Source organism: Solanum dulcamara, chromosome 12 (assembly GCF_947179165.1).
Source record: "Solanum dulcamara chromosome 12, daSolDulc1.2, whole genome shotgun sequence".
NCBI lineage: Eukaryota > Viridiplantae > Streptophyta > Magnoliopsida > Solanales > Solanaceae > Solanum > Solanum dulcamara.
Window position 1 is genome coordinate 2351033 of NC_077248.1, and position 128666 is coordinate 2479698.

Consider the following 128666-nt stretch of genomic DNA (forward strand, 5'->3'; position numbering starts at 1 on the left):
AATAACCACATAATTTAGTTAGAAATTGTCAACTAAAGAGAGAGATGATCTAGTCTATGTAAAAAAAAGAGAAAAATTAACGACAAATAAAATTTCATAATTAAATAACAAAATGTTTTCAGTTTTTAAGTGAAAGATAAAAGAAGTATCTTCTCCAAGAGGTAAGTGTTTTTCATTTTTTTTGAGATAATATAATCATATTAAAGTTCAATGTTTTTCAATTACTTAATAGATAGTAACTTTTATTTATCTTTTTTGAAAAATATAGATGAAACACAAACTTAACTAAAGTATTTCAACCTAATACTCCTATAATAGGTAACTTACATTGTTTTTTAAGATTATCAATATTGACTTTATGAAGAATTACCTATAAATTATAATTATCGCTTAGTGACTACATTAATAGTATAATAAGATTCTGTTATATCTATTTTTTCAGTGTATAAATAGGCTAAACTCATAAACCTTTTTAGTGCATGTATATAAATGACAAAGATTGAGGAACTTATATCCCAAATTTAATTTATAGGTCATAAGTTTGAATTTTATGCAAATAAATTAAGTTTAATATTTAAGTGAAGAAGGTTTGATTTCTTATATGCGTTATTTGAGTTGATGATCTATCAAAAATAACTATTTTATTTTTATAAGATAAAATAAATAATACGTACATATATACCAGTCACTACTTAACTTCACTTATGAAATTAGATCAAATATGAATATTTAAGGAAAGAAGGTTAAAAGAACAAACTCATCGTGATCCATGAGTTTTGAAGATTATGATTACCTAAAGGTTTGACTCGAGATTTTTTTGTAATAAAAAATGAATGCATGAAATGATGAGCATTATTTAAATTTTTATACAACCAAATAACACAAAATGCTTACTATTTTCCCTTTATATATATTGCCCACTTCCAAACAAGATCATCATCATCTTTTCAACCTCTCTTTCTCCTCAATTTTTGTCCTCCTTTTTTGATTTTTTTCCAAATTTCTTTCTTTCTTTTTTACAATGAAACAATATGAACAGACATTTCCAAGTACCCTACCAAGAACAAGTAGCTGCAATAGCTCCAACAAGCTTATCATTCCATCAAATTACCTAAATTCAACCAATTCTTCAATCATTCATCACTCTTTTGAGGATAATTTCTCATATAGTAATTCTTTTATTCATCGAAAAAATCGGGGCGGAGTCAAAGTCAACTTTAATTTTCTCAAGTCTCTTCTAAAAATTATTTCCTTCCATACTATGCTTCCAAGCATGTGGCTTAATTTCCCAACACATTTTACACCTAATTCATGTCGGAAAGTGACCGGAACTTTGTTCGGTCACCGGAGAGGCCACGTCAGCTTCGCCATTCAAGATAATTCCACGTCATCGGAACCGAGTCTTTTGATTGAATTCGCCATCTCAACATCTACTTTAGTCAAAGACATGTCATCGGGCCTTGTCCGAATCGCGTTGGAATGCGAGAAAATGTCACGTGGCAGCAGGCAATTGAGGCTCCTCCGAGAACCTAAGTGGAACATGTATTGTAACGGAAGGAAGTGTGGGCACGCGCTTTCTCGCGCGTGCACGGACTCTGATCGACACGTGTTGCGTATCGTGCGGAACGTGTCGATCGGGGCCGGGGTGATTCCAGTTGTGGGAGATGGACGGAAGGACGGCGAGACGGATGGTGAGTTGATGTATATGAGGGCTAATTTTGAACGAGTCGTAGGGAATCGTGATTCAGAAGCTTTTTATATGATGAATCTTGATGGAAATGGAGGACCCGAGCTTAGTATATTTCTTATTAGGACTTGAAAAAAAGAGTGAGAATAGAAAGGAATTAAAAGGAGAAAAATAAAAAAAAAACAAATCCACGTATTTTTTTTATAGGTATATGTGCTTTTGTATGTTGAGTAATTATAAGCCTTAAATATTCTCTTATTGCATCATTCCGGCATCCATGTTTTGAATTTCGATTATTTCAGATTTGTGTTATGTATATAAAGACTCATTTAATAGTTTGAGGTTCATACCTTTAATTTGGAATACGACTAAAAAGTGGAAAACTCAAGAATGTAATATCTGATGTTAGAAAATCAAAATAATACTAAAAATAAGATGTTGAGAAAAAAAATTAGTGAGAAAGAAGTGGGAAAATGGTAGGCAGCATCTAGCAAGTCATATACAGATATATAGTAAAAAAACCATATGGAAAAGTAGACCTTTGTCCTCCTAGCTAAGTCCTAACAATAATGCATTTTCGAAGACATGCACCGCAAATGAAAGATATATGTAAATACCATAATATGTTTTAAAATAAATAGGAAGAAGATATCAAAAAAATCTAAGAAAAGAAGATACTTTTAGATAGTAATTAAAGCAATGGAAGGAAGAAGACATTTTTAGATATTAATTTTTTTTTTTTTTACCCCTTCTTAGGAGCTCTCACCTTTTGACTTTCTTGGTGACTCGAATTCACAATCTTATGATTGGGAAGTGAGGGGTATTTACCAAAGAAAAGAAGAATACACATTAGGCAACTCCCTTCGTTTATTTTTACTTGTCCTCTATTTTTTTAAAAAATTATATTTTATTCTTAGCATTAATTACTTGAGTATTACTCAAATTATTTTTCAAAATTTAATCTAAATATCAATTCTTTAATGGGCCACAAGTAGAAATCAAATTAGTCGGAGCTTAGAGCGTTACTTGGACACATAGATCTTCACCAATTGTCCTTAATTTGTTGGGATATTGTTTAGTAAATGATTTTTTTATAATTTTTATTTGTAACTTATGGATTTAATTTTAAATCACGGTCTAAAAATCTCCTTTGAATAATGATAATCTTTATTGTTCATCGTTTTGCTTAATATCAATAACGTTAATCTTGACTGGTGACATTAATTACCAGCTTTCTTGCACCAAATCTCTTGTTGTTTCCATTATTTTACTTTCATTTGCCGTTTACTTATGCTTTATTTTAAACTCATTATTAACCTTGTTCACATTAAGTAAAGGAAAGTTATACTATTTACATCACGCATTATTGATCACCTCAATACGCATACTCTTAAACCATATTTACAAATTTAACCGTACTTTTTTAGGGTAAACAAATATTCTCTAGTAGACCACGATTAAAATTTTGTAAGTTATATAAATCTTAGATGACAATTTAATATTTGTCTGTAAGATTGAGAAATATACGAGTGTCACGATACTGATCCGTCGTGAGTGGCACCACACTAATTCTTTAGTGGGAGAATCAATATTAACCCAACTACAACACGTTGTTAGTCAGACATAAGCATTTAATAATTAGTTGGAAAATGATTTAAGATAGTTTAAAGATGAGTTTTCATAAACTCCTGTAATTTATTTAAAACATACAAAAATTAACCTCATAGAATTTGAAAATCATTGTACTAAAACTCTAGCTAACGGTCTAGAATAAGAGGATGCAACCCCAAAAAATAATAAATATAAAATACGAATTTAAAAGTCTAAGTCTGAGAAGAAAGGATTGAGAACTAAGATGAATCCATGACAACCTCTAAGAACTGGCTCACCCTTGAATCTAAACAATCAATGATCTCCTAACTGAGGTCTCTCAACAACTGCCTAAATATACCTTGTACTCAATATAGAAAAAACAAGTGTAGTATCAATACACAACCCAATATATTGAGAGAATCATGCAGACATTTTCAATAAATGAAATATGAACAAGCAACTACAACACGTCAGCTTGTAATATTGTATCTACTCATGTTCCCAAGGCCTGTGCTAGCAGTCATAGGGCCACTACTGATGTAATGATGCATATATAATATATTATATATGTCTTTATTACCAAAAATAAAAATACTACAACATAGTAAGACAACAATATACAATCACTTCACAATTATGTCTTGAATCATTATACATGTAAACATACTCAATCACAATGCAACAATCAAACAATAGTCCTCTCATGAAACACATACCCAAACTATTAGTGTACCAGCGTGGTACCCATTTCAATAGTCAGTGTATCTGCGTGGTACTCATTCCAAATGTATCGGCGTGGTACCCGATCCAACATGAAGTCACATATCACAATTATAACCACAATGAACAGGCACATGCATTTGTACAATCAAGCAATACATTCATTGCATGCAATTTGATTATAGAATATCATTTTACTTCATGTTCGTTTTGCTACCATAATCATATATCATGCATGTAATACTATTTAAGTAGTTAACAGGCACATATAACACAAACGGGAAAACAAAACCATTGCCGGCCTCGAAACAAATCATGGAAACGCTAAAGAGTTGAGTTTTCCCTTTTTCAATACTTTGGCTCGTTCTTGATTTAAAACAAATAAAGAATACAAGTAATCAATGAACAATGGCCTACATTGCTCGAATTCTATCAAAATCCTAACCCTTGGCCAATGTCATGATCTTCTCACCCAACTAGCGCTTTTTCTACCATTAATTTTAGGCCAAAATCTTCTCCTAAGAGAATTCCCATAGATTCTAAGGTCCAAGGATCGAATTGCAAGTGAGAGGAATGATTAACTTACCTTTACCAAATGAATTGGTGGAAAACTAAAAGAAAATAGCCCTAAGTCACCCCTAGCTCTCCAAAAACGAAGTTGTAGAAATAAAAATTATTTTGGGACTTTTCTGACTTAAAACCCGATTGTCCCATTATAGCGGCCCCCGCCACTATGATGGCTTGCACGGAGAAAGAAACTCGAATTTGTGTCCCAAGCCCTAATTTCTCAACACAACCTTATACCTTAACATTATAAAGTAACCTCTTCACACTAAATTCAATTTCGTAGTTCTACTCATCCAAATTCATTTCTGTAAGGCCCTATGGATTTCTTGAAGTCTTAGCTACTAGCTCAAACAATCAACACTCATAAATCAACCCCAATCTATTACTGGATTGCCCTAGACCTCACCTGACTCCATCCAAGTCTGACAACAACAACAACAACCCAGTGAAATCCCACAATGTGGGGTCTGGGGAGGGTAAAGTGTACGCAGACCTGACTCCTACCAAAGTAAGACGACTGTTTTCGAAAGACCCTCGGCTCAGTAAAATCATAAAAAGAAGTTAGATAAAGGTAAGAGTAGGATAAGAAGTTCAAAGCAATATGACAAAGTAAATAACGAAAGCAACCCAGGTAAAATAGAGCAATCAAAGTACAGAAAGTAATAGATAATAACAGAAATCAGACCACAAGAAATTATAGTGCGCTAATACGCCTACTAAAAAGGAAGAATAACGAGACTATGAACTAGCCTTCTATCCTAATGTGGGTCCTCCACACCGCCCATCCAAGTCTGGCCTAGTCTCTAAATTTCTAATCTCTAAATTTCTGAGTTACTACTCAAAAGTTTTCTGATCCAAATTTCTTCTCCATTGACTTATTCATAACGACAGAAATGAGTTGTTACAATGAGGAAACATTAGATCCGAGTTTAACAGATCGAAAGAATAATTTCTTAAGGGTTATATTTGCACAACTTTGCGTAAATCAGCGTACACTGGACATCTAGGAAACAAAGTAATAGGTAGAGTATTGGGAAAATTATAGTTCATGTCTTTGAGTCATTAAATTTACAAAATATGTACAATATATATATTATATATATAACATGTATTTATACACAACATATACAACCAAATGTATATACTTCAGCCATATTTGATTAAATTGAGATGTTCGAAATGTACACGTAACTTTCCCTTTTTTATTATTATAATATAAGGGTGTAAGATGCATGGTGAAGATTATATTCTTGGTACCCACTAAAGATGTTTTCAGATATTGAACTACGGTAATGAGCAGTTCGGTGCACTAAGGCTTTCGCTATGTGCAAGATTCGGTGAAGGGCCCGATCATAAGGATCTATTGTACATAGCCTTATCTTGCATTTCTGTCAAAGGCTGTTTCCAAGGCTTGAACTACTTCATTTGGATTAAGCACATAAACACAATTTCTTTCTTAATAAAGTAAGTAATCTTGTGTTGAAGATATTTTTATTGTAAAAATATCTCCGACATAAAGTGGATTAATATATGTCCCAGCCTGGTACTTTTCAGTTGGTTTATAGTAATGCCATGTACTTTTTCAATATAATATTATCATTAATTAGTTCCAAATGTTTTTATTATTATTGTTATATTAAACTTGGTTAAATAGCAAATGTATCCAAAAATGAAAGATTTTCACATGGTCAAGATGCACTTTATTAGGCTGGCAAAAGTCCCAAATCACTGATTAGATCAGTATTCAGTGTTGTTTAATAACTTATATATAGGTGAAAACAAAGATATTGTTAATAATAGGACATTTTTTTCTAATTATTAGTAACATTTTGAAAAACTTTCATACGTCTGTTTGTTTTTTCCTTTTTGGTGAATAGTTGAATATTGTTTTATTAAATGAAATATGAAACTAATTCAACTAAAAATAAAAAAGAGAACAAAATGAATTTTGCTGATAGTTAGTCATAAAAATAGATCCTAATAGTAAAATGGTGAAAGATAGAATTTCACATGTAATAAATTAAAATAAAGGCCAATCTTGGATTTTTGTTACTACACAATTAACTACATGATCCGATCAGGAAGATATATCATATCATAATAAATTAATAACCAAACTAAGAGGAAAAAAGTAAAATAATACTGTACTGATGTTTTGTCATTGCATACGTGTCAAAAGCATACGTGTCAAAAAGTGCAATTTTAATAATGTTCAAAATTTTAAATGATTTTGTCTTGTCATGGACGAAGATATAAATATCATGAATATTTTAAAGAAAACTTTGTCGATCGAAAAAATAACCTTAAATCTAATTAACGTTAAAAACTATAATTCTTGATGTGAAGATAGACAAATAAGCCAAAAAAATTGTTGTTTCAGCTAATGCTTAATTGATCATAAATTTAATTAGTTGAAACTTGAAAAAAATGAGCTTTTAAAAATATGTTAGAAAAATAATTTTTGGAACTTGAAATTGTAATTGAACATACATTTTATTTAGGAAAAAAAATGAAATTTTGTGAAAGAAAGTAAAAAAAAATAAAATTTTTAGACTACTCAAATTTCATAAATGAAATGATCAACCACAAGGGCTTAACTCAATGAAAAAAAGTTCGTGGGACTACTTGTGTGTGTCTTATTGGATACAACCATACAAGTTACAAGTTACAAATACAAGTTCTGCGCTCACCCAACGAAATTCAATCTTTAAGTGAAGAAAAAAAATATGTCATGAGTTTCTAAGGTTTCCTTGGATCTAAAAGTTTTATTAAACGAGTTTGAAAAATAAAAATATAATACCTAGAATATGAATTTTGAACGGTGAATTTTGAACTCCTAAATCAACACTACACCAACTTCTAATATATTGTGTTTAGCAGATTCAATATATATATAAAAGTTAAGAATTACCTTAATATAATTTTTTATGGAGGGATGATGAGGTGATCTAAAGCCAGACCTCAAGAGTCTATTGTACACAACCTTATCTTGCATTTCTGCTAGATGCTGTTTTCAAGGCTTGAAAACGTGACCTCCTGGTCACATGACAGCAACTTTATCAGTTACTCCAAGGCTCCCCTTCTAACATCTATTATATATATATATATATATATATATATAAACTATTTTTAAACATAGTATAATAATTTTCCGCTGAAGGAGATTCAGACGATCCTCTAACTATGAGCTGGCTCCGCCCCTGCTCAACCCCCTCTCGATCCGCCCCAGACTACACTCACGACCAAAGATGGGCTACGTTAAAAAAATAAATGGATATGCGCATGATTTAAAGTTTGAAACAGGTAGCACATGCCACAAACGTCCATAGTTTCCCTTTATATATATGTATTGCTCACCTCCAAATATTGTCATCATCTTTTCGTCCTATCCTTCTCATTTCTCTCAATTTTTGTCCAATTCTCTTATTGAACAAACATTTTTTTTATTATTAACAATCAAATCCTCCTCATAAATCTCCTTTGTTTTTTTTTTCTTTCTAATTTACAAATTAAATATGCTAAGACAATATGATCAAACATGTACCCTCCCAAGAACAAGCAGCAGCGATAGCTCCAACAACCTAATTATCATTGCATCAGAGTACCAAAGTAATTCTATCATTCGTCACGATTCGAATAATTACTCATATAACTCTCTTATTCCTCGGAAAAATCGCGGCGTAATCAAAGTAAACTTTAATTTTCTCAAAGTTCTTCTTCTAAAAATTATTTCCCTCCACACTATGCTTCCAACATGCAGTACGTTGCTTAAATATTTCCCTACCACATATCTTACACATTATAACTCATGCCGGAAAGTCACCGGGACTTTGTTCGGTCACCGGAGAGGCCACGTCAGCTTCGCCATTCAAGATAATTCCACGTCATCGGAACCGAGTCTCTTGATTGAATTTGCCATGTCAACAACTACTTTAGTCAAAGACATGTCATCACCCCTTGTCCGTATCGCGCTCGAATGCGAAAAAAGGCCACGTGGCAGCAGGCAAGTGAGGCTCTTCCGTGAACCTAGTTGGAATATGTATTGTAATGGAAGGAAGTACGGGCACGCGCTATCGCGCGCGTGCACGCACTTTGACCGACACGTGCTGCATACGGTAAGGAACGTGTCGGTCGGGGCGGGAGTGATTCCGGTGGTGGGTGATGGACGGATGGGCGGTGAGTCGGAAGGTGAGCTAATGTTTTTTAGAGCTTATTTTGAACGAGTTGTAGGGAATCGTGACTCAGAAGCTTTTTATATGACGAATCTTGATGGAAATGGAGGACCTGAGCTTAGTATATTTCTTATTAGGACTTGAAAAAAAAATGAAAAGAAAAAATTATCAAATCTATTTTTGTGTCATTTATGCACGTTTTTATTTGTTGAATAAATCTAGCTCACCTTGATGTTTGTCGTAAAATAAAACCTTAAATGTTCTTATTGTATCATCTTGTTGGTTTCAATTTAGACAACCATTCTCCACTCACTTCAAACGTCATTTATGAAATTATATTAAATATATTATTATAGTTATGTACTTATATTCAAGATTCGTACCCATTTTAGGCTTTGACTAATTTAAAAATTCACCTCACATGATTAAAACCTATTATTTAAGGAGAAGCGTTTTCTAGTTGCTACTAATAGTTTGAGATTCGTACCTTCAATTTGGAATATGACTGAAAGTGAAAAATTCAAGAATGTAATATTTTTGATGTTAGATTATCAAAAAAATAAATGTTTAAGAAAAAAATAGTGAGAAAGGAGTGGGTAAATGGTGGATAGCAAGTCATATATAGATTGTGCAAGTCAAAACCACATGGAAAAGTTGACCTTTGTCCTTCTAACAATAATGCATTTTCGAAGTTATATGTAAATCCCATAATATATTAATACTCCCTCCGTCCCATTTTAGTTGTCATGATTTTTTTTTAAGAGTCAAACTATATAAAATTTGATTAATATTTTAAGATATATTTTTTATTATATTGATATGAAAAAAATTATAACCTATAGTACTTTTCGTATACTAATATCTAATTTTTTACTTTATAATATTGAGTTAAAGTAATATAATTTTAACTTTAAAAATTAATCAAATTTATTTTTGAAAAGCGCAATATGACAACTAAAAATGAAATGGAGGAAGTAGTTTTTAACATAAATAGAAACAAAATGTCAAAATAGAAGGAAAGAGAGAGAGAGAGTAAGAAAGAAGGAAGATATTTTTAGATATTAATTAAATTAAATTAAAGCAAAGAGATCGGAGAAGACACATTAGGTGTGATTCATTATGGTGAGATGAATACTATTCATCCACCTTAATATGAGGTTTGTATTTAAGCACTTGGAAATGAATAAAAAAAAACTTATTAAAAACGCTTTCCTTTTTAATGGATCTTAAGCATGAATCAAATTAATTGAAACTTAGATTTTCATCAATTATCTTTTATTGGGATAATTGTTTAGTAAATGATTTTTTTTTTAAAAAAACTTATAGAAAGATCCTTTTGAACATATTGATATGTTTAAGAATCTGTTAAGCCAATATTAAATTTGTAAGCTATTATAAACGTTAGACGACAATTTAATATTTATCTGTAATGTTGAAAAATATATGAGAAAATATTAGACTCGAGTCTAACAGATCAAAAAAATAATGTCGTAAAGGCTATATTTACACAACTTTTAAGAAGAAAAACAAAATCTAAATAAAAATCTAGGAAGTGACATTTGCGTAAATCAACATATATGAGAAAAAAAAAAATAGGCACTAGGCAATGTATTGGAAAATTAAATTACAGTTCATGTCTTTGGACCGTTTAGTTCACAAAACACGTATACAATGTATACATTATTTATTCTAAATGTTATATCCTATATATAAAATATAAATATTTATATACATAATCGAGTTTATATGTAGTGTATTTAAATATATTTCAATCATATTTGATAAATTAAATGGCCCAAATGTACACACGTAAGTTTCTCATTTTTTAAAGTACTATAAGGATGTAAGACGCATGGAGAAGATTATATTCTTGGTGACAACTAGAGATACAAATAAACAAATCCTGAACTACTGTATTTGGATTAAACACATAAACAAAAAATAAATAAATGATTAAAGTAAGTATCTTAGCTTGAAGATATTTTTATTGTAAAAATATCTCCAACATAAAGTGAATTAATATATTTCCCAGCCTGGTACTTTTCAGTTGGTTTATAATACAGCTATGTACTTTTTCAATATATTATCATTAATTAGTTCCAATGTTTTTATTATTATTTTAAACTTGGTCAATTGGAAAATGGATTAAAAAAATTAATGAAAGATTGATTTTCACATGGTAAAGATGCACTTTATTAGGCTGGCAAAAATGCCAATCATTAATTAGATCAGTACTTAGTGTTAATTGATAATTTATATATATAGCTAATCAAGATATTTTACTCAAAAAGGGTTGATATTTAGATGAACAGAAAGATATTATTATCATATCAATAAATAGGACATTTTTGTTTATTAAAACTTTGTTTTTTTATTGATATTTTAATTTTATTAGTCATAAATTAATCATAAATCGTTTCAATGGTGAAAGATAAAATTTCACATGAAAAATAAAGGACATTAATCTTGGATTTTGCAACTACACAATAAACTATGAATCCGAGCTAGTAAGATACGTATATCATATACAATAAGCAAGCTAAGAGAAAAATAAAATATTAATGATGATGGATCAAATAATGTTGATATTACATACGTGTCAAAAAGTGCAATTTTAATTTGATGATGTTCAAATGACTTTATATTTGGTTTCTCATATATATGAATATCCTGCATTTTTGAATGTTTATCGTAACCCTTTCTCCCGGTGTATGTGAAAAAGAGTGACGAACTCATTTTAAGACCAAGCTCATGAGCTTATTATCCTAGGTCGGAATAGGGATAATCTACTATTTTTCCTTTTAGAAAATCCAAAATTCAATAAAAAAAAAAAATAGGAGACTGGAAATGAAAGTCTCTTTCTCGGATCTATTCTTCATCACACTGTTGGAACAAAACAAAAATACCGGATGCAACGATATTGAAATATTTGGTACATGAAGCCACGATCTGATAGATATTACACGGGGCTCTCTCCTCAAGCAAAGAGAAATGCGGTACCGGCTTTGATCACATGCTGGACGCAAATCCGAGAATCTTATGCTTCAGCTTAAACGGGGATTCCCTTTTCAAGTTGGAAAAAAAGAAGTAAGACCTGTGTGCATGCTTAAAAATGTAAGATAAACAATATAAATTATCGTATAAATCAAAGCACAATAGGATAAAAGGAAAATATCTATACATTTCACATGTTCACATAATATTAGTCAAATTTCATGTAAAGAGTGATGAAATAGAGCACAAATAAAGGATAAGTTGGTTTAGACATGAGTACGTTATCCAAGTATTAAATTTTACTAATACTATGTTTAGTAACTGATTAGGAGGTAAATTATTCATGTATAAAATTAATTTGATATATGATTTGCAATTTAGAAACCTGCATAACTAATACATGTATAAATTATAAGAAAATATATATATTATTTTATACAAGATAAGAGATGGAATAACTAACACATGTAGAACTAACGCATAAATAATTAACCTGCATAAAATAATACATTCATAAAATAATACATAGATTTACTCATAACTAATCCCTATATTATCAATATCTTCATAACTCTAGCCAATTACCAAACGACCCTTAAGAGGCTATTTAACTTTTAGCCCTCATTAGGTCCCTTTTCCCAAACAATTGAAATAATGCTTATTATTTACTTTTCGATCATATAAATATATATATCTATATTTTTTTAAATAACCATTATTATTGAGGCTCAAATTTTACAGATGAAACTTCGTGAAAATATCATAAAATTTTAAATTGTATTGTCCCAAAATTTCACATATGAAATTTGAAACTCCATCACAGTTGCCATTTAATTGGCTATTTGTAAATTTTACCATCTGTTAAAAAACCTATTGGGCTTCCCTTAAATTTCCATTTCCATTCTGGATCATTGAGTGAGGCCCAAGAGGGTTTAAAGAACTCCATGTCTACTGTGAATGGAAGATTCAGGGTTTAAGCAGAGAGAGAGAGAGAGAGAGAGAGAGAGAGAGATGGGTGGAGGAGGAGCAGCAAAAGGATGGTTAGGGCAAATGGGTTTCACCAAGAGTGGAGGAAACATAAATTGGTTTCCAGGGCATATGGCTGCAGCCACTCGTGCCATTCGCCAACGTCTCAAACTTTCTGATCTTGTAATTGAAGTCCGTGATGCCCGTGTATGTTTGTTGCTTCTTCTCCAAAACCCATAAATTGATCATTTATTTTGATAAATTTTGCTCTTATTGGGTCCAATTGTTTTGTGCAGATACCGTTGTCGTCGGCGAATCAAGATTTACAGCCGATGCTTTCTGGGAAAAGGCGTGTTATTGCTCTCAATAAGCAAGATTTGGCCAACCGCAACCTCATGCATGTATCTAATTTCTAACATTCCTCTGCATGTAGTAGTAAAATGCTAGTAATTCCTTTTTTCAATGTTTAGTAATTTTTTCCTTTTATTGATCACCTCGAGAATCGTATCATGCATCCCTGCAAGTCATAAACAGCTAAAAGAAGCTATGGGGGGAGCTTAGTGGAATAGATTGATTTGTTCATGTGTAAAGTCGTGTTCTTTGTACCTTTTCATTCAAGTTTTTTGTTTTAATAAATGTTGTGTTCGGGCTAACTTGTGTGTATCTTGACCAATTTTATGGGTACTTGCTACTTTCTAAAGTAATTACCGAGTGTGTTTGCCTGAATTTGAAGTTTAGGGCTTAGGTTTCTCAACCCACTTCAGTTGACTATTAGTATTAGGTGACACCCTTGGGACTTGGGTGCCTATTGATTCAAGTCCTTTTCACCTTGAGAATATAACAATCATATTACAAGGGGAAAAGATAAGCTTCCCATCCTGAAATGAGCATCTTGATCAAGTTAAATTGTCTTAATCAAGTCCAAAGATGTGCAGCATTTGTACTTGTATACCGAGGTGTCTACCAAAAACAAATAGAACCTTAACAGATAATTCTAAAATTTGTATCTTTTGTAGAAACGTAACAGAGAATCCTAAAGTTTGCATCTTTTCTTCATGTATGTATTAACATAAAATAGAACCTTAACAAAGAATCCTAAAGTTTGCATCTTTGTTCATGTATGTATTAACATATGCTTGTCTATTAGCGAATGTAATCAAAATTTTGTTTACCTTATGAGATACTCTTACTAGCACATGGCAGACAATGCAGTTACTTATCTTGTCGACATTTTATGTTTTCTCTAACAATGTTCTAGTTGAATATTAAAGCTGTTTAGTCTAATGTATGCTAGCATCTGTCGTGTTGCCAGTTAGTTCTTTCATGGAGTTGTCATTAGCATTGAATATATAATCGGCTAATCGCTAGTAGCATGCAATTATTTTGACATCTGTTATTTTTTATCAACTTTGAAACTTTGGATTGTTTGAGGAGTACTTGTTAGGAATTATATGAATCTACAGCCACTTGGCATTCACTTTTCAAATTTTAGTTAGTGACACTTCTGTTTTCATTCCACACAGAGGTGGATTAGTTATTTCAATTCCCGTAAACAAGAATGCCTCCCAATAAATGCACACAGTAGAAGTTCTGTACATAAGGTTAGTCATCCTTTTTTCCATGCTCTTATTATGCTGAAAACTCTTGATTCATAGCTATGATATTCATAAACATGTAAAAGATGTAGCCATAGTAACCTTTCAGCTCTTTCTCGTCATAATAATAATAACTGCTGATTGCAATAAATACATGAGATTTTCTCTTATAAGCATGTAAATCATATGTTCCGTATGTTCTATTCAAACATCTAGTTAATTGGAACTTGGATCAAGAAATTTGAATTTTTTTATAGGTTGCCAGTTTGCATCTCTTCTGAGAGTTTTTAAATTAATTTCTATGATTCATATTCCAAAGCTTCTTGATCTGGTTGAGTTCAAACTGAAGGAGGTTATGACAAGGGAACCTACTCTCCTTGTCATGGTGTTGGGTGTTCCTAACGTTGGCAAATCGGCTTTAATCAACTCCATCCATCAAATTGCATTATCTCGATTTCCAGGTGAGGCTTGTTCTTGTTGGTGATTCTTTTTGGGTGTTGTTATAGGAAGCTGATAGTGGGCTATGTTTTTAGTGTACTTCCTATTGATGGTTATGATCTTAGTGCAGGAGAAGATGAAGAAGGCTAGAGTGGGGCCTTTGCCTGGTGTTACTCAAGATATTGCTGGATTCAAGGTTAGAAATATTCAACAACATAGGTGGTCAGATTATGCTGTTGTTGCTTGTTTCTTAATGGCTGAAGTTGATTGTTCCCATATTGTACAAACTGTAGAAGGAAAGGTCTTGCTTATTCTTACTGATGCTAAAATGCTATTGCATACAGATTGCACATCGACCTAGCGTCTATGTGCTGGACTCTCCAGGAGTGTTGGTTCCAACTATTCCAGACATAGAAACCGGGCTAAAGCTGGCTCTTGCAGGTGTGTACCTAATTGAACTGTCGATTATAAAATTGGATTTATGATTAGATTTTGGGGCCTGTAAACCGTCAATTCTGTAAAATGACTAGTCGCTTCTGGCAAAGTTTCTGGAAGGCTGACATAGAGAGATCCATATGCCTGTGAGGAACTATTTTCTCAATTCTTATGCCCCGACAAAGGCCATTTCCTAACAAATGATTATTTCTTTACTTGGAACTAGTTTTGTTGCATTACTTGATAGACATGGTTATTGTCTTTTCTGGCCTCTGCATAATCACCTCCCTTCCCACCAGGAACTGGCTATATAGCTCTCAAAGCACAAGTAAACAAAACAAATGATTGCATGAAGTTCTTTTGTGGTGTTTACATTTCTCAGTCAGACACATTATATAAGCTCCAGTTAGGTTTAGTTGGTCCATCGGCTGTTCTTAGCTGATTGATCTGAAATATTTCGTGCCATCAAAAGAAAAAAAAAAGCACTCAAAGTAATGTTACTTATCAAATAGTAAAACAAATGACTACTTAAGAACCTCAGGGTCTGTAATTTGCAGTTGGTCGGAGAAACAAACTATCATTGGAAAGTTCAATGTTACCAAATTGAAGCAGGATCCATGATTACCTATAGTAATTTATTCATGCCCAATGTTTACAGCAATTCCCGTTTGCATAACTGCTTAAGCAGGGTCTGTGAAAGATTCTGTAGTTGGTGAGGAGCGAATTGCTCAATACCTATTAGCAGTTTTAAACACCCGAGGCACTCCTCTTCAGTGGAAGCACTTGGTTGACAGGGAAACTAAGGACCCTGACCATGAGTTGGAAAACAAACCTGAATGTATTATCAAGGATCTTCAAAACAAGGGAAAGAAGCCCATGAACAAATCTAATGCCTATCGTGTTCAGGTGAAAAATGATCTTCGAGTTTGATTTTCTTAAGAATTCAACTGTATTTTTCCTTTACCTTTTACTGTATAAAACAAACTCAATTAACTGTGCTGATTTTCCTACTAAAAGATGTTCGCCATCAATCTTCGTTGGTTGTGTATTCATCTTTTGCTTCTTTTTGTTGCCATTGTTTTTATGAGGGTCTTTTGTGCACAGGATATGGTTAGTGAAGTCCAGCGCACGCTTTGCATCAGTCTCTCGGAGTTCAGTGGTAGTTTGGAAGATGAATCTGACCTGGAGATTCTAATAGAACACCAGTTTGAAGTGTTGCAGAAGGCTCTGAAGATACCTCATAAGGCTTCAGAGGCTCGGATAATGGTATCAAAGAAATTTCTTACTTTATTTAGAACAGGGAAACTAGGTCCTGTCATCCTAGACGATGTTCCTGGTCCCTCTGATTCTGTATCTTGAAATCGTCCTTTTAAAAGCTATCAACTGCAACTGAAACCCAAAGCATGTACCATAGTGTATTATCAATTTTCTCGGTATCTCGTTCCTCTACCATGATCTCGTATCAAATTTGAATCTTGTAGTAGTGACATTTCTTCCTAGAAAATAGCATTGTGCATTGCTTCATGCAACATTTTCAAGTTCACTTTGTTAGCTATAAATTTCGATGGTTGTTTTTTAGTTAGTGGAATGTGAACTAAACAATTCTTTAATTTGGTAATTTATTAATTAGTGATATACGATAATCTTCAAAATTACTTGTTTCTTTTTTCTTCTTTAGGTCAAGTTTTGAAAACAACTTGCTCTAATCCAATTGGAAAAACATGAGGGCTACTAGCCAAAGAAGTGTGATCTCAGTTGGGCATTTTCTTAAATTTGTGATACGAAGAACATTTGATTTATGACTTCTACGTATTAATAAGCTAATACAAGGTATTGGGCTGTTACTCGTCCATTCTGAACAAAATTGATTTGGGTACCATGCATTAGAAAAAATAAGTAAAACTTAGTGAAGGGGTAAAAAAAAATGGTAGTAGTACAAATAATTAACAGAAAAGCCTTCACTTATTTGCTTCAATAAACTCTCTATACTCTCTCTTCATTTTGACACCTGATACCGTCCTGCATATACACAAAAAAGTTGAATTAGCTAGAGTATAAGTCAAGCTATTCATGAATTCCTATATAACGAGTAGCGTAAAAACAGGTAATTAGGACAGTGGATAGAAGCAAATGATAATTTGCAAGTCGTAAGTGGTTCAACCAATAATACTGCTAAATGCCTTAACATAAGCAGAATGTCCTCCATTAGGTAGGTTATACTGAACAAATTTCATGGAAAATATTTAACAGATGATACTCATTCCCCAAATTATGTTTCCGTGCTCGGTTGGACATGAATATTTATACTATGTCATAGTAGTGGAGAAGGGAAGTGAGGTAAGGGAGTAGCGCTTGATGATAGACTCGAGAGTAGCATAGGTGATAGTATCATCTTCGAAGCAACAATCAGGAAAGGAGAATGAGCAATATATGCAAAAGTGTTGTTCTTTTTCCCTCATTGCCATGTAATAAGTATAGGACAGCCAAACGAGAGGATTTGGTCAAAGAAGTTATCTTCCCAAGATACATCAACATCACAGCATAAAGAATTACGAGGTAACATAAGGAAATCGATTTAAGACAATTAAAAGTAAGAGTGAAGCTGCAAGAATTTGTATTTCCCATGAAATCAAGTTCATAGGACTTGAGCAATGACTAGCTAGACTTATTTTACTTGGTGTATGTTGAAACTCTGAAAGTTCATTGAGATGGAACTCGTGCAACCACAAGTTAGGAGAAGAAGACGGCTATTTAGGTCATTAAGAATATAGAAAATTAAGCAGCTTATACTTTTGGCGGAAAAATAAAAAAAAAGCAGCAGCCAAATGTGACCAACCTGAGCATTTCCTTATTCTTGAAAAACTGTACACATGGAGTACCCATAATCCCAGCTGCCTCAGCAATCTCTGGATCTTCAGTAATATCAATTTCAACAAGGTGGACATCCTTGTCAAATTCATCTATGACCTATTGCACAAGCACAACTGAACAGATTAGTTGTATGCACTACAAAAGCCAGTACTCAACAGCAAAGTGGCTAATCAAATCAACTATTACTGAGTAGAAGAAAGTGAAAATGCAAGTCATTTGAAGGACAAAACTCTTAGACAATCTTTATTAGAGGTTCTTTAAGGTTTATCTCAAGATTTGTGTAACCTCATCGAGATTATAAGATTTCAAGTCCTCAGCTTTCTTCAAAATGATAAACTATATTGATACAGAGCCTTTTGAGGCAAATTGCCACATAGGACATTGATAGTACTCCACTCTTCACAAAATTGAAAGGACAAATAAAAGTTAAACACCTTCCAGTAAGATTTCTATAAAAATGAGTTGCATACCTTGCTAAGAATTGGTTTCAAGGTCCTACATGGGCCACATGTTGGTGATGTATACAGTACACACATAAGCCTTGGGCTCTCATGGTACAATTTCCGTAAAGCATACTGAGAACGAAAACAGTATAAATGTTATCAGATAGGAATGCAGACTAAGGTAAATAGCCATTCAAACATAACAATCAGGAATAGATAAGCTTCCTAGATCTCATACCTGGCCCTTATGCTTGGTAAGTGTTATATCAAAACCTTCTTGTACATCTTTCTCGGAGAGTTCCTTCTTAACTTCTTCAGTAGGGGGCTGATGAGATAAAAGGTTCAGAAAGATTCATTAGATAATGAACTATTGGTCTAGGCATATTGGACAAATGCAAAAATTCGAAGGATATTTATATAGTAAAAAAAGCAGGAGGTTCTGTTAGAGAAGTAAGAAACCTTTGCTTGGTGTAACCCAGTTTACTTCATATAACCCATGAAGTACAATGTTCAGGAGCTGGGTTAAAAACCACTTGAGAGCATGACAATATACACGTATCAAATGACTAGTAAAGAAAATATACCGGAGTCAGGACTGCAAATCAGTTTGTTTTCGAAGTCAGATACCTGGTGAAATTCAAGAAGAAGATTTTTGCTTGTCAGATATCTCTCCACTGATAGAGCAGCTACGCATCCTGAGCCAGCTGCAGTGACGGCTTGCCTCCATTCATGATCCTACATACAGAGAACATGTCGTGGTGATGTTTGGAAGTATCTCACTATAAGAAGTTGCAAAGACATGCAAATCATAAGATGATAAGAAGTTGCAAAGATACATGCAAATCACAAGATGATTAGAAGCTGCAAAGACAAACGCAAATCACAAGATGATTAGAAATTGCATTTGGATTTCCTCTATCCAGGCAACCTAACAACCTTAAAGAGAAAGTCCGATAAATGGCATCACATTATATTTTTATTGGATCGTTCCCTTCTTTCATTGCAATACCTTAAAAATTAAGTTTATAAAAGAGAAGACAACCATTTTCTCATTCCACACCTGTCCCTGCTAAAGAGGAACTTCTTCGAAACTTTTCTTGAGAACTTAGTTAAATTTCTCAATGACCAGGCTAGATTCATGTTGTTCATCCACAAACACGATACATCTAAAGGGGCCATGCATAATTAACCTTAACTTCCTTAGGTGTGAAATTACCACTTGAAGTACAACAATAGTTAAAAGAAAAGGAAAAAGCACAGCAGAACTGAAATAATAAATTGCTGCAAGTACCTGCACATCTCCAGCTGCAAATACACCTTCCACAGATGTGTTTGCTGTGCCCTCCTTGACCAATATGTAGCCTGAGCTGTCAAGTTCAACTTGGCCTTCCAACAGTTGACTATTTGGTGAATGACCTATGCCATAAAACAAGCCTTTTGCCTCAAGCACAGATTCTTCCTGAGTATCAGCTTTTCTGATCAAAATTCCTGACATCTGTCCTTTTGGGTTGCTGACGACATCCACAGTCTCAGTGTTGAAATGCACAGTGATGTTCGGATTGTTGAAAACTCTGAAACATTCCCCATAATCAACCTGTTAAACAAACATTTCAGGGAGTTGAAACTTGAAATTTATAGATCATTAGTAATTCAATCCGCTTCAAAGAATGAGGTTACAGAAATAGGTATATCACAAGCAGAATAAAAGCGGCAATAGACTGAAACTAGGGAAGAGTCAATAGTGAAATAACCAGCAACAAACCAATCAAGAAACACTGGATTATTAATCAAATCACTCATCTGGAGGATGCACCTACTTTAGTTAATCACGTAATGTGACTTGCAGGTGCATGCTGAACTCAAATCATGATGATACTGTAATGTGGAGAACACATTCACTAGTGTGTACAACACAATAATGAACCCTTTTAAATTAGTATCTGTTGCAATGCCTCTAGCAAAGCCCATAATACGTACTAGAAAAGTGTAATTGAAGATATAATCTTTGGTGACTCCCTTTCCAGAACATTGTGAAGTCGATATTCCAAGAATTGTCTATTGTACTTGATAAGATAATGAAATAAAATGCTGAGTATTAAATAACACAAACAAGAAAGTCGTGAATGAATCTCAGATTGTGGCCTCTGACAAGGCCAAGCTCACAACTATCATTGGGATCTTCTACCGTAAGTGCCTCATATGGCAGGGCCTAGAAGAAGCGAAAATGATTGCCCATATGCACATGTTTCTTTGAAGTAAAGAACCAGCACATTCAAAGTAGATATTGATTTGAAAAAGTATAGGTAAAGCATCCGTCTGAATAGACATCTTACTTCCTAGAGCAAGAGAACTTTCCTAGATGTTTTTATAGATTACATTAACGTATCCTACTTGTAAGCAGCCATGATATCATGCTTGAAAACACTCCTATCATTCATCTCTCTGTCTGCAATGCCTTAAAGTGACACCGATAATTTCACAAATATTTAAGTTCTACATCATTTCAAGCCTTTTAAACTAGGGAAGCAATTACGGAGGAGGAGAGTATTATATGACCCTAACAACCCTCTCCCAAAGAACCAAAATGGCCCATTAGATTACAACCTCAATTTTAAGATGAATTCTAATGTCTTGTGCTATAACATTGAGAGGGAAAAATATATGAAATGTTCATAAACATCAATTACCTGTCTTGCATTGCTCTTGATGCTCTTAGTTGGTCCTTGCGGACAAGTAAATGGACATGGCGTGCATACTTTGTTAAGTATATTGCCTCCTCTGTAGCTGTATCACCGCCTCCAACAACAGCAAGGACCTGACCCTTGAAAAGCGGTGATGCTCCATCACAAATTGCACAGGCACTAATTCCTCTGCTCCAAAATTCATCTTCACGGGGTAATCCCAACCTTCTTGCATTGGCTCCTGTAGCCACAATAAGGCTATGACACTTTACCTGAAAAATAAAGAAGTGAGCAGTGATTCAATATAAGAACCCTAATGTGGGAACTACATACCAACAGGACTTAGCCAACTAGAAGTTTAAGGAATCAAACTGGCATCTGTGACTGCAAGAACTAATGCATTTCAAGCACAACATCTCTTACAACATATGAAACAAACACGCCCTTCCCTTTTGTTATCGCGGAGGAAATCAAAAGAGAGCTGGTGACACATATATGGATGTATGTTTCATGACCATCTCATGTATCAGATGAACCTCAGAGACTTGAGGATTCTAGACGGAAAACAAAACCAAAGATGCTCTTTCTTTTACATGTAAAAGGTTAAAAAAAAACAAGGATGCTCTTTCTTTTCATGCATCAAAGATACAGAGAACAAGTCAGACTCTTATGTCATGGCTAAGGTACTCTGAACATATAGTATTGTTCTTTACACAATGCAGCAAATTGACCTTACTAAAAAAATGCAGCAAATTGTGAGGCATCTTGTTCTACCATGTTAACATCTTTTAGATCTCTTACAGTAAAGAGAAAACTGAAAAAATTAGAATATGACTTGTATGCGACAGAGGACGGAGCATAATTTGAAGATTCCATGTGTAAATTCCCGGTCAAACTTAAATTGTTTGACTCTCGAAAAACGAAAAGTGCCACATAAATTGGGACAGAGAGAGTAGCATAATATATTTGTTATCCAAGAAAGGAAAAATGTTGTATCTATTTCTCTTCTTCCATTACACGTCTGAAATCTGTTTAGCTTTTCACTCCAAATTAGAATACATAAGTTTATCATCTAACTTCCTGTAATTTTCTGTGCACTTGTTTGAGAACATATTGCAGACTTGACAAAAACATATAAACTGTTAATTAGTTCAAAGATGTAACCAACCTTAGTGACACTCAAGAAGAAAAAAGAAAGATTGCTGTGGTCTTTACAAATGATGGCCATCCTTATTCTTTGCCCCATCAAATTAGTTAAAATATCAGATATCAGAAGTCGTTCTCACATGGAATTTTAAAAGATCGAAGCACCAATTCAGAATAGGCAAACAGTTTGATGGGGATTAAAGATTTAAGCAGCTATAATAGAACATAGACAGAGAAAGCAACTAAAGGATGCATCACCTTACGTTCACTACTGTGGACAGTAAAAGGAGCGTTCTTCACATCAATAAATTCCACATCTTCCTGATACAATTCAGCTCCCCATCTCTCAGCTTGTCGCCTCATCCTAGAAAAATTACATAATTTCTCAGCCTTCAACAAACCTTTTGTCTAGAAACTTCTAATAGATATCTGAATAAGAGTAAATGTCCAAACAGTTTTCTTCTACCTATCCATTAAGTCAGGTCCAGTTATCCCGTCTGGAAATCCAGGAAAGTTTTCTACTTCAGTTGTTGTCATCAACTGTCCTCCTGGTACACCACCTGCTTGAAACCCCTCAAACACTACAGGCTTCAAATTAGCCCTAGCCGCATAAATTGCTGCTGTATATCCAGCAGGACCTGATCCTATTATTATCAAGTTCTCAATACCCTGAGCTGGAACAAACAAAAACACCAGTATTCTCAAAATTATACCACCAATTGCAGATAAACTGCAGACAAGTTACAGCAACTGAAATTAAAAATATGTAATTTGTTAATATAGAACTCTTCTACAAGTATCTGTACCAAAAGAGCTATCTCCAGCTGCAAAATTAACCAGCATCATTTTATAATTCAAATGCAATTCCGAATTTCAATAATACTTATGCTTGACTCCAATTCAATCAACTAACGTACAAATCCTAATTCATTTCACTCTATTCATCAAAATTTCACTACTCTTAAGGTGGAATTTCAACTTTGACTCCTATTGACAAAAAACAAAAAAATGCTCTAAATATACAATTCATTCAGAAATACACACTGTAAGTCTACCAATCCTAATTCATTTCACTCTATTCATCAAAAATACTCTAAAAAAATATCTATTTCAGAAAATTACACCGTAAGTCTACCTGAAGAGCTTGTTCCGACCGGCTCCACCTCCGCCGCAGCTCGAATTGAAAAAGAGGACGTACGGCTGCGAGTCAAGTGACCGTTAACTGAATCAACTCGAGCAGTTCCTCCCCGTCGACTCGAACCGGAGTTGATAACAAGCAAACCGTTCGGAATGCAGAGAGCGGTCGATAAAGTCGACGGAGTAGCCGCCATCGAAGTGGATACGGGTCGGGTTTTGGACCGGATTCGGATTCCGATACCAACGGAGTTTGTAATATTGGGAGTAGTATTAGCCATTGGTTTCGGAGCATACAGATATCTCTACAGCTGATAAAAATTTGTTCTAACTAAGTATATTTTCTCTCTCACACATAAACACACACAAATGTGTGTTTTGTTTTTTGGATTTGTGCCGTATGTGTGTGTGAGATTTATTCGTAATTTTATACAGTGAGGATAACCATTCAACGAACTATAATTTTTTATCAATTTTTTTTAAAAATATTTCAAGTTTTTTTGGTCCTTTGAAGGAAAAAAAAATATCATCCAAAAATGTGTACTTATATGTACTAGTTTTATTGCAAGTGTATTAGTAAAAAAAATAAATGATTGATATAGAATAAGAATGAATTATGTGTGTGTGATATCAATTAATGTTGAGATAGATACAATATTATTATATTGACGCGATGGTTAAAATCAAATGAATTGTGTATCTATTGATATTGCAAAAATGAAGATTTTAGGTGATTTAGTTATATAATTTTTAATTAGCTTATTGCATTAGATAAATGATATGTTATGTTGTTGTATGAGGTTCAATCTCTTTGCAGACGATGTTCTTAATATATGTTTCTTTTTTCTTGCTCCGACTGCTTTGTTATATTGAAGTACAATATATTATTTTTCATGTGGAAAAATGTGTTATGATAATTTTTGCATAGTTGTTACTGTAAAAGCATAGGCTACTTTTCTAAGGTTCCAACATTCTGAATGTACTGATTGCCATATATAAAAAGGTAGGCTACACATGAGATATATGGTTTTTAGTCGAGAATCAATCAGAAACATGCACTGATAATGTTGTTGTACATGACATAAATGGAAAAGAGATGATAGAACGAAGACCCAAAGAGAAGATAAAAATAGAAGAAAACACAAGTCATTTGAGCAGCACAACTATATCAATATAATCATACCATGCACCACAGCACCAGTAAGCTGATTTCATGCATTCAGACATCAATGAGAAGAGAGACAGAAAATGGGGACTAAACTCTCCAGTAAGACTAGAAGTACCAAATTATGATACAAGAAAGTCGATTCTCGGACGACACGGAGAAGACAAATGTTAATTAGTCTTAAATAAAACAGAAATAATCAGCTAATAAAGCTATTCTAAGCAAGTATTTCACATAACCGAGACCTAAATCGGCACTTCCATTTTAATTGGTGCAGGTAAAGTGTCTATAGATGCATTCTGAAGCCAGTCCTTGGCACAGATGAGGGCCTCCACGGTCTCAGGTCGCAAGGAACACCTGTAACGATCCATCTCTTTGCTAACCGTGCTAAATATAGAATCAGCAGCAATGGTTGAAACAGGAACTGACAAGATATCACGAGCCATTTTTGACAAAGTTGGGTACTTCATTCTGTTAAGCTTCCACCAACCCACCACATCAAACTCGTGAACACGAGGCAGCAAAGACTCTTCCAGATATTGATCAAGTTCTGACCTTGACTGCTGGCTCGAAGTCTCCATAATGTAGACGTCAAAATCAGTAAGTCCAAGCCCGTTACAAGAGGCATCGAGGCCTTGGCCATCCTCCTGACTCATAGCACTGCCGTTTACTTCTTCAATATAAGTTGGGGTTAGAGGTAGAGGAAGAGCCACATATTCATTAAAGAGTTCATGGATTCCCTCCTCAACAGTCTTCACGTAGGTGGCAGCTTCTTCCCCATATATTTTGGAAAAACTGAATTCAACAAGTTTCATTTTGAAGCGTGGATCCATTACTACAGCAATAGCTAACATTAAGCAACAGCTCTTCCAATAATTATCAAACTTCTCTTGCATCATTTTGGTAAGACTGCTAGTGAATGGATCTTCACTTGCTGCAGCACGAGCCAATTCCAATTGAATCTTCCACGCTTCATGGAAGAATGTGTTGGTTGTAGGAATTGTTGGTGAAGTCAGGAGATTAGCAGAGTCAAAGAAGATTTTCAAGTAAGAGCAGAGAGTCTCAACTTGCTTCCAGTCTTCCAAAGTTGGGGCATCTTTGTAATCAGGATCTAATGTATCCAAGCATGAAAATACTTCCTTCAACTCAGTTGCAGCCAACAACATCTCATATGTTGTGTTCCATTGAGTTCGGTCATCAAGGGTCAGCATCTTTGTGCTAGGCACCTGAAGCTGCTGTTTGAGCTCAATAAACTTTTCCTCATGAGATTCCGATGTTTTCACATACTTTACGCTATCTCTAACTTTTTTAACAGTTCCATGCACAAAATTAAACGCATCTTGGGCAATGCTGCTTAAAGTTCGAGCAAGACAATTTCCAACCAACAATTGACCGTTAAGCACAAGTGGGTTCTTCACAGAGAGTAAAGCTCTAAGGTTATCAGCAGCAGCATCACCCAGTGGTTGATTAATAGTGACAGAAAATAACTTCCCCTCCATACTCCAGTCAGAAAGGCAAGCGGCAACAGCGTGGCTGAAAGCCGTCTCAGAATCTGGATATGGTTCCATGATGACATTGAGTATTTTCCTATGAATTTTCCACTCACTGTCAACATACTGCCCAGTTATGAATACATAGCCCACAGTGTGACGGGACGACCACATATCTAGTGTTAAGCAGATCCACCCAGGCACTCCCTCAATCACCTTCTGGATGGCTTGCTTTTCTCTAAGATAGGTTGCCACACAATCTCCTTGCACAGTGTTGAAACTCACCAAATCAAAACGAGGTTGAAGATTCTGAACAAAAGTAAGAAAGCCTGGATGCTCAACCATGTGAAGGGGATAATCATGCATGATAATCATCTTAGAGATTTCCTGGCGGCACCGGTCTGGATCAAAAGCAACGTAAGGAGCAGAAGCAGTTCGATAACGGCGTTTAGGTGCACCATTACTACCCCCATATCCAGTCATCTTAGAAGAAGCACTATATGGGGTCAATTGATCATTCTGCTGATTACGCAGGACTACCGGACATGATCCTTTGGCAATATGGCGCTTCAGATGACTAGTGCCTGCTACTTTTGACCCTGTACTATATGCAAACGATTGCTTGCACTGCTTACATTGTGCCCTTCTAGTCCCAACAGCAACATTTTCAATGGTGAAGTGCTCCCAAACTATCGATTTCTTTTTCCTACGCTTACCAGGTTGAGTTTCTGTGTTGCTTGGAGGTGTTTCAACATTGTTGGGTTGTGGCTCTGCTAGAACCATCTCATTTCCTGGAATCATCTCATAGTCCGAAACCATTCCATTGCCTGGGACCATCTCATTGCCAAGCACTATCTCGTGTTCAACCATCTCATGTTCATGTATCATCTCATGTTCATGACCCATCTCATGTTCATGGCCCATCTCATGTTCATGGCCCATCTCATGTTCATGGACCATCTCATGTTCAGGTATCATCTCATGTTCATGGACCATCTCATGATTTTCAGTGGGAGTTGCCGGAGTAACAGGTGTTTCTGGGGTTGCCATCCTATGTGCAGCAACACACTCTCAAATATCTGTATAATATAATGATAGAAAAAAGAACAAGAAAAAGAAAATATTAGTAATGTGATCGAAGAAGATACTGTATATACAACGACAACATACCCACCCAATATAATCCCAAAGTGGGGTCCGGAGAAGTTAGAGTGTACGCAGACCTTACCCCTACCTCAGAGATAAAGAGGTTCTTTCTGATAGACCCTTGGCTCAAGGGAATAATAGTCCAAAGCAATCAGAAAAAGAAATAATAAAAGTACAAGAAATAGCATATAGTAACAAAAACAACAGATAGTAATAGGACAGTAACTACAACAAATAATATGATAGTCGAAGTACAACAAACAACAAATAACATTGTATATCTAATAGAAACCTCCAATTTAAGTATTATTATTATTTGTGATTTGTGATAATTTTCAAGAAAACTCAATTCTTTTGTCAGCTGTTAGCAGAAAGGTTGATTACTGTATCAATATGGAATCATCTATGCGTCATATAAGAAGACATGGAAGTAAAGCATAAGAAAGAAGATGCTGTCGGAACAAACCGATAACATATACTACAAAGTACTAGAAAACGTAATCAAATTTTACAGTGACCAAGTCAAATTTTACGAGGAACAAAGGGACTTAGAATCTGGTTCCCTTTTGAGGTTAGAACCTAGAAACATGTCAAAATTCTAGAAACCCCTGATGAACAACGAGAATAGCAAAATAAGTGTGAAAAATACCTGCATTTTGATGATGAATAACAAAAAATAAAGAACAAAGAAACTGAATGAACTCAAAATAATGCATTAAGGGATCATTTGGTTGGTCTGATAAAGAGATTTAATCTTCACATAAAATCCAGCATTGGTAAAAATTAGTCATTATTAGTACAATGTTCGGTTACTACTTCCTTTCCTCATAAATGATACGCATAAATTATGAGGAACCTGTGTATTATTTTATGTGTCCCTCATCACAAACAAACTTATCTCTTTTAAAAAAAAATAGTAATCATATTTTAACATTGGTAAAAACTAGTCATTATTAGTACAATGTTCGGTTACTACTTCCTTTCCTCATAAATAATACGCATAAATTATGAGGAACCTGTGTATTATTTTATGTGTCCCTCATCACAAACAAACTTATCTCTTTTAAAAAAAAATAGTACTCATATTTTAATTATACATTGTATATTATTTCAAATTCATACAAAAACATTGTATATTATTCTCTCCGTCCAATTTAAGTGGGGTGGTTTAAAAATGAAAGAAACTTTTGAAACTCGTAATCTAAAATAAGCCGTAAAAACTTCTTTGGCTATAAATCACCAAAGTAAGGGAAATATGTCAATTCTTTTTGAGAGAGACTAAAAAAGAAAGTTACATCAAGACAGTAATTTTGAATACATCAAAACCAAAACATCCAACCAGAAAAATGATCTTGCATTACTAATCCTCCTTACACTATAATTCTTGCATTACTAACCTCTGCATAACTTGTCGCTAAACCAAACGACTCCTAAGTGCATGAGGAGGTTCCTAGTGGTAGCAGGCAAGGTGCAAAGCGGTGGGAGGAGGAGGGACCTCAAGATAGACTAACATTTCAAGAGAAAGTCCCAAACTTTAGCCAACCAAATGCATGAAAAATAATTCACTCATAGGCCATAGTTATGGACTGTTCCAACTCGGGCCGAATTCCATCAAGGCTTGGCCCAATCCGGCCCGAATTTCAGTACTAAGGAAACTCAAAGTGAGGGTCAAATGGACATTTCACAAAGCATGGGCTAAGAACTAACAAGTCAAACAAACATCTGATTGGAGAAAATGGATCAAACATGGGCTAGCACATAAAATAAATCTAAAAAAGCCCAGATCAAATACCCTTACTAACAGTAGATCTATAAAACAAACACACCCAGAAACTCAAAAAATTATTCAAGATTCAATTCACCTTCAAGCCCACAACAACAAGTTACCATTAAAAAAATCCTAAAAAGTTTCTTATAAATGTCAGCAGAAACTTCAATTAAACACTAAAAGAGTTAACTTTTGAACAAAAAAATAACAAGTTCATCAGATATGCATATGAACATAAAAACAACCAGATGCGGATGAAACAAAAATATAGACAAAAAGGGGGGGAATCATTCATTTTAGACATGCAAAGAACAATCTTTACACTAATCACACAAAATAATGCAAATATAAATTTAACTCGAAAAAAAGGGGAAAAAATATGGAGGAGATGAAAGTGGTACTATACCTAGCCAAATACCAAAAGTTCAATTTTGAACAAAACCCAGATCGCGAAAAGCTCCCGTTTGAGTAAATCGGAATCTGGGTCAACGGCGTTTTGGGCATCCGCCGGCGAACCAGATCTAGGGTTTCGGTAGAAGCAGAGGAGAGAGAGAGAGAATTGGGCTTGAACCCGATAAAATCTAACTGGACCTTTGTTATGATATTTGGGATTTTAACAAGTCCAATTTTATTTTTTTAGTGTGTGTAAATTGAAGGTGAGCCACTGTGTGTTTCTTTTTTGGTCAATTGGGTCGGACCACAGCCCATTAGGTGTTTGGTGGACTCTACTTATAATGGGGCCTACATATTGGGGACAAGTTTGTTATTTAGCCCATTATTGGTGGGGCAAAGTTTCAATTTTGAAACAAAAGGGGGATGTAATTTGACTATTTTTTCAAATGGACCTCACACTCGTGTTTTTGATTCACATACACTTAATAATGAGGTGAGACCAAAAAGAAAAAAAGAAAACATTTCAAGATGATGGAGCGAGATATCTTTATTCTTAGTCAGAAGTCTCGAGGTCAAGTATTGTGAATGAAAAAGACTTCTCATACGAAGCGTTAGGTAAAATTTTTATTTGTATTTGATTTTACATCAAAACAGATAACTTAACGTTAGCAATTAAAGTTACAGTGAAAGTACACATCACTATACCCATGGTTAGGTAATAAATATGTGTATAAAAAGATAAATGTCTTGAATTCATTGGCTTTCTGTATAATACATTTTTACGAGAGCATTCCTTCATTAAGAAATAAGTGATGTGAATTTGTATTAATCGGAGCAGCATGATCAAAATACGAGATGATTATGTCACATGAATGCATTGAAACTATTTGAAAAAAATTCAAATCATGGATAAAAGTGAAAGTGACTTGGAATACTAATTAAGCTAACACGTGCTCATCTTCTCATTGATTGGCCAAGCAATTCAAATCTCTCTATTGGTGTTCTCAACTTTGATACTTCTTGAGTATTAAAGCAAGTGATAGATAGTAAATAACAATGGCAATATAAATCTTAACATGATAGTCTTGACTTTCATACGAATGTTGCATGATTGTTGTTATGATGACATACTTGGTCGAAGTCCTATAACGAGTGAAACTTTCATTTTTTATCGTTGAGACATACCCTCAAGAAAAAAGTCTTTAGAATCGAAGTGACCCGAGTGATGTGCCAACTTTAGCAATGACTTTTCTTCCAATTCTTGGCTCTTGTTTCAACCTTTTATGAGCTAGTTTAAGGGTTGACTTCTCAAATGATTATTCAAGTCATAGTTACATCAGAAAGTCACCTTTCTGGACTTTCTTTAGTAAATAACGTGATTTTCTGAAATAATAACTACTAATTGAGAAACCACATGAAAAGTCAATTCACGAGTTTAGCACGAATAAGTAGCTCGACAAACACCTAAACATCAATGAAACACACTACACAGCTATAGAAAAGACTCTAATTCCATGGCATTCCCATATTTCAGGTCCAAGTAACTTTACTTGCTAAACTTTGCAAGCAATAATATTGGAAAAAGAAGTAAAGCAATAAAATGCTTTAAAAAGAAAAAAAGGAACTTCAACAAAAACAGAAGCAGATGGTTACTGCATCAGTTACAATATAATATAAGTCTTTACACACACCCTTCAATTAACAAATAAATGATACATCAGAACTAAGATACATAGGGAGGGGAATCAAAGAATTGACCTGACTGCTGACTTTCAACTACAGACTTGACATTGTACTGATAAAGCAGCAGTATAAGAGAGAACTCAAAAATTATCACTCTTCAAGCAGGCATCACAAATTGAAGGGAAAAAACAACCAAGAACACAAAAACCTTGGTTCCACAGAAGCGGACAGCAAAATGCAAATACCAATCATGGCAATATGTACCCGTAAAAATAGGTAGCTTCAGCAAGAAACTGTGTGAAAGAATGAACTGCAATATTGAGAGCACAGGAGACACCACCTTGGTCTCAGTTCAGATTTTAGAAGAGATCGACTTTCTTTTTGTGGATATCTTGCTTCCATTTAGGCAACTTATAGAAAGATTCTTTTGTCATTTTCAGTATGGATTGGAACTCCTCATCAGAGAGATAAGCCTGAGAGTCCATCAATAAAAATAAGAAAAAAGGAACTCACTTTCATCAGTATTTCAGAATTTAAACAACACTCGAGTACAAACCTCTCTCCTTTTGAAATCAATCCGGGTGACAGGATTTTTAGATTTAGCCTTCAGCCGTTCATAGCTAAATGTAGTCTGACTACCATCACTGCCAGTTTCCTCCTGTTCTGCTTCTGGCTTCGGTCCTACGTCTTCCCCACCGGTCTCTGCATGTTCAACTGTCTCGGTCTCCTTGCGTTCTGGAACTTCTTTGGAATCCAAAACCTCAGTAGTAGAAACTCCATTCCCTGTTTGTGCAAAAATTAAATCAAGTAAAAAAAAAACCTCCATGTATATCATACTCACCCAAGAATTTTGCTTTGAAGACAATTAAGTAAAACTGGTAAGCTTAAAAGTTGAAATTTCTAACGACTCTATGCTAGCAATGGTCTCCCATCAATAATCTTTAACTGCTCTTATGGTAATACTTTTGATCAACAAATAAAGACAACTATGAATATGTACATCAATGCACATAATACACATGCATGTGTACACACATACCTAGTGAATACAAATGACTCTAAAGCTTAGAAATGTCTTGTCTGAAATACAAAATATAGAGAAGGAAGCACTGTAAAAGTAAACAGAACATGTCTTGACTCAGCAATAGAGGAGGATTCACAACACACAATCTGATAGGAAGAGAAGGATCTGGAAATAACAGTACAATGGAAGAGCAAGAAAGATTTTTATACCAAGGGGAATAGGATCTACTGATGAACTTCTACTTAATTGGAGTGGAGAGCTGCCCTCAGGTGACTGCTTCTTTTCAGCACTGAGAACAGAAGATAAAGCAGCTATTGCAGCTGCTCTCTGTGAACCAGGGCTTTTCCCTGATCTTGGTGAAGAACCGGATTTTGCTGAAGATGGTGAATTAAATGCAGAGTTCAAAGCAGCCAAAGCAGAAGCTCTTTGGGTTGACCCACCTTGATTTGTACCATTGGACCTTGGCTGTTTCTGAAAGATAGAGGAAAGGTATATTACATGCATGGAAGACTTTGGATAAATAATATATTATATTTCACAAATTAGGTTGGTCATAAGTCATAACAGAATCAACTTTACCACAACTAATAACCATGATAGAACAAGAGACAGAATATGAAGCTTGGGCAATGAACTAGGAATACAAACTGAAAAAGTGATTAATTTCCTTGCATATGGTTCTAGTATGGACAGCTTAAGTTGGAAGAAAGCATAATAAAATGATGATATGTTGGTCCACAAAAAAATACTAGTGTTAATTAGAGAATGTTAACTAGTGGACTCAGATGATTTGAAGCAACTATAATGGTAAAAATTTGCACAGAAGCACAAACAATTTATGCAGAAATATCTTGCTTTTATGAAATCTGGTTACCTCTGAAGCATGACCAACTCCAAAGAGTAGCATAACCTTCTTCTGGAATGAGTTTCCGTGTGCCTGTTTAGGTGAATGCCCACAAGCAATTCAGAACTTTTTTCAGTAATGAGGACTCAAAGACATACACATTAACATCAACAACAACTGAACAACATACCCGGTGTAATCTCGAAAGTAGAGTCTAGGGAAGGTAAGATGTATGCAGACCTTAACTCTACCTATGATTACATACATGTTAAATTTGGAAAAAATGGTTCTCCTTATTATGTCAGGTATCCACACAAATTGGATTTTCCCTTTCAAAGTATGCTGCTACTGCAAATTTCTTCCTATGTTTCCATAACATATTCCTTTTGCATGTGACATGATTACATCTCGTTCTAGTCCTTGTATACCAGAGCAGTTTACTACATATACCAAGTCTGCAGTTGTAAGCTCAACACTTTCTCTTTTCTCAATAACAATGTTTTGTTTATTACATGTTTGGCAATGTCTCTGGTGGTTTATGCTACCATCTTCCAAGTTCGACTTTCTCTAGTTTATGCTACGTACTTGCTCTTGTACCACCTTTCAAGTTCCATCCACCCTCCAAAAAATTATTAAAAAGCTTGAAAGAAGATCAATGCAACACTTTCACGTTATTTACACTCCCCATGAATTTCATATCAAATTACATAGAAAAAAGTATCAGAACTCGATAAGCAAAAGAAAGTTTAATCACATACAATAGCTTTTGCAGGATCCCAGGAGAAAAATGTTGTAAAGAAGCAAGGCTCATTTCCTTCCGTGACTTTATACAATGGAACATTAGGAGACACCCCTTCCAAACATGCAGCCATCTCTATGTATTTCTGTGGGACTTCAATGGTTAGTGAAACATAATTAAGAACAGAAACACACTTATATATAGGCAACCATCTCTATGATACCGTGTATTACCTGTCCAATTTCAAAAGAACTTTGCTTTTCTTTGGGATCTGATGACTGACCAACCCAAACAAACACTTCAGCATGTGTATCAAGTAATAAAACATCCTCGGTCAATAAATCATCTTGAGAGAAGTTGTAGATTTCTTCAATCTATCAAATTAGTAAAGCAAAGATTAACCAGATATACAAGATGTTCATGTATTAAAAAGCTTAAATTATGTACTCTAGGACCTTACCTCAAATTTTCCTGGATATTCACAAGTTCGCATGAAAATTGCAGAAAAGATAGTTAGCACATATCACTTCTTATTCAGTCCCCTCACCCATTCCCAAAAAAAAGGTGGGTGGGTTGGGAGGGGGGCGGGGGAATCTAACAAAGTTAAAAGATAAACACCTTATTTGTAAAGAAAGTATCTAATGAAATTAAGAGATCAGGGATGCACCTTTATTAATTGAATACGCAAACAAGTGGGGATCTCTGGTGACCTCTGGGGCTACTTTCTTGCTGGTGTAACTTTGTTTTCCTCCCACAGCAAACCAGAAAGATGAGCTCTCTGTTCCTTCTTTAGTGTGCTTCACAGTCACTCCTGGCTGAGTTGAAAACACCAAACCAGTTGCAATCAGACAAATGCAGCATAAACTAGGACAAACATATAAAAAGGGCAGCCCGGTGCACTAAAGCTCCCGCTATGCGCGGGGTCCGGGGAAGGGCCTGACCACAAGGGTCTATTGTACGCAGCCTTGCCTTGCATTTCTGCCAGAGGCTGTTTCCAAGGCTTGAACCCGTGACCTCCTGGTCACATGGCAGCAACTTTACCAGTTACTCCAAGGCTCCCCTTCAGGACAAACATATGTGAATTGTATATATCTTTTGATAATTTTGCAATAGATGAAAATATGCATGTGAAGTATGTAATGTCTATTAAGGAGCACAACATAAGAACAAAGCTTCGCTAGATTGTCACAGGCTAGAAAATCATATAGACTTGATTTCCTACTCATACATCAGCAGAAACAAATTCCTACGGAAATTTCAGGGTTTTGTTTCCACAAAAATGATGTTAGCCTTTTTGGCATGCATTATCAGCATACTCATTATAAGTCTTTGCTTTTTCCTGATTACTTTAGTAACTCATTACAAACAAAGAATAGAAAGCAGTAGTTTAAGAGAGCAGAGGTGTTCGTGCAATCATTTCAAAGATTCACTGCTGTTTATTTGGAAAATTGTTAAGACTTAAGTATAGTAGGACTATGTTTCACTGCCACGCTAGCTATATAAGAATAGGTTGTATTTAAGGGAGTTATATGGGTCACCTGAAAGACTTGTACCACAACCTGGTTACCGCGATTGATCGAACTAGATTCTTAAAATTTATAATATACTTTCTTCAATGTGTTCGACAGAAATCATATTTCACATAACACAGTAACATCTTATCATGACTAAAAAACAAGGTTTCTGACAAAAAAATTGAATGCATCCTCATCAGGCAAAACAGAAAAAAAAAAAGCAGCACATATCCCATGTAAAAACGAATAGCCAGATTTTCAAAAATACATAACATAGAAAAAGCTAGATCTTGACGAAGGAAAAATCATCCTTAGACCATTCACACACTACCTTAAAAACACTTATATATCACAAATTCCAAACAGTTTTTGTCAAGGAATGATAAGGGACACCCCTTTCGTTTAGAGGTAACCAGCTTGAAATGAGTACTTGCAACTTGAAAGACCAGGTCCTATATATTTTTTATCAATAAGGTCATGCCCTTTTAATTTGAAAAAGAACGATGAAAAAAACACATTTTAATTACAATCCATGTCACATATTCTTAACAGTTTTCGTCAAGGAAGGATAAAATGATTCACCCTTTCCCTTTAGAGTAGGTAATCACCTTGTGCAACAGAATATCAAAGATTAGGCCCTTCTAAATTGAAAAGAACAATGAAAAAAGAAAACACATTCAAAAATTCAAGAGTTCTCACCTTCAAGAATTCTGCAATTTTTGCTGCTAATTGCTGCTGCTCATAGGTACTCTGGTTTCCATGCCAACTAAATACTGATGAGTTAGATTGCAGAAGAAAACACCCATTAGAGTTCAGTGAAGCTGCCACCTGACAAAGTTTAGAAACAAAAAAAGAAGTAAGTAATCCAGGTTTTAGATTTACTTCCATAAGTTTACAACAGAGTACATTATAACGTGTGGCCATAATTATTGTTGCAAGTGTAACTTGGAAGCACCAGAAAACTGAGTCATACACTAAGCCAATCAAGTTGCATGGACAACATGACATGCCTCTCCATGGCTAGTGATGTACTGATATTCGGTAATCTAGCAAATCACAAGAAATCCAGAAAAAAAAATTCCATTTAAGAATGATATCAGCAGCCAGGTCCTTTCTTTCTTCAAAACTCAGAAAACCAATGCATGCAACAGAGAAGCACAGACAAGAACAGCAAATAGCATAGCAGCCCAAAAAGAGAAGAATTTTAAAAGGGTTAATAAGTATACAGCATCAACTTGAACTGCTTTGTTGTTATGCACAGAAGTTCCAGATACTTGAATAAGTGCCACAGAATCAGCAGTGTAGGTTTCATCATTCAGGCCTTTGTCGGCAATATAATTTTTATAGCCAGAGCTTAATCCACCCTGAGAAAATGATAGAAATTCATCATGGTTATTAAATAAATATGACAAATTACATTCTAAAGCAGCAACCTGAATTACACTGCATAAGAGGTACCTTAAGGACCAACATGGGCTGGAAGATTGCAACAAATTGTGGTGGTTCTTTCCCTTGATATATGCGACCCTGGATGATGTTACTCGTCATACTAAAACCTCACTCAGTTTTCTAGCGAGAAAAGAGATGTCAAGAAGTAATACCAGCACGGGTCTCCCTTTAAGTGAATTGCACATTGTACTAGCCAATTTAGCAGCCATGTTTTGGTCCTCCTGAATCCACAACGTACAATGGACTGGATAAGGCCTTCAAATTTATCATATACATGACACAAAGTAGAAAGGACTACAATGTAGAAATAATTAGTCCATCAATCCCAACTTTACTTTCTCTATTAATCCCTTCTAATTTACATTTGCTGATTCCCCTAACAGGAAAAGTTTATCAAACTCCGAACATTGAAACTTACATAAGTACTACTATAGCACTATATTACTTATCTTTCGTACCTGACATTCTAAATTTTAAGCATTTCAATTTTCAACTATTATACTAGACATTTCTACAGAATTTTATTTTCTAAATCAGTGTGCTAGTCCGATGAAGTCATATCCACATCAAGTTTAAATGTATGAAACTAATTTACAAAAGATAAAACTTTTGTATGATGGTAATGCATATTCACTTCCGTTTCCTTTTCTCGCGTCTACAGAGGAGTAGGGAAATGAATTTTACATGGTCGTCCAAATAGATCCGATTCAAAAATATGAAAATAACAAAAGTGTGTGAACCTTTTTTATTTTTCACTATTTAACAGCTGATGTTTTTTTTTAGATATAATTAAAAATAAAAGAGGAGATAAATTTCAACCCCGATGTCTAAAATGGCATGTTAATTGAATTATTTGCAGAAGAAAATGTCATATGTTAATGAATTATTAATAACAAGAAAAGATGTGGAGACCCTTATATTGCAAGGACAACTACATTACCTCAATGCAATCCTTTCCAATCCACCAGCATAGATAATAATCTTCTTTCCTGTCACTGTGGTGGTATGTGTAAAGAACGATATAGCAATCTCCACTGTGAAATTTACCAATATCATCTCCAGTGACTGGGGTCTTTGCACTACCATTGATACGCCAAACCTAGTAAAATCATAAATTTTTAGTGAAGACCAAAGCTAGCAATATCAGCAGACAACTTATAATCAAAAGGATATCATAGTGATGATCAGACCTCTATTTTTCCACCCCCTTCAAGCAACGGAGGGACTTCCTCATTTACAGGAGCACTTTTGCTAGCACCTTTAACACCAATCCCTTGTTGCTTCAGCAAAGCTGTATATATGCAACAACAACAACAAAAATTTAAAACTACTTCCAAGAAACAAAATATCAATTCTACAACTTTCAAACTAATCTACCTGCTACTTTTCCTCTTCCCTCCTCAGCAGCCGGTGCAGACCCTGATGGCCAAGAGTCAAAGTTGGACTTGAATGAATATGTTTCATAGCCTTGAATAAGTCGGGTTACATATGTTGACTTGGGTCTATTTTGACTGGAAAGAAATTCCTGTGGATATATTTAGTCAATTAGTTATGAGAAATTTCACCATAAAAGAACTATCTGGAGTTAAAAGCTAATAATCTACCTCTGCAGCTTGAGTGGCAGCTTTCCTCTCTTCCAGTTGAGTTACACGACCAACCCAAACAAATACCTCAGCACCACAATCCAAAAGATAGCATTTATTGTTTTCTAAGCTGGATTTTGAAAGTTCACCGTCCACGGGACTGACTTGACCATCAGTAATGCTACAAAGAGAGGGAAAAGTTCAACTTTAGCAACCAACAACGGCAAAAGGTTGATTTCAAACTTCTATGATGAGAAAGAAGCAAGCACTAGGGATGCAATCAACATAAATATGCAAAACGTTTTAAGATTTAACTTGACTAATTCAAGTACAAAAATCCTTTTTAGTGGAAAGAAGAACCATCCAACAGTAAATGGTCCTCCAAGGATGTTTCAATTAATTTATATTATATGAAATTTCAAACTTAAGTTCAATTTACAATTATGCTTCAGTAAGTGTGTTAATTATTGGATCTAGTGCTCAAACAATTTTAAGATAGGGATACTTTTTCATCTGGGCAATAGAAGCCACTGGCTTAGTTGCACCTCCAAACCAAGTAAAATTAAGAGAGAGAAAACAAGTATGGACTCCAGTAAAACGAACATTGCAGAAAGATATTCACTTCAAAGAATAAGATTCCACATTCTACACTGACGAAAACATATCCTTCATTTCTTTGATTGCTCCTAGTGTCGTGATTTAGGCCATTTGCTATTTTTCTATTTCCCAATTCCCAACCATTGAATTCCCACTTAGATCCCCAACTATGCGACCCTCCCACCACTACATTACATGTCAAAGGTTTACTTACTGCAAAACAAAGAATTCCCGAATGAACTGGAACATTCTTAATCCAACCATAGCAATTCTATAAATGAGACCCCTATTTAATTTGCCACAGATTATTCTAAGGCAGTTATGAATCACTTAAGGAACAAAAGTCGGTGAATATAAATTGGGTTAAGTTGAGGGAGTAATGATTACATAACTACCTTAAAGACAAAGTATACGACAGCAGGATTCAACAATACCTATAAAGTTTAGCAGGTGTCTTCTCTGGAACAATATCATCTTCACTAGCAACCTTTTTGCCAATTGGAGCAAAGCCACCAAAGAGCACCCAGAACGAACCGGAATCTGTCTCAGCTTGTAAATTCCCATCATCTGAGGTATGCAATAGAAATAAGGAGCATTCACACATGAATACCACAGAATTTTAATAGAGTAAAGAAAAGGTCTGAGGTTCTTCATTAAAACCAAAACATAACATATATATCAAAAACATATCCACATGAATTTTGTTGAAATAATAAAACTGTGTAGGTGATGACATCAATTCAAATAGAACCTTCCCTTGAAAATGATAAGCTTTTAAAAGAGTTTGTTCCCCATCATAGTTAATCAAATCTGTTCTCTGTGTGAAACCTTTTTATACTAAGAAGTGTAAGATAGAAATTCGCCTAATATACATGTTTTAGTTGCAAAAGAACAAAATAGACAAAGCAAATTTGAAGGCTCAAAAAGGAATTTTAACAATAAGTTCACACTAGGACAATTAAACTGGGATAGAAGGAGTATCACAAATAGATCTTACTTGCTCACCACTAATCTGTGAATTTTCAAGCCTTGTACTTACCAACAATTGCAACATCACATGTCCCCTCGTGATACTTGTCCTTCAAGAACTGAATAACTTCTAATGCTTTGGCCCTCTCCTGGATATTGGAATTCGCACCATTGAACTGATATATCTTGTCTTCAGAGTCCAGAACGAACACATCATCATGATTTAGAGACAACCGGGAAAATGGAACCTGATACAAATCCCAGATTAAATATGTAATCTTCCACCGAAATTGAACAAGATTGCATATTCTAAATGAGCTCATCAGTAAGTTTTTCTATGCTTCTGTACCTGCTTCATCCTGACAACTCGTTTGCCCTTGCAGACATACAACCTTGTTACAAATTCTTCCTCTTCTGGTTTCTTGAATCCAGATGCAATACCACCTTCCAATGGTATAATGCATGGCTTAAAGTATGATAAAAATTTGTCCGATTCATAACCTTGGATTTCCCTATGCTGTACTGCTCGCCCTCCAAGAATCGCGTCAAGCTCAACAGTTTTGATAGCTGCAGTTCCAGCTTCATCCTGACATAGCATCCAAATTTTAGAAAATGAAAAAGAGAAATATAAATCTGGTTAAATGGCTTCTAAGAATGGAGATTGATTTCACACCTGACTAGTTTCCTTTCCAAGCCAGAAGTGTATATCATATATATAAGAACCTCCCTTGCCAGAAGTTGTCTGCATTTGTAGATAAACATGTGATTTTGTGGCATAATATTATATAGATAAACCTGACTAGTAGGATTATATCAATACAATTCAATAAAATGAGGCATGTAAGACATTTTTCTCCCAAGATAAGAGTACATGTAAAGCCAAAGACATTCACATCTACGAACCTGCAAGATGATGTACGAATCACCCGAGTAGAATTTACCACATTCAGACTTTGGCAATGGAACTGGTTGGAAATCCTCAATTCTCCAAATTTCAGACCCTCTAAATAGAGTTAAGTTAAAATTTAACGTTTGAAAAGTCCCAACAGGCCACATTAAGCATTACAAGTTCAAATCTCAAGTTAAAGTTCTTGCAAGTATGTTTGGCAGTGGAAAGAATGAACTTAGACACAGAACTACTTTGGAAATGGTCACAAAATATTTCCTTTGGTTTTTCCGCATGGAGGAGAACAAGAGGTATATGGAACGCTATTGGATCAAAGGACAAAAACATTATTGAGAAAAGATGGCTTTTCCCGGATGAAATTTCAAGGGGAAGATATGATATTAAATAGGCTCATAGATTTCCGTAAAGAATATTTTTTGCGGGCAAGAAGCAATTTCCAGCTGCACATGAGGACACTGTTAGCATCTAGGGAAATATATAACATGTTAGAGCATAGAATATGTTGTCCTATCTCTTCGTCTAGTGAGATAGCTTCTGTTGTGCACCCATTGTTTTGGTCTTTCAATTCCTGACAGGGTTTTGGCAACCCCTGGTGCCTCATTTAATGGTACTTCTAACTTGTCCTCAAAAAGAAAATAGTGAACACACTGACAGATGTCCAGAGATTGCTATATTTTTTATTTTACGGATAAGTAAAGGTAATATTCATTAAGGATCACCAAGAATGTCCATAATATTTACCACAAAAACCCAGCCACTCTGTCATTGTTTTTATTTTTTTAAGCCCCACCTTACCCTTTGTAAAAGCATGGTGCTGAGAAAAATCCAATGGTGTTTAAACTGATCAATGCCCATTTCAACTTGTTTTTTTCTATTTGTTTATTAGTAATACCCTTTTCAGCTTTCTTCCATGTAATCAGTCAAGGACCACATTTTTGCAGCAAAGGATACATTCTCTGACCCGCACCCTGAAATGCAGGTTCTAAGGCTTTAACAGAGCTAGACATGATGCAAAATCTTCCCTGCTATCTCTTTCAAGGAAGAAAAAGAACCTAGATTGTTGAAGCTGCCAACTTCAGCTATTCCGATATCCTAAACACCAACTGCACAGACAAATGGACATGAGAAAGAGCAGATTAAGTACAGAAAAAAACTCCATTCCCATCCCAGCAACAAATTAAGAACTTCATTTAATAGCAAGTGCAATAAATATAATCTTCATTCAAATATATACAGACATTAGACAAGTGAATCTCACAGAAGGAACATCTGAAACCATGATATAGCATATTCCAGTTCCCAACTTCTCTTCATACAATTCATTTTCAAAGCTACCAATCGTGACAGCAATAACAATAAATATAATCTTCATTCAAATATATACAAGCAACTAGACAAGAGAATCTTCACAAATGAAACATCTGAAGCTATGATATAGCTTATTCCTGTTCCCAGCTTCTTCCTTTTTTTGCAACTGGTAATGTTTTCCTGTTCCCAGGCTTCTCTTCATACAACTCATTTTCAAAGCTACCATTCGCTAGTTCGAGTCAGCTATATGAATCCTTGATATCCATTTCGCTCCATTTGCTCATGTTTCAGTTCAATTCTCAATAAGTTATCTTTCAAGACAGATTAGGGGTGCGTTAACACTAAGAACTTTCTACATGCTCTACTAACATACAACTCCCTAAGCACACAAAAAGATCCCCAAAAATGCTAGACCTAATACAAGTGTACCAACATGACTAAGGCTTTATCAACACTACTTTGTGTTGCATATATGAATCATTTTCTTCTATTGTGTTCTATTCTTTTATAGGTCCACATAAATTTCCAAAGATCATAGGTCCTTTTAGACAACTTCCTTTCACGTGATCCTAGGTATACTTTGTCCTTTTAACACACTTCCAATCATCATAATGCCACAGTTATTGACCGGTGCATTTGAAGTTTTACATAGCACATGGTCAAACCATCTCAGGCGACTTTATCTCCTTTGTGTATTGCTTGTACGACTTTATCTCCTTTGTGTATTGCTTGTACCTTCCATCAAATGTTACATTTCTGATCTTCTCTAATCTTGTATAACCACAAATTTGTCTTGATATTTGCATTTTTGTGACACTTATCTTCCCAATACGATGGCCTCCACATAACATTGTAGGCCTTACACCATTCTATAAAACTTGTTCACCTGAATAAGATCTTCTTATAGCATAACACTCACGTAGTGCTCCTCTATTTCAGCCTTCTTTTTTTATTCTACGTGTTATATTTTCATCTCTTACGCCATCTCTTTATCGCTAAGCTTAAATTAGTGAATTCTCTACATTTAGGCACCACATTCCTACGTAATATCACCTCCATTCTTCTTATGAGGCTAAACTTGTGGTGCATATAACTTGTCTTACTTACACTTGTTCTAAACCCTTACTTCAAAAAAGGTTTCAACAATAGCCTATTGACATTGAAGATGTGTAAGGTGGTAAGTTCAATTATCCACCTGTATATGCAGGTAGGGAGAGCTTGGTCGCAGTCTAACTTACCGCATCTACTGTTCAGTAAGCCTAGTCTAGTAAGACAAATGAATCTCCTTTAATAAAGATGCAAGACTTGAAACCTATCTAGAAATCTGGTCGTATTTAGCATAATTTGTTCTGCTATCTGATATACATGTTGTCATCGTTTCAACACATTCCAGTATAGGTCTTTTAAACGTTTTCATTATTAAGAATGCCCTAAGTCATCTATAGTGCACAAGTGGCATTATTCTCACCGCAGCTGGTCTGTGCCAGACATGTTTTCAAGAGAAGGGCTCTAGATTACAAACCTTGAGGTACTTAGCTATGTTTTGGGTGTGTACATGCGCAAAGCTTACCCCACACCCCTCTCACACACACGTGCACACAAAAGGTAAATAAGCCTGAGAAAAAAGTAACTTTCTTTGCTGACCTTTCTTTAACAAATTGATTCAGAGAACTAAAAAGAAACAGTGAAGAAGCTTCCTACGATGCACCTTATTATTCATGAAGCTTAATAGGTTTCTTTATCTTCAATAAGTAACTACAAATGATTTACAGCCTTGTTTCTATAAGTAAATAGCTTCTTCTTTTTTGCGGGTAAGTTAGTTGGTGTACCACTTCTTCCTGATGATGGAGACCCAATATTTCCAGTGAATCGTGTAACTAGTAAGCATCTGTAATTTCTGTCCTTGATAGAGATTATTCATGTTAACTGTCTCCTTTTATGTATTTGCTTTTACGTCTACGCAGGTCAATCGGTCACCCTGGTATCAACTGGACAACAGTAGCTTTTCTAAAATCGAACTTCTAGGAGCTCAGTTCTATAGTTTACCTCAAAATAAATGCTGCCCCTCACTGACTACACTTAGTTATCTGCGAATGACCATCAATTATAAGGATGCTGCCCTTTCATTCTCAATTTCTTCAACTTGTTAGACAGGCCTCAGATTGCGACCAATAAATTGACAAAAATATATATCATACACGCTACAGTGAATGCTGAACTGCCAGCAAACAAGAAAGTTCCACTCTTGCATCCTCCCATCAACTAATGAGACCTCGGTTCCTAATTTAAGCTATGCATTTGGTGAAACATTCCTTCAGATGAAACATCTAGTCACCTTGGATGATAAGATGCAAACAAACTTTCTTTCTTTTGAGAAACATTGGCAATTACGTTCTGCAACTTATTACTGCAGAGTTGAGGAGCAAGATTCGGTCACTTTTCATCAACTCGTAGGTACATTTTCCCAAGGGCAGGATCCACAAATCTTTTTCCTCAATATAATACTTCCATTGCTTACAAGAGAAAAAGAGCCCACATCAGAATATGTAGAATATAATATAAGGTGTATCATCCATATCTCCTGGCCAAGGGGCAGCTGATAAACCCAGAAAAGGGCTTTACTTTAAACTTCCTAGAGTAAACCAATTGAATTCCGATAAACTTGAAAGTAATCAAACAAATCCTCATTTTCAGCACCTAATAACGCCATCTAAGTCAAACAAAGGGTTCAAGCAGGGCAAGTAGCTTGTAACATCAGTCATATTCTATGCTTCTAAACATACCGGCATTAGAACTCATAGTAAGCAAAAGCTGCAAAACCATATCTTCCTCACCTAAAATGTACATCCAACAACTAATGACCTACAATGAGATTACCTAATTACCACAGCTGCATGGTACATTTAGCTAATCAATCATCTCACATCCAAAATTAGACTCTAAAACCACAAGAAAACCTCAAAACTAGCACAAAAGAACAAGCACCAATTTCAAACATATTATCCATAGCTGCATTAGAACTCATAGTAAGCAAAAGCTGCAAAACCATATCTTCCTCGCCTAAAATGTACATCCAACAACTAATGACCTACAATGAGATTACCTAATTACCACAGCTGCATGGTACATTTAGCTAATCAATCATCTCACATCCAAAATTAGACTCTCAAAAATAGCATAAAAAACAAGAACCAATTTCAAACATATTATCCATATCAATTGCTAACATAAAATTAAATTAACGAAGGACCCGGATCATTATTCGTTGAATTAATATAAACAAAACCAATATCAGCCCAAAAAACACCAAAAAATCAAAATGGGCAGAGATCAAAAAAGACTAATTCGATAAGAAAATCAAATTAAAATTGAGATCTACAAGAATTCATCAAAATGTGAATTGAGTCAAAACCCACCTCGGGAGGTCTCTCCTTGAACGTTTTGAGATAGAGAAAACAAAAGGGTACAACAGAAAAGAGAAACCGAGCTGGCAAATATAAAAAAAAAAAAGAGAGAGAGGGAGAAAAAGGAAGGGAATAATAGCAGTAATGGGCTGCAACGTTTGTTTTTCCCCTTTCTCTCTCTCTCTCTTTCTCTCTCTATAACTTTTTTGAGGCTTTTGAGAATTGATTGCAGAAAATCTGATAATTCTTTTGCAGACAGAATATGCGGAAATGAAGAAAGAGAAATGATACTTTTTTAGAGAGAGAAAGAAACGGAGTTGAAGAGAGAGATGAAAATGCTTTTACTCCCACGTTTACTAAATTTAGGCAGAGAATCCGGCGATCGTAGCGACGGCGCCGGTGGTTTTTCCGGTTACCTTTGTACTTTTGGATTTTGCTGTGTTCTCCAATAATGTGGGAAATTTTGAGAATCCTGTAAATAAAGGTGTAAAATATTTATAATTTGACCATTTTATAAGGTGAATATAAATAAATTTTAAAAATAAATATTAGCATTATTCAAAGATAGCACTTAAATTTGTATAAAGTTGAATAAGCGCGCACACGTGTCCTATATGATAATTCGCTTGAGTTACATTCGAACTGATTTATATATATTTTTGTCTATATATTCAATTTTATATAAATTTTAACGTACAAAATTAGAAGACATAAATATTTATTCATTCTCGATTTGATAAATATGTCAATTTGTGTTTTTTCCCTTTTCAAAATGAATAAAAGATGTTCTAGTGTCATAGTCGAAACAAACTTACGTAATCTGAAAAATAACTTTTAATATAAATATAGAACACGAAAAATCAAAAAAATGAATAATTTTATGATAAAGTTGTCCTTGTTAGAGAGCAAGTGGTTGTCCACTTTAGTTGCTACTCTATTTTTGTGTGGGCCCACTTATAGTGGGCAAGTTCCCCACAATTTTCTTCTCCCTCTGATTATAAATTGCCATTTTCTGGCAATAGAACATACATACACAGAAGAACACAAAATTCTCTCAATTTCTTTCTTTCTTTTACTATCTCTCTTTGTTATTAAATTATTAAATTAGTTTATTTTATAACGGTCCTACTAATATCCATCGGAGATCCTATCACTTTTGTCATTGATCGCTTAAAAGACGACTTTACCAGTCAATCTTGTACCCAATTAGCTGACTTTGACGGAACGGATCATAAAAGAAACTTAAACGGGAAATATAAAAAAAGTAAAAAAAATAAAAATCTATTGTTGCTTTCTTTTCTTAACCAAGGGTAGAGTTAGAAGTTCACAGCCGAATTTAGTTGTTTTTTTCAAAAAATGTAATTGTATTAGAAAATTATTAAATATGTCTAAATATTAAAGTTACAATCCCAACATCAATATTAAAAGTGATTCTAAAATTTAGAACTCATAAAAATTAAAATTAAAATTTTAACTCTGTTATTGATAGTAACACGTCGCCCAAGAATTTAATTAGAATCCCTATATATACATTAGCCCTTTAATTTTCTTAAATGTGGCCCTACGTATTCAGGATAAATAATAATAATAATAATAGAGAGTTTTTAAAATATTTTTATTATCTGTGTAAAAGGAATCTTGTTCCTAAGAAATGGCCGGTTTTATAATTAGTGTTGTAACTTTCGTGTGGTAAGATAGTAAATACCTGGGAGCATTTTAGGCACGAACACTACAAATTAAAAGGAAGGAATTAACAATGAACCCGTCACTAAATATTCCTTGATATATAAATTTTTTGATAATCTATCCCTAAATTAAACAGAATTAGTCATAGATATTTTTTACTTAGCAACAGAATTCTTATTTGTTTTTGATCGTACTGAAATTTATAAACGGACCCAAAACGGATACCACACATTGGGTGAGAAAAAAAAGTTGGAAAAATTATTTGATTGAGTGCTTTTTAAAAATTAATTACTGATTTTAGCGATATTTTTTATTTATTACCATTTATAGCAATATATAGCAATATTATGATAAATCTATACTTGTATTAAAAGCGAATTATGCATACAATATAAATGTATTATAAGTGTTTGAAAATATATATTATGTTTGTGTAGTAAGAAACTAACATAGTGTATTATAAGTCTATTAAAATATGTGATAAATGTATTATCCATCTATAAAACTTGTATTATATATGTTTTATAAATAGTTCTTTGCAATATGTATTAAAACTGTATTATAAATGTATTATAAATGTTCAGTGAAATTATTTTTTTATTGCTATAAATGGTAAATATTTTCTTAATATTGTATATTTATGTAAGTTTCCCAAAAAAGTTTCTAATGGTGGCAACAAATTAATTAATAAACACTACCATTGTAATTATCGAATACACCAACTTTTTAAAACCCCTAGTCTGGAATATGTTTCAAGAACGGCAGCTGAATTAACTAGGATCTTATCACTTATGGGTCAATTTTTGAAAAATAAATAAATTATATCTTCTCAATTTATATGATGACTCACTTCTCTAATTAGTTATTCCCGAAAAAAATATACAACACATTTTACAATTTAACTTTAAATTTCATTTTACCCATAATAAAATAATTTATAGTCACACAAATATATATGACTTATTTTAAAATCATAAATTTCAAAAGTCCATTTTTTCTTAAACTCTGTAGCAAGTCAAACATACTACATCACATAAATTTGGACGGATGGAGTAACATATTACTTCAGTTTTCCATAATTTCTAACAAATAATAAATGCAGGCCTAGGAACTATATATAAATATTGACCAAAAATATTGCCTTCACCCAGTTTATAACTTTTTGCAATAATGGCCAGAAACAGTACTGCTATAATTATCACTCTCGTGATTATTACTATTATTATCAGCCATTGTCACACAGCATTATCACAATATTCACCAACAATCTCTTCTTATATTGATGATGATGAAAAAAATCAGCTTAATTTTCACTCTTGGAATAATGTTATGCCTCGTAATCGTCGACTGTTGAACGTCGAAGACGATGTTGTATGTGCATGTGATGACTGCGAGTGTGGTTGTAGATGTACTGCAGGCGAACTCAGAACTTGAAGTTGTTACTTGTTCTCAACGATCGATTTCAAACTAAAAGGATAAAGAGAGACAAAATAGTTATTTTCATCTTATATTTCTGTTGGTATCTTCTAATTCCTTAATCAAGGATAAATAAAACACAATTGCTTTCATTATAGTATGTGTGGAAATATTTAATAGGTGTTTGTGTGTCTAGACACCTACAATATTTCTTGTTTGTAATGTTACTTTGGTAAAATATAGAGTTTTTTTTTTCTTCTATTTTCTTAGAAGTGCCTCTTGATGTTTTTGTCTCTTTTTTCATTGCTTCTTCGATGAGAAAAGTAGTTCATGGATCGTCTTCTACCTCCACACAACATTGCTCCGTCAAGCTTTTGACTATTGCGGAAAATTCCCAAATGCTACATCCCGTAGATATCAAACCTTATCAAATGTGTTGCCATTTCCATTGAAGTAATATTGTGTCATTGGAAATTAAACCTTGGTAGTTATCGCTTAGTAACACTTTTAATGTTTAGCTTGATTAATTGTACTGTACAATACTTAACACTTCATATAACATAGGAAGCAAAGATGTTGGACAAATACACCCATTTTTACCTTTTAAAATAATACACGTTGACCAAGTTTTTGGAATACATTTCAACGATAACAGATTAGATTCTTTTTCACCGACAAGTGGATTTTAAAAATTAACTTTGACCTTAAAATTCAATTCAAAGTTTCTAGATTACAAGAACAAACAATCAAGAGCAGGCTGGCATTATATGCAATCATTTGCTAGAGAGACTTGTTAACAAGTAACCATTTGACATTGCCTTTACCCAATATTCTTAAAACTTTAATCAATGGCCAGAAACACCATAATTATCCTCATGGTTATTGCTTTTCTGTTGTACCATAACCACCAAGCTTTATCAGATTCACAACAATGGACTGATCAAACTACAAGCTTTTATGATCATGATGAAGAAGAAGAAGAGTCTCTTCACTCTGTGAAATTTCAGGAGAATATTTATCAGGATCCATGTGCTATGGGTTGCCCCAGTGAAATTTGTGGTTGCTACACTTAACCAGTTAAGTTTCTATGGCTGGTGTCTCTGTATTTCCATTTCCCTGTAAGTAATAAATTCCCCTCTTCTCTTCTATGAAGAGTGTGCAACTGTATTGAATAAAATGTAATGTATAAACTCTGTTTCATTAATTGAATTCTCATATTGATGACTGAAAAAGATGAAAAAATTGAAACATGTGAATCATCAATATCAATCAGCTTTTCTTAAATAGTTTACCACCACACTATAAAACAGATTGAACAACCAAACAGTATCTGACAGCAGATAACTTTTCTGTAACATTGTACCCCAGACATTATCAATAATATAGTGTATTGAGAAATAGGAACCACAGCAGCATAATATCAAGACACTTAACTACATCTTTCCATTTTCTCCTGCTGCTCATGGGCAACTAGGAAGAAACTATTGTGTAGCTCACCTAGTAGTGTATTGTGGCCAAAACACGATTTGCATATCAATGCAGCAAGCAGTTGGATGTTTTGCAAAACTAATCAGCTGGATCATGTTCCATCTTCATTGTCCGAGAGCAAGCAGTCTTCTATTTGCTCCCTGAAACCAAGGCGATTAAACTTTTATATCCAAGGAGAGAGCAAGATGTAAAGATCAGGTATCCTAAGTTTTAAACAGGGACGAGAAATGGTGATAAAGCCTATACAAAATTACAAACTAGTTTCAAAAACATCTCTAAAGTTGAAATGTTGAACCCTGGGGCAGCCCAAAAGGAGAAAACACAGGACGATATTCTCTAAGCTTTAACATTTAAAACTGAGCCAATAAAAAAGGCATCCATCTAAAGATCCATGACACTGAATTCGTAAATTCAAGCCCTTTGCGGCTAAAAAATGGTTTTCCAAGGCTAATGTGGCAGACAAAAAAAATCATGTGCTTAAGCAAATAAAAATCCATACCTTAGATGTCTCTGACTTAGACGATCACCATCCTCTGCTTGGGAAACCAGTGATGGTGGCAAGAGAGAAATGAAGTGTTCCAGAGATGAGGGGTCCTTGGGAAGAACCTGAAACTGACAACTTGCACAGCATGCAGCCCCAATCCCATTAGGACTAGTTTTCCCATTGTCAAAATTAATTGAAGTTCCAGAATTGGATATTTTCAGAGGACTGTTGCAAATAGGACAGAATGACTCGGGAGGAAGGGCATCTTTAGTTTTCAGGTTGTATTTCTTTTGCCTCCTTCGAGATGCCACCTCACCATTATAGTCATTGTCCTCTGGCATTCTATTGAAATGAAAAGGTGTCAGCTTTCCAGCTGTTCTCATGATTGTGCTTTCCCGGGAAGGGTTTTCCTCCTAAAACACAAAAGTAACTTTGAATTTCATGTGCAAGGCTTTCAAGTTGCAGTATCCATGACTAGAACAACGAAACATATAGGATAAGCTGAATAAAGGCAATTTTCAAAAGAAAAAGTTAGGAGCTCTTTGATATAGTAATTTATTTTCCTTAATAGTTTCCTTCTCGTTAAAGTAACCAGCAATCACCACAGCATTAACCATGAAACAAGGTCCAACTTTTAAAAGCATGTTTTCTAGGTAGGCTGAATCTATCTCAGCTACTGTGTGCAATTGTTATATTATAATATTTCAACTTTAAATTACTTGTATATCTAAAGGTTCCTTTTTTACAGGTCTTTTCCTTGCATTAAACACCAACTTCCACTGTAGATAGGACCAAGTCAACTAAAACCAACACAGTTAATCTGCTTTTACCTGCAACAATTTTACAAATGAGGAGATCAAGCCATTGATACCAGCACGTGTTCCATTAAAAACTTCTACAGTCATCAAACTGTCCTGGCAAAGTATGTCGAGCCCCACCATGAAGTAATGTTTTTGACGTACAAGGAAAGGGCAAAAAGAAAAGAAAGAATCAGATTCAGAAACTACACGAGATAACAACAAAAATAAGATATCAAAATGCTAAACCAAAATTAAATTTGTTTTAAATCTCAGATTTCAAGTGCAGCAAACCTGTCAAGGCTGCAAAGCATGCTCAACTCATGAATAGGACAATCACGGAGGGGAAGAACCACAGGTATCTTCCACCTTGCATCAACATACTGGATATCAGCAGCTAAAGAGTAACCTCTTCCCTGGAGAAAACCAAAATCTTTTGCACATTAGAGAGTTCTCTCTCTCAGTTTTTTCATCACTCTTTTGTTAAGTGTGTAATCAAAATATGAGAGATGACATTGGATTATACATAATAATGTATTTTTGTTGCACAATCTCAAAGTATTAGCCCATAGTCTTTGGTCTAGCGGTAGAGTGTAGTTTGTGATGTGTGGGTTAGGTGTACATCACGGGTTCGAACCCTACTGCAGATAAAGGCCTGGTATTTGAGTGGAGAAGGGTAGAGAGGCGCGCTGATCATCCACCAAGTTTCAAACCGTATGCCACTGGCCCTCAAGGATTTCTCGGCTATCAAAAAAATAAAAAATCAAAGTATCGAACCTCTTCTGCATGAATCATGGATAATTACGTTTTTAAGTGTTAATCTCTTCATCTATATGGAAGGGGATGGACCAAATTTAGGCACTTCACACTTTCATTAATCTATTATGATCTACTCCATCCCTTTAATCTGTTTTCATCTGGATCATGTCAAATTGAAGCTCTAAGTTCCAAATTTTTTCAGTTTGCCGGAGGACAAGCATTCTTCATTATGCATCCATGTGCATAAACATTTTCAGTTTTTTAGTAAAAGAAGAGAGCGAGTGGCTCATTGAATGGACCTACCTTGACAGTTGCTTCAAGTACATGACAAGCTATTCTTGACGTACACGTTCCTAGCAGAACTTTGGTATATCCATTCTCAATAGCCATCTGCACAGTAAAGCAACATGTATAAATAGGGATCTTTGTTTTCTCCTGTAAAGCTCAAGATCGTGATTATGTAAAGTCGCCAAACCTTTTGCAGGGAGAGCATGCGAAAATGCTCCAATAGATCTTCTTTTCCCGTGACATCACCAACAGCATTTATTAATTCATTCAGTCTATCTTTTGCATCACCAACTTTAGGCGAATAAATAGCCTCTGCTGAGACTACATGGAATTGTTTCATAGGTGGAGCCAAATCTGACACAATAAGTTTCATTTCCTCAATAGCTCTATCAAGGTCATCAGATGAGACAGCTGAAATGGTTTTTTCATCAATAAAAGCAACCCCAACACCAAAAACTGGTAATGCTCTATCTCTACTGGCATCATAGTTCTTCTGAGCTCTGCTTTGCATCTCATGTAGGAACTGCAGAGCCACCCTAGAAGATAAAACAAGTTGCTCAGAAAAGCAAAACACTAATGTAGCACATACCTTTTACACAAGAGTAGTTTTTTACTCAACATCTTTTTTTAAGTCATAAAAAGCAGCAGGTCTGGCTTAACTAACTGCTATGATATACGCCATTTGTTGACACACTTTGATGTTACATTCAATTCCAAGACAGGCAAATGCTAAGCTCACCAGTCACCAATATAGAGAAACTGCATCATGCTATTATTTCTAAGAGACCTACTTGTAGCCTTTTTTTCGGGACTGATTAGTAAGTTTTAACAGTGTGTTTTATCTATCTTTAGTCTTCCATATAAACACATAAAATTTAAAATGTAAATAAATGATTTTAGTAAGTTAAATAGATACACACACCTGAATTTTAAGATTTATCAGGAAAGGGAGGTAAATTCAAGATGCTGCAAGCGAGTCTAGTTTATTTACAAATTTAGTTAACTTCGAACTTCAAATATATGTTGCCTCCAAAATTTCGAATACAATCCAACATAAGAAGATATCAATCAACTGAGAAACAATAGGAAAAGGACAGGGAACACTTCAAGAAACCAGAGAATATATTAAAGCGTAAAGAATACATTGCATAGAAAACAGAGTTAGACAAGGTAATAACTTTACACAGACAACTCACAAGCTCAAACCACAAGTATGAAGTTTCTGTCACTAACGCAAATATGAGGTGGATACCCGATAATGGATTTTCTGGAAATACAAGTAAGAAACTTGGTCTTTATCTCTGAAAGAGACTCACACAAAGATACATCCCCGTTAATTGAGGCCAATCTTTCGACTCAGCAAGATGAAAGATCACATGCTTCTCACAAAACTTCCAACATATGCTTGATAAAGGTTCAAATTTTATTTTATTTTGATCAAGTTGACAAAGGTTCAAATTTTTTGAGAATTATATTGCATGGAAACATTTCAAACTACAGAACATTGCATTTTTAAGGCGTTGATTGATTTTATTTCTTTCACTGAATTAACAAAGACGGAAGATAGAGCTGGTCTTTACTACAGCATCAGCGTGTGCCAAACAATTAAACTGATTAATCAGGACCAAAAAGCAATAGGAAACTACACTCAACAAAATTGTTAAACCCTTAATCCTAAATATAATCTCGGAAGCAAACAGCTTTGGAAGTTAATAAAACAACTAAACAATTTACATATGACAATGAATACGTGAGAGGAACCTGGAACAAGTACCGCCAGAGAAGGCGACAAGAACGTTATCTGACGGCGAAATCAGAGCATTAGCTGTGACAGCAAGTCTAAACTTTCCAAATAGATTACTTCGGAAGCAATCTGCACAGAACCTTCCTCCATCTCCTCCACCAAAATTACCACCACCGCCGTCAGCGGCGATGGTTCTGTTAACCTTACATTTGAGACATATTCCATTATCCAAATGTTCAGTGCTCCTTCTACCGTTGAAGACGTCGTTTGAAGCTTCATTTTTCTTTGATAGCGGCGGCGATTCTTCTGCTCCGGTGGAGGAGTCATCTCTGTAACAACCGGACTGGCAGGCTCCTGAGTTACACGCCATTTTGGCTAGAAAGGAAAGTGTATTGGAGAGACCCAATTGGTTTTGTAAAAATTATATGTTGGGCCACTTTTGGGCCGGTAGAGAGTAGTAAAATTGTCAAAAATGGCACGGATTTCCAAATTGTGGTCATATTTTTAATATAGTATAGATAGGCTTGATTTTTGCACAAATAGGATCTTTTGATGCTACTATTTAAATTTCACTCTTGTTATAATAAAGATGTTGTCGTAAAACAAGCTAATTTAGCAAATTAATAAGAAAGAGAGATAGTAAAAAAAAAGAGAGTTGAGAGAATTTTAGTGTGTATTCAATTGCACAACACTGATGGCTATTTATAGCCAGTACAAAGGAAGAAAACGTAAAAAAATTGGGGAATAAAGTTGGGGGGACAAAGTTGAGTAGAAGAAAAAAGTGGACATGACATCCACTTGTACAACAAATGCAATAATATCTAAATTTTTATAAATTGTTGCAAACGTTAGATCACATTTTAATATTTTGTCTTGACCAATATATGAGCAAACATTAGCCTTGGTAGTAGTGTCTGTCAGACTGTAGTGGTGTCAATGGGACGGTTCGGCCAGTTAATTTTTTAAAAATATACCATACCAACCTTTTAGGTATTTTATAATACATAACCAACATTAGTTTTTTAAAATCAACTCAATCATATCGATTTTCTTTGGTACCGATTTCGGTTAATTTTCAATTTTTTAAAAACTTTTGAAGTATTATCTCAAAATACACCATGTTCTTGAAGAAACACTTCAATTCTTCACCAAGAAACCATGAATATAAAATCTTGTTGCCGTATTATTTAATCTAAAACTTTCAATAGGAGTGTTTCCATAGATTTTGTCGTATTGTTTTGGTGGAGTATCTTTTAATTTAAACCTAATTAATTAAAGGTCCTAGGTCAAGGACCTAGGTTGTGTTTATATTTGAAAATTATTATAAAATATATTTATATATTAAATTTAACATGAAAAAGGACAGTCCGGTGCACTAAAGCTCCCGCTACGCAGCCTTACCTTGCGTAACATGTCAGCAATTTTACCAGTTACTCCAAGACTCCCCTTCATTTATATATTAAATTTAACATATTTTTAATATATAAAATATTTTTGCAATATTGTATGGTTATTCTGTTCGATTTGAGATTTTTTAATAAATTAAAAAGACCATCACAATTGTTCGGGACGATTATACGCTTGAATAAAAGTCCACCATTTTATTTAAAAAATAATATAAATTAATTTGGTACAGTGAAGTTCGATCGATTTTTCATGACGGACATTTGCGTAAATCAGTTTAGCCCATGGACGTATAGAGTGACTATTGGGCCAAGGCCGATTTAATCATAGAAATCATCATGGATCCGAATACCCGAAACTGTAAAGCCCAAGTCTATAGATCCGGAAAACTTTAGACAAAAATTCAAATATTCCCATATCATCGCGCCATTTTCAAAAAAAAAAAAAAAAGAAGAGAAAAATAAAATCAACGTTTTGTGGAAGGAACAATGAAAGAAGCATTTCCCAGTAACGGTGAACGTGAAGTTGCTTCTGCTCTTCTCCTTCTCTCAGCCATATCTTCATCTCCTCTTCCAAAGTAAGAAAAATTCGAAACAAACAATTCAATTCAAATTTTCAGTTACAGAGTTGTTATTGATCACTGATCAGCTTGTGCTCATCTGAATTTCAGAAGCAATACTGAGATTTCACATAAGGTAGCTCTGAGTAATTCGAATTCGAAAAGCATTTCCTCAGCTTCCTCGATTTCGACCTCTGTTGATGGCTCGTTCGTGGAGGCTAGATCACAATCTCGTCGTATGAAGATGATAGCCGCGTTTCAGTATCAGATAATGAAGCTTAAGGTGATGATTCAATATTTTCGGTTTCACGTTGCTATTGTGCTTTTGTGTTTGTTGAACTCCTCTGTTGGTAGTTTTCATGATCTAAATATGAAGATCATTTAGCAAATACGCAATACTTAGTTGTGAATCTCCACTATTTCTCTAAATACAACTGATAATACTTTGGTTGGAAAGTTTGAGGCATTCTGTTGCAGTCTCTGAGAAAATGTTTGCCAGATTTGAATTTGCAATCTGCTATGGACTATGGTTGAGTAAATATTCATATGATGATACTTATATTAATGTTCAGTGGTTCAGATGGTAGCAATTCTATGCTGTTGACTCTTGTGATTGCTTAGAATTTTGAGCTTCATTCTTCCGATTAACGAAGTTTCATTACTCTGTTTCTGAGTTTTAGGATTTGAGAAAATTGATGCTTATTGTTTATTTTTCTCCAAGTCTATTTTACTTTCTGAATTGGAACGTTTAAAAAGTGAAACATCTTTCTTCGAAAATAGTTATCAGATCTTCGCATTTCAGATTTACATTGGAGATTTTTGCAGGTTGTTAGACAACGACGATCAAAGAGCTTCTTCATTCCCGATTGCCGGCAAATGAGCTCAGGCAAGCCAGCAGCGTCTACCAATTCTCGGACAACGTTTTGCAGGTCCACTATGGTTTCAACTTCAGCTTCATCGTCGTCTTGTGTGTCCACTGACTCTGTCTTCAGCGGCATTTCCAGCGCGCAAAGTCTCGCGGCTGATAGAGTGAGTCGCCGGCAGAGAGACAGTCTGTTGACTAAGGAGTTGAACCCAAATGCACCGCCTTACCTGCGCCGCCGAGCCGAAGCCATCTTGAGGGTGTTGTCCCATGGTTCCATTACTGAAATTAGGATTCGCCAGCTGATTGGCAATAGCCCTGACACCAGCAAAGCCTTAAGAATGTGAGCCCCTCTCTCTCCATCTGTTTCGTGATAGTGTTTGATTGAATACCAAATTTCAAATTTCGGCATTCAAACTTCTAAAATTTGATAGTAAATTCAGACATATAAGTTTAGGTTTTTTTGAAATAAAATTTATGTATTTGAAAATTAAATAAAAAGTAATATAAATCACAATAATTAACAATTTGATATATTTAAAAAGTTCAAAGAAAAATTTGGTTTGACTCTCGAAATTCCAACTGTGCCACATAAAATTGAGACATAGGAGTATTATATTTATTATTACAATAGGATTGTATCAAACACTTCTAAGAATGGAGAAATGATGATTATAATCTGCTGTTCATGTTAGAGTTATGAAGGATTCAAAAAATGCAGGATGCTGAAGCAAGGAAAGGTGAAGAGATCAGGAGCAGGGGGTCCCTCAGATCCTTACATTTACGTGGTTAATTTAGCTTTAGCAAGTAAGCATGATGCATTAACTCTTATCTGATTATAAGTCGCACTGAAAGTATCCTTTGCAGTTCTTGGTAGTTCTTTTTCTTTTGGCTGTAGATTTGAACTACGTACTCTTCCTCTGATTCAATTTTTATGACTTTATTTTAAGAAATCTCGAAGTATATGAATTTCTTCACTAATAATGTTATTCTACATAACTAGAGAGGAATTCATCAAATTCAATCGATTACTTAAAATTTAACCATTGACGTGACATTTTCACTACTAAATCAATATCTTAAGTCAAACACCGCGTTATAAAATGAGGAGGAGGTGGAGGAAGTATTAACTTGACTCTTGAGTTGCTACTTCATATCCTTTTCCTTTTCAGTAGAGTTCATCCTTTTTATATAGAACCACTGCACAAAAAGTAAAAATGTATCTGCAAGTTTACTTTTCTTTATGTAATGACTTATTATGGCGGCAAACTCTCTCCAATAGTTTGAGCAAAATTCAGTTTTTTTCAATTTTTTGCTGCAGATAACACTCAGTCAGCTCTGAAACAGGTGTAAATCAAGTTACTTATTCATATGGAATAAACAATTTTTGCGCAAAACCACTTGAAGATTATATTAATGAGATGAAGTTGCTGCCCAGCTTTCTGACCAGGTATGCTCATTGTTAGCCAAACGTATCCATGCCAAATGTGGAGTTGTTTTGTGTCTCTTGCACTGGTAATGTCAGAGAAATGAATCTTTGACATGTTCGAAAACTTGGTATTATCTGTGTTCATATATGTTAATGCTGTGGATTTGTTGTCTTTACCATTCTGGAATAGATGTCATAATATTTTGTTATTGGTCAGAATATATGTATGCAGCAAGTGAACCAAATATCTTGTTTTTTTGGGTCACTGAGTGGTTTTTACTTTAGCTATATATGAGATTTGATTGCCGTCCTTTCATACTCTTCATGCTGTTTTGCCAAACCCATCATTTTACTAGGTGACAATGTCGGTCGATTATAGTAGCAAACATTTGGCAGTTTATATTCATTTTGTGCTTGCTAAGTTACAAGAGCATTCATAGCTTTTTGCTGACAATTTAGCTAAACTTACCAGTTGATTCAAGATGTTTTGGACATTTTCGATACTATTTTCTTTTGATTTTCTGTCATTTAAATCGTCCATCTCCATCACTTGTAGTTATTTATCATTCATTGAATGACTTATAAAGGACCACTAATATTAAGTTCATTTGGTTCTTTGCTTGCCTTTAAGAGCATTGGTGCTTGCTGATAAATTAACTAAACTGATCTTTCTTCACATTGATAGATGATATTAAGGAACAATATTTGTCTTGATGCGTAAATATACGTGAAGTGTATCTTAAGGATAAATGTTGGTGCATATTGTATTTGCAATAGTAAATGTGCTCCTCTTATAATTTGCAAAGTTTGTGCTTAATATGAATAAAAACTCTTCCACATTTTCACCTCGAATTTTTCCTACCGATATGCCCCCACCAACCCCTCCTCTAGGAGGGAAAGAAAAGTGGGGGTGGGACCGTGTGTGTGTGTGGGGGGGGGGGGGGGGAATCTAAATGTCAGAGACAATCAAAATACATCCTTAACCTTTAGTAGATTGAGGAGGAATTAGGTTAATGGATCAGTCGCAGAAGGTTTCCTCGCCAAGAAGAAATACATTGGAGTGAAAATGCCTTCCCTGCATTGTCCAAATTGGTGGAAAGATTACTACCGGACCCAAAACTTTTATAGAAGAAAGCATTTACATAATGCAACCAGATGCCGATAACCTCAGTTATGTTTCAGCTCAACAACCAACATCGCTGCTGCATTAAGTGCATGTCTAATGAATATGAGAAGTGATCACTGGAACAAAATGTGTGATCTATTTGAACAATCTATGGACTATTGGGCGCTCACCAGTATAAGTTATCTGGATGTTGTCAAGGCCAACAAGCTACAAGTGAAAGATACACTGCTGAACCAGTTCCTAGTTTGTCGTTAACATAAGCTTAATGACTTCATTATAGTTCACTGTCAAAAGCTGCACTAAATTGGCTATCATTTAGCTTAGTTTGGATATAAGCTAATACTTAAATTTTCCACAAGGACTTCTTTAGCTTCAGTATCTAGATGGAATGTTGAGGGTACTTGGCCAGATTTTCAGATTAAATGAGAAGAAAACACGTCATTGCATGTCAAAGAATTGCTCATTAAATGTGTTATTTCACAAGCATTTTCTCCCTGAGGCCACTTATTTTTTATTCTCTTGGACACATTTATTTTACGTCTTCATACAAGTCTAGTTGGTCTATCATCAATCAATCTGTCCATTAAGTAGATGATATTTTTAGGGTGTTCAACTTTCTCTATTTGTTAAATAAGAACAGAAAGGCAGAGAAAAAAAACCAAGCAGATCTCACTTACTTTCCACCTTCAACAAGTGCATCTGTAGCTTGCTCCAAGATGGCTTGAACCTTTTGGCTTCCCTCAGAGGCGAGGCCAACTCGCTCTAATATTTTGACCTAAACAGGAAGAAAATCCAGGCAATTTCAGTAATTTGACATCATTACATTTCCTTCAAGTCAAAGGTTAACAATTAATGAGATAAGGAGATGAAAATTTAATAATAAAACAGATCGATCGTTCAGATAAGAATTGATAATTGGAAAACAACATTCGTAAAGTTGAAGTCTTGAAGACATGTCATCTTACCATGTTTCTGGTGAAAAAGCATCCAAAAGCTGTCACACGGACATTACTAAAGGAGAAATGACTTTTATCCGGAGGCAAATACTAAGGGAGAGGAAAGTTGATAGCAATATCCTTGTCCCAAATAATCTTTTGCATGAAGTTGAAATACAAAAAAGAAAGAAAATGCTATTGGGAGATCCTATAAGGAAGAACAAAGTCTTGGGATATATTAAAAAGTTTCTAGGAAATGAGTTGGAGCAAGGCTTATATTATGGTTTTAAAACTTGACAATACGTGCTACTTCCGATCATAGAGTAAAATAATAACGTACTGTTACAAACGGCGGTTCACAAGATAAGAAGCTCACCTCAAAAACCGCATGTTTCAGAGCTTCAATGCACTGACCCATTGATCGGATATCAGGAAGTCCATTGCCAAGCTCTACCTCACGCTGTTTTGTATGATCTAAGTTTGTTGTTAGCATAAAAATAAAGAAAATAAGAAATTTGAGTTAAAAAGGATTTGATACCTTGATTCTCCGGTGATTCAAATTATTAGGATCAAAGAAATCGGTGATACACCATTCATAATTAGCAACATATTGGCCAGGCTTCAACAGTCGGAATATTTCCTTGTAGCAATCAAACTAGTCATCCACAACATATTGTGAACATGATCAGTTATAGATTCTAAAATTCAAGTGGATCAAAGAGTTCTAGAGTAAATTCACAATAACGCCATTAGGCATTCTGAAAGTGCGAACCACGTTTGGGGCATGACATGTAGCTTCTATGGCAAAAATTCCATCAAAACTGTCGTCAGCAAACGGCATACTCATGAAGTCTGCCTACATTTTTTAGAAAGCGCGCAATGAGAAAAACACTACTCTTTGATGGTAGAATAAAATTTTAAGAAGAGTCACATTACCTTCACATAATTGCAGGTGTTGTCAACTCCGCCAATACAGTTTAGTTCCTGCAAAGCAATCAATGTAATAAATTGAAATTAGTTCCTGCCATGACTTTTAATACAGCATTTTGATGGACGTAACATCCCCAAATTCCCCCCACTCCCTCTCGTCCAAAAAAAAACAATATGAAGTAAGCGGCCATACACACGCACATAAAGAACTTACTTTTCCTCGCGCTACTTGATATTCATTGTTGTTGATTCCAGTAACATATGCACCACTATAAGAGGTAAATCATATTAGGTAAGTGTCTGGAAATGAACAAACCCATACAACGGTTGAGAAGGATAAAATAATAACGATTTCAGATTAACTGTGCAATGTAGATCTGTTTTAGCATCGATGGTAAGTAATTAAAGACGGAGAAGTGCTCTTCCTTACTACTAGCTAGAGACTTCCCAGTAGTATGTGGCTCGGAAACAGGACTATATAAACATTCTGAGCATAAATGTACAACTAGATTTTCAGACAAATACACATGCTTTACAATATTCTAATAGCCATACCAAATACAGAGCTGATCTTTACGGCTTTACCAAAATCTGGCAATTTCTCTTAAGGGGCCACCAATTCCACATCCAACATCCAAAATCTGTCAACGGAACAAGGAATTTTCATCATATTCCACTTGCTAAACGAGAGCTGAATGACCAACTTGAAATAAAATAAAAACGGAGAAAGAGTAGCAGAACAAAAAGAAATCCATAATACTCAAAATACAAAAATAGGATCGACATAGACAATGAAATGCACCTTTTGTCCTTGCTTTACCCCTAATTGCAGAGCAAGAAAATGTTCATGACGTTTAATACTTTCTCGAAGTGATTCCTCTTTCCATCTGTTATAAGTAAGAAACTACGATAATTGCTAGTCCTCTTTTGCTGATTATTATGGGCTTCTGACCATAAGGATCATTTGAAAATAAGAGAACAAAGTACCTACCTAGGAGCAAAATGGAAAGATTCACCCCAACCATACTAATAAAAGCTTATTGCTAGATCATAATATTTGTTAACCTATAAACAAACAACATATTGTATGTTGTGAATTAACGACTGAATTTTGGGATGATTGAACTCCTATATAAATGCCACAACGAGGATACGCATGCCTAAACTATCAATACAATATCAAAATCCCACCGGCAATGGGCTAAGGTAGACCACTCACTACCTTGTTAGATGGACACGAGGGGGTTCCATTGAATTCCCTTCATCCGAAAATTATACAGTGTAAGTGGGGCTAAAATGAATTCATTTTGTTGCAAATATATGAATCGTCGAATAACCTTGACATAAGGAAAGATTCCAGTATATTGATAAAGGGGTGCAAACAATAACAACATACCCAGTGAAATTCCACAAGTGAGGTCTGGGGAGGATAGAATGTACGCAGACCTTATCACTACTTCATGGAGATAGAGAGGTTGTTTCCGATAAAGGGGTTCAAAATTTGCTTCAAATCTAAGATGTGATATACTTATGTTTAAAATCCCCTTACTAAATTTTTTGGCTCAACCTCTTGCGTGTTAGTTCTTTAACTCTTTGATTATATCTTCTTCAAATCTTACCATATCAATGTAGTTAGCTTTCCTCTCTTCGTCCGCTTCTCCATCACATGCATGATATTTTTCGTACCTAAAGTAATTTATAACGCGTCATTACATGTGAAAAAACGAAATACATAAGCTTATTAAAAATGAAAAAATAACTAGGTTGCAAATTAAAGAGCCGTTTGTCCATATAACTTTTTTTCTTTTTTTCCCAAAAAATGTCAAAACATTGTTTGTTTATACATTGGATTTATTTTTTCAAGATGATTTCTTTAAATTTAACCAATTTTTAAGTGAAAAATCTTTTCCACGCTCAACATTTCAACTTCTTTTCAGTTAAATGCATATCCAAACATAGCTTCAATTTTTAAGTATCTTTTTTCAACTTAACTTTAAATTCAACAAAGAATGTGTTTTTTTTCTTTTCTAACAACTCTTTTAATTTCAACTTTCTACCTGACATGTTTAAGATCACAAGATTAAAGAATAATTTGATACATCCCACATATCTTTAGTTTAACCACAAGATTCAATTATTTTTTTTTACTTTTTTAAAACTTCCTATCAAGTCAAAACCGAAAAACAAATTAAACAAAGGGATTAGTTTTTTCAAATATCACTTCTTCTTCTTTTTTTTTAATGTCAAACACCTACTCAAAACAAAGAAAAGACTAAATGCAGCATAATATCTAAGTAATGCAAATACAATTGTGAACAAAATGTATGATGAAATACATGCAGTTTCAGAAACAAAATTATCATTAAATTTGAAGGTAATAAAAAGTATGATGAAATGATTGGAATAAGAAATTTTACTTTTCAATGGCTGAAAGTACTTCCTTCTTCTCAATTTTGCCACCAACAGCAGAAGCCAGATTCAATGTTCCAGATTTTGACATCTAAAAAAAGAAAAAAAAATCCATCTTCAGAATTACATTTACATATAAAACTTTCACCCAAAATTGTGAGTCAAAACAAAGAGTAATAGTGAGCACAAAAAAATATTACAATTAAACTAGTTGTAGATAAGAAAAATTGGGACAGCACTGAAATTATGTTGACTTCCCAACTTCGGGGCAGGCCCGATATATAAATTCGGAGCAGGATGGTAAATATTTAGAAGATAATATTATATGGTGTTACTTTTAAAATCGAATCGAAATTGGTAGCTTGAAGCGAATTTTTTTTACTGATTTATTGGTGATGGGTTATTAGTTTAGCGGCAATGGGTTATTGGTTATTGTAAATATCTTGAATACAATCGTAAAATAAAACTATTTTGTTAGACATAAAACTTCTACAAAACTGAATGATTTTTGGTATGACAACACTAAGAACTATATTGAAATATCACAAGGTATATTTTTAAAATTTAATAGTTCTAATGGGTTAGCTGGCTAATTGTACCCTGCGTCCGTTAAGTCATTAATTATAAAGTCAAGCCACTGTCCAACCGTTAATCTGATACCAATAAAGCAATACACCTATTTTGTGGTTAAATTATCATTACGGTTTGATTTTGAACCATCCGAGGTTAAAATAATTTTATTTAAGTGACTTTGGGCTTGAGCAACTCTTGGTCTAAAAGTTCGTTTGAATGGACTTATAGCTTTGGGCTTATAGATCTATATGTTTGAACCAAACTGAAAAACATCCTAGGTAACGACATTGCCAATATAATGTCCTTTGATAAATCAGAACGACACAGGAAAGACTGACATAATACCCGTAAGAAAATAACAAACTCAAGAAATTGTCCAATTTTATTGTCCCTTTGGAAAGAGGAAACACACACACTTCTGGTATAATGCATCTTTCTGTACTACTATCTGATAATATTTACTAACAAGCTGATGACATGGAGTTGAGTATTGCTACAACAAACCTTACTCCTACCTCACGGACGTATTAATTGTGTCTAATCATGTAGACAAAATATGCTGCAACATAATACCCATGACATTAGGGGGCGTGCCCATTTTACAGAAATTGTACTAACTTAGCCAGAAACAAAAGTTGCAAAGAGAGCAGAGAATCATCAACATAATAAGTCAAAGACATAAGTGGCTACTTTTTATCCATTTGATGATCATGTATCCTTTCATAGTCGATTCATTGATACAAGGCAACGCCCGATAATTGCACAAGAAGAAAATAAATATTTATTACAATCGAACTACCACACAACTACTCGACTGGAAACTGAGACCAAACATCTTGATCAAGTGTAGGAACGAATATTCTCAGTCAAAATTTGACAATGTAATTTGGCTAAGAAAGCAAGTCTCTAACAATTCCTAAAAGACTAAAGCTCAGCCAACTCTGAATATTCTGGGCAACAAATTCTGTATTCCATAAGTAAAACAATGACTTCAAATGGAAAATTATGTGATTGATGCCAAATCCTTCGGGATGCAAATTGCTGCAACATTCAAGTGTTAGCACCATAACAGATCAACGCTTGACCCATTGGAAGCTCTTTCTTGCTTTTGCTTTGCCAGGTTTTTTCCTCTCCACAACTCTCGAGTCTCTCGTCAAGTAGCCACCTGCAAAGACAATGATAAGCAGCTTTGATCATAGAAACCCAATTTGCATACATTTGGGATGCAAAACAAGTGGAAGTACATTATAACAATAACCAACATATACATCTTTGAACTTATCGTGATAGGAAAGAAGTCATAGATTTGACAAGCCAAGAACCCTAAAAAAACCACATTTAGGTGAGGCAGTACATATAGCACAACTGTAAGTATTACCTTCTCTGAGGGGAGGCCGCAACTCTGGGTCCCAATTCTGCAATGCCCTGCTGATACCTAGCTGAATTGCACCAACTTGACCTGATTTGAGCATATCAATTTTCCAAAACCACATATAGAAAAAAATTTAAGGCAAATTTTTGAGAGCTTAAAAAACATCAACTTAATGATAAATAAAGAACACTCTACACACATTGAGAGTTGGGAAGAAAGAAGTTCACATTCCTACCTAATTCTGGGAATATAAAGTAGTTCTTTTTATCTTTCTTTTTTTTTGGGGAATGATGGAGAGGGAGCATGGTAAAATCACGAGGGCATACATAGGCCAATGCCCAATCACACAACTTTTTGCCAAATAAGAGGGATCCAACAAGAGTAAAAGGTTGATACTATCATTAAATATTTGTCAAATAAGGAAATGTGTCATTCTTTTTGGGACTGACTAAAAAGGAAAGTATGCCATACGATTGGGACAGAGGGAGTAGTTATTTAAACCCAAATAGCTTAAGGGAATAATCAAGCCGAGTGCTCACTTAGTTTCTCTTCCGCTTCAGTCTTCATAATTATTAGTTCAGGGATCACTCTCAAAAGTAACATTATACTATTCACCAAACTAGATGAAGCAAATATGACGTTAATCTACAAAGTACTCTCAACTAAAAGCATAAAGAAAGCAGTTTAAAATACAACTATAAGAGAAAGAACTGCCAAGTTTCAAAATATTTAAAGATATTTCATGCATTTCAAAACATCAAAAAATATTTCATGCAGTAAAAAAGGGAAGTGTTTCAGTCTAGTGGCCACTTTGGCCCTTCTCAAAAGAAAAACATATGTCAGGCAGTAACTTGCCAATATCATATCACCTCTAAACCTTTTATTCGGAGATTTTAGGGTACAACATGCTCGTGCTAAGTTAAAGAGAACACCAAAGAGAGAGAGAGAGAGAGAGAGAGAGATGAAAGTGAATAAGGCATGAGGTATAGGCCTAGTGAGCAAGGAGCAGAGAACACATTTTTTTCTTTACCATCTTTCACTTTCCTTCAATTCACAGGCTCAGAGAAATGGCTCCCAAGCTGCTGATTCTTAAAAGGCAAGAAAGGAGAAAAATAGTCTGTCCCTATGCTGCTGTTTTTAGTGCTGCTTCCCAGATGAGCTAAAAATATGTTTAATCGATCCAAAAACTGGGAAGAATTGTTTAAGGATCCTTGAACTCTCCATAAATAAATGAAATGGTTGGAATCAATGTGTGTTTCTCTGTAAAATGTGCACTTTTTGTACAAAGAATTCATCAAGCATGAGGAAGAGAGGGAAAAAAGAAAGAACGAAAGAAAGAAAGAAATGAAACTGAGCAGCCACTTGACCAGAAACCAGGAACCGCATAAACAGAAGAAATTTATTGTGTGAAAACGCATAAACAAGCTTCAAGAAATATGGATATAACACCACGGAAAAGGACTCCACCATTGAGCTCTCCTAAGTCTTCTGCGGTTCCAGATCGTTCGATTACTGGGTCGAGAGAAACAAATGAAACTGAGCAGCCACTTGGCCAGAAACCCATGACTAAAAATTTCATGTCACCCACCATATCTGCAGCTTCCAAAGCATCAGTTCCAATTAGAAATAAAATTTTGGCAGAAAGGAACAAACTTTCCAGCTCTTGTGAAAGCCTTCCTCACAAAGTCTCAAATCTTGGGTCTAAAACCAGTTCCCTAAATTCAATCTCGCGGCAGTCTGAAAAATTATCCATTTCTTCGTAGAATTATGCCTCTGAATCCGATGATGATCAAGAAAACATCTCTGTTGTTGATTCCTCCTATAAGCCATACGACCCTCTCACTAATGACCTCAGTCCTTGGCCTAAGCATCTCCATTACCAGCCCTTGGCCTAAGTACTTCTGCAAATGAGCAGTATGCTGCTCATTCAAACTCCAAATTTGAGCTAGTACAAGCTGACTGAGCAGGAAGTATCGGAGACAGCATCAAAAGGAGCTGAAGAAATAGAAACCAACAATCTTGACACTGAAATAGAGTCGGAGAATGTTGAAGTCAAAGAAATTGGACCGACCAACGCTGTTATTAACATAGGAATTTCAGTAGCTTCAGTGCTTTTGGTGGCATCTTTGGTTATAATCTATGTTACAAGTAAACCAAAAGCTTCTATTGAAGCTCCTCAAACTGAAACAGCCAACAACCTAGTTATTGTTAGTGTTGAAGGAGAACTTTAGAGCGGAAAACTGAAACTTCTGTAAAGTTTCATCTTTGCAAGAAGCCAAGAACAACTGAATGATACCTCGGAAAATCGCAGGAGCTCTCACCTTGAGAGAATACCTGTCATTGGATCCATTACGCAAGCTTCATCTTTGTGTAGACCAACGAAAGAAGCTTCAAAAGAGATCAGCCACAGCAGCGCACCAAAGATTGAACTACTAGGTGAAATGATGGTTGGAGAAGTCAGGAGCTCCTCCCTTAGAAGCAGTTAGTAAAACAGCATGATTGAAGCAGAAGGGAGCAACACTAATTTATCTAAAGGTGTTTTACCTCCTGCTCAGCCATCTGTTGGGGAACATAATATAGCAGATCCTCCATCATATGGAAGCTTTACAGCTGAAAAAGAGATCTTAAAGAAAAGGGTGGAGAAAGATGGAGAAGAGGTCCAGAAAGTGGTATTGACGACTCCGGTTAGAAGATCACGTCGAATTCAAGATCGTGTTGGCATGTCTCCTGAATGAATATCTACCGTGGGAGTTTTTGTTTGTCTAGTGGAAACAACATCTCTGTCGTTTCATATTCTTTAGTCTTCTTTCAGATCAAATTCTAAGGATTATGTAGTAGTGTATCAAGAGCAAAGGCATTAGAATTGTAACTTGTATGAAATGATTGATCTTAACATTCCATAGAATTCACTTATCTTGATCAAAAAAAGAATTCATCAAGCATTAAGTATAGGCCTAACAGTTAAAAGGACAGTCTGATTCATAACATAGTAACATACTGTTTAAATTTCCTATATCCTAAGTAACATACTATTTAAATTTCCTATATCCTAAGTAGTACACTGAAATTTATGTCAATAAAAATAAGGGCTCCGACTCCCACATAAAACAACAGGTGGTCTTAATGCAGTTGTCGAAACTACGCAGTCGCCAAAACCTCCTACTTTGGCATCTCCTTGTTTGATTACCGTTCTAGACTGCACCCGGTAAGAAATACAAGCAAGAAAACTTCATAAAGGAAATGGGTACGATGTCATATTCTTAAAGATAAACTGGCAGCAACTATTATCAGATTAGAGGGTGGAAAAAAGAAATTATTGGTGAAGGTACCGATGAGTGCAACTCATCAGCATGCATACTGCTGTTTACCTGACACACCCCCTCCTTTTACAGTACATCTCACGTCCCACATGCCCAATGTCTTAGTTTCAGTAAAAGGTCGAAGAAGAACAGCCCGGTGATCAAGCATTGGGAAGTATACATCAAACTCTTTGTCATTCACCATAAATTTTCCACCACCTGGTTCAACCCAAACACGGGCTATACTACACTTCCTCCTTCCTGTCCCATAAGCCCTTCCCTTTTCATCTACCTGTTTGACTCGCGCCTTGGCTACTTCCTCCTGTTTTTGGCGCTCAATGTCAGCTCTGGTTGACTTCCTAGTATTTTTTTCATAACGCATATCTTCGATTTCTCTTAAAGGAGGAAGTCCTTTAATGCCATCCAGGTCTCTCAGCGCAAGCAAACTGTCCATCATTTCTTCCGTGATTCCAGATGCCGCTATTAGATCTCCAAATGCACGATTAGGACCTGGAACCAAAGGCACTTTGTTAGAAAATTCCTGAAACAGGATTAAGGAATAATTGCTGCAATGAGAAGAGGTGCAGTATCAAGTTTTGCATAACCAGTACGAGAGCATGTACATGTACTGGTGACATCCCTCCAACTTCCCCAGACATATTCTTTCTCAAAATCTCTAACCTTTAGAAATTGAAATGCACTTGACGGAGATAATTTTTTATTGCCAAGTTACTATAACACAGACCTAATCAAGAAATAGCTACAAATCCTATAACATATGTGTCAAGAAATATCAAGTTTTCCAAACAAGAAAAGCACAAATGGAGTCAAAAAATTATCACTTCAAATAAAAAGAAAATTGGATCAAACTCATTTGATTATGAAATAAAAACTTGACTAACACAATAACAACAACAACATACCCAGTGAAATCCCATTAAGTGGGGTCTGGGGAGGGTAAAGTGTACGCAGATCTTACCACTACCTCGAGGAGGTAGAGAGGCTGTTTCCGAAAGACTCTCGGCTCAAGTGCCTCAAATCCAAGTTAAAAAATAAAAATAAAAAAATGAAGAAAGCATGACAGTTAAGAAAGTCTACAAGGAAGAAATAATAAAAACCATAAAATAGTGTGATAATAGAAACATGATACACAACATAACACGCTCGACCTCCCCTAACCTTCACCCCTACTAGCCTTCTACCTTACGCGTCCTCCAATCCTTTCTTTCTATTTAGGGTCATGTCCTCAGTAATATGGAGTTGCGTCAAATCATGTCTAATCACCTCTTACCAATATTTCTTCGGCCTATCTCTACCCCTCCGATGATCCCCTACAACAAGCCTCTCGCACCTTCTCACTAGGGCGTCAATTCCCCTCCTTGGCACATGTCCAAACCATCTCAGCCTCGCTTCCCTCATCTTGTCCACCATAGAGGTCACTACTACCTACTCCCAAATAACCTCATTCCTAATCTTATCGCTCTTAGTATGCCCACACATCCATCTCCACATCCTCATCTCCGCAACATGTATCTTTTGAACATGAGAGTTTTTGACTGGCTAGCACTTCATCCCATATAACAAAGGCGGTCTAACCACGACTCTATAAAACTTATCTTTAAGTTTGGGTGAAACCTTCTTATCACACAAGACTCCAGAAGCAAGCCTCTATTTCATCCATGCCGCCCTAATGCGATGTGTGACATCATTGTCGATGTCTCCACTATTCTAAAGTACGGACCCAAGATACTTAAAACTTTCTTTCTTGGGGATAGGTTGTGTGGCAAGCCTCACTTCCACGTCCACTTCATTTACCACATCACCGAATTTGCACTCCAAATACTCTGTTTTGGTCCTGCTCAACCTGAACCCTTTGGACTCCAAAGTCTGTCTCCAAACCTCCAACCTAACATTAACTTTGTCTCATATCTCATCAACCAATGCTATGTCATATGCAAATATGATAGAAAATATAATCAAGCCAGTCATAAAGTAAGTGCCACTTGGTTTGGGAAATTGTTGTCAAATTTTGGAAAGTTAAAGATGTTTTGTGGTAGCATGACTATTTGAGATTGTACTTAAACTATCCGATAAAACTTAAGAGGGTGATTGAGCTGAAAAGACAAATTTGTTACATTATTGACACCAATAAGTCAAAGCCTGCTTAGGTAATACTCTCCAGCCTTGAAAACTATCAGACAGCAATATGCACCTACAGCAGACTAGAGCTCCTAGTTAATCTCCTACCTTATCTCAAATTCTATACTCTAGAAAGACTAGAAAGCACGACAGTTCAACCTAGTCATTTGCTACTCAACAGAGACACCATCTAATGTTAACAAATCAAAGGAAACATAATAGCATAAAGGGTGCCTTTTCACAGTGTTTTTTAGATTAAGAGCATAGCTGAAAAGTTGACACCTTTGCAAGAAAAATGAGCTGAAATTTTACCTTGAGAGAGCATGACAATTTAGGCTAGTCACTACTCAACAAATAGAACTGAAATGAGAGTAAACATCAGACTTCACAACCAAACTATAAAGCACAAATCTTTCAAGATGTAATATGGTAAGTATCGCGGAAAAATAAGCTAGAAACTACCTTTAAGAACCCCAGTAAGAACTTGCTTTTCCAATTCAAGCAGTTTTTTCTCCTCAGTGTTATCAACTTTAGCCTCCTCTTCAAAACCCTTCATTTCAGTTTCTACCTTTACGTCTTCTCCAATATCAAACACCCGTTCTCCTTCCCCTTCAACATCAAAACTCCAAGTTTTATACCCTTCAGCAGTGGCCCAAATCTCCTCCCCACCACCAACACCACCCTTCTCTTCACCTGCTTCCTTAAACACATCACCACTCTCTTCTTCTCCTTTAGCCCAACCCACATCATCCTTTTCTATTCCCTCAACACTTTGTAAGTCTTCGTCGTTGAACACTGATTGTTCGGTTTCAGAAGAGAGTTTCCACAAATCAGGATCCGGATTTTTGCCATTGCTGTTGTTACTGTTGTTGTTGTTACGGGTGGAGAAGAAATGGGAGAATAAATATGGTTTAGGGGAAATGGGTTTAGGGTTTAAGAAGTGGGTTTTGGGGGAAATTAGGGTTAACAGCCTGAGATGCGAGGATTTAGAGATGAAACGAGAGAGCATTGTGAACACAAACAGAGGAAGAGAAGGAGAAGCAGAAGGAGAAGTTTGGCTTTGTTACAATCTGAATTTGACTGCTATGGTCGGGAAGACAAGCTGATGCTTCTAATGGTTGTACTTAGTGCAATTGATTTTACAAGTATAAATAATGAGGTTAATACTATGCAATTTACCCAAAATAGCAATTAATAAGCTTTTGTTATAAAATAAATTAACTTAGAAATTTATTAAGGAAAGTCGATAGTAAGAGAATGAGAGAATTGAGATGATTGAGAGAATTTCTTGTGTGTTCTTGTTGTATAAGCGGAGAGAAAAGTAAAAGAAGGAAGAAAAATGAGGAAAAGGGGAAAGGGACGTCTATAGTGGACATCCACTACTTTCATAATACTCTCTCTTGAATGTCCACGTGTAGTGTGTCTCATTAAAATTTTTACAAGAAAAATATACATAGTAGTTATTCTGAACCTCCATAGATATTGTGCCTCGTTAAAACCTTATTAGGAAAAAACCTAATAAAGAAAAAAGAGTACACACATCTGATAATACGCCTTGAGTGCTGCCTTATTATAAACCTTGCTAGGAAAATCCAATGGGACAAAATTTAGATTAAGAAAAAAGAGTGCAGCGTGTATTATATTCCCCCTTATGAAGACATCATTTAATATCTCGAAGATGACGCATTCCAATCTTGTATCTCAATTTCTCAAATGTTGAAGTTGGCAATGCTTTGGTGAACAAGTCTGCTAAATTATCACTTGAATGAACTTGTTGAACATCTATTTCACCTTTCTTTTGAAGATAATGGATAAAAAAGAATTTTGGTGAAATGTGTTTTGTTCTGTCTCCTTGTCTTCATACAATATTGTTAGAGCGTCTCTTGTCAAAGAAAGGTCACACGTTTCTTGAATGTGTTGAGTTATTGATCTTAACCAAACACATTCTTGACTTGTTTCATGAATGACTATTATCTCTGCATGATTTGAAGAAGTGGCAACCATAGTTTGATTTGTTGAACGTCATGATATAGATGTACCTCCACATTTAAATAAATAGCCCGTCTGCGATCGACCTTTATGGGAATCAAACAAATATCCTGCATCTGCATAACCAATCAATTCTGACGTTGGTTTATTTGAGTAAAACAATCCCATATCTGTGGTCCCTCAGAGGTATTTGAATATATGCTTAATTCCATTCCAGTGTCTTCACATTGGGGAAGAACTAAATCTTGCTAACAAGTTTACTGAGAAAGTTATATCTGATCTAGAATTGTTGGCAAGATACATTAATGCACCAATTGTACTAAGGTATGGTATTTCAGCACCAACAAGCTCTTCATCATTTTCATGAGATCGAAATGGATCTTTATTAATATAAAAAGATCTCACAATCATTGGGTACTCAATGGTTGTGCTTTATCCATGTAAAATCTTCTTAAAATATTTTTTGTATATGTTGATTGATGGACAAATATCATATTTGCAAAATTTTCAATTTGTAGACCTAGACAAAAATTTATCTTTCCGAGGTCTTTCATTTCAAATTCCTTTTTTAGACATTTTGTTGGCTTTGAAAGTTCTTCAGAAGTTTTGATAATATTCAAATTATCAACATATAATGCACACCAAAATATTCTAAGATGGAAAATGTTCGACTCCTAACCAAAAGTCAATTGTAATAAGGAGATTTTATGATAACTCGTGGGTTTGATCCGTACTAGACTTGGTGCATGCAAAATAGCATGACCCCGTAATGAAATGGGAAGTTTTGTTCTCATAAACATTGGTCTAGTAATTAATTGGAGACGTTTAATCAATGATTCCGCTAGACCATTTTGAGTATGAACATGAGCAACCGGATGATCAACTATTATCCCAGTGGACAAACAATAATCATTAAATGCCTGAGATGTGAACTCACCAACATTATCAGGACGAATTGTCTTTATTGCATAATCTGAAAATTGTGCTCTTAACTTAATTATTTGAGCAAGTAATCTCGCAAATGCCATATTACGAGTTGATAATAAGCATACACGTGACCATCTTGTAGATGCATCTATTAAAACCATATAATATTTAAATGGTCCACATGATGGGTGAATTGGCCCACATATATCACCCTGTATACGTTCCGTAAATGTTAAGGATTTAATGCCCATTTTGATTACTGATGGTCTAGTAATCAATTTGCCTTGAGAACATGCAATACAAGAGAATTATTTAAATTGAAGAATCTTTTGGTTCTTCAAAGAATGTCGATGTGAACTCTCAATTATTTTGTGCTACATATTAGAACCGAAATGGCCCAACCGGTCATGCCAAAAAATAAAATTATTTGAGTTAATAAACCTTTGGTTTGCTATAACATGTATTTCAATCATGCTAATACTTGTGAAGTATAAGCCGGATGAAAGAGCGGATAATTTTTCAAATATAAACTTTTTGCCTAACATTATTGTAGTAACGTAAAAATATTCATTCTTTTCATCATTTGTAGTCTCGATATGATAACCATTTTGATGAATGTCTTTGAAACTTAATTAATCTTGCACTATTAGATATTGTATTAACATTAGCTTCTTTCATAATCAAATAAGAGAAATATTTCTTATCTCTTAAAATAGTGTGTTGTGACACTATCAATAAGACACATATTATCATAATTGATGTTGGATCCAACTTATGATTGGGGAATTTTTATATTCTTCATAAACAAAAAGATACATTATAAGAACGTAAAAAACTAACAACATAAGAAACTTTTAAGAAATCGCACTGCCTTAAGAAATATTTTACAAAGGACAACATAATATCAAACATAATAAAAAAAATAATAACTATTTTTATCCCCAGTTAGATGATCAATTACAACAACAACCCAGTAAAATTTCACAACGTGGTGTCTGGGGAGGGTAAAATGTACACATACCTTACTCCTACCAAGGTGTGATGACTGTTTCCGAAAGACCCTCGACTCAATAAAAGCATAAAAAGAGGTCAGATAAGGCTAAGAAATTCAAATCGATATGGAAAAACAAATAACGAAAGCGACACAGATAAAATAAAATAATCAAAGTACAGAAAGTAATAAATAGTAATATATAAGAATAGAAATTAGAGCACAAGAAATTATAGTGCGCTAATGCACCTACTAATAAGGAAGAATAACGAGACTATGTACTAGCCTTCTACCCTAATGTGGGTGCTCCACACCTTCCTATCTAAGGTCATGTCCTCGGTAAGCTGTAACTGCGTCATGTCCTGTCTAATCATCTCTTCCCAATATTTCTTCGGTATACCCCTACCTCTTCTGAAACCATCCATGGCCAACTTCTCACACCTCTGCACTGGGGCATCTGTGTCTCTCCTCTTCACATGTCCAAACCATCTCAGTCACATTTTTTGCATCTTATCTTCCACCGAGGCCATTCCTACCTTGTCCCGAATAGCCTCATTTCTAATTCTGTCGCTCCTGGTATACCCATACATCCATCTCGGCAACCTTCATCCTTACCCCGACCACTCTACCCTAAAAAAAATTTAAAACTTTATTTTTGAAAAATATTTCAAATTTTAAAATTTTTAATTTTTTACCCATTACTTATCCCAACCCTCTACCAGCCCCCCACCCTACCAGTCCCCCTCCACACACACACAAAAAAAATTAAATTTATTTTTGAAAATATTTTAAATTTTAAAAATTTTATTTTTTTACCCACTCCACCCCTATCCCGACCCCACTACCCCACCCATCAACCCCCACGCACCCCACAAAAAAAAAATTAAAAAATTATTTTTGAAAAATATTTTAAATTTTGAAAATTTCACTTTTCACCCACCCCTAAACCCGACCCTCGTTCCAGCCACCCTCCCTACTCCCAAAAATAATTAAAAAATTATTTTTTATGAAAATTAAATTATTTGAAAGTTAGGTCTGGAGTCGGGTGTGGTCGGATGTCGGTTCGAAAGTTGAGATCGACTCTAAATTTGCAAGTCAAATCTTGGGTTGAAAGTCGAGTTGGATCCTAAATCAAGGGTCGTGATCGGATCCTAAGTCAATTACTAAGTTTGATTTTCATGTGAGAAACTATTTTTCTAAAAATATTTTCTACTCTCTAATAAAAGATAAAAGATATTTTCTAAAAAGTATTTCCGTTTACAACAATAGAAAATATTTTTCGAAAAATATTTGTCACTCACCAACCAAACATGAGAAAATAAATTAGAAATCAACTTATTTTCCAAAAAAACATTTTCCTTCGTACCAAATACACCATTATGTAATTAGCTCTTAACATTATGAACTTTATGTAATCCTTCCTCAAATTAATCATCCTGGATCCAATTACCCGAGACCGCAAAGCCCAGACTTGTAGCTCCGAAAATCTTTAGACGAAAATTCGAATATTCCCATATCATCGCGCCATTTTCAAAAACAGAGAAAAACAAAATCAACGTTCTGTCGAAGGAACAATGAAAGAAGCATTTCCCAGTAATGGTGAACGTGAAGTTGATTCTGCTCTTCTCCTTCTCTCAGCCATATCTTCATCTCCTTTTCCAAAGTAAGAAAAATTCGAACTCGAAACAAACAATTCAATTCAAATTTTCAGTTACAGAGTTGTTATTGATCACTGATCAGCTTCTGTTCTTCTGAGGTGTATTTCAGAAGCAATAGCATAGCTGAGAATTCGCACAAGGTAGCTCTGAGTAATTCAAATTCGAAAAGCAAATCCTCAGCTTCGTCCATTTTGACCTCTGTTGATTGCTCGTTCGCAGAGATGACTGCCATTTTCCGTGATCAGATAATGATGCTCAAGGTAATGACTTCATATATATGGTTTTAAGCTGCTATTGTGCTTTTGTTTTTGTTAAACTGAAAAACGAAGAACATTTGGGAAATAGCGTAATACTTCTTTTTTGTGGATATCTACTAGCATTTTAATATGGATCAGGAATCGAACCCTAAGGCTGTAATAAAAACTACTGAAAGTACTTTGGTGGAAAGTTCGGTGCATTCTGTTGCAGTCTCTGAGAAAATGATCTGTTAGATTTGAATTGGAGTTCAAACAGTAAGAGTGACATCTGCAATTGTATGTAAATTGCATCAATAGCCATTCAGCCTTTTACCACAAACAAGGGCCCGAAGAATTCTCTGTTAAAAGTAAAAGAGGAGAAGGTCCTTTACCAAATCATCTTGTCATACATTGGAAAATACTGTTACATCAACTGAAAGGGGAAAAATAAAGCATGCGTTTGAACGTCTCATACTACACTAACAAAAACATTTGTGGCTCATAATGCCAACAGTAACTATGCATCATGGTAATGATGCAACTTGTACAGTAACACTTTTCCTTCAGCATTTCCCAAAGTCATGAATCCTCCATGAGGACTAAAATCCAAGCAGCGAGGATAGTGCACAGCTCGATTTGGAGAGGGCCAGTTTGAAAAAACTGTAAATGATGGAACGTGAATTAGCTTTGAGCTGTTTTTCTTCATGCTAGAACTGATGGCTAATATTTGAGCATCATGATTAAATTTCATAAAATCCACTTTCGTGGTCAGATTCTCAATTGCCTTGATTGGTTTTCTCTTTCCCCCTAAAAACTCTTGTCTGTTATAAATGTTTACGATCCCACTGTCTGAACCAGAAGCAAACAAACTTCCATTTGGTGAAGTACAAAGAGCTGTACCATTTATGGACCCTTCATCAACACCTTTATGAATGCAAGTCCTTGTTCTCAAATCCCAATGGTAAATCTGGCCATCTCCACCAGAGCTCAGTAATTGTTGTCCGTCATCAGTGAATGCCACTGAGCGGACAGTTCCGTTCATTTTTAGTGTCCCAATTAACTCCTTTGTTTTGGAGGACACTAGCAAAATATATCCTTCATTACCAAGAAAAGCAATTGTATCTGAATCAGGAGAAACCTCGAAACTTTCCAGGCTCTTTTCTTCCCTGCCGACTAGAGGACCTACTTTATCAACACTTGCTTTGACCAAGTCTAAGACATGGAAGAACTTTCTTCTTCCTGATATGATAACTTGAGACCCATTGGGTAAGAAAGCTGCCTTTTTAATGGGAAAATCTTCAAGAAAGATGCTTTGGATCTTCGTATTTCGTTTCCCGTCAATCTGGAAAAATCTGAGTTTTTTATCTAATCCACCAACAAGGAGCAACTGAGAATTCCTGTGGAACTGAACAGAATTAATCGGTGCATTTGAAGGATCAACTGCATTAGCATCAACCAGTCTTGAATATTCAAGAAGTCCGGGCAACAATTTAGTGCGACTTTTGACAACAAGATCTTCGTTTGATTGAAGAATATCGTCCACCAACTTGACATCCTTGGAACCATAGTCATCAATATGTTTACCTTCTGCATCAGAATCTTCATCATCAGACCTGTAGCTTCTGCCCTGAGAATCAATTTGGGCCCATTCGGTGCCTGGATTAAGTTTAGCATGTTGAGCCCTTAGTCTTTGCACGTACGTAGAACCAGATACCACATCCTCTCCCTCTTCTTTCCTCAGCTTCCTCAATCTGTTCACACTTGCTATTTTTATACTGGTCTTCTCTTCTTCATCATCTACCCACACAGGTTTCCGCTCCTTCTCCACTTCTACGATACCTTCTTGCACCAGCTGTGCATCTCCCTCATAAACAGACAATGCACTATCAGCAAACCGGTCCACAAAGAACATAGCAGAATCATTTCCGCCATCATCTCGCTTTTCATCTTCATAATCCTTCCCGAAACCAACAGGGTTGTACAAGGATCCAAACAATAAGTTCTCAAGCTTCTCCATTTCCCTCTTATCCTCGATTTCTACTTCTTTATTCTCTTCATTATGCTCTTTCTTTCTCTTCCTATTAATTTTTTTCTCAGTTTCTTCCTTCCCTTCACCTTTAGTCTTCCTTTTAGACTTCTCATCCCCGATTGAATGAGTAATATTCTGTGATATTAAGCTCGCCATTTCCCAAAAATACTATCACTGCAAACACAAGGAGACTCCAAATTATTACACTCAAATTGGGTAACTCATTGAACCTAACAAAGGCAACACAAGTACATGGCAGCAGTTCATTCAAACCAACAAAATAAACATATATATGGCAAATCGGCCATTTGTGCTGAAGTTGGGCAGGTCAAGATGGGCTGAACAACCAAATTGCTAATGCCCAACTCTGTCCAAAGGTTATTTGGGTTAACATAACCCAACCCCCCCGACTTGATCCAAATCTATATTCTCAATTTTTAAACAAATCAAAACCCATTCTTTTTTAAAGAAAATAATTTTTTCAGCTTTAGATATTCAGAAAAAAAACTGACAAGCATACATATCAATTTTTTTTCTTTTCCAATTTCCACCAACTACAACAAAGAAAACAATTGGATTGAAGATAATAAACAAGAAGATTATCATAACAGTATGCATTCCAAGCACTGCACATAGCCAAACTTCTAATTTTGCATTCAAAATTGCCCGTAACATTGAACCAGCAATTTATGGAGTATAAATACATGAGAAAATATCAGATAACTAATGCTTACAGTAAAAAAGAAGAAGAAGTACGAGTTGGCTACTTGCAACATGTTAAAGGCAAGAAAATTTCAGTTCAACTTAGGATTTGATTGTATTATAGCTCTAAGTTAAAAGCATTAAGAGTTGTTTTGCTAACATCATATCAATCAATTCTGTATTTACCTGAAAATAGACAATTTATTGAAGAAGAAAGCGACAGAAATCGTTACCTGAAACTTTTGCTTCTTTTTGTTTTACTGAGGAAGGAGAGTTCTGGGAGGAATTGAATGGAACTCTAGGGCAAACAATTCTAGGGGATGGGTCAGTTTGGGCCAACAATATGGGCTAAGGATGAATTGACATATAACTACAACAAATATTGAAGTCATAGCCCCCTCCCAAAAAAAAGATTCAATTAATTTGCATTAAATAACCGGTTAAAAAAAAAACCTTCTAAGCGATGAATGTTAAAAAGCAAGATGGATGAATTGGATGTCCACTTGCAAGTGTTGTGTGGGGCCACTATTTTTTTCTTCTTTTCTAACTTTTTTTGTCTATAAATAGCCTATGTTTTTGGCAGTGAAAAATACACAGAGAAAGAAAAATTTATACTACTCTTTCTATATTTTCTTGTTCTTCTTTCTTTATAAAATTGTCAAGTAAGTTAATTTATAACACGTTATCAGCACGAAACTCTAATTTTTCAGAAAATTAACTTCTATATCAGGTATATCTACTAAAGAAATTTAATTTTTAAGTTATTTTTGTTACTTTCAAATTAATTTTCATCATGACAAACTTGTCAAAATTGGAATTTGTGGCACTTGGTATTTCTGGTAAAAATTATTTGTCATGGGTACTTGATGCTGAAATTCACCTTACCGCTAAGGGTCTTGGTGATGCTATAATTGAAGGAAATACAACATCAAGTCAGGATAAAGCAAAGGCTATGATTTTCCTTCGTCATCATCTAGATGAAAGCCTAAAAATGGAATACTTGACAGTGAAAGATCCACTTGAATTGTGGAAAGACTTAAAAGGGAGGTATGACCACCTCAGGGCAACGGTATTGCCAAGGGCTCGTTATGAGTGGATGCACTTACGGTTTCAAGATTTTAAAACCGTAATTGAGTATAATTCTGCTGTATTTAGAATAACTTCCCAATTAAAATTATGTGGGGAAAATATAAATGATGAGGACGTGTTAGAAAAGACACTAACTACTTTTCATGCATCTAATGTAATATTACAGCAGCAATACCGTGAAAAAGGTTTTAAAAAATACTCTGAATTGATATCATGCCTTCTGGTGGATGAACAATATAATGCCCTTTTAATGAAAAATTATGAAGCTCGTCCCACTGGAACTGCTCCGTTACCGGAGGTAAATATGGTAAAAGCATATGGCCAGTCTGAAAGAAGACAAAACAAAAATTATGGCCACAATAATGTGCGTGGACGTGGCAATGACAGAAGACAATTTAATAATCGTGGTGGTGGTGGTCAACATAAAAGGGAGAACGATATCAGTTCTCAAAATGGTCCTTCAAGAAGTAACTGTCATCGTTGTGGCATGAAAGGCCACTGGAAAAATGAATGTCGGACGCCTGAGCATTTTGTAAGACTTTATCAAAATTCTTTCAAAAGAAAGGCAAATAGAGGTGGTGCCTCTTCTTCTAATGCTCGGATAGAATCACACTTGGCGTTCGAAAATAATGTTGAGGCAAGGCCTTTGAATAATGATAATATTGAAGCAGATCTGGCTTTAAGGGATGATGATTTTAATGACCTCAATGATATTACTCATTTGGAGGTTGGAGATTTTTTTAAGGATCTTAATTGATGTTTAATTTCATGTTTTTCAATATGTTGTCATGTGCTTCGAATTATTGTGTTTTTACGTTTATGTATTTGAAGAAAAATAAATAAATCAGGGCAACATTTTTATGATAATTGTATATTGTTTATTACATTATCCTATTTTACAATGTTGTAATTAATTACTATTAGTGTGCTATTATTTAATCTTAATATCATATTGTTACAAAAATAATATTCGTCTTATTTAATGTCATTATACTAACTGTTTGTTCTTTTTGATGTTTTAGACATTAATAATATATAATGATTGTATTATTTTTGTCAATAAACAAATTATCTATACATGATGAATAATATTATATTAATGTTTTATAATATTTTTGTTTTTAATACTTATGTATAATATTTATTTAAGGTTAATAAGTATATAATTCCATAAACTAAATTATTGTAACATTCATCATAATTGAATCATATAATTTTTTAAATTCTAAATTATCATAATTTAACTTTAAAAAAAAGGGACTTATGTTTTTCTAGCAAAATTGTTACTTATTTTATTTCTTATAATGCATTTTTATTTTATGAAGATAAATAAATTTATCAGTCTTCAATTGGATTCAAGATGAATATTGGAGATATGTGCATTTTGGATAGTGCCACAACTAATACGATATTAAAAGAAAAAAAATATTTCTGTCATTTGATTATGAAAAAGGCTTATGTCAATACAATATCTGGTAGTACAAAATTGATTGAAGGCTCTGGAAAAGCGGCCTTATTACTACCTGGAGGAACGATATTGGTAATTGATAATGCATTGTATTGTAGTAAGTCTCAAAGAAACTTGTTAAGTTTCAAGGTTATTCGCCAAAATGACTATCATATTGAGACTGCAAATGAAAGAAAGGTTGAATACCTTTATATTACTACAATAAATATGGAGAAGAAAATTGTGCACGAAAAATTACCTGCACTTTCTTCTGGGTTGTACCATACAAATATTAGTAATATTGAATCACATGTCATTGTAAACAAAAGGTTTACTCATTCTAATAATTTTATCATTTGGCATGACTGGTTGGGTCATCCCGATTATAATATGTGTTGACACCCAATTTTGAGCAACTCATGACTATTTTTTGGATTGCTCTCTTAATAAATAAGCATTTTCAAAATTATTTCTTTATTAAATAAATCAATTTATATTTAGTTTTACCTAATAAATCATATATTTTTACGTTTGTAATTTAAAATATTTTGCTATTTTATTAATATTCAAACTATTTTTTTTTTTTAGTAATGAGTTTCATATATTTGAATATTTTTTACGTATCTATTGAGTATATATTATGTATGTGTGTATTTTCTTTATATATATAAAAAATATATTTCTTAACTAAGTTTATTTTATAATTTACTTATTCATATTAGCATGCACATATTACATATCTATTTTAATACGTCTTATATATATGGGTTTATAAATTTATTACTTAGTTAAGTTTATTATATATTTTAGTTAACTATATTAATTATAGCTCTATTTTATTACATACTATATACATACATACATACACATATATTTACATAGTATATATATAAGTAGTTACTTTATGTATACAAATATTACTACTTGATAAAGTTTATAATTTTACTTATTCAACATATATATTATAGTTATTATCTAGATAAGTAATCTATTTAATTTTCCTCCATTTTTATTTTTAAGGTGTAGTGTTCTTTATTCAATTTATTAAAATTTTAGCCAAATAAGATTTAATCACATCCACCCATTTCATCTCCATCAAATACGAAGATCCAATCTTAGTCGCTTATCAAAAATTGACCAATGGTCCAGATTAAAAGATAATTTATTTCCTATTTTTATCCCTAAGACCCAAAATCCTAGAAAAAACTAATTTTTTTCTCTTTCCATTATCACACAAAAAGACTCACTCTCTCTAAAAACTCTCTTCTTCACTATCTCTCTCTCTCTACACTCTCTTCATCTTCTCCAAAGAGAAAACAAGACAAGTTACCGTCCTCACCATTCTCCCCCTTATCTCTCTCCTTTCACGCACCATCGAATATCTCTCTCACACTCGTCTCCGGCGAAATCTCCAACGAACCACGCCGGAAAAGCCACCATGCCGCCGCTAGACTAACAAGACGAACCACTCGTTTAACTCTTATTTTACTATATATGTTGCGTTCCTTTAGATCTAAAAGTTCATATATTTTTTTTATTTGTGTATATGTTGGGTTGATTACATCTTGTGTTCGGTGTTCTTGATAAGTTTTCTTGCTTGGAAGATTTAGATCTTTTTCATGTTAGACTCCGTTTACTAATTTTATTTTGCATAACAAATGTTGGGATGATTGATTACTTTAACCATTATTGTTATTTTCTTGCTTATAAGATCCATATTGCTCACATGTTACTACACCAATTTAGTTCTTAATTTTTGATCCAAATGATTTGATAAACTCAAGATTAAAAGATTTTTGTTCATTCATAATTGATTGAGATTGAAAGGCATATTTATGTTATTTTTGTTTTTGTTGTTGTTGTTCTTGTTCATATTCTTGTTCATATTCATATTCATGTTCTTACATTTTAATTATGTTCATATTTATATTCTTGTATTTAATTAAGGTTTCATGTTCATATTCATGTTCTTACATTTTAATTATGTTCATGCTTATATTCTTGTATTTAATTAAGGTTTCTTGTTCATATTCATGTTCTTATATTTTAATTATGTTCATATTTATATTCTTATATTTAATTAAGATTTTTATAGTGAGATTGTTATTATTTGCTATTGTCTAAATGCATATCTTTTAATTTGGGTATCTATTTGATTAGCTAATTGATAACCGATATTTTATTTTCTTGATTTAGATTTGAGAAATGTTTAATATTTTGCTAATCAGGCATAATTTGTTGATTGAAATATTTCACTGTTAGGAAATAATTATAGTATTTTTTTATAAAATTTGCTAGCATGTAGTAATTATTTTGGCATTTATCATAATTTATCTTGCCTCCCTTTATTAAATTTGAAATAAAGTTATTACCCTACTACTTTAAATAAAGTTATTACCCTACTACTTTAAATAAAGTTATTACCCTACTACTTTAAATAAAGTTATTACCCCACTACTACTTTAAATAAAGTTATTACCCCACTACTACTTTAAATAAAGTTATTACCCCACTACTACTTTAAATAAAGTTATTACACTACTACTTTAAATAAAGTTATTACCCCACTACTACTTTAAATAAAGTTATTACACTACTACTTTAAATAAAGTTATTATCCTACTACTTTAAATAAAGTTATTACCCCACTACTACTTTAAATAAAGTTATTACACTACTACTTTAAATAAAGTTATTATCCTACTACTTTAAATAAAGTTATTACCCCACTATTTTAAATAAAGTTATTTCACCACTACTTTGAATAAAGTTAGTACTCACTTCTTTAAAATAAGTTTTAAATAGTTTTTATTATTTTAATTATTTGGAGGGATGATTACATGTCTACTACTTATGTAATAGACTTTTATTTTGGCCAATGAAAAAATCTCTCCGTCGGTTTTCGAGGCCTCTCCATTTTAAAGACGGAAATTTTAATTTAAGTTTACATTATATATTATATGTTACAAGTTGAAATTGGCCGATGAAGAAATTACCGTTGATTTCCAAGGCCTCCCATGTTCATAAGACGGGTTTTATTTTTGTATTATTATTATTATTATTATTGTTATTATTATTATTTTTATTATTACTATTTATATTATTTATTATAAACATGTTTACTAAGTATTTTTACAGGCACTGGAGCAAAATTGACTGATATGCAATTTCATATATATCTGATATACAAGAAAACTATTGGTTGTATGTACTAATATACAGTGTATATAGAGTTGTGATATACATCAGAATTGGCCCCAAAGCCCAAAATGCAGGTGGCCCAACAGCTTAGTCCAGGCGTACAGAAACTAAGTGTCGGGCCATATTTTTTATATGTTCATTACTTATTTTTTTATTATTATTATTATTTTATTGATTCGGTTTGTAATAATTAATTTATTTATGTTGTTCATGATTGCTTAGATATTAATCTTAGTTTAATTTAATTTAATTAGAATCCCCTAAAGATAAACCAATTCGTGTCAATTTACTTTTTAGATGATTTCTAGTTTTAATTATTTAACCTAAGTTTGGCCGGTAATCGTTTTTAACGAATTTTAAAGGATGCTTAATCCCTTCCCTTTAGAATAACTAGAACCCTTACCTAGAATCATATAAGTTACGTAGACCATTAAATGGAGTTAATTTTAGCATTACATTAGTTGATCATTTAGGTATCCTAATTTACCTTAAAAATAATTAGGTGGCGACTCCTTAAAATTAAATAATTTAGGAATCATCAATATGTTGTACACCATTTGACCTTGAGTTAAAATAGGGTATAACAATATGATGTGCAAAATTATTGAGAATTCATATGGACACACTTTGAAGAATCAGAAAATTCTTCAATCTAAGGAATTCTCTTGTGTTGCTTGTTCCCAAGGAAAACTGATTATCAAATCATCAGCAACTAAGGTTAGGATTGAATTCCCTGCGTTTCTGAAACGTATACAAGGTGATATATGTGGGCCAATTCACCCTTCATGTGGACCATTTAAATATTATATGGTCTTGATATATGCATCTACAAGATGGTCACATGTGTGCTTATTATCAACTCGCAACATGACTTTTGCGAGATTGTTAGCTCAAATTATAAGGTTAAGAGCACAATTTTCAAATTATGCAATAAAGACAATTCGTTTTGATAATGCTGATGAATTCACATCTCAATCATTTAATGATTATTGTATGCCGGTTGGAATAAAATTTGAGCATCCGGTCGCTCATGTACATACTCAAAATGGTCTAGCAGAATCATTGATTAAACGCCTCTAATTGATAGTTAGACCATTGCTAATGAGGACAAAACTTCCTATTTCATTATGGGGGCATGCTATTTTGCATGCAGCGGCACTTGTGCGCATAAGGCCAATAAATTATCATGAATTTTCCCCATTACAGTTGGCGTTTGGAAGGGAGCCAAATATATCTCATCTTAGAATATTTGGGTGTGCGGTATATGTCCCAATTGCTCCACCGCACCGCACAAAGATGGGTCCCCAAAGAAGGTTGAGAATATATGTTGGGTATGAATCTCCTTCTATTATAAAATATCTGGAACCTATGACTGGAGATTTATTTACGGCAAGATTCGCTGATTGTCATTTTGATGAATCAGTATACCCAACATTAGGGGGAGAACATAAGCAGTTGAAAAATGAGATAGATTGGAATTCATTGTCACTATCTCATTTAGATCCTCGAACAAATCAATGTGAGCAAGAAGTTCAAAAGATGATTTATTTGCAGAATATTGCAAATCAACTGCCGGATGCATTTACTAACCTTCCATGGGTTACTAAATCGCATATCTCAGCTGCTAATGCTCAAGTTCGAGTTGATATCCCGGTAGGACAACTTGTTCAGGCAAATGAGTCTAGACCACGCTTAAAACGTGGAAGACCATTTGGTTCCAAAGATAAAAATCCTCGAAAAGGAAAGGAATAAATGATCAAGATGAACATAATTTGGAGGCGAGTGCTCAAGAAGAGCCCAGAGACACAACAAATGGTGATACCACCGAGGAGGTCCAAGTACCTGAAAATAATGAGAATGAAGAAATCTCAATAAGTTATGTCTCGATAGGAAAACGGTGGAACCGAAATAATATTGTAGTCGATAATATTTTTGCTTATAATGTTGCCATTGAAATAATGCAACAAGATAAGTATCTTGAGCCAAAATCTGTCGATGAATGCAAACGGAGAAATGATTGGCCAAAATGGAAAGATGCAATTCAAGCAGAGTTAACTTCACTTGAAAAACGTGAAGTTTTCGGATCAATAATCCGAACACCTGAAGATGTCAAACCAGTAGGGTTCAAATGGGTTTTTGTGCGTAAACAAAATGAAAAGGGTGAAGTCTTAAGATATAAAGCACGACTTGTAGCCAAAGGTTTTTCGCAAAGACCTGACATTGACTATATGGAAACATATTCCCCTGTGGTGGATGCAATTACCTTCAGGTATCTAATAAATTTGGCAGTTCATGAAAAGCTTGAAATGCACTTAATGGACGTGGTCAATGCTTATTTATATGGGTCATTGGACCACGACATTTTTATGAAAATTTCCGAAGGGTTCAAAGTGCCTGAAGCATACAAGGATTCTCGAGAAAATTGCTCAATAAAGCTTTAGAAATCTTTATACGGGTTGAAACAATCAGGGCGAATGTGGTACAATCGTCTTAGCGAATATTTGCTAAAAGAAGGATATAAAAATGATCCAATTTGCCCTTGTGTCTTTATGAGAAGGTCTGGATCTGAATTTGTCATAATAACAGTATATGTTGATGATTTGAATATTATTGGAACTCCGGAAGAACTTTCAAAGGCAGTAAAATGTCTGAAAAAGGAGTTTGAAATGAAAGACCTTGGAAAGACAAAATTTTGTCTTGGTCTACAAATTGAACATTTTACAAATGGGATATTTGTCCACAAGTCAACATATACTGAAAATATTTTAAAGAGATTTTATATGGATAAAGCACACCCATTGAGTACCCTAATGGTTGTGAGATCTCTTGATATTAATACAGATCCGTTTCGACCTTATGAAAATGATGAAGAACTTATTGGTGCTGAAATACCATACCTTAGTGCAATTGGTGCATTAATGTATCTTGCCAACAATTCTAGACCAGATATAGCTTTCTCAGTAAACTTGTTAGCAAGATTTAGTTCTTCCCCAACACGAAGACACTGGAATGAAATTAAGCATATATTCAGATACCTTCGAGGTACCATTGATATGAGATTATTTTACTCAAATGATTCCACGTCACAATTGATCGGTTATGCAGATGCGGGATATTTATCTGATCCCCATAAAGGTCGATCGCAAACAGGCTATTTATTTACATGTGGTGGTACAGCTATATCATGGCGTTCAACAAAGCAAACTATGGTTGCCACTTTCTCAAATCATGCAGAGATAATAGCCATTCATGAAACAAGTCGAGAATGTGTTTGGTTAAGATCAATAACTGAACACATTCAAGAAACATGTGGTCTTTCTTTGACAAAAGACGCTCTAACAATATTGTATGAAAACAATGCTGCATGTATAGCTCAACTGAAGGGAGGATACATCAAAGGAGACAGAACAAAACATATTTCACCAAAATTCTTTTTCACTCACGATCTTCTAAAGAAGGGTGAAATAGATGTCCAACAAATTCGTTCAAGTGACAATTTGGCGGATATTGTCACACCCCGGGAGGGTATCCTAGACGTAACCGGCACCCAAAGGCCATCTCTGACCTCCAAGCGAACCACTTGGTACAATCACTCATTCATTCAAGCACATTCTATTAGCAGAAAACTCAATTTAAGAAATGTTTCTCATATCATAAGGGCCGAAGGCCAAACATTTACAATCAAGACGATAATCAAAATAGGAATCCTCAAGATGACCGCTCGACCTCCTCACATCTCAGTCTATGAAGCCTCTATTCAAGTCTAAAAAGTGCCAATGACAAGCCCATGGCTACCGACAATCTAAATAAAAAAAAAAGACAATAAAAAACTGTACAGGAAGGCCCAATATCCTCCGAGAACTAAGAGGACTCACCGACTGACTGGAAGTGTAAGTGGATCTTCAACGGAGCGCCGGTTGATGATCTCTAGTACCCGTCTCTGCATCATGAAACGATGCAGGCCAAATGGCGTCAGTACATAGAATGTACGAGTATGTAAAATGGCCGAATACAACGAACATCAAGGAAGAATAAATCAACCAACTCGGGAGCTCAACTTAAAAGGGATGACAACTCAATCAAATGTCCTAAGTCTAAACAAGGATATGATTTAGACTGGACCAATCATATACAATTCAACTCAATCTGACTCAGAGTACTATCAACACCTATTTGGGAGTTTCTCTTAAGCGACAACCAACACTTATGAGCCAGTGAAGGTACAACGAAACGACGTCGTTACCACGCCCATTCATACCTTGCCAGGGCATGAACGACGAACACTCATGGATCCAATCCAACCAGGTCCTATAATGTCAGGACAAAAGCTCTCGGGGAAGCATCCGACTTTAACGGTTCAATCCCCCCTACGTTTGGCAACACAGGTATTGGGTTCGAGTATGGACTATACTCTTGCCCAATTCGGTGCTCGATACTCCTCTCAAGACTCAATGCTCATAAAACTCCATCAACTCAACTCAATCAACTCATATCAACAAGTCTCATTACAACCTTGTCGACTCATCAACTCTGTCACAATCAAATCTCAATCTCAATGCTCAATCTCAATCATATCTTCAAGGAAGCTTTAAATGCACATATACACATCATCTAGATATAAAATCAATCATTACCTCCATCCATTTGAGAAAAAACTTTATGACTCATCACATCTTCAAGACTTCAATTCGACACTCTTATAATAGGCAACATGCTTAAGAAGATAGTATACTCTATCAAATCTACATAATTAATAAGACCAACAAACATATTTATCAACTCATTTCTTCATCATCTCATACTCATATAAGGGCTTATTTTAGGAACCTCTTAGCTCAACAACATTAACACATCAATAATTAAATAAGATGGGAACAATACTCATTCAAACATGTACCATACCAAGAAAGTCCATTTTCATGGATATCCAACCTCAAGACAAGAATAGGGCACATGGGTGGACTCAACCCATGTTTTGGTTAGCCTTACATACCTTAGTGAAGACTTGAAAAAAACCTTGAGGTTGGGTCTTTAATGGAGGACTCTAATCTTGAAGCTTCTTGGACTCCTTTGTTGGAAATGGAGAAGAAGAGTAGAGAGAAGGGAGAGGAGCTCTTAGGGCTTTTTAGAGAGAGAGTGAGGGCTGCCAAATGAGTTCCCAAAAGGCCAAGGGCTACATATATATAATTGGGTAGGTTCCCAAATTGCCCCTCCTCAAAATGTTCTAAAAATAGGCTAAAACGCCCTTGGCGCGATAGTGGCGCGTCGCGCCCTTACAGCGCCAAGGCCAATTACGCCTAAAACCTGCACAACTTTTAGTGGCGCGTCGCGCCAGGGACCAAACTACTGAGGCATGTTCCTGGCGCGATAGTGGCGCGTCGCGCCCTTACGGCGCCAAGCCTATTGTTCCAAATTCTGGGAATTTGGCCCCAAAAACCCTGCACACTTTTAGTGGCGCGTCGCGCCAGGGACCAAACTACCGAGGCATGTTCCTGGCGCGATAGTGGCGCATCGCGCCCTTACGGCGCCAGGGCCATTTCCCCAGCAGTGGTAGCCCAGGCCAAAATAAAATCCCTGTCGTGCTAGTTCATCTTCGGATCATCATATCCTTTGGCCCCGAACTCCAAAATCTACGTTCTTGGTGGCGTATGGAAAGAAGACTCGATGACCTTTAATTTGATAGGTCATGGGCCACTCGGATTGACATCTTTCAAACGATAGGGTCATTGAAAGTCGACCCTTACGTGAACTCGTCCTAAACTTAGCCACGACGGATCTTTTGGACTTAGCTCGGTCCTAGGGGTCCTCAATGACCCCACATCACCTCCAACGCTCTTAAACTCCTCAGGGACTCATCTTAACTCAAGCACGTACTTCGAAATAAATACGATGGGCCCCACACGTGTACAAAGAAGGCCCGAATCTTAAGAAAAATTTTGAGGGGTGTTACAGATATGTTCACCAAAGCATTGCCAACTTTAACCTTTGAGAAAATGAGATACAAAATTGGAATGCGTCGTCTTCGAGATATTAAGTGATATTTTCATCAGGGGGAGCAATATACGCGTTGTACTCTTTTTCCCTTAGTCAAGGTTTTGTCCCACTGGGTTTTCTTGATAAGGTTTTTAATGAGGCAGCACTCAAGGCGTATTATCAGATGTGTGTACTCTTTTTCCTTCATTAGGCTTTTTCCCACTGGATTTTTTCTAATAAGGTTTTAACGAGGCACAACATCTATGAATGTTCAGAATAACTATGTATATTATTTTTGTAAAGTTTTTATTGATACACATTTCAAGTGGACATCCAAGGGAGAGTGTTAAAAAGCAAGATGGACAATGAATTGGATGTCCACTTGCAAGTGTTGTGTGGGGCCCACTTAAGTGGGCAATTTGCCCACTATTTTTTTCTTCCTTTCTAACTTTTCCTGTCTATAAATAGCCTATGTTTTTTGCAGTGAAAAATACACAGAGAAAGAAAGATTTCTACTACTCTCTCTATATTTTCTTGTTTTTCCTGCTTTATAAAATTGTCAAGTAAGTTAATTTAAGACAATGAATTGTTTTTTATACCTTAATTCAAGTATTTTCATAAGGCATTCAGGCATGTTTTACTTTATTCTTTTCAGATTTTACGAGTAAGTATGTTGTTGTATTCATGCATGTTTTATTGTGATTTTTTTTTTAAAAAATGTAATTTTTATTTTCAAAGTAAAAAAATGATATTTGAAAGTCGAAGTTATTTTTGAATTTCTGTGAAGATTAGTCATTTAAATATATTTAATTACAATTAGTTAGTCTGAACAATGAGAGTCCATTTTTTAATCATTGTTACTGAGTGTTAAAGCAAAAAAAAAAAAACCAAACCGAAAAATACACTAGGTAACACCGTTGCCAGTATGTCGTCCCTACGCGAAAATAACAAACAAATCAAGAATGTTCCAATTTTTTATCTATTTTTTTAATAATAAAGAATGTTCCAATTTTGTTAGCCCACTTCAGCGTCTTCTTTAAATTATTTTTAAGCCTACTTGAGTGTCTTCTTTAAATTATTTTTAAGCCTTCCGTTGAGATGAATAATGGATCCAAGTAATTTTCTTGGAATTAGCAATGATCTCCAAGTGACGGCTACATATTGTTATATCATCTGCAGCTATAACAATAGGGGAATTCCCACACAAAGAAATTTTATTATTTTAGCCAGAAATAAAGTTGCAAAGAGAGCAGAGAACCAACATAAGTAGCTACTTTTATCCATTTGATGATCATGTATCCTTTCACAGCCTTCATTGATACAAGACAACACCCGTAGTTGGACAAGCAGAAACAAACATTTATTACAATCAAACTATCACACAACTACTCGACATGAAACTTTGACCAAACATTTTAATCAAGCCTAGGAACGAATATCCTCGTTCAAGACTTGACAATGTAATTTTGGCGGCTGATAGGGTTCATGACCACTGGGGGACCAGCAGTGCGAGGCCATGCCTGGAATTTTTTGTCAGTCTCTTTCCACCAATCGTTGTTTGCAACAGTATGTGGAGTAGTACCTGTATGAAACGACACGGGTGCCTGTTAGCACAACCAAATTCAAAATTGAAGTAAATAGATAATAATTTGTACTTACCTCCAAACACCTTCTTGTCTGCAATAACGACATCACAAACATATGCAACAGCAAATGATGCAAACACTGAACCAACAATGTACTTTGTTGCCATTCTTGAACTCCAACAAATGAAAGATGACCTAAAACCCAGTAAGATAGCAATTTGAGTGCTTTACAAAAGGAAAGGCCTTGTGCCCTTGAAGCTCCACTTTAACAGAACAAAGAACTCCTGACGATATCTAGTTGATCTCAGTGTAATGAAAAAACTAGTAATACTTTTAATAGTAGCATGGTAATAAAAAACTATCGCCACATAAAAAAAGTGGACAGACCATATATGTGGTTCAGTTTGATCAGCAAGCAACCTACCATATGCTATACCATATATGTGGACAGACCACTAAAGAATTGTATGTAGCTATATGTACCAAATGCTCCTATGAGAAACTTCAGTATTAGCTATTAGTTAAGTACAATGTTGGTTCAAGAAAAGGGGGGGGGGGGGGGGGGTACGGTAATGAGAGTGGCAAAATTGTTGATTTACTTCTCATGAAAAGGTAATCATGCTTCCTGTCACATTGTTTGGCACAACTGAAGGGAAGTAAGAGACGTGTATTTCCTCTTTATGAGAAATAAAAACGGAAGAAATGAGTGTGTGGGAATTGCATGGTAAATAGACCCTACACCTCTTATCTATTTTTATACAATACAAAGAATATAATGAGCCTATTTACACTCATCAAATATGGGACACATGGAACTAAGATTTACAAGCTATTTAACACTCTTGACCACCTAAATTAAAGGTGGTGTTGTGTACCCCTGTTATCTTACCTAGCCAAGGTAGGGAAGCAGCCGTTATCCCCTCCTAATACCCCCTAATTTTCCATCCCAACAAAGTGAGTGTAAGACAGCACCTAATATCAGAACAAAGAGTCATGGTCATTTGGAACAATCAACTCTAAAAATGATTCTTTTAAAGTTATACCAACTTTCTAGAGAAAAAGGCCACGCAGAGAGTGCGCATTTACAATTTATTTGTAGTTGACCCTAATAGAGCAAGAGCTAACAAATAAATACAATTGCAAGTAGCACAAGAACCTCATAAGAAAATAAACTTCACAACAATACCAAGACACAATTTTTTCTATTTCTACTGAAATGCCTCGAGAACTTCGGGAGTTTATCCCCTGGATGCTAATTTTAATCTGTGTTGCTCAGACTTTTCAAAAATTTCAAAAGGTGTGTGTCGGATTCTCCAAAAATAGCATATTTTTGGAGAATCCAACAGTGGTGCAACATAAAAAATGAAGTCTCCGCGCAACTTAGCTTTTAACGAAATTTACTTTACCTGATAAACAAAAAGAAAAAACAGAGTGTCGGGAGTTCATTTCTTATCATAAAGGATTCACCTTATACTACCAACTAAACAGTGTCAATTTTTATTAATTTTTTTTTCTCTTTTTCCTCTTTTTTAGTTCCAAAAGCATTGTTCAAGTCCAACAAAATCATATATTTACTCAACGAAGAAAATTTCCTTCTAGATCTATATTCCCAATCTATATCAAGCTTCTGTAGGCAAGTCCAATTCATATGACATAATTTACTTTTTAGTAAATGTCACATTTATATAATTAGGAACAATTTAACTTAAAAATTTCCCTTTTTCATTTAATAAAATAATTTATAACTACATAAATGTCTAAAATACACAAATTTCAATTTTTTTTTAAAAAAGTTTGTGCCAAATCAAACGGTGCCAAAAGAATATGCGTGAACTTTAACCAATCCAACATACAACAAATGAAGATTTCAAGGCAATTCAAGCACAGTTAAAAATGAAAATCCTAATTTCATACCAACATTTTAATCATGTCTTTTCTCAGACACACATACATCGAAGCAATAATCAACGGATCTTAAAATCAAAATTAGTAAATTTAATTACAGTGACTAAAAAGGAATTAGGAGCTTACCACGATGAGATTGATGGTGGAGGAATCGATAATGAGTGTTGTTTGCTCGAATGTTCTAGTTCTTTCTACTCTAGTCTAGAAATGAGAAGTGGATAAAGCTAATACGACGCCGTTTGACTCTTGTCACAGGAACTAACGTGGCTTAATATATGATTTGTTAGTTACTTTTATAACTTCAAACTCACTCAACTAACGATTTAATCACAGAAGAATATTCAACTAAGCATTCTATCACTCAACTTTTTTTTTTAATCTCAAAGTTATTCGACTATGAATTATTTACCCACGAAGTTACTCAACGATTGAATTTCATTAGAAAGCCACCCAATCGATTTAAATAATTTTTCATCAATTTTTGTTGAATGAAACAATTATTGTTTTAAACTAGATTTTTTTAAAAAAAATAATAAGATGCTGATTTGGTAAAGCATAATTGCAATTGAATTAAAGCTTGATATTCCATCTTATCAGAAAAGAGGCACAAATCTCTATATTGGCCTCTGATTTCACCATTATTAGCAACACAAAACAGTATAGATCAAAGTGCCTAGTTTTTCATCCGTCCCATAATTGATATTGATATGTGGAATAAATCAGTTGGGTATAGCACATTTCATCTTGTATTTCAAAATTGTGATCTAAAAGTGAATGTCAAAGATATTTTAGGTTTAATAGATAGATGAAAGATATTTTTATATCATTTTCAATAGTTCAAGGGCATTTTAGGCCATTTTTCGTAATAAAAATTTTGTTAAATAAATTTTAATTTATAATTAATTTTAAATAATTAAATTATAACCAATAGATGGCCTCCACATGTTTAAAAAAATTATTCAAATTAATTAATTAAAATTATGTTAAATAAATTTGATTTATAATTAATTTTAAATAATTAAATTGTAACAAATAGATGGGCGCCACATGTTTAAAAATTATTCAAATTATTTAATTACAATTATGTTAAATAAATTTTAATTTATAATTAATTTTAAATAATTAAATTGTAACCAATAGATGGGCGCCACGTGTTTAAAAATTATTCAAATTATTTAATTACAAATATGTTAAAAAAAATCATTTTTGAAACTAAAGATAGATGATTATCATATAAAATTCTGAAAATTAATAAAGGTTCAAAAATGACCTTTTTTTAAACATAATTTTAATTAAATAATTTGAATAATTATTTTAGACACGCAGCGGCCATCTATTGCTTACAATTCAATTATTTAAAATTAATTATAAATCAAAATTTATTTAACAAAATTTTAATTAAATAATTTGAATAATTTTTTTAAGCAAGTAGCGGTCATCTATTGGTTACAATTTAATTATTTAAAATTAACTATAAATCTTTATTTAACATAATTTTCATTACCAAAAAGGGCCTAAAATACCCTCGAACTATTGAAAATGATACAAAAATACCCCTCATGTCCTTTTCCATTAAAGAAAAGGTCATTTTTGGACCTAAAGGTGGATTTCAAGGAAATTTTAAGCCCAATAGATGGATGAGAGACATTTCTATACCATTTCTAATAGTTCGAGAGCATTTTAGACCTTTTTTCGTACCATTCCCAATAATTCGAAGACATTTTAGACTCTTTTTTGTATTATCAATGATAAGGTACTGAGAGATTCCTAAACACAAGAATTTCTTTTATCAGAGTCAAACCCCGCCTTATGACGAAGGGGGAGAAAGGACGGATCCACCCCCCTCCCTTTGATCCACGCCACCCCACCCCCACTCCAAAAGAGCAATGCAATTCTCAAATGAGCTGACTACTGTTTTTGAATTAAAAATAACAATAAGAATGCTGCAATTTCCTTCTTTACATTGATCTCCCCTATGCCTTTGAAGTTCCTTTATGTACTCTTTCAACATGTTCTACGAGGGACACTGGATCGCGAAAACCTTTGCTACATCTGGGGCAGACATCGACTGTCAGGTTCATGACACCGTTCTTTTCGTGGACTTTCTGTACGTGACTCACGAGAGCTGTGACTGAAGAAAACCTTAGAGTGCATTGCGGGCATTGCTCAACTTGCCCGTTAGCACTCCCACTATGGTTTGTGGCATTGCTGCTTTGGCCCCTTCCGCTGCCCAATTTTGCCATTCCAGCTTCAGCTGCCTTGAAGAAGGATGACGTCCAACTAGAGGATGATGTGGCCGGAGCTTTCTTGGGGTCGTCTTTTCTACTGCCAGTTCGAAAGTTCATAAACGGGAATGCTGCTTCAGGTTTCTTACGTCCAGGACATTTGTGATCAGGTCCAAACCGATGCTTCAAACAATGATCTACAGTACACTCTCGACACTTGATTGTGTTTGAGAAAGTCAAGAACTCTCTGCAGCCAGGTACAGGACATTTTCTTTTCTTTGTGGCTTTTTCGTAGTTTGATGGATCGCACTCCGTGTTTACATGTGATTCCCAAGTTATATTCGGGTCTTCATCAGGAATAAGGTGTACTCCTTTTGCACAGAGTGGGCAAACAACCACAGTAACATCATTCTTGTTCGCTGTTGGACAGTGGTGTCTGTTATAGCTCCGATGCTCTAGACAAAACACCTGCCAAGTTTCATAACCCACATTAAGCCCCGTTTAGGTCCTCAAGAGGGGTTTGGGAAGCGTAGGGTGTACACAAACCTTACCCCTATCTCATAGAGATAGAGAGGTTGTTTCTAATAGACCCTCGGCTTAAAAGAGCAGTCACAACTACGAAATAATGTGAAATGGAAAACAGTACACAACAAAGATTAGCACACTTTTGCAATGTCAAAATGCCATCATAGATAAAAGTAAGTCCATTTTAAGTATGATCAACTTTGTGATTAGTTTCAGAACAACTTTATCAGAGAAGTTACTTATACTAAAATAACACAGAAAGGGTCACAGAAGGAAAGAGCTCAAATTTTCTACAAAGGTGATATACAGCAAATGCAAAGATGAGAATAAATCAAAGAAAAAGCTCATCATATCGCATTCAAAATGATAACATACAATGGAGTTCTACCTCTGCAACACATTTGTAATCAGAATCCCATTTATTTATCACATCTTCAGCAGAAGCAAACTTACTCACTGAAAAAGCTATGAATAATTCAAAGGAACCTCAGCCAGTTACTAAAATCAAGATCACTGAAAACAATAAAAACAAAAAAACAAGGACGTCTTACTCTCACGCAGCCCAGCTAAAATAAATCAACACTGTAAATGATGTGCATCAACTTCTTAAGTGTAGCAGATGTATCGCTGCTCCTTCAGTGCTAGAGCGAAAGTAAGGAAAAGTTATAACACTCACGATCACTTTCTCCAACTTGCTGAATTTTCAAATACATCATCAAGATCAAATTTTTATGCTGGCAAACCCCACAAAGAAAAAGGAACATACCAGATTAGAAATAAGAAAAATCCTAAAATGCAGGAACATACCAGATCAGAAATAAGAAAAATCCTAAAATGCAGCATGCAACCTAAAAAGATCTCAACTTTGATTAATGGATCAACTATGTTCCAATACCAAAATAGCTGGAATCAGCTCAATGAATCCTCTAAATCCCTTCCACACCATTCAGCCCTTTCCTTATCAATAATCAATAATTTGTCTTTTTAAGACAAACTATAGATTCTTAAATCTCACATTATCCCCTAAAGTGACTAACAAATATACAGCCAAACGATAAAGTTCAGTAAAAACTGAATGCACCTAACGTGAGTATAACAAATTATACCAACAACTAAATCTTAATCCCAACTAATTGATCCGCCTATACCGAAAAAGATTTCAACTTAGAACACTCAATGTCATTTTCTCCCACTTACTGAAATCCCATAAACTTCATCAAGATCATTTTACGCTTGCAAACCCCACGAAGAAAAAGGAACCTACCAAACAAGATTCAAGAAAAGTCTTTTAACAAAGCTTGCAACCAAAAATATCTCACCTTTAATTAATGGATCAACTATGCTTCAATACGCAAAATAGCAGGCATTAGCAACATGAATCCTCTAAATCTATTTCACACTACTCATCCTTTTCCATTTCAATACTCAATATTTTGTCTTAAATCTCATACTAATCCCCATAGTAACTTACAAATCTGTAGTCCAACACTAAATACACCTAAACACACAAGATTTCAACTTTTAATCAAATAAGTACCAAATAACAAACAAGGCTTAAAATGCAAGGGGGTTAGCCTTCTGATTCAAGCTTGTCACATGGGGCTTGCCTAGTGCGGTTTACCTCACCCATGTAATTTGCGAGCTCTTGCACATGAATGGGATGGGTTCGGGTAGTTTTTCTTAAATCTCATACTAATCCCCATAGTCACTTAAAAATCTATAGCCAAACTAGAAAGACTCCAACAAACACTAAATACACCTAATGTGAGTTCAGTAACAACAACAACTAAACCTTAATTTCAACTAATTAGTCTCACCTAAACATACAAGATTTCAACTTTAATCAACTAAGTACCAAATAACAAACAAGGCTTAAAACACAAGGGGGTTGGCCTCCTGGGTCGAGCTCGTCACATGGGACTTGTCTAGTGCGATTTATCTCTCCTAGGTGGTTAACAAGCTATTGCACAGGAACGGGGTGCCTGCAGGTTTCCTTGTCATAACAAAAAAAAACGCAAAATTAATACTAATCCCTTTCCATTTCAATACTCAATAGTTTGTCTTAAATCTCATACTAATCCCCATAGTCACTTACAAATCTATAGTCAAACTAGAAAGAATCCAACAAACTCTAAATACACCTAAGGTAAGTTCAACTAATTAGTATAACCTAAACATACAAGATTTCAACTTTAATCAAATAAGTACCAAAATAACAAACAAAGCTTAAAACACAAGGGGGTTAGCCTTCCAGGTCACATGGGGCTTGCCAAATGCGTTTTAACTCTCTTGTGGTTTGCAAGCTATTGCAAGTTGGATTCTGGTTCCCTTGTCATAAACAAAAAAAATCCCAAAATTGACCAGAGTGAACGTAAAAAATGAAATCAGAGGGAACCTGGTGACAACAATCGCAGGTAAAAGGCAAGAAATCAATCTGCCGGCAATCATCTACGAAACAGTGTTTTCCAAGATTTGGAAATGCCGGCGTCCCCATTGAAACTTATCAATCAACTTCTTCAAGCAAATTTTTTTTAAAAAAATCAAGAATCTTGAAACCGTGTGATCGATTAATTATACTAATAAATCTAATTAATTCCCTTGATTTTTGAGAGAAATTGTAAAATGGGTATTTGGTTGCCTTCAGAAAAATCTCAGAAGCAGAATTGAGAATTAAGCAAAAAGTGTTCAATGTTGGGGTTTATCAAAAGTCGCTATTTAGGTAGGGGACTCAATTGTAATTTTCCTATTCTTGTTGGGTCAATTTTTATTTATTTATTATTTTTTTTTTACGAAATATATTTAGTTTATTAAATTTAATTTCACTTCAGAGAAGATATTATGGTGAATTAAGATATGTCTTTAATATAATTCTCTCACAATTAACATGTCTTCAAGGTGTTTCTCAGTTAAATGTAGGGTTGTATATTCAGTTTTAAAGTTTATTGATTTAACTTATCGGTTATTGATTTATAGATATGCTAATATTGACTTATCGGTTATTGATCATTATTGGTTCGATTATCGGTTTAATCGTTAAAATTTGATTAAAAAAAGACTATTAAAAATTACTTAGAAACAAGGTTACAAACCAAATGAACCGTGCACGTGCGTTTATAAATTGTGTCTTGCTCAAAAGCAAATGTAAAATATTGTATAATAACCAAGAGTTTGAGACAACAAAAAATAAAAGTATAAAAAAAAGATCCTAAGTGAAAGACTTTATATACTGAATGGTAATAAATATAAATTATGAAGTTATTATCGGATTATCAATTAACTCGCTAAGAAAAAACTTTAAACCGTTAAGAACCGATAACCCAATAATTAAAAAAATTTAAACCATTACCAAAATTACTAAACCAATAATCCATTACCGATAAGCCAATAGCTTTTTTTTATTCGATTTTGAACAATCCAATTTAAATGTTGATATTCACATTGGATCCTAAGTAATTATATTAGTGCGACTTGCTCATTTTAGTGGGAAAAAAAATCTATATATAGTCACAAAGTATACGCATGCAATATTATATTATCAATAAAAGATATATCATGTATTTGTCAATACAATCATTGCACAAAAATAGTTATCAAATAATAACATTATAATTCAATGAGAAATACCAACCATATATTATCTTGTATATACAAAGAATACAACTATGAATCTTTTGACTAGAAATAGTAGTCTTATAATTAAAACCCCAACATATAATTAAAACTCCTATGCTTATTGTGTTGTATTATGTACACCTACTACCAATCACCTAAAGGAATATTGCAAATACCACAATTTTAAAATCAGTATAAATTAATAATTCTATAAAAGAGACTCATCCTGTTAAGGGATTGGGTGAGACATCTTCAACATTGTCAAATTGAATATTTTTGCAAATAGACTTTGAAGTTCCCTTTCCCCCTACTAAATTTATATTCTTCATTATAATTCCTTCACATGGAAAGTTCTTGCTGCAATCAAATTTTATGGCCATATTTGTTGCACTTGAGCCTTTGATGTTCTCATACAACACATTTTTCACTTGAACTGTTGAATACTGAGACAAATAAAACAGATTAACTTTAGTATACGAGACAGTGTAGTAAAAAAATGGAGTCGGAATTTTTTGAATTTTATGATTTCTAAGATTTATACAAATGCCTTTTTTTAAAGTTATAATTTAAATTTTATCTCTATTTTTAGAAGTTGTGCACATATAGCTCTTAAAAATTATCGTTTCAGATAACACTAGATTGAGGTAATGTTTGCGCATATATTTCTCAATCTTACATACAAAATTTTAGATCATGGCCTAACATTTTTTTTATATGATTTTCAATTTACTTGAAATGAATTTTTAGAACAGAATTTAAAAAGTCCATAAGTTATAAAATATAAAAAAAGAATGTGGTAATTTTCTAAAAGCTATTCAAAAAGGTACATAATCTTTTAGCTTTGCCTTCAAGTTTAGTTTTTTAATTTTTTTTTAATTTTATATATTGATGTATATAACTTAAATTCATACTTTTTTTTTAATGATGTGAGGTAATTTGAGAAGTAATTAAATATAACTAATTGTTCCTTAATTAATAATTACCTGTTCTTCACATGGATCATCTTGATCACAATAGTTTTGGTCTATGATTATGGGATTCTCAACTTCTTGCATTTCCACATTTTGAAATTTGATGTTGCTAGCTTCTCCATATCCTCCCTACATAATTAAACCACATTATATTAATTAAATTATGCTTAATTACATGTTAAATCTCTAATCAATAAGTACTCTAACATATTCGTTAAAAATTTGATTCAATCATGACCTCACTAAGGGCGACTTTAACCCTAAACTGTAACAGCGAGCATATGAATTATGAATGAACCAAACTTCTAACCAATGATAAAGTTAGATCAGACATTTTCACATAGTACGAGTCAATAATCTGAACATTTTTCATTATATAACATAGAAGGCTTTCCCAGGAAACAGACGTACTACCTTGATATAAGCAAGATCTGCGTACACTCTACCCTCCCCAGACCCCACGTTGTGGGATTTCACTGGGTTGTTATTATTGTTGTATTGTTGTATAACATAGAAGGCTTTTATAATGCATACTTTTATTCCGAACTAAAATTTATTCCCAACATGAATTAATTGAATTTAGTCGACTTCAATATTGATATCGAATTTCATATAAGAAATTATTATTTGGGTGGGTGTTGTGGCGGGGGGGGGGGGGGCATACCTGCCAAGTCTTGATCCTAAGTCCATTTGTGGTACCATAAAATTTGGCTCCATATACAGTGACATTAGACACATGAGCTTCTGAATTTCCAGATCCTAAGCTTCCAATACTAACCAAATCAAACATGGAAAATAAAATGAGGGCAAATTACACAAAAGATTATAAGTAACAAAAACATATTTCATCAATAATTATTTCTTGCTTTATTAGATTATAAAGCACTCTTGATTGCTTAATTTAATATGAAACAAAAGCTAATAGTAATTTTATAAGTTGATAGCATTTTTCGATCTCTCTGTTATTAGTTATTCTGATTTTAGCTCTTACGATATTTGAATAAACATATTTAACCTTTAATTATTTAAAATGTGCACTTTTAACGATCCCTTTTCTTGTGAATAATCAAATTCTCAAAATTATTAATCATTTTGTCTTTTGATTAACTATGTGTGTTATGTTAAAGTATATATAAATGTGCTGAGTCATAAATCATAAAGACAAAAACAAAAAATTACCAATAAATTAATTAATGGTTTAAAAGTAATTATATCATACTTTTAAGAAATAGAGAAAATTGAAAATAAATAAATTCTTAAATACCTTATACCATGACCTGGACCACAAGTAATATTTGTGGCCTGCACCTTTTGGGATCCACTAGCAATTGAAATACAATCATCACCTATCCAATAAATTAAGAATATCACTCAAATTAGTAAAACTAATTAATTAGTTCATAAAATTAAAAAAAAAAACTTTTTTTTGTAAAATGGTTAAATAAAAATTAAAATTAAATAAACCTGTTCCAATAGTAGAATTAGATATTTGGATATTATAAGTATCAGCTACATGGATTCCATCTGTATTTGGGCTATTTTTTGAAGCAGTGATTATCAAATTTGAAGCTTCAACAATAGTGCATTTCTCAAATGAGACATGAATTTGTTGTGCATCTTTAATCTTTAGATTCTTCACATTCAAATTATTGCAATTGTAGAAGGTTAAGGCCTGTAGAAAGTTAGATAAATCATTCATTCAATCTAAATCAAAGATTTCGAGAGTTCAAAGCCGACAGAAAATAGAGTTCTACGATATATGAATTTGGCATAATAGCTTTGTTCAAAACTGTTAGAAAAATAGGAAAACATAATCAAAGGAGATAGGCTTTGAGGCGTGAAAGAATCGATTTCCCTTGAAAAGATATTGCATGTATAGTAATTCCCTTCAGAATACAATAAAGCGCATATTATGCCTGATTAAGACTTTAAACTCATTTTACCTTCATCCATTGCAAACTATCTAACAACTTGTATATGTATTAAGAGATTGTATATGTATTAAGAGATCCACTGATATAAATAATATATTCAAAACTCAGTAAATTAAATTATTTCCTCTAGAACCAGATAAATTAAAAAATTTGAATTCGCCTATAATCGAATTTGAACCAGTAGAACCGAATTCATAATAGGGAATATTTCTTCCTCCAACGGGCCTTACTTACACAACATAACTCCAAATTAATTGGACCCAAAAAAGTATCAAACACACCAGGTCGGAAACTAAAAAAAGGGATAAATAATTCAAACTACTTATATCACATATTTCCAAAATCAAATGAATCAACGTACCGTTGGTGCAATCTTGCATGGCTGCATAGGTAACAAAAAAAAGAAGAAGGTAACAATCAGTACAAGGGAAGGATGCTCTGAGAATTAGTTAATTAACGTAAAATCGATATTGCTTGGATTCTCCAAAAATGTTATACACTCATGTAGAGGCAGAGCCACCTTATGATCAGGGGGTCGACGGAAAATTATACTATTTATACATAGTTAAAATAATTTTTTTATGTATATATTGTAGATGTCAAACCCCATTCGACTATTTTTTTAATGCTTGAACCCCCTTAGTGAAAATCTTGACTCCGCCATTGCATTCATGTCATATTATTCAAACATACATTACTTTTGAAAGATCCGACAATATACACTTAATGACATTTTAAAGAATTCAAGCAACATAGTGTAAAACTAAGCAAGATTTATATATTACCAGTGATTTATTAATTTTGCAAGAATTTTGCCACCATATATTCCCATTGCCATTGATAATTCCTCCTCCTCCAACAACTAAATTTTGAACATTATTAAAAAGAATCCAATGGCGTCTATCGTTGTTGTAGTCAGAAATTTTATCAGATGCTTCTAAGGATCCAAAAATCTGCATAATAATTTGAAGAAAAAAAAAGAAGGGAAATTAAAGATACAATGAATAAACTAAAAATCTAGTAGTACCAAAGCCTCTTACTAGTATTACTACTACTGTTATTTATATTTTTTACTTTGATTATTTTAATTTTACTAGTTTTTATATGTTGGTACTTTCTTCATATTTTCATCATATACAACAATTCTTTTAAACTAATTCTCGAAAAAACGTTTTCATTGAGATTCTATCGAAAACATCACTCGATCTTCACCTCAAAAGTCTTTGTAGGGATAAAGTGATATGTGTATATCCCACCTTTCCTATATGACCCCACTTATGAAATTATTCCGGATATGTTGTAATTGTTGTTCTGTACTATAAAGTCTTTATTTTTTTTGCTATAAGTAATACTCCCTCTGTTTTAATTTATTTGTCGTACTTTGATTTTTGTTCAATTAAAAAAGAATGTGTCTTTTTTTTTTGGGCAATTGTCTCATTTAAGCTATCTACATGACATATTTAAAACTATAAGAATTAAATGTGTTATTGGTACGTACGTACATTCTACATATATTTACACTAAAAAATTCTACAATTAGCTACAAACTTCGTCACTAATTCATCGCTAAATTGGTTGTAGCTAACATCATTTTCTTGATAATTGATATTCCATGCTAATCTGCCCATTTAGCGACGATTTCAGTTTTTTAGTAATGTTAGTTTAATTTACTTTAATACCATAAAATTTAAAAGTCTTCTTTACTTACTTTCTTAAATTTTGTACCAAATCCAAAAATCAGACAAACAAATTACAACGGAAAGGAAGTAATCAATATGCTAACCTGCATTGAAATGGAAGATTTGCATGGACCTTGAAAAATGGTATATTTGAGAAGATAATTCTTGTTGTAAGGAACCACAAATTGAACAGGCGTGTTAGATGAACATGCTTCATTCCATGCTTTCTCAAATGCCTGAAAGATCATTGAACACGATGGATAAGAAACACTACAGATCTATATAAAATTACATGGGATACACGTACAACGCATGTGTTCAGATATTAATATACTTTTATATATATATATATATATATATATATATATATATATATATATATATATATATATATATATATGAGCTTTAATTTGTGAGCTTGTTGATCACATTGTCGGTCCCAAATACGAATAAAGGCAGAGGCGTTACTGACAGCCAAGCCCCATAAACCAAGGTAAGAGTAAGATTGTGTATATCTTACCTTCTTCAGATAGGGGTGGATCTAGGAGCTCGTGACTCGTGGGGTTGTTCCCATGAACCCCCACCAAAAAATTATTGTATATATAAGGAAAAAAAAATATTTTTATTTTTTTGTATATATAGAGATAGATAGATAGATAGATAGATAGATAGATAGATAGATAGATAGATAGATAGATAGATAGATAGACAGACAGACAGACAGATAGAGATTAATTGTTGACTCAATGGTTTAGTTTAGAGTTTAAAATTCACCTTGAGGTTCCAATTTCAAATGTCAAACGCTATATTTTTATTTTTCGAACCCAAAGTTGTTATTATTGTTGAAATTTATACATATAAGAAATTAATAAGTAATTATATTTGCAAGCTAGAGAGATTTGGATGAAATTAATTTCTGAGCATTAAACACCAAATAATTAATAATGTCTTATTCAATTTTATTTTATTTTTAAATGTCTTATTCTTAGTATATTCTACGAAAAATGACTTTCCTCACTTATTACTTATGAGGAAACTCATTTTCTACATTCTCATAGAAAGTGTTTCATTTTGATAACTATACCCTAGAAAATATTTTCTTTCATGAAAAACATTATCGTAAAATATGACTTTCCGTCATTCCAAACAATCCTAATATTCTATATCATTTTCATCCACATTAAATACTCCAATATTTAAAATACATACTTACCATAGTATCATCTATACTATTACCATCACCCTTAGCTCCAAAGCTACTTACATCAATCAATTTAACCCCATTTTCATCAATATTGTTGAAATCATGAATTATTTGATCTTGAATACTGTTGCTTTCAATATTTGGGCTTAAATAAGAAGGGTAAGCTTGAAAATCATGACCATATTTTTGTTCAAGAATTTTTTTATGAACTAATTGTGTGTATAAATCATTATGGAAATTGCTTCTAGAAGTTGAAATTGATAAAACCAAAAGAATAATGAGAAGAAGAATATTTCTTTGTATAGCCATCATGATATATTGTTATATATATGGTATGGTTTTTTATTTTTTCTATTGAAAAAGAATTGTGTGACAAAAATTGTTACGGTGGAAAGTATGGATTTTTTTTTTGATGATTAGAGGGCATGGAAGTGATATAATAAAATGATATGGGAAGGATTTGTCTATTTATAGATTTAGGGGGTTTGAATTGATTGATATTTATGGTATTATTTTAATTTTGATGAGAAAGATTTAGACGAAAGAGTTTCTTTGACAGTTTGTAGACTTCTATTTTTTCACGTTTTAAATTATTTATCGTATTTTTATACTCTATTTTAAAAATTAGTAATTCAAAGGAAAAAATTATTTATCTTCATTTATCTCTTAAGTTATAATTTTTCTTCGTTAAATATTTATTTTATTAATGTGTTTATGATTTCAAGAACAATTATTATCAAAGATAAAATGAAAAAAAAAATTAATTTTATCTTGAACTTATAAAATGACAAATAATTTGAGATAACTATTTTTAGAAATCATAATAAATAATTTGAAACATAGATAATAAATTATTTTAGATTAATTAAAGAATTTGTATATAATCAAGTTAAGTTGATTCATAGCATAGGTAACCTTTCATATTATGTTTTGTTAAGGTACTTTCCATTGTTATAATTAATTACTTTGACATCAAAATAATTAATTTTCGTTTTGAAGAAGCTTTAACCCTTGTTCACTGTAATTCAATTGAATTAATTTTTTGATTTTTTTGGCAATCAAAGTATACATCAGAAGAGTAACAGAAGTTGTTTTAAAAATTTAAAAGTAATTCTCTCTATTAATACTTTTTTTTAGAAAAAAAGTTACACTTAAAAGTATGACTAAATATTAATTGTTGCTAAAAAAAATACTATTTCTTAAATTGATTGGTCAAATCATTTCATTTACTGTGTAAATAAATTTTAATCATAAATAGATTTATTTTAGTATTGTTTTGTCTTTCATTCCGCTGCGTGTCGTGAATAACTATTACCAAAGGCAAAATCATTTTATTAAATCGAATAAGTACATTCAATCTAATAAGTACCTTATATTCGAATTGAAAAATTCTATGGCTCGATTTTTTAGTTTTCTCTTATTTATTGATTATTTAGACCTTTCAATTCATATATATTATCGTGTAATGGATGAGTCTACTCTTTCGTTCCTTTAATCAAGGGTCTGGAGCAATAACGGAGTCTGAATTTTAACTAAGGGGGTTCAAAATTTAAAGAAGTAGACACATGAATTTGTCGAAGGAGATTCGATATCTACTATATATACGTAAAAAATTATTTTAAATATTATAAATAGTATAATTTTTCATCGAAGGGGGTTCATCATTAGGTGGCTCTGCACCTGATCTGGAGTTCGAGCAATGAGTATGGAAAATCTTTATTAGGAAGCGTTTTGCTCCGAGTATGGCCTTACACAACATAAATTCGAATTAATTAGACTCTGTTATGAATAACAGACATCGGATGAAAAACTATATAAAAAAAAAAGTCGTGAATAACTTGAATTTATTAGTCAGACTCTATTTGTTTGTTGTGTTTTCTGGCACTTCTTTAAAACCTTTATTTATCTTTTAAATAGGAATTACCTCTATAGCAGTTTACGTGTTTATTACCTTTATAGCAGTCTACGTGTATTGTTACATTTAATTGATTAATCATCTTCTCTAAATGGAAATATTCTCTGCTTTAATTTTTCCTCATATGTGTATAATTTATAACAAGGAATAAATAAGGGGATGAATCCACCGATGGGCTTACGGGTTAGGAGTGAATTAGTGTTGAGAGCTGATTATATTATTTTCTAAATTATAAAAATTAATTAAAATTTATGAATTTTGAATATATTATTGGAATTTCTGATATATCAGCAGACATCCGGATATTTATGGAGGAATGTATTCGAGAAGGGAGGATGTATTAGAGAGGGAATATGACATCCGGATACATAGGGGGATGTATCAGAGAGGGGAGGGATATATCCTAGAGGGAGATAGCGATGTATTATGAGTGAGAGGAGACTGATGTATCTGAGAGGAGATTTTTGAAATGTTTTTATATGATAAGAAATTTTAGAGATTATGATAACATAAGATGTATATTTAGGTAATTTTTTCATTATTTATATATTAAAATTAACATAGTTAACTAATATTATATTTGATAGTATTTTAGTTTTTAGAGTAACAAATACGAAGTTTGTATATTATGTTTATAAATTAATACATGTATAATTAGTTACGAAAAAATCTATGTACATTATTTTATAAATGTAGAATAAAAGACGAAAAGGCCGATACATGAATATCTGAATTCTACATAATCAATCCCTAACGTTATTTATAATACTACAGATATTTAGTGAAGAGAGATTATATAGACATAAACACTAAATAAAAGAGATATTTAGTGGCAATTTTTTTAACAACATTATTTATTGCTGCAAAAACTTCTAACGGCAATATAATTGACCAGTTGAGTTAACATCATTACATTTAAAATCGCTAAAGCATTTAACAACATTTATATAGAGTGTTGATTATAAATAAATATATTATATTATTATCGCTAAATATAATATAACAATGATTATATTATTGCGTAAATTTCTATATTTGTTATAGTGAAATGAATACCCAAAAAAAAACAATTACCGAGAGATGACAAATTACTTAATTAATGATGATGATGGAGAACTTAATCATCATCTGTCCAACATAATTTCTTTGAACTTATAATTACATGTCATGTCCTTCTATGTTTTTTTCTTTTTTTGTAGCAAAACATTCTGTGAGGCTATGACACGTAGTCAATTTCATTTTCTAGATTAGAGAAAAAATTATGGGAGCAAGCAAAGATTGGAATAACTAATATAAAAGCTTGTATTGTGACATCGTCTAACTTAGTTAAGTGAAGGTAATAACTTCTCCTAGCAACCTTAAAGCTAAATAACATATGTTCATATGGGAACATATGGGAGCTTGAGTACATATTAGATCCAACTTAATAATTTTGATTTAACAATAACAATAATAATAATATATCTAGTGAAATTCAACAAAGCGGAATTTGGAGAGGCTAAAGTGTACACAGACCTTATCACTATCTTTACGGAGATAGAAAGACTATTTTCGAAAGACCATTGGCTCAAGTGTATCAAACCCAGGAAAAAGAAGAAGAAAATAATGGCGAAAGCATAAGAGAAAAAACAAAAACAACAACAATAACAAATAATATGATAATCGAAAATGCAATAAACAACACATAACAAGACCTCCATTTCTTCCTATCTAAAGTCATATCCTCAATAATATGAAGTTGTGTCGTGTCATGTCTAATCACCTCTCCCTAATATTTTTTCGGTCTACCACTACCCCAGCGCGTACCCCCTACATCCAACCTCTCGCACCTCCTCACTTGGGCATCAACGCACCTCCTCTGCACATGCCCAAACAACTCAGTCTCATTTTTCTCATCTTGTCCGCCATCGAACTCACTACAACCTTTTCCTAAATAACTTCATTCCTAATCTTGTCACTCTTAGTATGCCCACACATCCATCTCAACATCCTTATCTCTGCGACATTCATCTTCTGAATATATGAGTTCTTAACTTGCCAACACTCCACCACATACAACAAGGACGGTCTAACCATCATTCTATAGAACTTACCTTTAAATTTAGGTGGTACCTTCTTATCACACAAAATAGGATGTGGTCTAAATAAAATAATTGTCTTAACATATTTATTGAACATGTACAAATCATGAAATTAGAATCCAATAACTTATAAAGAGTAAAATCGTGAATCAATAAACTTCAAATTTTAAATCCGAAAGTAAGTAATTATCTCGTGTAGACCACATGGTGTTTGTTCGGTTGATTGAATTTAATAAGGTATGTACTAGGAGTCAACCAAAACCGTATTGTTCGGCATGAATGGAACAAAACATTATCAAATTTAAGAACCAAGTTCATCATCAATCGTCACCATTGTCCATTTTGGATAACGATTACTTCCTTCGTTTCAAAATAAGTGAATTATTGAGATAATGTGTATTTAAGACATAAATTAAACACTATTTTCGACTTTTGCCTTTTTAGTTATTTTCAAATATTCTTGAAAATATAACTAATTCAAAATAAAATCATAAATATGATCAATTAACTCTCTTAAAATTATCACCTAGAAAATATAAATGGGAGGAAAAAATGGAGGAAATTTCCACCAGCTCTCTTGAACTTTGAACAATTCACTAATTTTGAAGTAAAAATTACTTAAAAGACTATTTTTTAATAAATAATTACTGATTTTAGCGATATTTTTTATTTATTACCATTTATAGCAATACATAATAATACTATAATAAATATGCACTATGTATTAAAAGTGAATTAAGCATGTAATATAAATGTATTATAATTATTTTAAAAATATATTGTGCTTGCTTAGTAAGAAATCGACACAGTGTATTATAATTGTATTAAAGTGTGTAATAAATATATTACCTATCAATAAAATTTGTATTATAGGTGTTTTATAAAAAAAAAATTGTAATATGTATTAAAATTGTATTATAAATATATTATAAGTGTTCAGTGAAAATAAAAGTATTATTCCTATATATGATAAATATTTTGTTAATATAGTATATCTGTGTAAGTTTCCGTTTTCCGTTAAGAAAATAAATATCATACCTAATTCTAACTCAAAAATTTGTTCAAGAAATAAAACTTGTCCAAGATCATATATAAAGGGGTCCAATTTCTTATGCCTATTGATGTGGTATGGTTTTGGATATTCCTCACTTCTTGAACTAGTTTTTCGAGTTGAGTTAGGTCTAAGATCTATTTTCTTAACATGATATCAATGTTAGGTCCATCCAAATTCATAGTTACTCGATATTGAGTTTATATTTTATATTGTCCATGCTTCATATGTTTAGTCCTGAGCGTGCAGAAAGTATTTGGAAGGATATTATTGGTCTTATGGTCTTGATCAACTCTTATCTCTTGAACTATCATTTGGGGTTAAGTTAGATTCAAGATTCATGATTCATATTATTATTTTTTTAAAACAATATCCTTATTTCATTTTATTATTCCGAATTTTGACCTCCAAACTTCAAATCCTTGAATATGAAGTTCGGTTTTGACAAGACAATATTACTCCTATAAGGGGTCGTTTGGTGTAAAGGATAACACCAAATAATCCTGGGATTAAATTATAGTAGCACTTAAGTTGGTGTTTGGTTGGCAAGTCCGAAATAACCTATCCCGGTATTAATAAATAGTACCGGGATAAGTTATCCCTCCTCTAATTGGATGGTATACTAATCCCGGGATAAAATAGGTAAATGTCAAATATATCCCTTAAAATATTTTTTATACTTCACTTTTCACATTCATATATATTTACATTATTTTTAATACCATATATAACAACATTCACTCCTTATTTTTATGATAATTCCTCATATTTTTTTATTAAAAAATTACACTATATAATAAATTTTTTATTTATAAATTTATTTGACTAATTCTTATATTTATTTATATTTTGAATTCTCATAAATCTTTTTCTACTTTAACAAACTTAAAATAAAAATTCTAATTTTCAATTAAATAAGAAGAAAGTTTTATTCTTAAATACATACAGACATCATGAAAATGCACACATAAAAATATTTAAGGTAAAGAAGATGAAATTTTTATTTTAAAAATGAATATTGAATAACTAAAGCTTGCAAAAAAATATAAAAAATTAAATAAAGTGAATGGTATTTTTGTAAACAAACAACCTATTCTTAAAATTTATGCAATACATATTACTTTGAATAAATAAATCAAACACTCAATAAAAAATAATCTTATCATAATTTATCCATCATAACTAATCTCAACATAACTTATCTCATCATAATTAATCTTATTATACTTTGTATTCAAACCAAACCACCCTAAAGACTTTATCCAACGTTGTACAATTTGGCTGAAGAATAGTTTTAGGCTATTTAAACCCAATGGGAAAATTCTAGGGTTAGCATTGAAGCCCAAGTTCTGTAAATATGTAAATTGATGTAAATATTTACCTATAATATTAATGTAGCTTAATATGTAATAGTAAATCAATTATATCCTTATAAAATAAAGTAACTTATCGACAACTTTTTTTTTGGTCCGTAAAGATAAAGTATATTGTTAAACTAGATAAAATTATTTATGCTAATAATGGATATACTAAAAATCAAATAAGGACTTGGCTCTTAAGTTTGTACAATGATTTTAAGTTAATCTACGCTAAAAATTGAATCTACAATTAATTTTTTTTATAAATAGTAAATTTATTTATATAAATACAGAGTTTAAGCAGAAAATATTGGCTAGAATATGTTGTGTAAAGAAGGATGAAACTTTTAATTATTGAATTCATATGAACTCAATACGTAAAACACAAAGCGTAAATTCATACATTTAGATTAATTATACTTGCTATCCATAATAGATACGAACCTACAAATTTAAATATATAATGGATTCATATTGATAAGCTTTTGTCGATTCGACATGAGCGAACTATAGAAGCATCAAACCGTCTGTAATGACTCGTCCCTAGTGCCCTTTGAAACGAACTAAAAGGCCTCTCTTCAATTTCCTCTGAAATTTGAACCACCAACCAATATTTGAAATATTGTATTATGAAATTCTGAATTCGTCATGTGTGTATTAGAATTTGTTGGGAGTATAAGTTAAAGACTCGCACCCACTAATTTCAAATTCTTGATTAGCCTCCAAGAAGTGTCAAACTCAATTCGAAGAGCTGGAAGAAGTAGAAGAAAGACTCGTTTCACTGGTTCAAAAATGTCCAAATCTGAGAATCCTTCAACAAATTCATGCCCATATAATCACTCATTCATTTCTTCCACCTTCAACAATCTCCTTCATCCTCTCAAAAGTTGTCACTTTTGCAGCCCTTTCACCCAATGGCTTTGGCCTCAGTTACGCGAAAAGGGTCCTTACCCAAATCCCAAACCCTAGTATATTTTCTTATAATTCTCTCATTAGAGGTTTTCTTGAATCCCAAATCCTTTCTAACGAACCCTTTTTCATATTCAAGAAATTGCTCAAGAGAAATTACCCAAAAGCGAATACTTTCACTTTAGCTTTTGTGTTGAAGTCGTGTTCGATCTTGACGGCGTTTAATGATGGGCAACAAGTGCATAAGCATGTTGTTCAATCTGGGTTTGGGTCGAGCCCCTTTGTTCAGACTTCATTGTTGAATTTATACGCGAAATGTGAGGAAATTGGGTTGGCGGAGAAGGTGTTCGATGAAATTCCTGAGAGAAATGTGGTTGCTTGGAGTGCAATGATTAGTGGGTATTCGAAACTTGGGATGGTTAATGAGTCTTTTAGTTTGTTTAGGGAAATGCAGAAGACGGGTGTTTTGCCTGATAAGGTTACAATGGTGGTTGTGATTTCGGCTTGTGCTATGTCTGGGGCGTTAGATTTGGGTAGATGGGTGCACGCGTATATTGACAAGAGATCGATTGAGAATGATCTAGAGCTTAGTACTGCGCTTGTTAATATGTATGCAAAGTGTGGATACATTGAAAAGGCAATTGAAGTATTTGAAGCAATGCCTTTTAAAGATGCCAAGGCTTGGAGCTCAATGATAGTTGGCTTGGCAGTAAATGGACTCGCAGAATATGCACTTGTGACCTTTTCCAGGATGAACAAAGCTAAGGTAATGCAATTATTATGAACAATGCTGTAAGATGCAATTTTTCTTACAAAATTGTATGAAAGGTATCATCTTGATGCACAATAACTTTGTTCTTATTAGGCTTGGTGTTGAATGTTTGCGTAAAATCAGATGAAAGAGTTGTGTATTTTATCTATTTACTATTATCTATCATTGAATGGTAAAACTTTGATGTACTGACTATTAGCAACTTATCTGTAATCTATTTTTGAATTTTTCTTTCAGGTGAAACCTAACCATGTGACACTAGTTGGGGTTCTTATGGCTTGTGCTCATAGTGGATTAGTTTCTGAAGGGAAAAGGTATTGGGCAAGCATGATTGAGCTTGGGATTGAGCCATCTTTAGAGCACTATGGCTGCATGGTAGATCTATTATGTCGTTCAAACTTAGTTGATGAAGCTTATTCATTTGTCGAATCCATGCCACTTGCCCCGTGTCCAGCAATATTGCGTACGTTACTTGTTGGGTGCAAAAAGAACAAGATCTTGGACAAATGTGAATTTCTCGCTCAGCATCTCATTGAATTAGATCCCTGGAATGCAGAGAACTATATCCTACTCTCTAGTCTGTATGCATCAGTATCAGACTGGGAGAAAATGCGGCATGTGAGGAAACAGATGAAAGACAAAGGTATTAAGGCTATGCCAGGGTGCAGTTCCATTGAAGTTGATGGTTTCGTGCACGAGTTTGTGATGGGTGATTGGTCACACCCTGAAGCAGAGGAGATCAAAGAGTTCCTAAGGGATATATCTCAAAGGGTATACTCTGAAGGACATGAACCTTGGATTGCTACTATACTGCACAATGTGAGTGATGAAGAGAAGGAGTTTGCACTTTGTGAGCACAGTGAAAGGTTAGCTATTGCTTTTGGCCTTTTGAAGACAAAAGCACCGACAGTGATTAGGATAGTGAAGAACCTTAGGGTCTGTAGGGATTGCCATGAAGTGACGAAGATAATTAGTAGATTATACAACAGAGAGATAATTGTAAGGGACAGAGTTAGGTTCCACAGATTTGTAAACGGGGCTTGTTCTTGCAGAGATTTTTGGTAAATATCATTCCATTGACAATATATTGCAAAGACACTACTTCTAGAACTGTCTCTTTTTACCCTTTGGTTTTGGAGAGGGGGAGGAGGGGGTTGAGACTTGCGATAAGAGAGTAAACCCAAAGAGCTATGTTGCTCGGACTCTTCAAAAATATCGAGTGGTGCATGTCTAATCCTCCAAAAGCAGTGCATTTTTGGAGGAACAAATACCATTGCTTTTTGGAGAGTCCAAACAACGTAGCCAGAGAGAGCTTAAATGACCTAGTAAGGGCTAAATTCATTAGATAAAGGCTAGATGGAAGAGGGCAAGGGAATGATATTAGATGCTACAATCCAGATAGCTTTACTATAGAGATAGAATTAACTTTCCCTGAGGAGACCTAATCAGCCTCATTTTCTGACTCGCATTTCTCTCGCAATACAAAGCTTTCATCCAATATTTGGTCTAACCAATGATTAGGTTCATTTAAGTTTGAAATATTCCTATATGATTATTCTGTTAACTGCCATTTGTATATCTCCTCTTTTGGAACTGGCACATAGTCATGATCAGCGATCCAGATTCATTGTCGTGGTTAAAGTCAGCGTCTGCGTCATCAACTGAGCATATCAGCAGGCAATGGGATGTGTAACACCAAAAAGACGACATCCCCTGACCTTAAGTGAGGTTGTTCCTAGTTGGAAGACGAGATTTCACTCAGAGAAGTCCCTACTTCTAAGGTATTATCTCTATCCATGTTCTCATTTTCGGAGAACAAACCAGGTGAACTTCATACTGATCAACTGCACCACCACTGTTGAACATATCTTGTAATCCAATTGTAGCAAAAAAGACGCTTATTGCAATTTCCTGCAAGTCAAGGAACTATTTACTGTCTCAGTAATATGTGTTATTTGTTTAATAAGTTAAACACAAAGGAAAAGGTGGTAAGCTCAATCTTTAGCAAGACCTCACTTTGAAGTAATCAAAGTTGGTAAACAGGTTTAGTGTGAGCCCAAGAAATGAGAAAAATGTTGGGTTGAGCTCTTCTCAATTTTAGTCCATAATGTTTTACCCTTCCTTCTTTGAGCCGAGGGTCTATAGGAAGCAGTCTTTCTACCTTCTCAAGGTAGGGGTAAGATTTCCGTACACAATATTTTCTCTAGACCTCATCTGTGGGATTACATTGGGTTTGTTGTTGTTGTTATGTTTTACACTTTCAGTGAATTATAGTTAAAGACAGCCCATTATAGTAAGCCCAACGTGGTTACTGGTTCTTTCTTTATTTTTAGCTCTTGTAATATGAAAATAGCCACTATTATGAAACTTGAAACTCTATGGCAATGGCTATCTTTAAAAGGTGGCTGAAAAGTGATCAATGAATAATAATAATAATTCTTTTCCTCTTAATTGATGTTTTGATCATCCATTTGTCATAAAAAAGAATTAACTTTACACAATTAGTGGATTATTTATAAAATCCTTTATTGTCATAGAGGTATTTTTAGGCGCATACTTTACAAAATATCTTCATTTCTAGTATGTACACATTTAGCCTAGTGATCAATGAAATGATTGAGAATCATGAGGTTTAAGGTTCAAATTCTTACAGAAACAAAAGAATCCCTCTGTGCTTTCTTCTCATTTGTCTATGTCTTGGTGAATAGAGTTATTCAGTATTTGTGTTAGTGAGAGATAATATGTATCTAATAAAATTAGTCGAAGTGATCATCTAAGATGATCTCGGTCTTTGATATCACAAAAAAAAAATGCCACTTCTCAATCAACAAAGTATATAGAGGACAAAGTAATGGCCTACAAGATGATAAAAAGGTGAAAATCCTACTTGTTTCAAATTCAAATTGCACAAAATCTGAAATAGGTTAGTATATGCTTGTTGTTTTGTAAATAAAAAAATAAAAAAAAGAAAGAAAAAGGGAGGGTGCTAACAATTTTGATAAATCCATTTTTATCAAATTAAAATTCAATAAAATTAATCACTAAGAATTTTCTTGATCAGGTTTACGCGTTAATTTTCTATGATGACATCATTTTCCTTCCTCCGTTTCCTCTTCTCCAACCCCATTTATTAAAAGAGAAGAACAAGATTGTTTCTCAATTTTGAAGGGAACTTTCGATCAATGGTAAAGTTGTCTACACGTGATCTATAAGTCACGAGTTCAAGCGGTGAAAATAACCCTACATCAAACTCCTTTGGGATGCGACCCTTTCTCATATACTGCGTGAATACAAAATGCTTAATGCATCGTGGAGATTGAATTATAGCAATATTATTAATATTGACAAAATATCAACTTCAAATGTCGACTTTCATAAAACATTAGTCACCGTGAAGATCACCAACTATGATAAAAATAAACAACAAAACAATTTTAAAAATATTTAAAACATCCTTTTCATGTAATATGTTCCAATATCACGGTAAACACTTGTTATCTAACTTTGTTACAACAAACAAAATTAAATAATTAATGGACGAATGTCATATTCCAGTATTCCACCATCTTTCTTCCCACTCACATTTACATCACTATATTTGATTGGAAAAATAAAATAAAATAAGTTAAAATAACAAAAAGTAAAAGTATGCTTCTTTGATTTTTCTTATATGTCTTAATCATTAGTTATTATAATATTATTAGTCCTTTTTTAGTGATTTGATAATGTTGATTATTACGTGTGACGTGGGCATCTTGAAAGCCCTTTAATATTTTATTGGATTAATAGAACATTTAATCCTTCAATTATTGTGAAATTATATTTTTGTCCCTATAATATCAAACTAAACACATTTTGAATTGTGCACTTTTGATTCTTTTGCTGGTAAATATTCACAATTTTTTTATAACTACTAAGTACTAACCAGTAACAAATTACTCATGTGTTATATTAAGGTTGTATGATTATAGTTAGTGAATAAAATTTATATTTATTAAAGGTTAAATATGTGGAGTTATATATCATAAAAACTATCTAAATTTGTCACTACCTTAGGGATTAAAATGTTATTATCCTTATTTATTTTTTTGTAATTTATTGTACACGTGTCCATGATTACAATATCAATCTTGTCTGATGATATTGACTTAAGGCAAGAATTTAGTATTAACCAATGAATGGATTCCACATGGTGTTTTTGTTTTGTTGTTAGTTTTGACTGATATGGTACCACGCGTGTGTGAATTTTGTATGGTCCACAGCCATTATTATTTGTTTTTTGAATTTCGATTCAGTGTCCGATACTTGTATAATGTATTGAGGATCGACTAAATTCGATTCTAATAAAGTTATTTTTTAGGGTGATGTTTTCATTTTTTTAAAGAGTTTGAAGTTGAGATATTCTGATTAAGAATGAAAAAATTGCAATTATCTCATCATAGAAAATATAGCGATGGATTACATCTACAAGATACTAATGAATTCTCTCTACGGTGGATTTGGTATAAAGAACACCACCAATCCACTATTACCTACTTTACTATTTTTGGAGGCTCCTACCATGAAAAATATTTCTGGCCGACACTAAAAGAAAGTGATTTTTACAATTTAAATGGTGGGGAGAAAAACTTAAACACTAATATTTCTTTCTTTTTTAGTTTTTAGAATAATTGAAAAGGATTTCAAATTTTTTTCTCCATCCAAATGTCATTTAAAAGTTCACTTATATTGATAAAGAAAAAAGAAATTAGGATCACCCTCTTTTCTTATCACCGAAGATATGATCTTAGATAGAAATGAGTGTAGGTAGCGTATTAGGGTAGAAGGCTAGTAGGGGTAGAATGTTGTCTTGCCCTGTGACGATTTAGGATTGGTCTTAAATCTAGACATGCCAATATAGTTGTGTTATTATTGCCCTTTGATTATCACTTTATTTGGCTATTGGTATTGCTCGTCTTATCAAATTTACATCACTTCTCGTTTTTAGATGATATGGTATATATATATTGTTGTTCTCTCTTTCTTGGGATTGATACTTTTGAGCTGAGGGTATTTCAGAAACAACCTCTTTATCTCCATGAGGTAGTGTAAGGTCTGCTTACACTCTATCCTCTCCAGACTCCACTTGTGGAATTTCACTGGGTATATTGTTGTTGTTGTTCACCTTCTTTTCTTCTTTCTTTTTTCCTTTTTTCGACTGATATTTTTTTTCTGCACTAGCCTTTTTCATTTTGAATAGAAAACAATTATTCTCTAAAAATAGTAACTATTTAATTTCTCAAATATCTGCCTGAAAAGTGGCCCATAAACGCTAAGTATAGATGGAATCGTTGAAACATCGATCCTAGAAATTAAATAGAGATTTTTAGTAAATAAGGATGAGTTTAATATACATAAGTAATTTGAATAGAGACTTGCAATTCAATGTAGGTGAAAAACTTTAATAAGTAGAGAAAATGTGCATGAATATTAAAATTATTGTATATAGTAGTTATTTATTATAGGGAGAAATATGTGCTCTAGAGATTACACTTCCCGTTATAGATCTTGGCATAATAAGTTAGATTATTACATGATAAATGTCTCATAATACTCTTGTCTTTAATTAACTTTTTTGGATTAATCTCTTGAAGTACTTTAACCAGTCCTCTCATCTTTTTTTTTTGAAAGAAAATCATCCTTTGAATATAATTAATAGGCTGTTTGGCTTAGCTTATCTAAAACGTCTTATAAATAAAAAAATGAGTTGATCAATCAAACACTCAAAAAAAAATTAAAAATAACTTATAAACTATTTTCATCAACGTATAAGTCAATTCAAACGGGCTCTAAATTTTGAAACGTGAGAAATAGGGTATGAAATTAGTAAAATTCAAAAATCAAATTGAGCCACGTATGCACATGTGACATGGCTACTGGCTACCCAACTAACAACAACATACCCAGTGAAATTTCACAAGTGGAATTTGAGGACGGTATCATGTACGCAGATTTTATCACTACCTCATGGATATAGAAAGACTATTTCTGAAAGACCATCAACTCAAAAGTCACAGTCCCAATCAAGAGAGAAAAACAATATATATAGCATAACGGCAAAAAAAAGTGATGTAAATTTTACAAGACAAGAAAAATAATGATAGCAGAGTAATATAATAATCGAAAGCAATAACAACACAACTACCCATAGAATTCAAAGCAATGGAGATATATGAAAAAAATATTTATTTAACTAAATTAAGTACTTTAAAAGATGATTATAAATAAATTTTTATAATAAATATATAGAATAATTAAAACCTGATAAATATAATACATTATTGTCATTTTATAAACTAATAATAAGTTAAACTACATTAATTATATTATATTTAATTTTTAAAAAACTATTGGACAAAACAATTGACCAAGCATACTCTTGAAATATTAATGCAAAAGCACTACTAACTTCTTGAATTCTCCTAATTCAATTACTATTCCTACGTGCAGCACAATTATTTATCTTTTCCACACTCATTATTTATATTTAAAGTTAATTGTCAATAACACATTTAAACTATTATATTTTTATGAATTTCATATATGATAAAAAATTTAACCTTTCTACTTGGAGCTCCTATCGTTTTTACTCTCTTAATAATTCGAATCCGCAATTTTAAGATTGAAGGTAGAGAGTGCTTACCATTTAAACAATCATAAATATTAAAAAAATATTAATTTAAATATATTTTTAACTATTAAATCTGACATTTAATCACATAAAATATAAAGGTCATCATCTATATATATCTTTAATTCTTTTCCTCTTTTCACCTTAAATAATTTTGTACTTAACTCAACCGCCACCATCTCCACCTCCTCCTATTTCCACTTTTCTATTACCACACAACCCAAATATACACTAAAAACCAAAAAAAAAAAACCCAAAAATTGAAGTAGAAAAATATTTGATATGTTGAATTATCAAACACCTAATACTACTACTAACAGAGAAAATAATCATGATGAAGAAGAACAAATCAGAGACATCCATGCTCTAACTCCACCAAGACCTCCATCAAATCGTGGCCGTCGATTAGAAACTTGGGAAACAAGTAGCCAGAGATCATCGTCGATTTCTGACGTAGCATCAAGCGAGAATTTCTCTACCATGAGCCGGGAATTCAACGCCCTCGTTCTCGCGGGATCGTCGATTAGCAACCATCACGGGAGCGAGAACGAGGTCAATAATCATACATACAATAACAGTAATAATTTGGGAAGAATCGGCGAACACGACGATGATGTGCCGATAGAAGAAACAAATCCACTAGCTATTGTGCCGGATAATTATAGTAATCCTTTGAATCCGATTATTATTAATCCTTCTTCTTCGTCTCCGAGAAGAAGGATTAATAATAGTAATAATTTTTCTAGACATATTGGAGAAGTTAATAGTGTTCAAAGGGTGAAAAAAGAAGAAGTTGAATCGAAGATTAATGCATGGCAAAATGCTAAAATTTCGAAGATTAATAATAGATTTAAACGTGAAGATGCTGTTATTAATGGATGGGAAAGTGAAGAGGTACAAAAAGCTACTTCTTGGATGAAGAAAATTGAGGTACGTTTCATCCATTTATTTATTTATTATTTATTCTTCTTGGATTTTAGAAACGACTATATATAGAGAGAGAGAAAGAGAGTTTTGGATAACTGGTAAAGTTGCTGCCACGTGATCAGGAGGTCACGAGTTCAAAGTAAGGCTGCGTACAATAGACCTTTGTGTGGCACTTTAGTGCATCAGATTGCCCTTTTATATATATATTACGTAAAACATTTAACACAAATTTGGAATACATGTCATTGTTATGCTAAGTTCAATTAGATCTATAGCTACGCCCCTGATTCTATTTTTTTTTATTTTCAATTTTTTAGGATCTATTTATTTATTTTTTATTTCTCAACGTTAGATTTTTCGCGTGTGGGAGTTTATTTGACTTAATTTGCAAAATATTAATAAGTGTTTATTATTAAGAAAGACAAGGTGACCATCTAAGGGGTATGACGATGGACGGATAGGACACCTTCATTTTAAATTGATTTTGAACTTGTAGTATAAAAAAAAAATTATTTTTTGATGGATTTTATGTGATGCAGTATTGATTAGAATTTCAATAAACATTCAAAAGAGTAATATGAGGTGAGTGGTGATAGGCCTAACAAGTTAAATTATTATAGTAATTTATATGATTGTGTACATGATTAATTGGTCCAGCTTGACATACTACTATTTGGAGGTTCTATTGATTGGAAAAATATGATTAGATATTAGGGTGTGTTTGGTGTGAAAGGAAAATATTTTTCATAAAAATAAGTTGGTTTTTTTATTTTATTTTATTTTATATTTAGCACTTAATTAAAATATATCATTTTAAAAGTATTTATCTGTAATTTAAATAAATATTATAAGTAATGGGGTTGGGGCTATGGAGATGAAGATGAAGATGAGAAGTGTTGAAAGGCGGAGAAGATAATGTCAGTAGAATTTGTTTTTCCTATTTCTACAATAATTTTCAAAAAAAATGGAAAATTAAATATAAAAAAATTAAAAACATTTTTCAAAAAATATTTTGATTGAACACACTCAAAATGAGTCCAATAATAGTCTCATTGCCCTGTTTTGCAAGTTGACAAATTAAGCACCTTCCCTTGTAGGTTGGGAATTCTTAATGTGAACTTAAAACACTCCATGTTAGCTATTGTACCATGATGTCTCGCTCTTAATCATAAATATTGAGTTTTAGGTAACATAAATTTGAATTAATTAATTGAGACATTAAAGCGGTTATTAAATACTAAATAGAACATTAAAATTAAAGAGTCTCACGAAAAAAACTACGTTTTGAAGAATTACTTGTCGGTTTAGGTTAATTTAACTTAACGGTGTAAAAATATATATACACTATTAGTGCGGTAAGCTTAATAAATATACAAAATTATCTCAGAATAAGTGTAGTTAGAACTTGTTAAAGATTATATACATTTAGTTGTGACTCATCTTCAATATAATATACTTTTTTGGTAAATGATGTTCGGATAAACCCACTGTGCCTTTAGCTCTACCCTCGATATATAAATCTAGAATGTTCACTAGTCACAGCGGATGTAAAGTCTCTGTTCATCCAAACTTAATAGCTTTGTTTCAAACTTCGTATATGTCTTTAAAATAATTTACTAAACAAGTACAAAAGTAATTAATTTCAAATTAAAATTCATAATAAAGTTTAAATCCTGAATTCGTTTCTATTCATCAGTTTATTCACACTATTCTTTTTTATTTATTTATTTTGGTTTCAGAGGAAGCTGGAGGAAAAGAGAGTAAAAGCCCTAGAAAAAATGCAGAATGATATAGCAAAAACACACAGAAAAGCAGAGGAAAAAAAGGCATCTGCAGAAGCAAAAAGAGGAACAAAAGTAGCAAAGGTTGTTGAAATTTCGAATTTGATGAGAGCTGTTGGTAGAGCTCCAGCTAAACGATTCTTCTTTTAATCAAGGATCGTTATTTTGGTAGACTGTCTACGTCATACCCCTTGGGATGAGGATTCTACACGATATGATGTTTTGTGCACAAAAATAGTTTATATATATATATATATATATATATATATATATATATATATGTGTGTGTGTGTGTGTGTGTTTGGAATTAATAGTTGTATGTTAATTTGTCTATAGAGATGCCCTTCTATTTTTTAAATGATTGGGTAGTCCTATTGACATATAAAAAGTATTAGAATTAAGACTTTCTCCTATTGGGAATTTTAAGTGATTTGTGTGATAACACTTTTGTACGATTTTGAGAAGTTAAATGCAGTTTCAATGAGCTTAAGAAGAAGATATGTGAATGTACCATTATATTCATGGAATATCTCAATCTTTTCTTAAATTCCAACTAGGTTGGTTTATTCTCTCGATTGATTTGAATTTCATTTTTTAAATTTGAAGTGTAGTAAGTAGCTAAGCGAATTTTAATGTATTTAGCATTGAGAATTATGACATTTAGCATTGAGAATGATCACCAAAGCAATTAGACGTGGCTACGATAGTATATGACTATTTCCATTTGTGACCGATAATTGCTTACAGAAGGTGGTGATCTGTAGTGTTTTCAAAGCGTCATAACGTTTATAAGAATATGCATCATCGTTGTAAATAACTTTTACACGAGTTGATTATCTTTACATGTTATAATATGTCACATATCTTATTTTGAAAATTTAAAATCTAATATTTTATGAAGACTTACATGTAAACATATTTTTAATGACCTTAACAATGCTTAGTTACTGACGGAAAAAAAAATGATTACTAGAAGATTAGGTGTACCAATTTGAAGAAAAAAAACATTGATTGGAAACAAATTGAGATTGCATTCTCATTTATATATTATGATAACATTTTATTAGCTATACATTCTTTTAGTATTTAAACTTTGTTTTAATAATTCTCAATAGAAAAATTAAAAGGCATTGTTCTTTGTCATGATTGGTAAGCAAACTAGAAATATCACCAAGCCAATTTCATTGTAGTAGTTGCTATTTTGTTTTCTTCTTATTGTATTTGAGTTCAAATATCACATAAATAAAAGAGATTGAATTAGCCCCTTTTTTTGAGTTTCATACCTTAGCTATTGGGAACGTGAGTTTCATACCTAAACTATTACTTATTAGTTTGAGAAACACACATCTCTCTTTTATTCCACTCTCATCATGTTGTGTGTACTACACTCTCTCTTTCATTTTAAAAAAATTGTCATACTCCATCTTGACAAAAATTAAATAAATTATTAGAATTAATTAAAATTAAAGATTCAATTATTACTATCCTGCACCCTTCAAAAAAAATTATAAAATAAAATATAAAGTATTTTTCTTACCCAACTCCACCATAACACACACACACACACACACACACACACCAACATTTTTTAGTTTTAATTTTTTTATAAAAGTTTTTTCAAAAAATCCTTACTTCATCTCCTACCCCCGGGGCCCTTCAAATAATAATTTAGATATTATTTTAACTTTTTTTTAAAAAAAAAAAATCTACCCTGCCCCACCTAACCCTCTGCTTCCAATTTTTTCTCTCGTTTGTGTTAAATATATACACATGATTTTAGGAAAATATTTTTTACTTGCCGCAAGACTTTTCTCAAAATAATTTTTTTTCTGTTATATTTGATATTTTTAAATTTTTTAAAAAAAACAACTTTTTTTTTTGGGGGGGGGGGGGGTAGAAATACTTTTGTTTTAACTAATATTAGTAGTTTATTTAATTTTTGTCAATGTGGCAAGATTTTTCTAAAAAATAAAGAGAGTAGAAAGAGTGTATTACACACACCACTGTGATGTGTTTCTCAAATTAATAAGTGATAGTTTAGGTATGACACTCACATTTCCAATAGTTTAAGTATGAAACTCAAAAAATAAAATAGTTTAGGTGTGTTTTTGACACTTATCTCTAAAGAAAAAGGTGGCAGTTCCAACTATCCAATAGTTAGGCAACTAACAAATTATGTTGACAAGATTAATTACTAAAATTTTAAATTAATAGACTAGTCTCAAGTCTTAACAGATCATTAATACAAAATGTATCGTAACTTTAGATGTTCATAAGTTTTGACAGATATATTACTAAAACTTGCATAAAAACTTACCTATCAACACTTTCTTGCTTCAAAATTGTTCCAAATGACTCCAAATTTGCTATCAAACATTCGAATATCAATTACAATAACTCTTAATGACTAGATTAAATCGAACCTTCAAAATTTGACCTGAAAGGCATTGGTTTACCCTGTGACAAATGTCCACAGTTCAAGTCTGCTTATCTCCAACTAACTCGTAAACTTAATTAGCCGATACAAAGATTCACTATCTAAATAATAAGGGGAACTTACATAAATTCTACTAGTTTAGGAGTTAATTACTTAGATATACTCTAGTTTGCAATATTATGTATTTTACCAAATTTTGATACATCTAGATACATTCAAATACATCTAGATACATTTATTTGGTGATACATGGAGTCAAAATTAGGTGGAATTTGAGATACATAACTAATCTCGCTCGTCTCCCTCGCCTTTCTCCCATCTCACTCGCCATTTTCTATGTATCTGGTATCCCAAATACATGTGAATCACACCAGATACATACAGATATATGTATCTAGTGTATATCTAATGTGATTCGCATGTATCTAGGATACATAACGAATCTCGCTCGCTTCTCTCCCTACTTTAGTGTATCTGGTAACAAAAATACATGTATCTAAGTATATCTTGGTCAATATATGATAGAAAATTCTGAAGTAATGATAAAATATGTAATATGTTAAAAGTATAGATAATATTAATATATATGATAGTAAAATATGTCTACGTAGTTTTTTCAAATAATAATCAAGCTCACTATGGTAATTGGTGATTGTTTAAGATAAGCCCAAATGTGCTGGGCAACTCATCTTGACTCTTGAGGCATATGGTATGCCATGTGATTTGGTAGCATGAGAGGCCCATAATATTGATGTACGTAAATTACTATCGTGAAAATGGAAATTATACTGACTCTGAAAATAGATGATTTTGAACTTTTGACTCTCGTTTATTTTACAAAACTTTTAGATTAAAATCAAAAAGTTATTCAACGTTAAATTTTGCCCATAAAACAGGCGAAATCAAAAATTTCAAGACAACCTACCTCTCAGGTTATTCTTGTAAATCACACCAAGTTCAAATTATGTTGTCCATACCTAGCAGGAGGGATAAATTATACACCTAATCTACAAGTGAGATTGCATTCTCATTTATTTATTATGACATTTTATTATTTATACATTCTTTTAGTATTTAAATATTTTGTTCTAATCCTTCACAGTCCAAAAAGGCATTGTTCTTATCATGATTGGTAAGCAAATTAGAAAAAATAAAATTGCCACACAAAATTTCATCGTAGCAGTTGCTATTTTGTTTTCTACTAATTGTACTTAGTTTTTGTTGTATTTTCATCGCTTACATTAGCAAAAAAAAAAAACTTTACATTTTCCAACTATTTTCTTGGATAAAAGGGCAACATGAAAGAAGAATAAATTCGTGCTAAGTGAGATTTCTGTTCATTACAATCACCGTCAAAAAATTCGGAAACAAAAAATCTTATTGCTCCGACTTTTTGAATAAATAAATATGCTCGCCTTAAATACGGAGGAGGTGATGAAACAAGACGTGGTGTATGAATATTCGTGCACAACGCCTAAAGGGAAGAGATTCCGGATACCGGAGAATTCGTCATGTCCACCGGCTCCGAAGAAGAGAAGGTCAGTAGGTACAAGTGCAAGTAAGTGTTCGTCAAAAAGAAGAAGCTTATCGGACGATGCATTAATATTTTCTCCTATTGAGGTCGAAGTCTTTTTCTTTTATGAATTTAGGAAAAATAATATTGTCAAAAGCTCAAATGATCTTTTCAACTAGTTGTTTATTTAGTATGAAAAGTGATTAATTCCCCCCTTGAACTTAAATTAGTAAGCGTTGCTCAAA

At 33.6% G+C, this 128666-nt stretch overlaps 15 protein-coding genes and 1 pseudogene across 18 annotated transcripts; 6 read left to right on the forward strand and 10 right to left on the reverse strand.

Annotated features, from left to right (window-relative positions):
* Window positions 1-965: 965 nt before the first annotated feature.
* LOC129877207 (protein MIZU-KUSSEI 1-like) lies at window positions 966-1872 on the forward strand. Its single transcript, XM_055952693.1, has one exon. It carries the CDS (start codon window positions 1022-1024, stop codon window positions 1817-1819), a length of 798 nt encoding a protein of 265 aa, XP_055808668.1. The 5' UTR covers window positions 966-1021; the 3' UTR covers window positions 1820-1872.
* Window positions 1873-8082: 6210 nt separating this feature from the next.
* On the forward strand, window positions 8083-8883 carry LOC129875544 (protein MIZU-KUSSEI 1-like; the record flags this gene model as incomplete). The annotated part of the gene is made up of 1 exon (XM_055950854.1): window positions 8083-8883. A coding segment is annotated over one exon (801 nt), but the record flags the coding sequence as incomplete, so codon positions are not given.
* A 3771-nt stretch (window positions 8884-12654) lies between these two features.
* LOC129875949 (short integuments 2, mitochondrial-like) lies at window positions 12655-16802 on the forward strand. 3 transcript variants are annotated; one of them, XM_055951202.1, is made up of 8 exons: window positions 12655-12906; window positions 12996-13100; window positions 14223-14300; window positions 14614-14755; window positions 14858-14928; window positions 15077-15173; window positions 15856-16073; window positions 16272-16802. In XM_055951202.1, the coding sequence occupies exons 1-8, from the start codon at window positions 12691-12693 to the stop codon at window positions 16524-16526; spliced, it is 1182 nt and encodes a 393-aa protein (XP_055807177.1). In that variant the 5' UTR covers window positions 12655-12690; the 3' UTR covers window positions 16527-16802. The 3 variants fall into 3 exon arrangements, with proteins under 3 accessions (XP_055807177.1, XP_055807178.1, XP_055807179.1); XM_055951203.1 differs by having other exon boundaries at window positions 14644-14755; XM_055951204.1 differs by lacking the exons at window positions 12655-12906; window positions 12996-13100 and having other exon boundaries at window positions 14236-14300; window positions 14552-14755.
* A 184-nt stretch (window positions 16803-16986) lies between these two features.
* On the reverse strand, window positions 16987-23849 carry LOC129875948 (NADPH-dependent thioredoxin reductase 3-like). Its single transcript, XM_055951201.1, has 10 exons — window positions 23444-23849; window positions 22775-22982; window positions 22567-22672; window positions 21169-21434; window positions 19773-20052; window positions 19109-19216; window positions 18720-18806; window positions 18509-18613; window positions 18004-18134; window positions 16987-17186 (listed from the first exon to the last, which is right to left on the reverse strand). The coding sequence occupies exons 1-10, from the start codon at window positions 23721-23723 to the stop codon at window positions 17126-17128; spliced, it is 1632 nt and encodes a 543-aa protein (XP_055807176.1). The 5' UTR covers window positions 23724-23849; the 3' UTR covers window positions 16987-17125.
* An 842-nt stretch (window positions 23850-24691) lies between these two features.
* On the reverse strand, window positions 24692-29618 carry LOC129876163 (zinc finger BED domain-containing protein DAYSLEEPER-like). The gene is made up of 2 exons (XM_055951509.1): window positions 29418-29618; window positions 24692-27176 (listed from the first exon to the last, which is right to left on the reverse strand). Exon 2 carries the CDS (start codon window positions 27145-27147, stop codon window positions 24853-24855), a length of 2295 nt encoding a protein of 764 aa, XP_055807484.1. The 5' UTR covers window positions 27148-27176; window positions 29418-29618; the 3' UTR covers window positions 24692-24852.
* A 1411-nt stretch (window positions 29619-31029) lies between these two features.
* Window positions 31030-45878, reverse strand: LOC129876092 (villin-2-like). Its single transcript, XM_055951406.1, has 23 exons — window positions 45438-45878; window positions 41665-41816; window positions 40710-40809; window positions 40480-40548; window positions 40156-40392; window positions 39877-40054; window positions 39272-39404; window positions 38262-38421; window positions 38035-38182; window positions 37848-37948; window positions 37598-37756; window positions 36810-36878; window positions 36667-36735; window positions 36435-36572; window positions 35908-36036; window positions 34362-34509; window positions 34155-34165; window positions 33928-34068; window positions 33714-33839; window positions 32986-33048; window positions 32321-32582; window positions 31644-31870; window positions 31030-31560 (listed from the first exon to the last, which is right to left on the reverse strand). The coding sequence occupies exons 2-23, from the start codon at window positions 41718-41720 to the stop codon at window positions 31447-31449; spliced, it is 2838 nt and encodes a 945-aa protein (XP_055807381.1). The 5' UTR covers window positions 41721-41816; window positions 45438-45878; the 3' UTR covers window positions 31030-31446.
* A 3332-nt stretch (window positions 45879-49210) lies between these two features.
* Window positions 49211-54483, reverse strand: LOC129877159 (cytoplasmic tRNA 2-thiolation protein 2). 2 transcript variants are annotated; one of them, XR_008763482.1, is made up of 8 exons: window positions 54105-54483; window positions 52531-52879; window positions 52359-52445; window positions 51591-51712; window positions 51330-51408; window positions 50515-50912; window positions 50025-50155; window positions 49211-49689 (listed from the first exon to the last, which is right to left on the reverse strand). XR_008763482.1 is itself a non-coding variant. In XM_055952645.1 (7 exons), exons 1-7 carry the CDS (start codon window positions 54455-54457, stop codon window positions 50107-50109), a joined length of 1437 nt encoding a protein of 478 aa, XP_055808620.1. In that variant the 5' UTR covers window positions 54458-54483; the 3' UTR covers window positions 49787-50106. The 2 variants fall into 2 exon arrangements, 1 of the variants encoding a protein (XP_055808620.1); XM_055952645.1 differs by lacking the exon at window positions 49211-49689 and having other exon boundaries at window positions 49787-50155.
* A 1791-nt stretch (window positions 54484-56274) lies between these two features.
* LOC129877302 (uncharacterized) lies at window positions 56275-58804 on the forward strand. Its single transcript, XM_055952785.1, has 4 exons — window positions 56275-56333; window positions 56876-57255; window positions 57634-57719; window positions 58234-58804. The coding sequence occupies exons 1-4, from the start codon at window positions 56289-56291 to the stop codon at window positions 58263-58265; spliced, it is 543 nt and encodes a 180-aa protein (XP_055808760.1). The 5' UTR covers window positions 56275-56288; the 3' UTR covers window positions 58266-58804.
* Window positions 58805-58987: 183 nt separating this feature from the next.
* On the reverse strand, window positions 58988-63930 carry LOC129877831 (cycloartenol-C-24-methyltransferase-like; annotated as a pseudogene).
* A 1054-nt stretch (window positions 63931-64984) lies between these two features.
* On the reverse strand, window positions 64985-72270 carry LOC129876158 (30S ribosomal protein S9, mitochondrial). The gene is made up of 4 exons (XM_055951506.1): window positions 71587-72270; window positions 69055-69495; window positions 65693-65773; window positions 64985-65479 (listed from the first exon to the last, which is right to left on the reverse strand). Exons 1-4 carry the CDS (start codon window positions 72131-72133, stop codon window positions 65388-65390), a joined length of 1161 nt encoding a protein of 386 aa, XP_055807481.1. The 5' UTR covers window positions 72134-72270; the 3' UTR covers window positions 64985-65387.
* A 5042-nt stretch (window positions 72271-77312) lies between these two features.
* LOC129876936 (U3 small nucleolar RNA-associated protein 18 homolog) lies at window positions 77313-80007 on the reverse strand. Its single transcript, XM_055952409.1, has 2 exons — window positions 79890-80007; window positions 77313-79128 (listed from the first exon to the last, which is right to left on the reverse strand). The coding sequence occupies exon 2, from the start codon at window positions 79108-79110 to the stop codon at window positions 77443-77445; it is 1668 nt and encodes a 555-aa protein (XP_055808384.1). The 5' UTR covers window positions 79111-79128; window positions 79890-80007; the 3' UTR covers window positions 77313-77442.
* A 12555-nt stretch (window positions 80008-92562) lies between these two features.
* LOC129877770 (uncharacterized) lies at window positions 92563-95116 on the reverse strand. Its single transcript, XM_055953300.1, has 3 exons — window positions 94984-95116; window positions 93026-93147; window positions 92563-92948 (listed from the first exon to the last, which is right to left on the reverse strand). The coding sequence occupies exons 2-3, from the start codon at window positions 93117-93119 to the stop codon at window positions 92812-92814; spliced, it is 231 nt and encodes a 76-aa protein (XP_055809275.1). The 5' UTR covers window positions 93120-93147; window positions 94984-95116; the 3' UTR covers window positions 92563-92811.
* A 1553-nt stretch (window positions 95117-96669) lies between these two features.
* On the reverse strand, window positions 96670-100264 carry LOC129877638 (zinc finger AN1 and C2H2 domain-containing stress-associated protein 11-like). The gene is made up of 2 exons (XM_055953162.1): window positions 100003-100264; window positions 96670-97550 (listed from the first exon to the last, which is right to left on the reverse strand). The coding sequence occupies exons 1-2, from the start codon at window positions 100099-100101 to the stop codon at window positions 96831-96833; spliced, it is 819 nt and encodes a 272-aa protein (XP_055809137.1). The 5' UTR covers window positions 100102-100264; the 3' UTR covers window positions 96670-96830.
* Window positions 100265-101440: 1176 nt separating this feature from the next.
* LOC129876806 (polygalacturonase-2-like) lies at window positions 101441-107316 on the reverse strand. The gene is made up of 9 exons (XM_055952300.1): window positions 107017-107316; window positions 105908-106039; window positions 104910-105077; window positions 104486-104506; window positions 103655-103862; window positions 103455-103536; window positions 102855-102963; window positions 102203-102319; window positions 101441-101662 (listed from the first exon to the last, which is right to left on the reverse strand). Exons 1-9 carry the CDS (start codon window positions 107314-107316, stop codon window positions 101441-101443), a joined length of 1359 nt encoding a protein of 452 aa, XP_055808275.1.
* A 6621-nt stretch (window positions 107317-113937) lies between these two features.
* LOC129877665 (pentatricopeptide repeat-containing protein At3g62890-like) lies at window positions 113938-116178 on the forward strand. The gene is made up of 2 exons (XM_055953189.1): window positions 113938-115087; window positions 115331-116178. Exons 1-2 carry the CDS (start codon window positions 114710-114712, stop codon window positions 116156-116158), a joined length of 1206 nt encoding a protein of 401 aa, XP_055809164.1. The 5' UTR covers window positions 113938-114709; the 3' UTR covers window positions 116159-116178.
* Window positions 116179-121854: 5676 nt separating this feature from the next.
* On the forward strand, window positions 121855-124993 carry LOC129877559 (remorin 4.1-like). Its single transcript, XM_055953076.1, has 2 exons — window positions 121855-122693; window positions 124430-124993. The coding sequence occupies exons 1-2, from the start codon at window positions 122046-122048 to the stop codon at window positions 124619-124621; spliced, it is 840 nt and encodes a 279-aa protein (XP_055809051.1). The 5' UTR covers window positions 121855-122045; the 3' UTR covers window positions 124622-124993.
* Window positions 124994-128666: the final 3673 nt, after the last annotated feature.

Coding starts and splice junctions, on each gene's coding strand:
- LOC129877207 (XM_055952693.1), top strand. CDS start 1,022: ATGAAACAATATGAACAGACATTTCCAAGTACCCTACCAAGAACAAGT.
- LOC129875949 (XM_055951202.1), top strand. CDS start 12,691: ATGGAAGATTCAGGGTTTAAGCAGAGAGAGAGAGAGAGAGAGAGAGAG. Junction 13,101..14,222: donor CCAACCGCAACCTCATGCAT/GTATCTAATTTC, acceptor CATTCCACACAG/AGGTGGATTAGTTATTTCAA. Junction 15,174..15,855: donor GCTAAAGCTGGCTCTTGCAG/GTGTGTACCTAA, acceptor CTGCTTAAGCAG/GGTCTGTGAAAGATTCTGTA.
- LOC129875948 (XM_055951201.1), bottom strand. CDS start 23,723: ATGGCTAATACTACTCCCAATATTACAAACTCCGTTGGTATCGGAATC. Junction 21,435..22,566: donor TCCACAGTAGTGAACGTAAG/GTGATGCATCCT, acceptor TTTATTTTTCAG/GTAAAGTGTCATAGCCTTAT. Junction 18,614..18,719: donor TTACCAAGCATAAGGGCCAG/GTATGAGATCTA, acceptor TTTCGTTCTCAG/TATGCTTTACGGAAATTGTA.
- LOC129876163 (XM_055951509.1), bottom strand. CDS start 27,147: ATGGCAACCCCAGAAACACCTGTTACTCCGGCAACTCCCACTGAAAAT.
- LOC129876092 (XM_055951406.1), bottom strand. CDS start 41,720: ATGTCTAGCTCTGTTAAAGCCTTAGAACCTGCATTTCAGGGTGCGGGT. Junction 38,422..39,271: donor ACACCTGCTAAACTTTATAG/GTATTGTTGAAT, acceptor CTCTCTTTGTAG/CATTACTGATGGTCAAGTCA. Junction 37,949..38,034: donor GGGAAGAGGAAAAGTAGCAG/GTAGATTAGTTT, acceptor GCATATATACAG/CTTTGCTGAAGCAACAAGGG.
- LOC129877159 (XM_055952645.1), bottom strand. CDS start 54,457: ATGGCGTGTAACTCAGGAGCCTGCCAGTCCGGTTGTTACAGAGATGAC. Junction 51,713..52,358: donor TACTTGAAGCAACTGTCAAG/GTAGGTCCATTC, acceptor GGTTTTCTCCAG/GGAAGAGGTTACTCTTTAGC. Junction 50,913..51,329: donor CATTTGTAAAATTGTTGCAG/GTAAAAGCAGAT, acceptor TTTGTGTTTTAG/GAGGAAAACCCTTCCCGGGA.
- LOC129877302 (XM_055952785.1), top strand. CDS start 56,289: ATGAAGATGATAGCCGCGTTTCAGTATCAGATAATGAAGCTTAAG. Junction 56,334..56,875: donor ATCAGATAATGAAGCTTAAG/GTGATGATTCAA, acceptor AGATTTTTGCAG/GTTGTTAGACAACGACGATC. Junction 57,720..58,233: donor GGTTAATTTAGCTTTAGCAA/GTAAGCATGATG, acceptor TTTTTGCTGCAG/ATAACACTCAGTCAGCTCTG.
- LOC129876158 (XM_055951506.1), bottom strand. CDS start 72,133: ATGCTCTCTCGTTTCATCTCTAAATCCTCGCATCTCAGGCTGTTAACC. Junction 69,496..71,586: donor TCTTACTGGGGTTCTTAAAG/GTAGTTTCTAGC, acceptor CTTTGGTTCCAG/GTCCTAATCGTGCATTTGGA. Junction 65,774..69,054: donor AAAAGGAGGGGGTGTGTCAG/GTAAACAGCAGT, acceptor TGCTCAAATCAG/GTCAAGTTGGTGCAATTCAG.
- LOC129876936 (XM_055952409.1), bottom strand. CDS start 79,110: ATGGCGAGCTTAATATCACAGAATATTACTCATTCAATCGGGGATGAG.
- LOC129877770 (XM_055953300.1), bottom strand. CDS start 93,119: ATGGCAACAAAGTACATTGTTGGTTCAGTGTTTGCATCATTTGCTGTT. Junction 92,949..93,025: donor AGACAAGAAGGTGTTTGGAG/GTAAGTACAAAT, acceptor CGTTTCATACAG/GTACTACTCCACATACTGTT.
- LOC129877638 (XM_055953162.1), bottom strand. CDS start 100,101: ATGGGGACGCCGGCATTTCCAAATCTTGGAAAACACTGTTTCGTAGAT. Junction 97,551..100,002: donor CCTGCGATTGTTGTCACCAG/GTTCCCTCTGAT, acceptor GAAACTTGGCAG/GTGTTTTGTCTAGAGCATCG.
- LOC129876806 (XM_055952300.1), bottom strand. CDS start 107,316: ATGGCTATACAAAGAAATATTCTTCTTCTCATTATTCTTTTGGTTTTA. Junction 103,537..103,654: donor TAATTCTACTATTGGAACAG/GTTTATTTAATT, acceptor TTTATTGGATAG/GTGATGATTGTATTTCAATT. Junction 101,663..102,202: donor ATGATCCATGTGAAGAACAG/GTAATTATTAAT, acceptor TATTTGTCTCAG/TATTCAACAGTTCAAGTGAA.
- LOC129877665 (XM_055953189.1), top strand. CDS start 114,710: ATGATTAGTGGGTATTCGAAACTTGGGATGGTTAATGAGTCTTTTAGT. Junction 115,088..115,330: donor CCAGGATGAACAAAGCTAAG/GTAATGCAATTA, acceptor TTTTTCTTTCAG/GTGAAACCTAACCATGTGAC.
- LOC129877559 (XM_055953076.1), top strand. CDS start 122,046: ATGTTGAATTATCAAACACCTAATACTACTACTAACAGAGAAAATAAT. Junction 122,694..124,429: donor CTTGGATGAAGAAAATTGAG/GTACGTTTCATC, acceptor TTTTGGTTTCAG/AGGAAGCTGGAGGAAAAGAG.